The sequence below is a fragment of the Scyliorhinus canicula genome, chromosome 3, assembly GCF_902713615.1.
Source record: "Scyliorhinus canicula chromosome 3, sScyCan1.1, whole genome shotgun sequence".
Taxonomy (NCBI): domain Eukaryota; kingdom Metazoa; phylum Chordata; class Chondrichthyes; order Carcharhiniformes; family Scyliorhinidae; genus Scyliorhinus; species Scyliorhinus canicula.
The window spans coordinates 135,540,937-135,685,115 of NC_052148.1; the positions used below are offsets into that span (position 1 = coordinate 135,540,937).

The following is a 144,179-nucleotide window of genomic DNA, read 5'->3' on the forward strand; positions in this document are numbered from 1 at the left end:
CGAATGTCCCAAAGGTTGTCTGGTGGGAGTCAGTGGGATCCCAGAAAAAAAGTTTGAAAAACACTGTCCTACAGGATACCGGCCCAAGTTGAAGCAGTGGATTTTGCTCACATCCGATTGTGCGCAAAGCCCATGGGGAGATCTATTATTGATCCCCTGTGTTCTTTGTGGCCATCTTAAAATCCCTCATCTTGTAAGTCCAATTCTCCCCCAGTACCCTGCTGCAAGTCCCAAATGTCACTTGCCGATTGGTCAATCAAGGGTGGAACTGGATCTGGTGGTGTGAACCGAATTGGAGATCTTGGTTTCCGGAGGGAGCACCGAAGACTTACTGATGCGGTTTCCTCTTCGGGTCTGCTTCAGTTGGGGCACCAGCTTCCTCGGCTACCAACTCAGTCTCCGTGTCTGCATTATCCAGAGGGATGGCCACTGGGTAGACTCCAAGCTGTTGCCCAGTGTTGTTGGCAACCACCTCCATGGTCAGTAACAAGGCTTGTTTGGGGGTGGACTCCCTGCTCCTGAAGTGGTCCAAGTTATTCTTTACAACCTTACTCTGGACCCACACTTTGTATGACGCTGCACTGTTTTCTCCATTCTGATCCCAAGGACCCAGCTGGAACCATCTCTGAAATTCTTCATGTAAACATGATCGCCTGTTTTGAATGTTCTTTCTGTTCTTGCAGAGCTGTGGTTTATTTTCTGCTTCTCCTGTTGCTAGATCACTTGCGGTGTGGGTCTGGAGTCACATATAGGCCAGACCAGGTAATGATGGCAGATTTCCTTCCCTGAAGGACATTAGTGAACCAGGTGGGTTCTTACGACAATCGACAATGGTTTCATGGTCATCATGAGACTTTTGATTCCAGATTTTTACTGAATTCAAATTTCACCATCTGCCATTGTGGGATTCGAACCTGGGACCCCAGAGAATTACCCTGATCCCTGGATTACCAGTCCAGTGACAATGCCACTACGCCACTGCCTCCCCAAGTGCTTACTAGCACTTGTCCCATATCCTTGAATGTGATGGTGTTTCACGCGTTCATCCAAGTGCTTTTTAAAGGTTATGAGGTTTCCAGCCTCCACTACCTTCCCAGGCAGTGCATTCCAGATTCTCACCACTCTCTGAGTGATTTTTGTTTTCTCAAATCCCCTTGGAATCTTCTGCTCCTCACCCTAAAACCATGCCACTTGTGATTGACCCCTCAACCAAGGGGAACAGCTGCTTCCTATTTACTCTGTCCAAACCCATCATAATCTTATATACCTCAAACGTATCCCTTCTCAGTCTTCTCTGCTCTAAAGCAAACAATCCAAGCCTATCAAGTCTCTCCTTATAGCTCAGATGCTCGATCTCAGGCAAGATCGTGGTGAATCTCCTCTGTACCCCCTTCAATGCAATCACCTCCTTCCAATGGTGTGGTGACCAGATCTGCACACAGTACTCTAGCTGTGGCCTAACCAACGTTTAGCTCCATCATAACCTCCTTGCTCTTATATTCTATGCTGCAACTGATAAAGGCAAGTGTCCCATATGTTTTCTGAGCTACCCTATTCATCTGCTATGCTACCTTCAGGGATCGGTGAACAAGTACCCCAAGATCCATCTGTTCTTCTGAGCTTCCTGCCATTCATTCCATTCTCCATTGTTCTGTTTCTTCTTCCGAAGTGCATTCCCTCACACTTATCAGGGTTAAATACCATTTACCACTGCTCTGCCCACCTGACCAATCCATCTGTATCTTCCTGTAACCTACGACCCTCTTCTTCACTGTTAACCACCCTGCTAACCTAGGGGTCATCTACAAACTTCAAATATGTGAGACTACTGTCAAAGGCTTTGCTAAAATCCATATAAACAACTTCCTTCCTTCATCCATACACTCAGTCACTTTATCGGAAAATTCTATCAAATTTGTTAGGCATGACCTCCCTCTGACAAAGCCATGCTGACAATCCCGAATCAACCCATGCTTTTCCAAATGGAAATTAATTCTCTCCTTCAGAATTTTCTCCAATAGTTTCCCTATCACTGACGTGAGACCCACCGGTCTGTAATTCACTGGTTTATCTCTACCAAGCTTCCTGAAAAGTGGAATATATTTTGATGGAAGGATTTTGGATAAAATTGCATTGGAAAAATTGAATAATTTTAATGAATATAATTCCAGAAAACAAAGTTGTTATTTTTGTAGTACCGCAATTAAAACTTATGAATAAATGTGATCGAAGAATGTGTATGGATAAGCAAATTCTGCACCGGCTGTGATACAGTTTTCGCAACTTAGACTGAACTGGTAAGCAAAATGTATTTTAGACAAATTGTGACTTATTTGCAATATTTTCCATAGTTGAATTTAGAAGCCAAAAATAACAGTTAAGACACTTTACCAGGAGAGCAAAAGTTCCTTAGTATTCACAAAAATATTTAGTAACCAAGGATCGTTTAGCAACTGCTCCCAAAATGTCTATGACTTCCTATTGAAAATAATGGAAATTCCCAACATTTTCTGGAGGGAAAGGATTATTGTACGTTTTTGGCTGAAAGTTGAAAAAATATTTTTAATTTCATCGGTTTGATTGATTTGAAATACACAGGAGAACATCTCTGAGTGACTGCTGCTTTTTTAGCGAACATATAAAGTAGTTGTTTTTTACAATCTTTGGATTGGATAAATTCTGTATTTCCCTGGATAAAATAACAGGCACGGTACTAAACAGAAAGGATATTTTATGAAAATCACTACACCCATGACAAATTTACAGAAAGTCAGTTAATAATATTGTTCCTGTGAAGATTCATGATGTGGATTTTGAATTAGTATCTTGGTGTCAAAGTAAATGATGAGTTGAATTGGAGGGAACAGTGCACAATTCTGATGGCAAGGGACATATATTTCCTCAGAAATGTAAAATCATTTTGAGTAAATCATACAGTGATAGAACTCTTATGTACCACTGTAGTTGAGAATGCTACCCTTTCTGGATGTCTTGCCTGTATTCTTAGGGAAACAGACTCTCTTGTGACTTCCGGTAACGGCCATGGAGTGAGTGGACACACAAAGGGCAGCTCCAGCGCAAAGGCATTGGGCACTTTGTACCCGTTAGCAGGGTGGTTCTGGCAGAATTGTGGTGTGGAAGGTATAGGGGAAGAGGTTCTCCCCAAGATTGGCATGTCTATTGGCAACCAGACCCGGCAAAAAACAGTTAAAGACCTAGCTAAGGAGCTAGAGGAGACCTGTGGTGCAGCAACAATTGCGAAAATGGCGGAGGAGGCATGATCGACGTCAGTGGGAAAGCCTCAGATGGAGCAGTTGATGGCCTTCATCAAAGAGGAACTTCGCCAGCAAAGGAAGGAGATGCATGGTGACTGGTCAAAGGCCATGGAGGGAGCAGTGGCACCTGTGGGAGGATCGTTGGACCGTGTGGAGAAATGTCTCGAGGTACAAGGGGTGATGGTACGCAAGGTGGAGAAGGTGGTGTCTGACCAGAGTAATCGGGTTGTGTCCTTGGAGGTGGAGGTGGGGATCCTGGGGGATCTGGGCAAGTCGCTGAGAGTGAAGGAGGAGGAGCAGGAGAACAGGTCCAGGCGGCAGAACTTGAGAATTGTGGATCTGCCAGAGGATGAAGAACAAACGAGCACCACAGAGTACGTGTCGAGGCTGCTGGCCAGTCTGGTGGAGGAGAAGGTGTTGGACAAGGCCCCAGAGGTGTATTGAAAAAGAAGCTGAGAGTGGGGGAGCAGCGGTGAGTGGTGATTGTGCGGTTGCACAAATTCGTGGAGAAGGAGAAGATTCTGAGGTGGCCAGGGAGAAGTGAGACTGCGAATGGGAGGGGAATCGTGTCCAGATATATCAGGACATTAGCATGGAGAAGGCAAAGAGGCATGCGGGATTCAACAGGGCCAAGGTTGTGTTTTACCGATGGAAGATTCGTTTTGGGGTGCTGTACCTGGTGAGACTTTGGGTCACATTTAAAGGCCGGGAGTACTACTTTGAGACGCCAGAAGAGGCGAACGACTTTATAAGGGACCATAAATTGTGGAAGAACTGAGAGTTGGCGCGAGATGGAGGAGTTAAATCCAGAAACGTTGTGTGTTTTCGCTGTTTGGAGTTGGCGGAGGGCGGTGTTATGGGAGAGGCATTTTCAGAACCCCGAAATGTATCATGGAGTTCAACCAACCTCCCCCTTTAATGTATTGTTGCTTTTGAAGCACATGGATTGTTCTCCAGGTGTGGTATTACAATTATGGACATGTGGGTTTTTAAACACAAAACAATGTTTATTCCATGAATTCAACTTAACCTTTTAAATAAACATTGGATCACTCAACATCCCTTACTTCAAAGATAACCCCGAAAATAATACAACACTAAATAATCCTTCAGTTGTCCCTGTAAACATCCAAGAGACTTAACACCTTTAAACAGAAACACATCAGGTTAAAGACATTACTATTATGAGTTTAAATCACCCAAATGATTCAGAGATAGTCTTTCATGGCAGAGATCACAGCAGATCCAGCTCACTGCAAACACAGACAAACCCAAGCTCTTTTCCTCAAAACGGAAACCAAAAACAGATGTGAGCTCAGCTCAGCTCCCCCCCCCCACCCTCTGACATCACTTCAGTAATATGAACTGCTCCATTTCTTAAAGGTATGTTGCTTAAACATCCATTTCTTATAGGTACTCTCACATGACAGTGGGAACATTTGTTTTCAGAGTTTGACTCGAAATCAATGGGGGGTGTGGCCATTTTGTTGAACAAAAGGGACAGGTTTGTGGGGTGGGTCTATGGGGGCCAGGGAAGTGCGGGATCCGGGGGGGGGGAAGGTATGTGAAAATAAACTGGATACTGGAGGGGACGCCGGTAGTGCAAGTCAATGTATATGCACTTAACTGGGATGATGCTGGGTTTGTAAAGGGGCTATTGCGAGCGATACCGGACTTCAATGACTGTCTGAGTGGAGCTTGCATGTTCTCCCCTGTCTACGTGGGTTTCCCTTTTGTGCCCAAAGATGTTTAGGGGATAGGGCTGAGGAGTGGTCCTTCGAGGGTGGAGCATCATGGGCGGGCTGGCCAATGGCCTTGTAATTGTGCACAGCGCACGTCACGATGATGCCAGTTTGGAGGGAGTGGAGAATCGCAAACCGGCATCACACCGGCACCGGACCTGATTCCGGCGTCTGAACCGATTCTCCGCCTGATCGCCGCTCACTGTTTTGGCATCGAGCAATGGAGAGTCCTATCCACCCTGTTAGTAACAATGCATGCAATACACAATTTCCCCAAAAAAGTTATTTGTCCAATACGGACAAATTTGATTTTTAAATGATCTTTCAAAAGAGACCTTCTACTCCCTTCGATTTACTTGAAATCCTGGCTGTCACGTGGGGCATCTGCCATCTTAATTCCGGCTCAGGCTAAATCTCCAGCAATATTAGGTTTTGTGGGAATCGATATTGGAGCAACAAGTTATTTCTTGTCGCTATCCCACCAGAATCACTAATTCTGTTGCACACAGTGTGTCTTTAGCCCATATATGCTGGATAAATGACTGCGAGTCAACTTTGTTTAATCAAATAGTGTTTATTCACACTCACACAATATTACAGTTAATCAATTACGCCATCAACACAAGTTATTTTACAGAATACTAAAAGTTCATTCTGGACCTTAACTTAACTTTACAGTCACTCACAAGTACCCAGACAGATATTGGCCTTTATCTGGATGCTGACTCCTGTCGTCCTCGATGCTTGGGCCTCGATCTGGATTGATACTCTGGCTCTGGTCTTCCTTCTGTTTGGTGGCGTGATGGTCCCCTTTCTGATGGCCGGTGAAGATCACCGTTGTTTCGTTGCTGCTGCTAGCTGCTGCACAGAGAGATTCTAAGGTGGTGCGGCACCTTTTGTCCCTTATTTGTTTCAGCCCTTTTGGGGGCCTCTGGGTCTTGACTAATCAATTGATCAGGGTTTGATCACCTTGATTGATCAAGTCCAATCAGGAGCTGCCGCATCGTGTTTGGGGTGTGCACTCACCAGCCATATCTGCAGGTCATAGGGGCACGTAGACCCTTCCAAAATAAAGAATAGAGGAGCCATTGTGTCTGACAGACATTTGCGTTTGACAGTGTATTTCTATTGTCCCTGGGATGGCCTGGAGATGGCCTTTTTCTTGTGCACTGCGATGTCCAGGCTGCAGCCTGCTCATCAATATTCATTCAGACTGTAGCCTGCTTGTTCTGTACTTAGCTAAATTTCCCAGTGTCCTTTGCAGAACTTAGGTGGCCGTTCAGCCACAATTCCACAACCGCAATTAGAATTTACAATGCAGTAGGAGGCCATTCGGCCCAGCGAATCTGCACCGGCTCTTGGAAAGAGCACCCTACTTACGCCCATGCCTCCACCTTATCCCCGTAACCCAGTACCTTTTTGGACACTAAGGGCAATTTATCGTGGCCAATCCACCTAACCTGCACATTTTTGAACTGTGGGAGGAAACTGGAGCACCCAGAAGAAACCCACGCACACACGGGGAGAACGTGCAGACTCCGCACAGACAATAACAATGCAACCCCGCCTGTTTTGCCCATCTACTTGTCCTTTCGATAGGAGACATATTCTTGAATATTTAGATCCCAGCCCTGATCCCCTTGCAGCCATGTCTCTGTGATGCCCACAACATGGTACCGGCCAATTTCAATGTGCGCAACAAGCTCATTTACCTTGTTCCTAAATGTGTGCATTTAGATACAACACCCTCAGCCCTGATTTGACCACTTCCCTTCCCATATTTGTCACCTTTTTTGCTCTGCCTGAAGTTAGATTCCTTCCACCTTCTATACTCTCTATTCTATTCCGTGGTCTGGAAACTTTACTAACCTCTCCTGAACCCTCGATCCCTTAAATTAGTTTAAAGTCCTCGTCATTAACATGTATTTCTACCTTCCCCTTTAACTTGGATTTTCTAATTCTCCATACAACTGAACACTGCCCCCCCGCCACCCCCAAACTATTTTGTTTAAAACCCGAGTTATGCGATACGCCAGGACTCTGGTCCCAGCATGATTCAAATGAAGACCGTCCCGTGGGAACAGGTCCCCTCTTCCCCAGTACTGGTGCCAATGTCCAATAAATTCAACCCCATTTCTCCCAAACCAATCTTTGAGCCGTGCATTTACCTCCTTAATCTTATTGACCCCATGACAATTAGATCGTGGCTCAGCTTGTAATGCAAAGATTATCACCTTTTTGGTTCTGCTGTTGAATTTAGCTCTTCGCTGTTCATACTCCCTTAGCAGATCCTCTGTCTGTGATCTATCACGTTGATACCTACGTGAACCACATCAACTGGATCTTTACCCTCCCACTCCAGGTTCCTCTGCAGCCGCGATGAGACCTCCCAAATTCTGAACTTGCTGTAGACCAGCTTCTCGGAGATTGGACCACCATTTTGAAAGGGTGCCCCGATCTTTAAGTGAGTTTGTGAGTCCCCCACATCCTCCACCCATAATCAATGTTATCCCCCACACATATGGGCATTACCACACCCTCCCCACCCCAAGTGATGTTACTCCAGTATGAGATCCCTGCGGCCCCCTCTTCAGGCACCCCACATCCCCTTCCAGGTGCCACCCCCCCTTCCAGGACCTCCAACCTTCAACAGCCAGAGGCCCTTTTTTACCAGCCCTGCACTCCCCACCCTTCCTATCCCCCCCCCCCCCCACTCTCCTTTCATGGGCATGGCTCTCCTCCGGCCCTGCCCCTTGGCAGTGCCACCCTGGTACCTGAGCACCCTTGTGTCCTGGAAGTGCTCCTGCCGACTTTGCAGTGCCACCCGGGCACTATGGCAGTGCCAAGGTACCAACCTGGCAGTACCAAGGTGCCCACGTTCCACGGGGAGGGCCAAGGAGCCACCTTGCACTGTCCATGGCCACTCTGGGGCCTCCGATGGCCTGCAAGTCTCTCCAGGTGCCGTTCTGTCGGGTCAATGTTTGTGTGGACCAGTATTGAACGGCGTCCAATGGGTCTCCCTGGGGAAGCTGGTAGATCCCAGGAGGCTGGTAGATCCCGGGTGAGCCCGCTTAAGTAGGTTTAAAACCTACTTAAGTGAGTGCGGCTTGGTCACGCCAATTGTGGGCGGGATTCTGATTGTGACGCCTCACAACATCTGGGTAAAGTTTGTGAGGTGTATTGGCTGCCGGGAATCCTGCGGGAGGCTTCACCTTGCATCTACTGGCTGAGCCATGCTCCTGGTCGAGCGCGACACAGCCAGTAAGTCGTGGGCATTATCTAGAGTTATGGTTGATCAAGCTTTTTCAGAGGTGGAAGCATTTTCATTGGTCATAAAAAGAGCTCTCTACCAGGACCTGAGAAAAAAACTACAGGAATTCAGAAAATCACAAAACGAAGATGTGTAATGTTATGCTCTTTGATTGGATTGATGTGAACAAAGAGCATTAGACTTTCTTTTAGAAACAAAGCTATCTACTACGAACACTACATTAACGAATAACTGAAATGTCTAAGATAAATGTCCAACACTAACTGACACTAGGATACAACAGACCTTCTTTAATCTGTGACTGCTATTAAAGCTTCACAAACTTCTGAAGGAACACATGGTGCATCCGGGTCCTGGGTCTCCGTATTCGCCCCACCTGCTGGTCGGATGGTAGACCTACAACAGTAAACCATATACATTATAATACACATGCAGATCAAAGATCATAGAATTTACAGGGATGATGAACTACTCATATTATATACAGATTATCGTCTACCTATCATCACAGTGGACTGTACTCAGGTTAGGAAATTTTGCCAAGAAGGTTGATCAAAATAATCAGTCCAATCAAAAAAATTACAAACAGAAGAAAAATCTTACGCTGGTGGACAATCTTCTAGTGTTTAACCATAGACTGGTAATACCCAAGGCTATGAGGGAGGAGATTCTTCATACAATCCATGTTGGCCACACGGGAGTAACAATGTGTAGAGCTCATCTACATCTACCCGGGAGTCAGGAATTTCAAAAACAATTCAAGAAATTATATTACTATGCCATACTTACGTCATTAATGGCCAAGCACCTACAGAAGCTTTATTACCATCTAGTTTTTAAGGATAGGCCAGAAGTTACCCAAAGAGAGATCAAATGGAATAAAGTGGAAACCAAACCACAAACCATGGTAGCAGAGGTGGTGACACAAATCTAGCAACATTTTGGTGCCATCAACAGAACACCCAAGGGGAAAAATTGGAAGAAGACTTCTTCAAGGGGAGAATCAGAAAAGCACACTGAGAATTGGTCACAATATCAGCTTCAGACGAGTAGTCACTGCCCGGGCGATCGGACCCCACTGGCCAGCTGTGTGCATGCTCCCCACCTTGCACTACATACAACACCCATAGCGGCCACCATGTGGCTGGGTGCCCTGGCCACAAAGGCCAACCGCTACCCACCCACTGTGCTGCGTGCTGCATCCATCTGACTGCCCAACACTGTGCACTTTCTGTCTCCAGCCACCCCCCACCACCACCCCCACACCCCTCACACCACCCCCACCCTCCTCATCAACCCCTCACCAACCCCTCACCATCCCCACACTACCCCCTCACTATCTCTACACCACTCCCACATCACTGCCACACCACCATCCACCACTCCAACGCACGATCCAATCATGTGTCATGTCTCGCAGGATTACCTCATGATGAGGTGGGCCCTCCTGGTGTCCCCTACCCCCACCCCCGAGTGGATAGCAGCGAGGAAGAGGCATTGGTCAGTGGCGAGAGCACTCAAACCATAGCACGAGACACACCAGAGCACCAGTCCGGGGAGGACACTGACTTCCTGTCACAGCTGTCTCCAACACCCTCCACCATCCCAGAGACTTCATAGAATTTACAGTGCAGAAGGAGGCCATTCGGCCCATCGAGTCTGCACCAGCTCTTTTGAAAGAGCACCCTACCCAATCCCACACCCCCACCCCATCTCCACAACCCAGTCACCCCACCCAACACTAAGGGCAATTTTGGACACTAAGGGCAATTTATCATGGCCAATCCACCTAACCTGCACATCTTTGGACTGTGGGAGGAAACCGGAGCACCCGGAGGAAACCCACGTACACACGGGGAGAACGTGCAGACTCCACACAGATAGTGACCCAAGCCGGGAATCGAACCTGGAGCTGTGAATTGTGCTAACCACCATGCTACTGTGCTACTAAGACACTCACCTCGGTTGGGCACTTCAGGGAAGAGGCTCCTGGGACAACTTCTGATGCGCATCACACACGAACTGCGGTACATCAGGTGGAGGTACGAACACCAGATGGGGAAGATGATTGGAGGGCGGCCCATCCCCAGGGACTAGCTACTGTCCAGACAGGTTGTGGGCTTCTGGAAAGGGCGGTCCTATCAATCATAGAGATGCAGTTGCAGAGCCAGGGACTACATGAGGGGTTGTCAGCAACCATCCAGCAGTTAGAGAAGTCCAACCACCCGCAGAGGCAGCAGATGGTGTTGACCATGTCTGTCACCCAGGCCAAGATCGCATTGGTGGCATCTGCAGTGGAAGCCTTCGGGGTAAAGGTATCGGCCATGGGTCAGGAGCACTCTGTGTGGTCAGTGACCGAGGCACAGGACAGTACTGCCCTGTCACAGGCAGCTATGTACCAGAGTCACCTCAGGGCATTGCAGCGGCGCACCAGAGCTTATCCCAGTCACAGAGCGTCATGACTGACGGCATCACCGCCATTACCCGGGTACTGGCTGATCTGAACTCGGCACGGGGGATGTGGCACAGTCACTGGCCGATGTAGCACAGTCCCAGAACTCCCTGTGCTCCATGACCGAGAGCATTGAGACTCTGGTCGAGTGGGCCCGGAGTGAGGGTTGGCATTGGGCGAGCAAGTGAGACACCGCTGAGTTGCAGTTCCTCATCGCAGTGCCGGGGGGGGATATGTGGACCTTGGGGGTGGGCTTGGGCAGGGACCACAGTTCAGCGAGCACTCACCACCCCGGTGCCCCAGCCCCGTCCACCGCATACCGTCCACCTCCCCCCCACGGTCCCCACCAGGGGTTCGATGAGACCGTGTGACGGAATGACTAGCTCGCATGCAGTGGTCACCCAGGTGAACGGTGGGAAGTGCTGCTGTGGGCAGGAGTCAGATATCATCAAACAATGTGGAGCATCACCAGAGCTCATCGCAGAGAGGGTGGTCATCATCCTTCACCCCATCAACCAGACCAACTGTTACTGCCAACCCAGGGTCCGCACCCCATAGTGAGGCAGGTAGGAATTATAGAGGGGGCTGCAAGGGGGCTAGGTGGTGCACAGAGGGTGGTCAAGGGAGCGGGTGGTCAGCCGGGGGGAAGGGGGGGCTGGTGTGTGTGGGGAGGGGGGGGACACAGTGACCGTGCTGCTGGCCAGGCCCCATAGTCGGTGACCCTGGAGGCGATCCCATGCATGCTAGCCCAGGCTGGCACACGTTGCAAGGCCTCCTGTGCTTGCTGGGCCCCCATATCCTGCCCATCTTCACGCTTCCCTGCATTCCCCTTGTCAGGTGAGACCTGCCATTCATCCCCTCTGCTGCTTGATGCTGTGGAGGGTGCAGCAGGCCACCATGGTGTGGGAGACTCTCCGAGCACTATCCCGGAGAGCCCATACAGAGCAGTCCAGTCACCTGAACTACATCTGCAGGATGCCAAAGCACCTCTCAATCACGCCCCTGGTCACGCCATGGGTGTCGCTGCAACTGGGTCTCCATGTTGCTCTGTGGCCTCCGGATACGTGTCATCAGCCATGACCGCAGCAGATAGCCCTTGTCACCCAGGATCCAATCCCTCACCATTGAGTGTTACACATTGCTAAGGTATCGGGCAAACGTACATGGTGTGCATCTCATGGTCACACACCAGCTGCACGTTCATTGAGTGCAACCTCTGCTGGTTTATGACGACTGGCCAGTCATGGGCTGATGCTCGTAGGGGGACATGCATTCCACCAACCACCACCCCCCCCCCCCCCTTTAGACACACAGACTGGCTGTGTCAAAATACACACTTTGCTCTGAACCCAAGTTGGTGTCTGTGGGTTTCTCCTCAGAACCCCCCAGATGATTGTCATATGAGAATTACCAAACACCACTCCCAAAAGAACATGTTTTAAAAGTCTTCTTTCACAACAATGCTTTCCATCAGTGGGTTACAGTCTGAAATCCAGTCCATATTTTCCAAATGACTCTTCTAAACCAAGCTTTTGCTCCACTTTTAACAATGAATCCAGTATCCTTGTTTTACAACTCGCCCTTCAGGATTTCTTTGTCTTGACTGTTGTATCAGCTGTTTCATAATTCTTTTAACAATTGATGTCCAGACTCTACGCAAATGTCATCAGGCCTTTGACTTATAAGGGCGTAAGAACTTAGGAATTACGAGCAGGAGTAGGCAATTCAGCCACTTGAGCTGGCTCCTCCATCCAGTACAATCGTGGCAGACCTCTTTTTGGCCTCAACTCGACTTTCCTGCCCCTTCTCAATAACCCTTCAACCCATTACTAATTAAAAATCTATCTCCTCCTTAAATTTACTCAATGTTCTGTAATCCACTGCACTCTGGGGTAATGTATTCCACAGATTCAAGACTCTTTGAGAGAAGTCATTTCTCCTCATCTCTGCTTTTAATCTGCTACCCCTTATCCTAAAACTATGGCCTCTCGTTCTAGATTTCCCCACAAGTGAAAGCATCCACTTCACGTCTACTCTGTCAATACCTTTTATCACCTTATATACCTCAATTAGATCTCCTCTTATTTTCTAAACTCAAAAGAGTATAGGTCTGAACTGCTCAATCTCTCTTCAAAAGACAAACCTCTCATCTCTGTAATCAATCTAGTGAATCTCCTCTGAACTGCCTCTAATGTTACTACATCCCTCCTCAAATAAGGAGACCAAAACTGTACACAATACTCCAGGTGGGGTCTCACCAATGCCTTGTACAGTTGCAGCAACACTTCCCTACTTTTATACTCTATTCCTTTAGCTATGAAGGCCAAAATTCCATTTGCCTTCCTTATTGCCTGCTGTACCTGCATACGGGATTTATGCGATCCATGAGGACACCCAGATCCCTCTGCACCGAATTCCTCGAACGTTTCTCTCCATTTAGATAATAAGTTGCCTTTCCATTTTTCCGACTGAAGTGGATAACCTCACACTTATCAAGGTTAAACTACATCTTCCAAATTTTGGCCCACGCACCTAACCTACCCATATCCATTTGTAAATTTCTTATTTCCTCATTGCAACTTAATATATCACCTATTTTAGTGTAATCTGCAAATCCGGCTATAATACTTTCTATCCCTGAATCCAAGTCAGCAATATATATTGTAAATAGTTGGGGCTTGAGGACCGAACCCTGTGGCACCCCACTAGTTACATCTTGCCACCCAGAAAAATACTCAATTATCCCGACACCCTGTCTTCTGTCCGTCAACCAGTCTAATATCCAAGCTAATAAATGACCCCAACCCAATGTGATCTAACCTTGTGTATTAACCTTTTGTGTGGCACCTTATCAAATGCCTTCTCGAACTTCATATATACTACATTTCCAGGATCCCACTTGGCTTGTTACATCCTTGAAGAACTCTAGCAAATTTGTCAAACATGATTTACCCTTCATAAAACTATGCTGATTCTGATTAATTTTATTTTGACTTTCTAAATGTCCTGTTATTACCTCCTTAATAATAGATTCTATAAATGTCCCAATGACAGATGCTAAACTAACTGGTCTATAGTTTCCAACTTTCTACCTCCCTCCCGTTTTGAATAAGGGATTTGGATTTGTTTATTGTCACGTGCACCGAGGTACAGTGAAAAATATTGTTCTGCGTACAGTCCAGACAGATCATTCCATATATGAGAAAAAAACATAAGGCAAACATAAATACACAATGTAAATACATAGGCACAGGCAACGGGTGAGCGTTCGGAGTGCAGTACTACACAGTAGAGAAGATGTGTGAAGAGATAAGTCAGTCCATAAGAGAGTCATTTAGGAGTCTGGTAACAGCGGGGAAGAAACTGTTTTTGAATCTATTTGTGTGTGTTCTCAGACTTTTGTATCTCCTGTCCGTTGGAAAAAGTTGGAAGAGTGAATAAGCCGGGTGGGAGGGGTCTTTGATTATGCTGCCCGCTTTCCCCAGGCAGCGGGAGGTGTAGATGGAGTCAATGGATGGGAGGCAGGTTCGTGTGATGGACTGGGATGTGCTCACAACTCTCTGTAGTTTTTTACGGTATTGGACTGAGCAGTTGCCGTACCAGGCTGTGATGCAGCCAGATAGGATGCTTTCTGTGGTGCATCTGTAAAAGTTGGTAATCGTCAATGTGGACATGCGGAATTTCCTTAGTTTCCTGAAGAAGTATAGGGGCTGTTGTGCTTTCTTGGTCATAGCATCGATGTGGGCAGATTGTTGGTGATGTGCACACCTAGGAATTTGAAGCTGTCAACCATCTCCATCTCGGCCCCATTGATGCAGATAGGGGTGCGTACGACACTTTGCTTCCTGAAGTCAGTGACCAGCTCTTTCGTTTTGCTGACATTGAAGGAGAGATTGTTGTCATTACACTACACCACGTGGTTCTCTATCTCCCTCCTCTACTCTGACTTATCGTTGTTCAAGATCCAACCCACTACAGTCGTGTCATTGGCAAATTTGTGGATGGAGTTGGAGCCAAATTGTGCCACACAGTTGTGTGTGTATAGGGAGTATAGAGGGGGCTAATTATGTAGCCTTGCGGGGCCCCGGTATTGAGGACTATCATGAAGGAGGTGTTATTGTTTATCCTTACTGATTGTGGTCTATGGGTCAGGAAGTCGAGAATCCATTTGCAGAGGGAGAAGCCAAGTCCTAGCTTTTGGAGTTTTGATATGCGCTTGGCTGGGATTATGGTGTTGAAGGCGGAACTGTAGTCAATGAATAGTCAAGATCCCTCTGGCAGGAGGGGCCATTAAATTCCGTCTTGTAATTCCAATCAATGGAACACTTTCAAAGTAGTCATTATAAATGTGGCAGGCAAATGGTTCACAACAAAGTCCCACACAATACATATGAAATATCAGACAATCCAACTATTTTCCCTTTGATGGTTTTGAATGAGGGAAGAATGTTCTTCAGAGCATCAGGTCTTCCACATACAGCATGGGATGGTTTACATCTACCTCGGCAGGTGATTTAACGTATCATCCAAATATCAGCACTGCCAATCACTGCATGCTTTTTAGGTGTTACACTCACGCCTGCCTTGGTTTTATGTCCATGTTCAAAGTAGTGTTTAAACTCACTACTGAGTCAAAGGCAAAGTGCTACCACCTGAGTCAAACCTACTTTATGATGCTAACTGCAAACTGATCAGCTAAGATAAGGTGAATCTTGGACCTTTATGGTCCACAATAAACTGCTTTCATTGCTTTAAACAGCATAATCATTGGGCTAACTCAAAAGGGATTTTAATACAGTATTTATATATTGTATTGTAACGCTGATGCACAGATTCACGATATGCTTCACATTGCTATTCAAGATTGTAGTTTTTTAACAAATCAAATTTCAGAAATCACCGTAAAGTTTTGTTACCGCCCCCTTCCTTGATAGAATTGTATGTGGAGAGGAAGGAACTTACCACAGGCAGTCAGACGAGAACTTACTCCTCTCCAAACATGAGCTGAAACAACAATGGCAAGAATGGTCCTCCTGAAAATGATAACAATTGCTCTGGCTGTTTACATTATCTGTTTGTCCGATTTCTTCCTCCCATCTGAAGGTAAGAATCACAGATACAGTAAGTAGCTTTTTTTTTAAACAGAGATCTATCAGTACTGAAATTGTGGTCCCTCTGGTGTAATAATGAGTGACACTGCAAGAGAGGAAGCTTTCTGTTATAGAACAAATAGAACTGCTCTTTTAAAACTTGGATTCAAAGACGTATCAGGCTTTTATTCCTACTGAGTTTTTTTTTAATTGTACACAGCAGGAAAATGATATTTTGTCAGCAAAGGCATTTTATGGCCCAGTTTGTGTTTTCATTTTAAATAGTTGCATGTTAACTTTTAAGAAGTCAGTTTCCAGAAAACATTTGGTGCCACATTTATGTCAAACTTTGATAATCCCTGGTGAGGTATTTTCAAATCCTACATCCTCTGTGCCCTTTTCAGATTGCATACTCTTTTTACACAGTGTACTTTTGCTAAATTCTGAAAGATTATTTATCTGAACAGTATTTTGTTTTGCAGCAACTCATGGTTAAATGAAATGGCTTGATAACGTGCTGGTGGTGCAATTTACATACTGCGAACTACACAGCACTGTGATGGATGGAATGTAATGCTTTTTAATTAGATTAGCTATTCAGAAATACCTAAATGAACAAAAGTTAACATTAATATCAAACATTCCGCATACCACTATACAATACAGTTTCGTAAATCTGAACATATCAAAATGCGTTGAAGGATTTTACTGTTGAATTTGATAATGTTGACGGTGAGGTATAGCAATATTAAGAAATGATATACTTTTGCATGTTTGAACAATGTCAGCATTGAGTGCACTCATGCAGGTACGCAGCACAGAGAATAAAGCTTGCTTTATTTTCTCCCAACATTGTTGCTTAATCTTAATCCAATGAAGGCACAAGAATAAATATTCAATTTCTCACAAAAACCAGCTTGCACACCTATGAATAAAACTACCAATTTAATGTTAGTTGGTGTCAAAATGTGTTTATTTGCTATTGACTTGCTATCAGAAGGAAATGGACACATATTGCCCAGATTCTTTCCACTAAGGACTCTTGGAGCAAAACAGACCATCATCCATTCGACTGGATGTAGGCAAATTCAGTTTCCAGAGGTAAAAATGCATTTGTCTGATCAGCTCGATTACTAATATCTTTTTGATAGTTGCTACAAAATTTTAGCCTTAGTTTTTGATTTTGGGCGAGATTTTTTCTGATATCGGCAAAGTCCAAAGTTGGGCGGGGAAACAGTGTTGAACCTGCTGACGGCAATGGTGCCTGCTTACACAATATAGTGCAGGATATGATGAATGTAGGAAGTTCAGATGTATTGCATTGTAGGTATTTGGTGTAGTAAGCGTTAACAGCCTGGGTTAGAGTGCGTTTGACTGCTGCAGTCATGTTTTAAAAGAAATTTGAGTTTGAAAGGTAAGTATATTTTGAGAGCCAGGTGTGTAATTAATATATCGTAAAAAGCTTGGGCTAATGAAATTTAATTTTGCTTAAGGGAATTCCCTGTGGAGTTAATTAGATTTCAGCTTGGGTGTCGTTGCTGGATGGAGCTAAGATATCAGGCATTTTGTAGGGAAAGCAGGTCAGTTCGGAACTGAATGAAGTTGTGTGCACAATTGAGGCAGTTCTGCACTCACTGTAGGTTAGTTAAAATAAATTAACTGTATTTAAAGCAGTACAGACTTGTCTGAAAACAAGCGGGAGCTGAAACAAGCTGAGAAACAGCTTCTGAAGACGTACAGCTCGAGTTTCTGCATGGATCTGACAGGCGTCCGATCTTTTCTGTAAAGCAGTGTCAAGAGATCTCCCTTTCTCAAAGAATATCTCTCTAAAGCAAGCATTCCTGAGTGCCAATGGTTTAATGGTGGATTTTAGAGCTGAGATGTTTTTCTTCCCCTTGTTGTTTAAATGGGACTAAAGATAGCAATTAAGGGTGTTCATTATATTCAGTAGTATTGTTTAAGAGGTAATGCAAATTATTTTCTAGTGTAATGTTAAAGATTTTAACACTGTTAGTAATAAAGTTTGTTTTAAAATACAATATTCCTATTTCTTTGTGTAATCACTCCTGGGGCGACGTATCCTTTCTTCACAGTCTTACAATATTTAAATAAAATATTGGGGTTTCTGTACTGTATCTTAGCCACTGTTGGCGTATGGTCTGGGACTATACTAGAGAAAAGTTAATTTAGGTAGTGCCACTTTGCCCATACGCATGACTGGATAGCTGTGTAGTCTGGTGGGTTTCCTCATTGATATCATTATTAACCACTGGCAGGGAGTGATCCATGACACTGTCTGCTACTCCCAGGGAATCGATGTAATCTACCTAGCATTGTCAGAAGCGAGTTTGCATGAACAGATTTCTACCCCATGATCACAAATGGTCCATCTGCCAGGGTCACTAGTCTCCAGACCTTGGTCCAACCGTGGGCAAAAGAGATGAATTCAAGAGGTTTGTTCGGAGTTGTTTCCCTTGATATCAAGGTAGCGTAGTATCAAGGAGGTCAATTAAAATTGGAGTCAATGGAAATCTCGCCAATGCAAGGAGTTATGCCTAGCACAAAGAAAAATGGTTGTGGTTGATAGAGGCAAATCATCTCAGCCCTAGGTTATCACTGAGGGAGTTTCTCACGACCCAACCATCTTTTACTGTTTGTCAATGGCCTTACCTTCAAGATAAGGTCAGAAGCGGGGATGTATGCTGATGTGGAGATTCAGTGAATCTTCAAAAATGGCAACCAGTACCCAGATCCAGAATCCCACCCCCATTTCCAGAAGATATGATTTTTGCTGGTACAGGAAAGAGGATGAGGTGTGATGTCCACAACCAAGAATTAAAAATCAACTGAGCAATTTCAACTCAGTGCTCAGGTCAAATAGAAGTGATTTTCATTCCAGAAAACCTCAATGTGCAGTGTGTGTTCCAGAACTTTATGATGGAGATGTAAATGTTCTAGCACAGCAGATTAGATATGCTGAATGGTCAAGTTCCTAATTATTTAAATTCCCTGTCCTTTGAAATTAACAAAAAACTTCCTGGCTGTGGCTTTGAGAGTCAATAGCTGTTTGTTGGCATAACCCTAAGTGTTATTATTATAGCATTATTACTGCTTGACTGCTTTTCACAGCCTATTTTTTATCACGGTGGAGGGGCTTTAAATTCACAGTTTGTTTGACAGCTCAAATAGGTTAGTAAAGTGTTAGCTTTACTTGATGTGACGTTCTGAATATAATGTTTGTTTTTATAAATAATTCAGTACTTGAGGGAATTTAAATGTATTGGATGGGACTTCATGAATGGGATTTTCTTATGTTATGAATCCTATAATAAATATTTAAAACTTTATTTTATTTTCTTTCACCTCAGCATGATCCTGGGTTCTACCTATGGTGGATACTGGGTGAGTTGGCATGGAAGGTATGAGAGGCCATTGAGGGTGGGTGGGAGATATGGGTTGGTATCAGTTGAAATGGATAGGTATGGGGAGTGAGTGAAAGTGAGGGGATTTGAGAACTGATGACTAGAAAATTTAATATATGACAGTACAACTGAAATTAAGTCCCAGACAACTGAGGTGGGATTTTTAACCACCCCATCTTGGGACTTGGCAGTCGCTGTGGCCACCTCCGATGTCAGGAGCCTGACTCCATCACACATCTGCCACACCTGCTCCTCCTCCTCCCTCACCTACCCTGCAGTGAACATTCGAGGCACTTTTTCCTGAGGTGTGCCAAGCTGAGATATTTCCTGACTCAAGTTACCCGTTTTGGGAGTGAAAATCTGGCCCATAAATAACATGGCTGTAAAGATCAGCTAAGAGGCTGGGAATAATGTAGCATGTAACTCACCTCCTGACTCCCCAAAATCAGTTTACCAACTCCAAAGTGAAGATCAGGGCCGGGATTCTCCCCCATCTGGCGGGGCAGGGGGTCCCGGCGTAGCGGAGTGGCGCCAACCACTCCGGCGTCGGGCCTCCCCAAAGGTGCGGAATTCTCCGCACCTTAGGGGCTAGGCCCGCGCCGGAGTGGTTGGCGCCACGCCGACTGGCGGCAAAACCGGCACCAACGGCCTTTGACGCCCGCCGCCCGGCGTCGGGGCTGGCCGAAAGGCCTTCGCCGGTTCGCGCATGCGCCGGTGCGTCAGCGGCTGCTGACGCCACCACCGGCGCATGCACGGTAGGGGGGGTTCTCTTCTGCCTCCGCCATGGTGGAGGCCGTGGCGGCGGCGGAAGAAAAAGAGTGCCCCCACGACACTGGCCCGCCGGCCGATCGGTGGGCCCCGATCGCGGGCTTGGCCACCGTGGGGGCACCCCCCGGGGTCCGATCGCCCCGCACCCCCCCAGGACCCCGGGGGCCCGCTCGCGCCGGCAATCCCGCCGCCACCAGAGGTTGTTGAAATCACGGCGGTGGGAAAGGCCTCTCAGCGGTGGGACTTCGGGCCATCGCGGGCCGGAGAATCGCCGCAGGGGGCTCGCCGATCGGCACACAGGGTACGCCGATCAACGCGGCCCCACTCCCACCCCCGCCAATTCCCGGGTGGCGGAGAATTCCGGCCACAGCGGGGGTGGGATTTTCGCCAGCCCGGGCGATTCTCCGACCCTGCGGGGGATCGGAGAATTTGGCCCCGGGAGAGTGATGGACTACTCTCCATTTTCTAGATGTGTGCAGCCCCAACAACACTCGCTAGCTCGACACAATCCAGGAAAAGTAATGATTAAGAAGGCAGCTCACCACCACTTGCTGATATGTAATTAAAATGGGCAATAAATGGTCCTGCCAGCAATGGTCACACTCCATTAATGAGTTTAAAAAAATAATATTTTATCTATTGATTTGAAGTTATAGCATCAGGTGTACAAATCTTTTGATGTAATCTGTTGTGTTCTATCCAAATACTAAATACCTTTTGAAGAATACGCTGTTCAAAAATGCATGACAAACAAGAAATTAGAACTATAATGTATTTGTCAAAACTGAATAAGTATGTGTTTATTAGGATTAGGATTTGATTTATTGTCACATGTACCGAGGTACAGTGTAAAGTATTGTTCTGCGTACAGTTCAGACAGATCATTCCATACATGAAAAACATAGGACATACGATAGATACACAATGTACACATTCACAGGCATTGGGTGAGAATACAGAGTGTAGTACTACTCGGTGGAGGGGATGTATGAAGAGATCAGATCAGTCCATACGAAGGTCATTCAGGTCTGGTAACAGCGGGTAAGAAGCTGTTTTGGATCTGTTAGTGCGTGTTCTCAGGCTTTTGTATCTCCTGCCCAATGGAAGAAGTTCATAGAATTTACAGTGCAGAAGGAGGCCATTCGGCCCATCGAGTCTGCACTGGCTCCTGGAAAGAGCACCCCACCCAAGGTTAACATCTCCACCCTATCCCCATAACCCAGTAACCCCACCCAACCCTAAGGGCAATTTTGGACACTAAGGGCAATTTATTATGGCCAATCCACCTAACCTGCACATCTTTGGACTGTGGGAGGAAACCGGAGAACCCGGAGGAAACCCACAGAATTACCCGGGTGGGAGAGGTCTTTGATTTTGCTACCCGCTTTCCCAAAGCAGCAGGCGGTGTAGACAGAGTCAATGGATGGGAGGCGGATTCGTGTGATGGACTAGGATGTGTTCACGACTCTCTGTAGTTTCTTACGGTCTTGGGCTGAGCAGTTGCCATATCAGGCTGTGATGCAGCCTGGTAGGATGCTTTCTATGTTGCATCTGCAAAAATTGGTAAGTGCCAATGTGGACATGCCAAATTTCCTTCATTTTCTGAGGAAGTATAGGTGCTGTTCTGCTTTCTTGGTCATAGCATTAACGTGGGTGGACCAGGACAGATTGTTGGTGATATGCACACCTAGGAATTTGAATCTGTCAGCCATCTCCACCTCTGCACCATTGATGCAGATGGGCGGGATTCTCCGACCCCCCGCCGGGTCGGAGAATCGCCAGGGGCCGGCGTCAATCCCGCCCCCGCCGTGTCCCGAATTCTCTGTCACCAGAGATTCGGCGGAGGCGGGAATCGCGCCAGTCGGCGGGCCTCCCCCGGCGATTCTCCGGCCGGCGATGGGCCGAAGTCCTGCCGCTGTCAAGCCTCTCCCGCCGGCGGGAATCAAAACACCTACCTGTCAGGCGGGACTGGCGGCGCGGGCGGGCTCCGGGGTTCGGGGGGGGGGGGCGCGCGGGGTGATCTGACCCCGGGGGGTGCCCCCACGGTGGCCTGGCCCGCGGTCGGGGCCCACCGATCGGTGGGCGGGCCTGTGCTGTGCGGGCACTCTTTTCCTTCCGTGTTGGCCATAGCCTTCACCATGGCGGAGGCGGAAGTGACCCCCTCCCCAGCGCATGCGCGGGGATGACGTCAGCAGCCGCTGACGCTCTGGCGCATGAGCAGACTTACGCCGGCCGCCGAAGTCCTTTCGGCCTCGGCTGGCATGGCGACAAAGGCCGTCCACGTCAGCCGGCAGTGCACCAACCACTCCGGCGCGGGCCGAGGCCCTCAATGTGAGGGCTTGGTCCCTAAAGGTGTGGAGGCAGGGGAGAATCCCGGCCGATAGGTGCAATACTTTACTTCTTGAGGTCAATGACCAGCTCTTTAGTTTTGCTGACATTGAGGGAGAGATTGCTGTCACTACACCATGCCACTAGGTTCTCTATCTCCCTCCTGTACTCTGACTTATCTTTGCCTGTTGGAGTATCAACCTTTGGCAATCATATTGTTCTGCACAATGTACTCAGACTTCCACAGATTTAGGGAGAAAAAGATTGAGAAGGCAGGATATTGGCATTTTATTTTTCTGATTAATGTAATGTTTTGCACTTATCTGCTACCTAAACAATAGTTAGGTCTTCAATGACCAGAATGAGATCTACCGTACGCTATGTGTTAGTCTTGAATATATGGGTCTAATGGAGATTATTTTACTATTGGACTGTTTGTATACAGTTTATTTAATTTAAGTACCTTGCATGAGATTAGCTGTGGTGGCTCTGAAAACTGTAGCAAATGGCCATTCCTGTGCCTTATCCCCTTAAGCAAACCATACATAAAAAGAATATGGTATTTATATTTTCATACTTTTTACAGAGGATTGCATATTATATATGGGATAGAAAGAGACCCATCCTCCCAGCTCTGCTAGTGTTTATACTCCATACAAATCCTCCTTGCTCTGTATCTGACTCATCTCAGACTTTCAACATATTTTAACCTTTTCTCTCATGTACTCAGCTTTTGAAAGCATCCAGGCTATTTTCTCAACCACTTCCTGTGGTAACAAGAATCAATTTCTAACCATTCTGTGAAGAAATAAATTCTTCAGGTGCATTTATTTGCATTCAATTTATGGCTCGTAGTTTGGGTTCTCTCACAAGTGGAAACATTCTCTCCACCTCTACCCTGTCCAACCCATTCATAATTTGAGATGTCCTGAGTAAGGCCATCCCTACGTTTTCTCTGTTCTAAAGAAAAAAAGCTTCATACTGTTCAATCTTTCGTGGTGGTTCTGATACTTCATAAATTTCTTTTGCACTTTCTCCGAAGTGATATACTTTTTATAGTATCATTTTTACGATGTGGTTACATTTTTCAATAAAACTCCAAATTTAAGCAGGAAGTCAAAAAGGTAAATTGAATTCCTTCAGTGGGGAGATGCATTTTCAGTTTTCCTGAGGCACTTAACAGTTAAATATTTATGGTTAAAGCAACACAACTTCTTTTGCAATAATGAGTGGATTCTTTTGTCTATTTTAACAAGCCACCAAACTAGATACCTATACAATATGAAGTTAACCATTTCCTTTGGTTTACATTGTTAGATAAAATGTTACTTCAGGGACTTTTGACTGTGGGGTATTTTAAGATAATTCACTAAAATTAGTTAGAAATTCTCATTTTAAAAACACATCATCTTGGAAATTAAAAAGGCAGTTTAAAGTTTAAATGATATATTAACTTGCCATTCTGTTAAGAATTCACATTGCTTACAGTCAGTAATGATGTATGAGATAAGCATCCACATTAGCATTCTCCATTTAACCTTACATATATCGCGGGTGTTAAACACAAACTCTGATTCACAGGTGAATCATGAATGCTTAGGGCGAGATCTAGATCATGCCAGGTGTGGTGAGTTGCGTGAATCATGCGAGGTTGTGAGGCAGGTGCAGAGCCCAATTTGAGTCTTGCGTGCGATTCACCCGTTGATTCTACACCAGGTGCAATGGAACTGCTGAATCGTCCCCAGGTTGTTTCACCTTTATACTCTCGCTGGGGTTAATACAGTTAAAAGTAGTACAGGGTGCACCTGGCAAGGTTGTTTGAAGGGGTGGAGAAACCTTATGTGCGGTGTCAGCCAACCATGTACATTTATTCTGTCCTGCCCTGTCCGAAGTTGGAGACATTTTGGGGGTCATTTTTCAACAGCAAGTTGGCAATCTTGCACTAGGATTTGGAGCTCAGTCCCCTGGGAGCCATATTTTGGGTGTTGAACTTGCCGGAGCAGCAGACAGGAGTGGGGGCAGATGTTTTAGCTTTCGCCTCGCTGATTGCTTACAAGTGGGTCCTGTAGGGATGGGACCTGATGGAGGTTTTGTATTTGGAGAATGTTAAATTTACCTTGGGGGGGGGGGGATTGATGGATCCACAAAAGGTGGGGTCTGTTTATTTAAAGTATTGGTTACTATCAGCTGCTCTGGGGAGGGATGTTATCCTTTCAGCTTTTGGGGGTATTGGTTGGTAGCGTGAGGGGGGTGAGTTATGGTTCTTGTTGTTTTGCATTGCTTTATTTCATGTATAAAATGTTAAAATGTTAAGAACCCAATAAAAATATTTTCCAAAAGAATTTAATACTCTCAGTTTAATTCAAACCAACACTTATAGCTAAACACAAAGCACAAGAGCACATACTCGAAGGGAATATCAATTATATCATTTGCTGTTGTTTCTTCTGGTGACATCTCAAGTGACTTTAATACAACTATAGAAAATAAAACTAAGGTTAATTTTCACAGTTAAACAAAATCTTCAATATTTTACAGCAGGAAAGGGTGTGGAATCTTTCCATATCTCCCCTATTTATCATTCCTTTTCCCAATTTTCAATTTCCTGATATTTGCTATTTGACCTCATTTGAAAAAAGCAGTTCGTAAAATGTGTTTTTAATTTGATTTTCCTTTCATTTTTTTTAACTCCAGAATAAATGTTTTGAAAGTTTCAAAATGGATTGCTGCCAGATTTTGTCAAGGCTTCAATGCAGAAGCTCCAATCAGAGGTTTGCTTCTCTCAAGGCAAACTAATGTTTGTGCAAAAATAACTTCTTAAAACACAACATTCACGGTATATTTAAGATGCTGATGTAATTTAGTCCTTACATTTTAATTGAATTAATATTTGAATTCATACTACTTCCAACAAAGATATGCATGTGCATTGATACATAGGGCATGATTATCCTGTTTGGAGACTAAGTATTCCTGCTAGTGGGAAAACCAAGTGATTCTCGCTGGTGCTAGGAGTGACACTGAGGTACTATTCCATGGCACTTAGAAATGTTTTTTCACAGGATCGGAATTTTCGTGCCATTCCGTGACACTTAGTTATTTTTAAAAAGTGGATTGGAGTTTTTCCTGGGCCTGAGGTGGGTGGGGCCTAATCTCTCTGAAAAGTCCTGCTCCTCAGAAATCGGGGCTCCCTTTTTATCTCAGGATGATGTTGCACTGCTCCCTGACAGCTGGCAAGACCCATCCCCTCAGTCTCCCCTTCACTCCCCTCAGTCTTCCTTAGTTCCCTGTCCAGGCCCCACCCCTTTGACAGTGCCAACCTGACACCTTGCACTCCCGCTGGTGGAAAGGAGGTAAATACCCCCCTATACTTGCCTCCAGGGTGCCAAAGAGGTTCATTCATGGGAGGTAGGCGTCGGGGCGCCTTGGGCTTGGCTGGAGGGGGCTCAGCTTTATAGTTTTTCCTGAGTTGGGAGTTGTTTAGCTGCTTTCCCCATCTGCAGCCTGCAAACTGTCTGTCAGCATGTCAAAATTAAAGATCTCTGAGAATAAAGTGCAAGTCTTCCTATATGCACCTTCAGCCCTTTAACCTATCTGTCAGCATGCCAAGTTCTTTTTTAAAAATAAATTTAGAGTATCCAATTCATTTTTTCCAATTAAGGGGCAATTCAGCGTGGCCAATCCACCTAGCCTGCCCATTTTTGGGTTGTGGGGGCGAAACCCACGCAAACACAGGAAGAATGGGCAAACTCCACACAGACAGTGTCAGCATGCCAAGTTTAAAGATCTATGAGATGAATCTAAAGGATTACCCATTAATGTGGTGGAAAACTTCCAAGTGTTTTTTTTTACTGTCAATTTCATTGCCCTTTAACTTTTTCAAGCCTTTGTACATACATAGATGGCCAAAAGCTTTGAACAGCATTGTTTACATTAAATTTCACAGACCATTGCCTTTTAAAATTCCCTTGATTGACAGTTCCAGACAATTTCAAAGGACAGATTACCATTATTTATTCATATAGCTCTACAGCGCCCCTGGCCTCTGAAGAGCAGCTATTTTTCTAACAGTTTATTTTTAACAGACTACCATTTTGTCCTAAAGAACTTCCTAGGATGACCAAGTGCTCATAACATATGAAAGAGAATTCCAAATGTTCACCACCCTTTGAATGAAGATGTTTCTCCTCAACTCAGTCCGAAATGGCCTACCCCATATCCCGAGACTGTGCCTCTTTAGATCTTCACCATTCCTTCTTCCAGTCTGTCCAGCACTGCCAGAATGTTATATGTTTCAATGAGATCCCTCTCATTTTTCTAAACTCCAGTGAATACAGGCCTAGTTAACACAATTTCTAATCATACAACAATCCTGCCATCCCCGGAATCAGTGCCTCTATGGCAAGTATATTCTTTCTTAGGGAAGTGACCAAAACTGCGTAAAATACTACAGGTGCGGTCTCATCGATGCCCTGTACAGCTGCTGTAAGATATCCTTGCTCCTGTGCACAAGTCTCTTGCAATGAAGGCCAACATACCATGCTACATCTGCATGCTTGCTTTCAGTGATTGATGTACAGGGACACCCAAGTCCTTTGTACATCAACATCTCCCAACCTATCACTCTTTAAATAATACTCTTCATTCTGCTTTTCCTACCGAAGGGGATAACTTCACACTTATCCATGCTAATCTGCATCAGCCATGTATTTGCCCACTCACTCAATGTATCTAAATCATCTTGAAGTCCCTTTACATCCTCCTCACCACTCACATTCCAACCTAATTTTGTGTCATCAGTAAACTTGGAAATTTTACATTTGATTCCCTCATCCAAATCATTGATATACATTGTGGATAACTGGGGCCCAAGCACTGATCCCCCTGGTAACCCACCAGTCACCACCTGCCACTCTGAAAAAGACCCATTTATTCCTACTCTCTGTTGTCTGGTAACCAATTCTCAATCCATGTCAGTATATTACTCCCAATCTCATGTGCTTTAATTTTGCACACAGACCTCTCACATGGGACTAAATCAATGTTTTCTGCAAATCCAAATACACCGTATCCACTGGTTCTCCCTTGTCTATGCTACCAGATATGCCCTGCAGTAGGTTCGTCAAACATGATTTCCTTTCCATAAATCTATGTTGAATTTGTCTAATCTGATTGTTATTTTCTAAGTGTCCTGTTATCATATCCTTTATAATAGACTCAAGCATTTTCCCTACTACTGATATTAGGGTAACTGGTCTATAATTCCCTGTTTTCTTCCTCCATCCTTTTTGAACCCACCAATCTGCTGGGCTTGTTCCAGAATTTACAGATTATAGACAATGACAATCAATGCATCCACTATTTCCATGGCCATCTCCGTTTTTTAGTGTATCCTCACACCCACACTGTTTTTAACCTTTGGGGAATAATTGGGGGTAGTGGTGGAAGGATTCATGAGCTGATTACTAGCCCATTGAACTGTGTTGAACGTTCCTTCCATGACGAACAAGTCTTGGCATTGGATTCTAACCCAGAGATTCTGGTCCAGTGGTAGGTGTGGTGATATGCATGTACACATCAATGTATATAGTTGTCTATCAATGTACATAGTTATCGGTACGACCTCCGACCAGCAGGTGATGATAGAGATCCACCACGTGACTTGAGATACTGGTCAGTTAGTCGTGAGTTGTTCAAGAGGATAGTTGCATTTAGAGTAGCTTCAGGAGATTTCACTGAATTCACTGAGTAGCCATCGTCTGTATATAGTTTGTTAGTTATCTTTCCACGTGCTTGTTAATAAATCATCTTTCTAGTCAAATGACTAGATGTTCTGTGTACATCATTACAACAATCATCACACAGAACACAACATGTAGCAGGAGTGCATAATTAAAGATAACAATGGAAGAGAGGGGCGAAATAGGCTGAAGAAAGAAAAGAGAAAATTCTTCCACCAACCTGGTGAACTACGACCAACTGGAACTCAACGCAACGAAAGATTAACTGTGAAGTTAGAGATGGAAGGTTTGAAGAAAGCCTACCAGCTTCAAGTCTCAGCTAATGTAGATGAAAATTGGCATGTTTTCAAGCAGCAATACAGACTCTATGTTGCAGCCCTTGGCCTGCAGGCACAGCCTGACGAGAGGTGTTTTTGTTGCTGCTCACGGTAGCTGATCCTCAAGCAATAGAAATATACAATACCTTCGCCTTCAACAGCGAAGACGAGAGCAGGAGCTTCGATGAAGTAATACAGTATTTTGATCAGCATGGCTCTCCAAAGAAAAATGAGACGTTTGATTCGTAAGCATACCCAAAAAGCAGGTGAATCAATTTTTTATTTTGTAACCGACTTGTGGTTGAAGGCGCAGTCGTGCAATTTCTGTACTTTAAACTCGCCGGTGATCAACGACCAGATAGTGTTCGGCGAATTGAATGACAAAATATGTGGGAGATTATTCAGGGAAGAAGACCTAAAATTAGAAAATGCCATCAAGATTTGCCATGGAAGTGAGCTAGTGGCATTGTAGATTAGTATGCTCAACCGGTAACATTTTGGCGCCAATCTGGAAGAAAACACCAGTGCCAAAAGCACTGTGATGCAGTCCAAAAAGAAATGGGGTCTCAGTGCGGGCGGCCATTTTGAGTGAATCGTTATGCAGTCCAAAAAGAAACGTGGTCACGAAATGGTCGGCCGTTTTGAGCAGCAGTCTAGATCTGACATTTTGTACCAGCAATGTAGCATTCGACATTTGCCACGACTATGTCCCACTCTTGGAAAGGTCTGTTACAAACGTGGCAAAACAAATCACTTTGCCAGGCGATGTCCCTCACGTCCAACAGTTGACCAAACAGGACCAGTTAGTGTAGATAATGAGATATGCATCGATAATGTGGCTACTGGAAACATGATTTCGACGGAGGACACAAATAGTCCGACCAGCTACAAGGGCATATTTTTTCTCACCATTTGCAGCCGTAGTGATGCGGATGCAAAGACCACAGATGCTAGATGGATGGTTCCATTGATGGTCAAGAGCACGCTAATCAACATGGAAGAGAGGGCCAATCTGATCAATTTGTCAGCGTAAAAATCAAACTGAAAATGGTACAAAGATCAGTACTGAAGGACTAGAATGGTCATCGGATCACAACGTTCGGAGCATGTGAGCTCACAGTGACTGTCAAGGACAGAACGTGTATGATCATATTTGCCATAGTGGAGACGGGGCGCGAATCGCTCACAGGAGTGGAAGCATGTGAAGAGCTTGGGCTCGTTAAGATGGTATACACTGCATAAAGCATGGCACCCCGCCAGCATGTATCCTTTGAATCCATCATAAAGGATTTTACGGAGATATTTCAAGGCTTTGGCACTCTGCCTTTTACGTACCATATCCAACTAAAGGAGATACAAAGCCAGTTGTACACGTGCCGAGATGTGTACCTGCTCCACTGAAGGACAAGCTGAAAGCCGCGTTAGACTGACTCCAGGAGTCATCAGCCACCTAATGACTGGGTTAACTCCATGGTGTGCATTAAAAAGAGGAACAATGACCTGCAGATATGCATGGACCCCACAGACCTGAACCTTAACATCAAGAGGGAGCACTACCCAATTCACAAGAGGGAAAAAAATAACGTGTGTGATGGTTGGAGCGACATGTTTCAGCAAGCTGGACGTGCCACAAGGCTTCTGGCAACTGAAGCTGGACAAAGTCAGCGCAAAGTTGTGCACATTTAACACACCCTTCGGCTGCTATTGCTGCCTGAGAATGCTGTTCGGCATAATTTCAGCATGTGAAATTTTCCATCGTGCCAGGAGCACATAGTTGAAAGGTTACCAGGCATCCACGTTTATGCCGATGATATTATCATCTGGGGGTCCACATGCAATGAGCATGACAGAAGGCTTCTCAGAGTCCTACAACAGATTTTTTAAAATGGCTTGAAGCTTAATGAAGCAAAACGTCAAATTGTGGTTGCGGGACTGGCTCTCGGCACAAAGTGTGCAGCTGGATAATAAAAAGATAAAGTCCATTTTAATGATTCCAGGTGCCACAGATAAAAAGGGCATCTTACGGATACTAGGGATGATCAACTTTGTTGGCAAGTTTATTCCCAACCTGGCCTCTAAAACTTCGCAACTACGAGATTCGATAAAAAAAAGGATGCAGCCTTTCAATTGTCTCCCAGACATGAGCAGAAGAGGCGTGTTCGCTGACGACAGCGCCAGTCCCCGTGTTTTTTGACCCGGCGTAAAAGACCAAAACCTCGACCAATGGGTCAAAGGATGGCCTAGGAGCAGTGTTGTTGCAGCAGGGTGCGCATGATAGCTGGCTGCCTGTGGCTTACTACGCGTCCAGAGCGATGTCCGAGACGGAGTGCAGGTATCCGCAAATTGAAAAAGATGCCTTGGGTTAGTCACGGAGTTTAGACAAGTTTCATAATTATGTGTATGGTCTTCCAACGTTTCTTGTGGAGATTGACCTCAGGCCACTTGTATCTGTTGTGCAGAAGAATTTTGCGAAATGTCCCCGAGAACCCAAAAATGATAATGCAGCTTCAACACTATGATTTTGACTTCATGTATGTACCAGCACCTTACTAATACTAATTTCCTTCAATTTCTCCTTCTCAGTAGACTCTTAGTTCCCTAGCATTTCTGGGAAGTTTTTTGTGTTTTATTCTATGAGGACAGAACTCAAATAGTTGTTTAATTGCTTTGCCATTTCCTCATTCTCCATTATAAATTCTCCCGTTTCAGACATTTGTCTTCACTAATCTTTTTCTTTTTTCATACTTTTAGAAGATTTTATAATCTGCTTTTATCTTCTTTGCAAATTTACTCTCGTACTCTATTTTCCAACTCTTGATCAATCTCTTGGTCCTCTATTGTTGAATTCTGAACTGCTCCCAATCTTTGGACTTGCTACTTTTTCTAGCAACTTTATACAATTCCTATTTGGATCTAATACTATCCATAATTTCTTTTGTTAGCCATGGTTGGGCCAGTTTCCTTGCTTTGTTTTTGCACCAGAAAGGACTGTTTCAATGCATGCATTTGTTCCTTAAATATCGGCCATTTCCTGTCCACTGTCGTGCCTTTTGATGAAGATTCCCAATCTATCATAGCCAACTCATCCCTCATACATTCCTAGTTTCCTTTGTTTAGATTTAGGACCCTAGTTTCAGATTGGTCTTCCTCACGTTCTATCCTAATGAAGAATTCTATCATGTAAGGGTCACTCTCCCCTAAAGGGCACCAGACAACCAGATTGTTGATTAGCCCCTTCTCATAGCACAATACCAAATCTAAGATAGCATGTTCCCTAGTTGATTCCTCTGTGTTCTGGTCTAAAAGAATTCTTGTACATTCTCCAGGAATTCATCTGCCACAGTATTATTATTAGATTAAAATCCCCATGATTACTGGAGCACCCTTTCTTGTTATTTTGAAAACATTTTATTAAAGTATTTATGATTTTATAACAACAAATACAAATGTAAACATAACTCAGTAAATAACACCCACCCAACCAGCAACCATACTCAGCCAACATGGCTTATACACACAATTCCCCAGTCCCTCCCCCTCCTCTCGCTTATCTCGCCTAAACTAAACTAAACTATCTCCCCCACCCCCCCTCGTTCCCTAACTCCCCCCCCCCCCCCCCCCCCCCACTTATTTTATCTGCTTCCAGTTTAGTTTTCCCTGAAGAAGTCGATAAACGGCTGCCATCTCCGGACGAACCCTCATGTTGATCCTCTTAGGGCGAACTTGATTTTCTCAAGCCGGAGAAACCCAACCATGTCGATAACCCATACCCCTGATTTTGGGGGTCCCAGACCCTCCACGCTAATAAGATTCGTCTCCAGGCTACCATGGAGGCAAAGGCCAAAACGCCAGCTTCTCTCGCCCCCTAGACTCTCGGGTCTTCCGACAGTCCAAAAATCGTCACCTCTGGACTTGGTGCCACCCTTGCGTTTAATACCGTGGACATGACATTGGCAAAACTCTGCCAGAATCCCTTAAGCTTTGGACATGCCCAGAACATGTGGACATGGTTTGTGAGCCCTCCCGCACACCTCACAAACCTGTCCTCCACCCCTTCACAAAACCTGATCGCCCGGGCCACCAAAATGTGTGCCCGGTGGGCCACTTTAAATTGTATCAGGCTGAGCCTGCCACATGATGAGGACATGTTGACTCTGCTCAGAGCATCCTCTCATAGACCCGCCTCTATTTCCTTACCCAGCTCATCTTCCCACTTACGTTTTACCTCCCCTATCTGGGTTCCCTCCCACTCCATGAGATCTTTGTAAATTTCTGAGACCATCCCCTCCCCCACTCCCATTTTTGAAACTACCTTGTCCTGTATCCCCTGGGACGGTAGCAGCAGAAAGGTCAAAACCTGCCTTCGTACAAAGTCCCTCACCTGCAGATAACGAAACTCATTCTCTCCCAGCAATTCAAACTCCTCCTCCAGATCGTCCAAAAATGGAAAGCTTCCATCATAAACAGATCCCGCAGCCTCTCAATCCCTGCTCTCTGCAGCCTTTGAAACTCTCCATCCAGCCTCCCTGGCACAAATCGATGGTTACCACAAATTGAAGCCCACACCGACACTTCCTACACTCCCATATACTTCCACCATTGCCCCCATATCCTCAGAACTGCCACTACCATGGGCTTGTGGAGTACCGAGTCAGTGAGAATGACAGAGGTGCTGTTACCAATGCCCCTAAACTTGTGCCCCTACATGATGCCGCCTCCACCTGCTCCCTCTTCCTGATCATGGCTATATTTGCCGCACAGTAATAGTTTCTAAAGTTCGGCTGTAAAACACTTTCTATATGCATCTCTATTTCCGATTTAATATGGTCCATTACCTTACAACATTTACCATGTAATGTTGTGGGTTCTCTGAATCACTGACATCAATGACTTTTAACAGAGTAGTATGGAGGCCCATAGACAACTCCCACTGATGTTTTCCTCCCATGTTGCCAGCCTTTCTTTAGAAGTTGCAAATGTCTCTTTATAAGCTGCAGCCAACTTTTCTATAGAACATAGAACATAGAACATTACAGCGCAGTACCGGCCCTTCGGCCCTCGATGTTGCGCCGACCGTGAAACCCCTCTAAAGCCCATCTACACTATTCCCTTATCGTCCATATGTCTATCCAATGACCACTTGAATGCGTTTAGTGTTGGCGAGTCCACTACTGTTGCAGGCAGGGCATTCCACACCCTTACTACTCTCTGAGTAAAGAACCTACCTCTGACATCTGTCCTATATCTATCTCCCCTCAATTTAAAGCTATGTCCCCTCATGCTAGACATCACCATCTGAGGAAAAAGGCTCTCACTGTCCACCCTATCTAATCCTCTGATCATCTTGTATGCCTCAATTAAGTCACCTCTTAACCTTCTTCTCTCTAACGAAAACAGCCTCAAGTCCCTCAGCCTTTCCTCATAAGTTCTTTCCTCCATTCCAGGCAACATCCTGGTAAATCTCCTCTGCACCCTTTCCAATGCTTCCACATCCTTCCTATAATGCGGCGACCAGAACTGCACGCAATACTCCAAATGCGGCCGCACCAGAGTTTTGTACGACTGCAACATGACCGCATGGCTCCGAAACTCAATTCCTCTACCAATAAAAGCTAACACACCGTACGCCTTCTTAACAACCCTCTCAACCTGGGTGGCAACTTTCAGGGATCTATGTACATGGACACCGAGATCTCTCTGCTCATCCACACTACCAATAATCTTACCATTAGCCCAGTGCTCTGTCTTCCTGTTATTCCTTCCAAAATGAATCACCTCACACTTTTCTGCATTAAACTCCATTTGCCACTTGTCAGCCCAGCTCTGCAGCTTATCTATGTCCCTCTGTAACTTTTAACATCCTTCTGCACTGTCCACAACTCCACCGACTTTAGTGTCATCTGCAAATTTACTCACCCATCCTTCTACGCCCTCCTCCAGGTCATTTATAAAAATGACAAACAGCAGTGGCCCCAAAACAGATCCTTGTGGCACACCACTAGTAACTGGACTCCAGTCTGAACATTTCCCATCAACCACCACCCTGTGTCTTCTTCCAGCTAGCCAATTACTGATCCAAACTGCTAAACCGCCCTGGATCCCATGCCTCCGTATTTTCTGCAATAGCCTACCGTGGGTAACCTTATCAAACGCTTTACTGAAATCCATATACACCACATCAACTGCTTTACCCTCATCCACCTGTATGGTCACCTTCTTAAATAACTCAATAAGGTTTGTGAGGCACGACCTACCCTTCACAAAACAATGTTGACTATCTCTGATCAAATTATTCCTTTCCAGATGATTATACATCCAATCTCTTATAAACCTTTCCAAGACTTTGCCCACAACAGAAGTAAGACTCACTAGTCTACAGTTACCGGGGTTGTCTCTACTCCCCTTCTTGAACAAGGGGACAACATTTGCTATCCTCCAGTCTTCTGGCACTATTCCTGTAGACAAAGACGACTTAAAGATCAAAGCCAAAGGCTCAGCAATCTCCTCCCTAGCTTCCCTGAGAATCCTAGAATAAATCCCATCCGGCCCAGGGGACTTATCTATTTTAACACTTTCCAGAATCGCTAACACCTCCTCCTTATGAACCTCAAGCCTTTCTAGTCTAGTAGCCTGTATCTCAGTATTCTCCTCGACAACATTGTCTTTTTCCTGTGTGAATACTGATGAAAAATACTCATTTAGCACCTCTCTGATCTCCTCAGACTCCACGCACAACTTCCTACTACTGTCCTTGACTGGCCCTACTCTTACCCTAGTCATTCTTTTATTCCTGACATATATATAGAAAGCTTTAGGGTTATCCTTGATCCTACCTGCCAAAGACTTCTCATGTCCCCTCCTGGCTCTTCTTATCTCTCTCTTTAGATCCTTCCTAGCTAACTTGTAACTCTCAAGCGCCCTAACTGAACCTTCATGTCTCATCATTACATAAGCCTCCTTCTTCCTCTTGACAAGTGTTTCAACTGCTTTAGTAAACCATGGTTCCCTCGCTCGACCACTTCCTCCCTGCCTGACAGGTACATACTTATCAAGGACACGCAGTATCTGTTCCTTGAACATGCTCCACATTTCCATTGTGCCCATCCCCTGCAGTTTTCCTCTCCATCTGATGCATCCTAAGTCTTGCCTCATCGCATCATAATTGCCTTTCCCCCAGATATGACTCTCGCCTTGCGGTATTTACCTATCCCTTTCCATCACTAAAGTAAATGTAATCGAATTGTGGTCATAATCACCAAGGTTCTCACCTACCTCCAAATCTAACACCTGTCCTGGTTCGTTACCCAGTACCAAATCCAATACGGCCTCACCTCTCGTTGGCCTATCTACATACTGCGTCAGGAAATCCTCCTGCACACATTGGACAAAAACGGACCCATCTAAAGTACTCGAACTATAGTGTTTCCAGTCAATATTTGGAAAGTTAAAGTCCCCCATAACAACTACCCTGTTACTTTTGCTCCTATCCAGAATCATCTTTGCAATCCTTTCCTCTACATCTCTGTAACTTTTCGGAGGCCTGTAGAAAACCCCTAACAGTGTGACCTCTCCTTTCCTGTTTCTAACCTCAAACCATACTACCTCAGTAGACGAGTCCTCGTCTCTTTATTAGCTGCATATGCATCTTTGGACGGCACACTTACTATTTCTAAGTTGCTAAGTATTTAACTATCCCTTTGAATACCGGTGGGTCTCATTGAGTCCCCACACTCCCACCGTAATGTAGTATTCCCCTCCCAGGTCGTGATCGGGTCAGACAAAATGACATTGAGATTCCAGTTGTCCAAAAAGATAGTCTATGCCGTCTTTTATCAGATACTTTTTGAAGGCCACTAGATTCTGCAAGTGATCCCTCAGTCCCAACAGGTTTTAGAGTTCAGATCCTGAGAATTACATAAATAATGTGACAACACTGAAATGTTTCAGTGTGAGGGGCAGCACAATGGTGCACTGGTTAGCATTGCTGCCTCACGACGCAGAGGTCCCAGGTTCGATCCTGGCTCTGGGTCACTGTCCTTGTGGAGTTTGCACATTCTCCCCGTGTTTGCGGGGGTTTCACCCCCATAACCCAAAGATGTGCAGAGTCGGGCATGATAAATTACCCCTTAATTGGAAAAAATGGATTGGGTACTCTAAATTTATCTGTACAAAATGCTTCAGTGTGTCATTATTTTGACTCAGGTCCCAGTTTATGCTCATCATTAACTGTCAGGAAATTGGGTGTGATAAATAGGTCAACGGCAAGACTGTCAAATCGTAACAAAGTGGAAAGATGTATTCAAAAGAAATACGACTTAATAAACTGGGCAGTAACCAATGCAACTTAACAGGTTATCTTTTTTTCGGCTATGGATTTGACTTTTAGACATCTTTTTCTTGCCATTTTCAAACTTATCTTTGGTGCAAACTGCCCAGACTTCTGCAGTTTATTCTTCAGACTTCTGTGATTTGATCATGTTTTGGATACCTGTCAGAGGCAACCACTTCCCTTTGGGTCTGTCTTCTCTCCAATCCAAAGAACATGTGATTTTAACCTTTTTTCTAATACACTGAACTATAACTCATCACATATGAGCCAATTGACCAGTTATGAGGACATGTAATTGATTTTGATTGGTCTCTTGTATCTGCTGTTAGCTTCAATGTCTCAGTTGCTGTGGCGGAGTTTGTCACAGGTCAGAAAATATGACACATAAACCAGAAAAATTACCTGCTCTTTCGCAAGTGCACACTAGCAACCAGAATGAGGCCATTTTCCTCTTCAGGGACCAATGTTTAAAAGGATAAGTACATTAAAAAAACAGAGTTTGTTTTATTAAGTATTCAATCAAAATATGTTTTTGTTATTTTTGAATGGAATAAGGGGAAAGTGCTTTGTTAAAAATGTCATTTGCCCTTTGAAAATTTTATATGCTGCTGAAATCAATGCCAATGCAAACAAACAACACCACCGTGAAGAAAATGAATTCCTTTTCAAAATTCTGTTCATCAACATTGTGCCAATGATGCTGACATTTGTACTTTGACATTGAAATCATTCCATGACTATGAGCGTATCATCACACCCAGGCCGTTTTCCTCCTGTGGGGAGTAGTGGGGGAAGTGGTGGAAGGATTCCTGAGCTGTTTATCAGCCCATTGAACCGTATTATGAATGGTCCATCCATGGCCAACGAGGCCTGGTATTGGACTCAAACCCAGAGCTTCTAACCAAGCAGTGGGACGCCACCACTGCGCCACAAAGCTTCCAATTAGCATATGAGCACTTAAAATAATTAAAGGATGTTCCTTTATCTAATCCTTAAACGGTTATAATGGTTTCTTGGAAAAGGACATTTGCATTTTCTAATGCTATAATACCGATTGGCACACATTCACATCTATCTTATGGAATCATACGGTTAATAAGGGTAGGTTCACAGAGATATTTTGGTCATTGTAATTGAGGGGCATAAGTACATGTATTTTATGTGAGTCTACAGTCCCTGCAACTCCTAACTACCCCGTGCTTGTGAGCACATCAAGCTTCTGATACTGGGAAGAATATTTTGACACATTTTCTTTCTCGTAGTTGGATAAATGCAAGTCAAAAGTTGAAGTAGCTTCCTTGGCCTAGGGTTTAAGTGGAGTTGAAGGCAGTGAGGGTTGAAGGGTGGGTGGTGGTGTGATGTCTAACACAGTTGTCCATCAGATATTCTTCCCAGTATAAGAAGCTTGATGTGCTCACAAGCACAGGTTAGTTAGGATTTGCAGGGACGTAGACTCTCATAAAATACATGTGCTTATTCCCCTCAATTACAATGACTTCAAAATATCTCTGTGAACCGACCCTTATTAATCGTATATGATTCCATAAGATAAATGTGAATGTGTGCCGATCGTACTATAGCATCATAAAATGCAAATGTCCTTTTCCGAGAAACCATTATAACCATTTAAGGATTAGATAAAGGAACATCCTTTAATTATTGTAAGTGCTCATATGCTAATTGGAAGCTTTGTGGCGCAGTGGTGGCGTCCCACTGCTTGGTCAGATATGGCCATGTTTGTTTGCTTTTTGAGGGGTGGAAGGTGGAGATGTTATCCCCTGAAGGCAATGACCTAGATGGGAGGTAATGAATATTTTTAATGGGGGGGTGGGAAGGACATTAAAAGGTGGAGGTTACAGAGTTGTAGAACAAATCAGTGCTGCAGAGATAATATGATAATTGGAGGATCAGAGTCTGGATTATTTTTCTCCCTTTGACTTTGGGCACAATCTACCGGAATGGGGACAAAGTCCCGTAGCTCGAGATTAGCCGGGTGTTTCCTGGCACCGAAGTGCCGAGAAACACCCCGCTATCTAACACCCATCTGGGTAGATCAGGGGCCTCAGCGGGGAACTCCCTTTCTGCACTAAGAAACTTTGCTCACCTGAACTCCTCATGTGCAGCGAATGACTGGGATGCCATTTCTAAAGGTGTCCCGATCTCTTGAGCCCCCAATGCAACCCCTGAATCCCCCCCAAGTCCCAACACACTAAAAAGGGGTTCCCAGGTTCTCCAGGGCACAAAATGGGACCTTCTGCCATCCATCTATCACGTCGCATTGCGCTGCATTTCGGACGCAACGCAGCCTGTAGATCCCACCTTTCCTCCCTTTCTTCCTTTTTTCTGTCTTTCTAGTCCTACACAGAAGGAAACAAAAAAATGTGAAAGAACAAAATCAATAAAACTGTGGCAACCAAAGGCTGGAGCAGCAAAAAAGAAATGGATAGCAAAGTGAAGCACATTTTTTTCTTTTATATTCTATTCTATTATATTATATTATATGGGTTACGGGTATAGGGTGGATACGTGGGTTTGAGTAGGGTGATCTGCTCGGCACAACATTGAGGGCCGAAGGGCCTGTTCTGTGCTGTACTGTTCTATGTTCTATGTCCTACTTCGAACTGTGCATGTGGTTTTTTTTAATGCTTAATTTTTTTATTCCAGTGTTTTTCGGGTGAGATATTTGTTGAATATAAAAGAAAAAAATGAGCTTCACTTTGCTATCCATTTCTTTTTTGCTGCTCCAGCCTTTGGTTGCCACAGTTTTATTGATTTTGTTCTTTCACATTTTTTTGTTTCCTTCTGTGTCATCGTGCCGCTTTTAGCAATTGCGGAGCGGAGAAATGAGATCATCAAGGGGAGACATGTTACATTCTGGTGCTTGGCCGGATGGAATTAGTGTACTAGAGAACATATAGTTCATGACCAGTTGAATGTTGATTGTTAAACAATAATGTGGGTAGGATAACAATAAGAAAACTATCAAAATCTACTAACTCTAAATTACTACTGTAAATTATCTAAGAGCTACGACAAATGCGGCTATCCACTGCGAAGACTATCTCCAGACTCCTCGAGGTAGGAGTGTCATGTGGTTATTCTTTACTGCCATCTGCTGGTTGGAGGTCGTATCTATTAATGCTTATGCTGATTGCTTAAGCATTCCATCACAAGACAGAACTTCCATTATTCTATTTCCTGAAGCCTCCAGAACTAGACTTCAGCTCATGAAGCTAGTGGGAGGCTAGCACTGTACAGGTTTGGTTGTAGGTACTTGGTATTTATTCTACTTAAAGCATGCTTTCTTTAATTCTTCTTAAAGCAAATGACCAAGACTAGTTGATTTTTCAAAAGATGCTTTTTTTTTTATAAATGTTTTTTATTCAGTTTTCATGTTTTATATTGAACAAATTACAAATTGTTAGAGAGAGAAAAAAAAACACGCAAAAATTAACATATATATTTACAGGTGAGCATCTTCGTAGTAATAACTGTGGCCTCCCCCTCTTTGCCGGCATACATATTTTACATTCCCCAACATGTTTATTGGCATTTATTTAGTTTGGTTTTGGGCCTTAGCTAGCCATCAAACCCCCGTAACGAGCCCGTAGCCCCCCCCCCCCTCCCCGCCGGCTACCTTCCCCCGACTATTCTTCCTCTTGTACGTTGGCCACAAACAGGTCCCGGAACAATTGCATGAATGGCTCCCACGTTCTGTGGAAGCCGTCGTCCGACCCTCGGATGGCGAATTTGATTTTCTCCATTTGGAGAGAATCCGAGAGGTCGGACAGCCAGTCTGCAGCTCTGGGCGGTGCTGCTGACCGCCAGCCAAACAGGATTCTACGGCGGGCGATCAGGGAGGCAAAGGCAAGGGCGTCCGCCCTCCTCCCCAGGAATAGATCTGGCTGGTCTGAAACCCCGAAGACCGCCACTATCGGGCATGGCTCCACCCTCACCCCCACCACTTTGGACATAGCCTCGAAGAAGGCTGTCCAGTACTCCACAAGTCTGGGGCAAGACCAGAACATGTGGGCGTGGTTGGCCGGGCCTCTTTGGCACCGCTCACATCTGTCCTCCACCTCCGGGAAGAACCTACTCATACGGTTTCTCGTTAAGTGGGCTCTATGTACCACTTTTAGTTGCGTCAGGCTGAGCCTTGCGCACGTGGAGGTGGAGTTGACCCTATGCAGTGCTTCGCTCCAGAGTCCCCACCCTATCTCCATCCCCAGGTCGTCCTCCCATTTCCTTCTTGTTGCGTCCAGTATGGTGTCGTCCCTATCTACCAGTCGGCCATACATGTCACTACAGTTCCCTTTCTCTAGGATACTTGCGTCCAGTAGGTCTTCCAGTAGTGTCTGTCGTGGCGGTTGTGGGTACGTCCTTGTCTCCTTTCGTAGGAAGTTTTTGAGCTGCAGGTACCGTAGCTCGTTCCCCCCAGCTAGCTGAAATTTCTCTGTCAGTTCGTCCAGTGTTGCGATCCTGTCGTCCGTGTATAGGTCCCTGACTGTCAGTGTCCCCCCGTCCTGTCTCCACCTTTTGAAGGTGGCGTCAGTCAGTGCTGGTTTGAACCTATGGTTGTTGCAGATGGGAGCCTTGTCCGACATTTTGTTCAGGCCAAATTGCTGCCGCAGTTGGTTCCAGGATTGGAGGGTGGCTGTCACCACTGGGCTGCTGGAGTGTTTTTTGGGTGGGGATGGGAGTGCTGCCGTGGCGAGGGCCCGGAGGGTGGTCCCCATGCAGGAGGCCTCCTCCGCACGCACCCACTCGGCTTCTGGCTCCTGGATCCATCCCCTTACTCGCTCGGCTGTTGCCGCCCAGTGGTAGAATTGTAGATTCGGGAGGGCTAGCCCCCCCCTGGATTTTGTTTTCTGTATGACCTTCTTTGGGATCCTAGCATTTTTACCCCCCCATACGAACGCCATGATAAGTTTGTCCAGCACTATGAAGAAGGCCTTGGGGATGTAGATCGGAATGGATCTAAACAGGAAGAGGAACCTGGGCAATACGTTCATTTTGATCGTCTGGACTCTTCCTGCGAGGGAGAGTGGGAGTGTGTTCCATCTTTGCAGGTCCTTTTTTACTTCCTCCGTCAGGCTGGTGAGGTTCCATTTGTGGATCCCTTTCCAGTCATGGGCTATTTGGATCCCCAGGTAGCGGAATTTATGTCGGGCTTGTTTGAACGGCAGCCCCTTTAGTGCTCCCCCCCCCTTGCTGGTGTACTGGGAAGATCTCGCTTTTGCTCATGTTGAGTTTGTAGCCCGAGAAGGCTCCAAACTCTTTCAGGAGCGCGATGATTCCGTCCATGCTGCTTTGTGGGTCCGAGATGTAGAGGAGCAGATCGTCTGCATAGAGTGAGACTCTGTGCTCTCTGCCTCCCCTTCGGATCCCCCTCCAATTTTTTGCTGCCCTGAGCGCAATTGCTAGCGGTTCGATTGCTAGTGCGAACAGCAGTGGGGACAGTGGGCATCCTTGTCTGGTGCCCCTGTGCAGCTGGAAGTATTGGGAGTTGGTATTGTTGGTCCGTACACTCGCCATGGGGGCGTTGTATAGGAGTTTTACCCACGCGGTGAACCCTGTTCCAAGCCCGAACTGCTCCAGTACCTCTATGAGGTATTTCCATTCGACTCTGTCGAAGGCCTTTTCTGCGTCCAGGGAGACGATCACCTCTTGTGTTCTCTCCCCGGAGGGGGTCATTATCACGTTCAGCAGGCGCCTGATGTTCGAGGTGAGCTGTCTACCTTTGACGAAGCCCGTCTGGTCCTCTGTGACCACCTCAGGTACACAGTCTTCTAGCCTTTTGGCTAGGATTTTGGCCAGTATTTTGGCGTCTGCGTTCAGCAGAGATATGGGTCTGTATGACCCACATTCCGTTGGGTCTTTGTCTTTCTTAGGTATCAGCGAGATTGAGGCCTGTGCTAACGTGGGTGGCAGTGTGCCCCTAGCTAGCGAGTCTGTGAACATCTCCCGCAGGTGCGGGGCCAGCGCTGTCGCAAATTTTTTGTCGAAGTCCGCCGGGAATCCGTCCGGTCCCGGCGCCTTCCCCGTCTGCATGGAGCTGATACTGTCCATGATCTCTCCCAGTGCTAGTGGTGCTTCCAGGTCCCGTTTCCTTCCCTCTCCCACGACTGGAATGACCAGTCCATCAAGGAACCGGTTCATCCCAGCCTTCCCCGTTGGGGGCTCTGAGGTGTACAGCTCTTGGTAGAAGGCCTTGAAGGTTTCGTTAATCCTCTCTGGTTCTGTTTCCAACATGCCTCTGGTACCCCTGATTTGCCCAATTTCTCTGGTGGCTGCCTGCTTTCTCAGCTGGTGTGCCAACAGGCGGCTGGCTTTGTCTCCGTGTTCGTACAGGGTCCCGCGTGCCTGGCGGAGTTGGTGTACTGCTTTCCTGGTGGAGAGCAGGTCAAAGTTCCTTTGTAATTCTTTTCTCTCCGCCAGGAGCTCTACGGTCGGGGCCTCGGAGTATTTACGGTCTACCTCCAGTATGGAGTCGACCAGCTTCTGCCCAGCCACCCATTCCTCCCTATCTCTTTGCACTTTGAAGGCAATGATTTCCCCCCTTATTACGGCCTTAAGCGCTTCCCAGAACGTGGAGGATGATACCTCCCCGTTTTGGTTGTTCTCTGTGTACTCCGCTATGGCCCGCGCTATCCTTTCGCTGAAGGCCTTGTCAGCTAGTAAGGCACCGTCCAACCTCCATGGAGCCCTTCCCGTCTCCAGCCGCACGTCCATGTAGTGTGGGGCGTGGTCTGATATCACAATTGCGGAGTATTCCACCTTGTCTATCCCTGGAAGCACCGTTTTCCCCACCACAAAGAAGTCAATTCTGGAGAACACGTTGTGTACTGGGGAGAAGAAGGAGAATTCTTTCTCCCCCGGGTGGGCGAACCTCCAGGGGTCCACAGCTCCCATCTGCTCCATAAAGTGACCGAGTTCCCTTGCCATGTTTGAGGTTTTCCCCGTTTTGGGGTTTGATCTGTCCGTCTTTGGGTCCTGTACACAGTTGAAGTCCCCCCCCATGATTAGTCGATGCGTCGCTATGTCCGGGATTTCTGCCAAGGTCTTTTGGATGAAGCTCGTGTCGTCCCAGTTGGGCGCGTACACGTTGACTAGGACTACCGGCGCCCCACCCAGGGCCCCGCTGACCATGACATATCGCCCCCCTGGGTCTGTAACCGTCTTTGTCGCCCTAAACATTGTCCTCTTGCCGATCAGTATCGCCACCCCCCTGGCCCTTGTCCCATAGCAGGAATGGTAGGTTTGTCCCACCCAGCCCTTTCTTACCCGCAGTTGGTCCTGCTCCCTCAGATGCGTCTCTTGGAGGAAGACTATGTCGGCCCTCATATTTCTGAGGTGGGTGAGGACTCTGGATCTCTTCACTGGGCCGTTAAGTCCCCTTACGTTCCAGGTGATTATCCTGGTGGGGGGCTTCTGCCCCCTCGTTCCTGTGGGATTAACCATGTTTGTCTGGTGGACGAGCCCCTGCCCTCCGGGGTTTCCCTTTGTTAGGGGGCCGTCCAGGATGGCCGCTACCACTGCTCTCCCCATGCGTTCGGGTCTCTGCGCTCCGGGGTTTCCCCTTGTCTTGGGGGCACCCGCCATGGCCGCCAACTGTGTGTCCGCCACGTGGGTAGTCCCCTGCACTCTGGGGGGCCCCTTTGCCCACAGACCGTACTGGGTGGGTGCTTGCAGCGGTTCCTTGTTCCGAGCCCTTGGTTGTGGTACTTTGTAGCCCTGTTCCTTTTCTGGCCTCGTTTGTCCCTTTGACCCTACCTTTCCTCTCCCTGTGTGCCCCCCCCCCTGGTCTCTCCCTCTACCCTCCTCCCCTGTATACCCCTCCTTTGCTCCTCTATACCCTATTCCTGTCCCCGTTTGCTCTCCCGACTTTGGTGGGTGATCTCCCCCCTCCCCTGCCTGGCGCCTTCCCCCCTGTTGGGGGTGCGCAGCGGCCCTGCTTTGTTGCGTGCCCCCGGCGCTAGCTTTCCTGCTATTACGGTGGCTCCCCTCTCGGAGGTTGTTGTCTCGCTTCTCCTCTACCTGGCCTCTACGGTTTTCTGCCTGCTCTTCCCCCATCCTACCCATTGGCGTGTCGTTGCTCCTTGCCAGGGGCCTCTCGTCCCTACCCCCCCCCCCCCCCCCCCCCCCCCCCCCGCTGTTCTTCCAGCCCGTGCTCCTCGACAAATCTATTCGCCTCAGCAGGGGCTGTAAAGAAATATTCCTTGTTTTGGTATGTGACCCAGAGCTTCGCTGGGTACAGCATACCAAAACGCACTTTGTTCCTGTAGAGAGCCGCTTTCGCTCTGTTAAACTCAGCCCGTTTCTTAGATATATCCACTCCAAGGTCTTCATATATTCGGATGGTGTGCCCGTCCCATTTGCTGGCTCTATTTTCCTTGGCCCAGCGCAGGATTGCCTCCCTATCCCGGTACCGGTGCAGTTTCAAAAGATGCTTTTGAAAAAAAAAATACACAACGTGTTAGAACAGTTTTATATATCTTTTAATTTAAACAGCATTAACATTGCAATTTTTAACAGCACATGTCAAGTTTGAGTTCCTTTGTTGGCATATTGGGCAAATACACCCGCTGGGTGTACTGATGCTTACGGACTGGACAGTTCCAGCTTTGTTCCCCAAGTCTCTGCTGGGCCAGACGATCAAACACAGCGAGAGTGTTACAATTGGCCTTAGTGACCTGGGTTGGAGATGGGGAAAAAAGGGATGCATGCTCCTAGTCACCATCCAGGATTCCTGCTGGAACATGCCAGAATTACGGCTATAGCTCTGCTAATTCACTAAATCCACTCACACACTTACTTATTTATTATCTGTTCACAGGAGACATTGTTAATGTGCTCATGGGTGTGTGCATTGACCCAACCTTATCAAACAAAGTAACCAACCTGTCTTCCCTGCTCGGATTCATGAACATTACTCGTATCACCAGCTGTTCACAAAATGGAACTCGAAGAAGAATGACTGAGATAGAAGTCTCTTTAAATCATTCCAGCAATGCAAGGAATCGGGGAAAATTGACTTGTCAGGATGTAACTGCACATTTTATAGCCACAGGCTGGTTTACATGTAAAACAAAGGAAAAGCATACACAGCATCAGGGATCTCCTCCTCAGGGTAAAGTCATGAAATTTATTTGGTGTTTACATCATGTCCAAAACTTTGTAATTTGTCATGTTACTACTTACAAAACCTCAAGATCTCAAAAGTGCTTGGGTACATTTTCTTCATATAGCTCTCATTTGACTTTACTCTCTGTGGAGAATTAAGTTGTGATAGCTGTTTTAAAGTAGAAATGCTCTTTATCTCATATAAAAACATTTATTGTAAGCACCATGGGCTGGATTCTCCGCTGTCGGGATCCTCCGTTTTGCTGGCTTCCCAGGGCTTTCCCGACGGCATGGGACTGCCCCACAATGGAAAACCCCATCGACCAGCCGGCAAAACGGAGCATCCCGCTGGCGTGCTGAACCAGAAATCTGGCAGGGCGGAGAATCCAACCCCATGTATTTTGTTTTTAGATAAGGCACGTTTGATTTTCAAACCTACTGTAACAGGCGGAATCTTCAGGCTGCACTCGCTGCCTGTGGGACCAGCAGTGAGGGCGGAAAATCCCACGGGAATTGGGAAACTTAATTCTTGGCAGAGAGATCGTGTTTCTCGATTTCCCCGCCCCTCGCCAGATCTCACAAGATTCATGCCCACAAATGTGGGTGTGCACCTTATTTTAATACATTTTAATACATTTAAATGTTATTAGCGGATACCCCGCCAAATGATATTTCCCCTCTAAATATTCATCCTCGCCGACGTTTACAACAGGTTGAGCCAGGTGTGAGGCAGCCGAGGGGATCCCTCCAAGGGCACAGACGTAAATATAGCCCCTGAGGGCGGTGCCAACCTGTGCCAATGATTGGACCTAAATGGGAGTCCCATGGGAGGGGTGTGGGGATGATGTTGCTGTGTGGTGGGGTGGGAAGAGCAGAGATTGAGGGGGGGGGAGAGGTTGCCAGTGATGAATGTTGGTGAGGCAGTGGGGTGTGTGTGTACTGGCAATGTATGTCAGGGGAGGTGGGAAGAGCCCCCAAGGCCTCCATGATATGGAATGGGGCCACTCGGCTGCAGCACTGTTTGGAGCCTCTCTCAGAGGCCCCGCCCCACCAGTGTTAGTGTAAACCATGCCCACTCTTTTCTGTGGCTCAAAATTCCATGAGATAACTAGTCTATGCAACTGGAGAGTTACACGCCAGTTTTCTGTCTGAGCCTGACACTTCGCAAATTCTGGTACGGTTCCACCCCATGAAATAGTCAAGGGTTACCACCTAAAACCCAATTTAAGTTGTGCAGTTAACACAATTCCTCTTGATATGACCTAATTCTGGATGGTGTTACAATTCAAAATTGAATGGTTTATCAACATTGTGATGACACAGCAAGGTATTGGATGAGAAAAGACTATTTAACCACCAAGACTTTTCACTGCACTTTTTGTTCTGACGTGAATTCTACCTCAAAAGCGAGATACATGGATATAAACTAAACTGCAACTGCACCTATCAACAGAGAGACAGCTAATGGGCTACATTTTACAGATTACCCTTGGGTGAGAAAACATGTGCTTGAACCCGTAAATTAGGGCATTATGCTGATGGAGGGGCTGGCCCACCACAATCTTTTGGGTAGCCAGGGAGGCATTAGTAGGTCACCCACCTAGGGCCCAATTGAGGACATTAAGTGAACAATGAGTGCAAAATTAAAGGTCGCTTTCTGCCGCCACACTGATTTATGAACATTGGGTTGGATTATATGATCCCCCACCAGTGGATCTGTTGGGGTGCATGTAAAATCTGGCAGGACGCCTGCTCGCTGCCTACCTGACTGGCCCTGCCCTCACTATTTTATCACTGGCAGAGGAGGTGCAGATGGCTTGCCGGCCAGTGGGTCAGTTATGATCCTTCTGGGCAAACAATGTCCTCTCAATGACCTTATCTCACTGGTGCCTGGATTTACCTGGTGATGGGAGGTCCATTCCAGATGGGAAGACCAACAGGTTTCTCTGCATGGGCTGGTGGTGGGCAAAAGAGTCCCTTCTTAATGGGTCTCCTGGCCATTGCAAGGCAACCCCCCCCCGCCCCCCCCCCCCTCAGGTTCCCCTCCTCCAAAGCCCTCTCACTCCCCGATGTCACCCCTCTCGCCGGGGCCTGCCACCTTGGCACGTGGGGAAATCCATGACTGTGAGGCAGCAGTATTAACCACTGTGCCACTGTGCCACTGTGCCATGTTATGTTGCTTTCTCCCAAGAAAACAAATTCATTTCTGCTAATCTTTCTTCATAACATTGAATTTTAAGCTTGAAAATCATCTAATCTCTATCTTCTGAACCGTTTTTAATGCACTGTCCTTTGGAATATGATATATACAGTTGGAGATCTGAAGAGGATTGAAACAGCAATTTAATCTTAGTATTAAATACCCTTGAGGTCTATCCTAATACCTGCTTTCACCCTTCAGTTGGAATGAATGATAAACAATCATACCCATGTCTTTTTCTACATGTTTAGCTAATTTATACTCAGCTGATCATGTACACAATATAATTTGCTCCACCTTACACAAGACATCTTGCTACAAAACATTGGGTGGGATTCTCCCCTACCCAGCGGGGCAGGGGTCCCGGCAGGATGGAGTGGCGTGATCCACTCTGGCGATGAGCTGCCCCAAAGGTGCGGAAGACCTTTAGTGTCCAAGCCCTAACCTTGAGGGGCTAGGACCGCGCCGGAGTGGTTGGCGCACCACCGGCTGGCGGGAACGGCTTTTGGCGCCACGCCAGCCGGGGCCGAAGGGACTTCACCGGCCGGCGGAATCCACGCATGCACCGGAGCGTCAGCGGCTGCTGACGTCATCCCCGCACATGTGCAGGGGAGGGGGTCACTTCCGCCTCCGCCATCGTAAAGACTATGGCGAACGGGCACAGGCCCGCCCGTCGATTGGTGGGCCCCGATTGCGGGCCAGGCCACCGTGGGGGCACCCCCCCCGGTGTCAGATCGCCCCGCGCCCCCCCCCCCCCCCCCCCAAGGACCCCGGAGCCCACCCGCGCCGCCTGGTCCCACCGGTAATGTAGGTGGTTTGATTCACGCCGGCGGGACCGGCATGACAGTGGCGGGACTTCGGCCCATCGCGGGCCGGAGAATCGCCGGGGGGGGGGGGGGGGGGGGGGGGGGTATATTATTCAATATACTTCAAGCATGTAAATAAAGGAAACAGAGCAGAATTTTTGAAACTCTACTGAATAGTATCATGTAGACTGAACTTTATTCAATTATTTATCACATTTTACTTTTTTAATTACCAAAACAGTTTCTATTGAATTAACTTAATTCCATTAGGCTTGATTATCTTTAAAAGCGTCGCATGTGGAAATTTATTAAGTGCCTCATGACAATCCCATTAAATTATATCCAGCAATAATATCGTTGACACTTTAGCCTCTCCAGTTGCGCGGAGCTGTTTCCACCAGAGCTGTGGGGAGCATGTTTTTGTATGTAAATGGAGTTTCTGCCATGCTTTTGGCAAAGTAATGTTGGTGAAGTGGGTGCAAATCTGGGGAATTTCCTATCCAATCTTCCTTTCAGTGCTTCCATTAAGCATATTTTCTGAGCTTTTTTTTTGGTTCACCTGTGCTCATTTCTTATGTACATTTATTTCCATACAGTATCCAAAATAATGATATCCATAACAGATAGAAGTGTAATCACTGGGATCAGTGGATTGAAGATACCTAACAAAATTAATGCTACATGGAACTACAGTTCAGTAAATGGGACGGAAACTAACACGTGCTACATGGAAATTCAATTTCATAACTCTACGGAAGAAGATTCGGCAGATCAGAGTAGAAATCTTTGCACTAAGAACGACTGCAACCTTGTTATAAAGAGGAGAGTCACTAATGATCCATGTTACAGAGCCACAACTAATTATTTGGCAATGATTATTAAAGGTAAATTGTAAAGTTGGTGTGTACTCACACTAAAACTTGCTTACTGTTACCGACGTGTACTTATATCTAAGTTCTTCTAATTGGGGTCAGCACCTGATTTAAAATATTAATATTAACGTTGCCTGAATCTGAGTGGTTCAATTGGACTAGGTCCGGATTCAGATTTTCTAAAAAATATTAAAATTAGCTGTTCTTTTTATTACTTCCTATCATAAGGTATTTTTAATTATTTCCAGATGTACCAAATGTATAATTCTTAGTCCAACAGGGTGAGCAAACATCCTGCTCTAAGGCCTTTGCCTATTCCTGTCTTTGGATGATTCATTGTGAGGTACCAGAGGGGGAAGAGAGATAGTTGGCTGTTTGATTCTTCCTTCCTTCGCTTGTCTCATCTCTACTGGCTACGGTCCAATTACAGTGAGCACTGCAGGTGTAAACCTGTATTCTTCCACTCTGCACAATAAAAATGGTCCTCTCTTTAAGATATCCAAACCAAATAAAATATCTGGAGGTGAATCAAGATCAAAGTTTTGTTGTGATAAGATTCTGTTGTCATACCTTTCAGTATGATTAAATTACCCAAGTTTTCCCAGCTCTCTTTAAAATTACATACATTCTTTTGGAATGCCGGGAAAGTATAGCAGGAAATAGCTCAGCTCTGCAGAATGTCTTTAAGTTCTTTGGAATGGATTTTTCTCCACAATAACAGAAAATAAGAGTGGGAAAATGGGATGGCAGGGCTGACTTGCCTTCCTATCATGACCTAATTTTGCTTCTCTATTTCTACTGGGACAATTGCTGGTTACCCTTCCCTGTTTGTCGAATGTAGATGTTAATGGGAGGTGGGCCCTGGCTTTCAGTATTATTTCCCATCCAAGTGCCCTTCTTTTCTGTTCTTTGGGACGGCTTGATGGAAGGTACTGGTAGGTCCATAGAGGTCCCTACTGCACTACTGTGAATTACCCTTTCTACCCTTCGCAACTCGTAGTCTGACAGCTGAGTCTAAGTTCACAAAATCACAGAAATGTTACAGCGCAGAAGGAGGCCATTTCGTCCATTGTGTCTGCATTAGCTCTCTGAATTCACATGGCGCCATTCTCCTGCCTTCTCCCCATAACCCTGCACATTCTTCCTTTTAAGATAACACTCTAATTCCCTTCGGAATGGTTTAGATTTAACTCTCAATGTTGTGTCACATCCTGAGCAAAAATGTATAAGGCAAGTGGGTTTGAAGGCAAGTAAAATCCAATGGTTGGCCTTCCTGCAGCCAACCTGCCTGCCCCCAACATGTCTGAAACTTTAGAGGGGGTAGGGGTGGTGTTGGGCAGCCTTGGCCCTATAATGGCTGATTAATGGCCACTCAAGGGCCTCATCCCACCCCTGCTGTCATTTTACCCATGGCAGTGAGAGGCCCAAACCGTGATGGAAGCCCGATAGATTTAGCTGCACCTGCTGGTGTTAAGCAAGGAGGAAACCTCCTTTGCGGATCCCAATGAAAGGCGCACATCTCAAGATATTTCCCTCCCCTCCTCCCACCTATTGAACATGGTCTTGTACCTCCCTGACTGACATCCCCACCCCCAAGTTTACCTGGGCTCTTCAGCATTGGTGACTGTGATCTCAGCAGTGGTCACCGCTCCCAGCTGGTGCTGTGAGACTACAAAGAGGCCAACCAATCGGATTGGCCAACAGCTCTCCTAGGTGGGATTTTCTCCTGAGATGAAAAGCAGAAGTCTCGCCTAAAAGTGATTAATTGTTAAATTGCTTCAGGACAGCCATTAGGATCTCAGGATCATGGATGGGGTCTCCCCTTCCCTTGGCTTTTTAACTATGGGGTTGGGAACAGGCCTAACCTAGAAAATCCAGCTCAAAATGTGGGAAAAAATAAATGGTGTTTCAGGGATTTATATTTGAAGAATAAGTCCAACTCCATTAGAGGTCACAGACTAAGGGAGGTTAATGCCTGAAACATTAACTTGTCTGCTTTCTTCACATTTGCTGTCTGACCTTTTATTTGTTTTTGTTTCATACTTCCCAGCATTGCAGTATTTTGAGTTTTACTTACACTGGTTATAATAGACCTGTGATAATTTGACATCAACTAGGTCCTAACAATTAAACGCTGCAAATCTGCCACAGGCCATACCAACCTGGATATCTGCCATATTATACTATAGGACTCTGCTTCATTATGTTCCTACATAATCAGAGATATTATTAGACTGGTGGATAGTGGACCCCACACTTTAAATCAATGACATGTTCAGTGTTAAGCTGTTTTAGATTTGTTTTATTATTGCTGCGTATTATTGCAAAATTACCACATAAGAATATAGGAATAGCTAGACCTCAAAAGTCTCTGGTCCATCTCGTTCAACTTCCACCATCCTGGTAGCTGCAACAGGTGAAGAGTGCCCTCAGTAGAACACACAGCTCTGCCATGCAACGTTAACTCGCATTTTTACAATTATGCTGTTCTTCCTTGAGGCTTTTCTCTGCCTGGTTGTTCCTCTGTAATTCAAAACTGAAAAAATAAGTCTTTTTATTAAGAGTTTTCATCTCACTGAGTAGGCTTCAGGCCAATCTACGTCCAACAACCTATCCTGAAAACTCTGCTCGCATTTTGACAGCTGTGATAAATTCCACCACAGCAACTAAGATAATTCACAATATTCTAAAATGATCAACAACATTCTAAATAAAATAACCCACAGCATTCTTAAAATGAAAGTCTATTCACCCTATCTCCCAATGTTAACACATGCTTAAAAAAATTCTGGGTTCTGGATCTGCATCTGTACTAAAAACTAATCAAGTCTTATTTGGGCCATACCTTATCTGTGTACCAGGTTTTGTTGAAATCTATTCATTAGTTTTTCCGATATATTGTTCACAAACAGACTAACAAATGGGAAGAAACATTACTTGTCACCTAAGTGGTAGAGGTAATGGCAATGGACCTGTTGATTAATCTTAGCAATCAATGTGAGAAAACCAGACCAGACTGTGAAGCATTTGAGCAATCAAGCACATAAATTTCCCTCTGACTTCCCTCTCAGATATGAACAGAACCGCTGCAGAGACTTCACGACAAGATATTAATGTTGCCTGGAACATTCATTCTCCTGATGGAATGCAAATTACAAAATGTTCCACACACATTCAGCTGCAGAATCCCTCTGCTGAATATCAAGGTCAGTACAAAAAATTATCTCTGATGAAGCTCATAACTACATTGAACTGACAATTTGCAATTGGTAGCCAAACAGGTCCTTGTAGCGAATAAAGTAATGTCAGGAAATGTGTGAATAAGTTTCTGATATATATCCATCTCTTGGTTAGGTATGCCTGAAATCTTACTAAGCACAATAACATAATATAGCTTGCATTAGTTAACTTCAGATTTGTATGTATAGCTTGTTTGTTGACATTATTATTTTAAAAACATCAAAAATTCAAGTGAACAAGTTTTCTTAGATTTAGTTGCTTACATACATGCACATCTGTTCATGGGCACTTGCATATAGCTTTACTATGAGGTTTCTTGTTAGTCCCTTCACACATTAACAGAATAGTTGCTTGGTAGCATGAACTTGCATATTGCTGAAAAAAAGAGATACTCTACCAAAGCTTTTCATCTTGCATTCATTAGGATAGACACAAGAATGCAAAATTTCAAAGCGAACAACAATTTATACTGCATGTGAGTAGGGGTGGTGATTGGTTGGAAAGTTGGTTGTGATTGGTTGAGACATTGCCATGGCGAATGCACCAGGGAGCTATTGTCCCCCATGCTTTTGTTTATTTAAAAAAGGTGCCATGCCTGTACATGCTCAATTTGCCTGCAAAGGACAGGTTCCTGCATATGAACATATATAGCTTCTGGCAAGTATACGTGAGCTAGATTGTGAGCCCAATCTTAAATTGGTTGTTGGTGCAATTCTTAGCACATTGGAAATTGATCATCAACTGCTACCCAATTGTGGAATCATACTTAACATTAGACATGCTCTTTGTTTTGCAAGCACGGGTTGGGTTGAGTACGGTTAGTATTCTGCTTACTGTGAATGGTCAAAGGGATGTACTGTTTGATACCATCCGCCAGTCATTGAAATATAAAGGGCCTACATTCCTGGAATCACATCAGCATTGAAATTCCGATGCTACATTATTCATTTTTGTTGTAGGCAGAATGTATGTTTGACTTGACAGCAACATCTTATTAGTGGAAAACACCACTTGTGTTGCTATTGCATAGTAGTAATAGGAAATGACTAGCTTAACCTGTTCCTAAAATTTTGAGATATTTTACCCTTCCAGGATAATCTGAGGTAGACTGGTCCAAAAGTGGTGGCCTCAGGTCCATACAAGAGTGTACACGATACACAGCAAGCAATGATTGGGGTAGTCATTATCCTGCAGGTCATTTCAGTGTCAACCATATTCCGGTGCCAAGCTAGCACGGTGAGAAAATGGCTCTGGTCCTGTTTAGGTGATTGTTGATAAGGCAGTCTTGTAGCATGTGAAGGTGAAGGAACCCCAATGCATATATTGACCAGTGAAGATATGTTTAAGTTAGACAGTAGAAGAGAACCAATTAATGGATTTCTAAACTAGCAAGTTTTTCAAAATTCATTCATGGGATGTGGGCATCACTGTCTAGGCCAATATTTATTGCTCATCCTAATTATCTTTGCTCAGAGGACATTTTAAGAGTTAACTATATTTCTGTGGATCTGGAGTCTCATGTAGGCCAGACCAGGTAAGGATGACAGATTTCTTCCCTAAAGGACATTAGTGAACCAGATGGGGTTTTACGACAGTCAGCAATGGTTTTGTGGTCATCACTAGACTTTTTCATTCCAGATTTTAATTGAATTCAAATTTCACCATCTGTCGTGGTGGGATTCAAATGCAGGTCCCCAGAGCATTACCCTGGGTCATTGGATTACTAGTATACTGACAATACCACAGTGCCATCCCCTTACCAAAGTCAATGAAAGGGAGCTTGTTAGATTGTTCCATTTCAATGGTGAATTTACAAACATACAAATTAAGATTACGAGTAAACCACTCGGCTGCTTGAGCCTGTTCCGCCATTCAATAAGATTGTGGATGACCTTATTAAAACCTCAAATCCACATTCCCACCGGCCCCTATAACCTTTCAACCCCTTGCTCATCATGAATCTCTCTAGCTCTGCCTTAAAAATAGTCAAAGACTCTGCTTCCAACGCTTTTGAGGAACAGAGTTCCAGAGACTCACGATCCTCTGAGAGAAAATTCTCCTCATCTCTCATAAATGGGCAACCCCTTTTTTTTAAACAGTGACCCTTAGTTCTAGGTTTTCCCACATCCTTTCCACATCCACAATGCTAAGACCCCTCAGAATCTTATATGTTTCAATCAAATTGCTTCTTACTGTTCTAAACTCCATTGGATAGAAGCCTAACCTTCCAGCCTTTCCTGAAAAGACAGCCCGCCAATTCTAGATACCAGTCTAATAAATAGTCTCTGAACTGCTTCCAATGCATTTACATCCTTCTTTACATAAGGAGACCAGTACTATACACTACTGCCCTGTACAACTGAACCATAACCTCTCTGCTATTGTATTCAATTCTCCTCGCAATGAAAAATGACATTCTATTCGCTTTTCTAATTACTTGCAGTACCTGCATAATAACCTTTTGCAATTCATAGACTAGGATATCCAGATCCCCCTTCCCTCTGCACCTCAGAGCTCTGTAATCTCTCACCATTTAGATAATATGCTTCTTTTTATCTTCCTGTAAAAATGGACATTTTACATTTTCGCACATTATACTCCTTTCGCCAGATCATTGACTGCTCATTAACCTATCCCTTTGTAGCCTCCTTATGTCCTCATCACAATTTACTTTCCCTGTGGGGGTCCCCTACTAGAGGAGTCTCTGTGGGGAGTCTCCCTATCAATGGGGTGCCTTTTGGGGGTCCCCTACTACAGGAGTCCCTGTGGGGAGTCTCCCTATCACTGAGGTCCCTGTGGGGGGGGGGGGGGGTGTCTCCCTATTATAGGGGTCTCTGGGGGGTCTCCCTATTACAGGGATCCCTGTGGGGGTTGTCTCCCTATTACAGGGGTCCCTGGGGTGAGGGGGGTGGGTCGGGTCACCCATGTACTTGGGGATAGGGGACACCCAGGCAATCTGGGGGTGGGGGGCTGCTGTGCGGTGCGGGGTGGGGGCTGATTTGTGGTGCGGGGGGAGGCCGGCTGCGGGACCTCGCTATTAGGCCGCCCGCACAAGATGGTGGACTAAAAGAGGGATTCCCCGGTAAACCCTAGTTTTTCACGCTGTGGGATCTCTTATTTTCTAATAAGAGTCGAGGTGCGGTGGTAGTTTCAGATTGAGTTTATTGCAAAAACTTGATTCGTGGACGTTCAGATACAAACAAAAGAAACAAAAGCCCAGCGGGACATAAGGAAGAGAACAATGGAAAGAGAACAAAGAAGAGAGAGCAACATACACCAAGAGCTTGTTACCTGCACGCCCTCCTCTCTGCCCTTATTGGCTTACAAGTTTTGAATTGTGACTTATGAATACCAGCAATCAAACTGGTATCTAACTTACTGGCTGTGGACATTTGCAGTTTGGATCCTGAAAGGCTGGTGTAACATTTCACTTTTATCATCACCAAGCTGCAAATTTATAATCTGACCTTGACTCAGAACAATACAAGCTTGTGTTTCATCTACAACCCAACTAATTCTTTATTTGACTTTCACGCAGTTACAATATTTTCAAAACTTCATTTTAATATTTCCCCACACATGCCATGCATATATTTGCATGGCAAGGAATATGGAATTGCATCCTGCTTTATGACCCCAAGGAGATGGTAAAAGTGGTCCAATTAAGCTCTGGTGGGAGAGGGTAGTCTCCCAAACTGAGAATCCATCCTGATTTTTCCAGTCCCTTTGTCCAGCTTGCAAATATGTATGCCTGGTTTAGCAGGCATTCATTCTGCATGTGAAATCCGGAGAAGTTATTGGGTATCCCATAAATGCTGGGTCAGCGGGGCAGGCTTTCAAGGATTCAGTGTTTTCACTAGACCTGGGTTTGTGGCAAGATAACTCAGAATAGAGGAGTTCAAACTGGACAAATACCTCCTCCCATCTTTTGTGGAGTGTGGGAAAACCAAAATTGAAGCCACGATGGAGGACGACTCCTTGCTTTCTGAGAGTACATGATCAGGCAGAAATTTGCTATTCTTTCATCTCTTCTGATGAGTACAAGTCAAAAAGTTTCAACAGCATACCCTTTTCAGCAATTAAAAGAATTATTGGTCAAAGAAGTCCTGTTTGTTTATGTTATTGGAGCCACACCAGCTGTTCATCCATTGTGACTTGCAGGAATGTGTGGACGACAATTCTGGCGAGAACTCCGCAATAAATTTAGGAACTAAAATGACCTCTAACTGTGGGCAGCCATCTGTTCCATACATCGGACAATATCACATTGCATCATTAGGAATTGTGAGATTTTCTAAACATCAACAGGTTCTGCTCTGCAGTCCAGGCTATGCAATGGCTAAAACTGAGAAATTATGTTAGATCTGCCTCACTGAAATGAGTGACATGACAACTTGAAAATTTGGGATTCCTTTAACATAGTGAGTAAATTTGGAATATTTGGGGTGATCTTTAAGGATGGTTCATGATTGTATTCGAGGCCTCAGTGGTAATGATAATATAAATTAAAGATCTCATAGTAGTCAAGGGACTTCCCTAATATGTGGAAAGGAGCCAAATTTCATAAATAGCACTGGTTTAAGAGAAGGAAGTGTGCAGTACATCTTGCACCCACATGAAAGAGCACTTGGAATTCACCAAATTATTAACAGTCTATTTTTGCACAAGCTTGTAGCATTTAATTCTAGACCATTGTATGCTGGTGGTGATTATTAAACTTTACTTTGTATGACTGAATTATCATTACTGAGCTTATATGTATCTGGTGCATACATTACAAATGGCAGACTTGTGAATAAAGCTCATGGAATAAATTGCAAATTGATATGCACTTACTACTCCTAGATACATGAGGTTATTCTAATCACAGGGTTCAAAATTTATCCATGGTGCTGCTGGAGCCTCCAGATGGTCTGGTGTGGCCCTTATGGCGTTCCAAGCTGAAAAGGTCACTCACGCAGAAGTTGTGTACATGCACTGGAAACATCTGACTTGGTGCGAACATATCACTGTGCCCCACTGGCTGATATAATGCTGAACTTTCAAATTTGGATGATCCAGATCCATTGTCCGTATTCACTTGTCAATTGCCAAAGAACAAGTGTTCTGCTGGAAGAGGCCTAGCATTAGTTTTATTTAAAGGGCCATGCACCCAACTTGCAGGTAATTAATTTAGAATTAGGTCTGGTATTGAAATTCTCTGGCAGTACTGTGGAATGTTTTTGTAGGTGTTATGGTGAGCTACTGGATTTGGCAGGGAATGTTGCTGCATCCTCATGGGGAGGACGGAGGATTTGGTGACGTGTCTCCACAAAGGCTGCAACAGGTATGGAGACTGCGGTTACAGTGCCTCTAGGTCAGCAACACAACAGGGAGATGGAGCGGAAACTGCAGAGAAAGCAAGCTCTGCACGATACCTTCTGCCAAGTTGGAGCCGGACACATTCATGCTCCTTGACAGTAATCAGAAGCTGTCTGGCAAGCCAGTTAATTCAACTACCATATCATATCATATAATTTACAGTGCGGAAGGAGGCCATTCGGCCCATCGAGTCTGCACCGGCCCCCAGAAATAGCACCCCGCTTAATTTTTATTTATTTTTAAAAATAAATTTAGAGTATCCAATTCATTTTTTCCAATTAAGGGAAAATTTAGCGCGGCCAATCCACCTAGCCTGCACATCTTTGGGTTGTGGGGACGAAACCCACACAGACACAGGGCAAATGTGCAAACTCCACACGGACAGTGACCCAGAGCCGGGATCGAATCTGGGACCTCGGCGCCGTGAGGCAATTGTGCTAACCACTTGCGCCACCGTGCTGCACTGGCACCCCACTTAAGTCCACACCCATAACCAAGTAACCCCCACCCAATCTTTTTGGCCACTAAGGGCGATTTATAATGGCCAATCCATCTAACCTGTACATCTTTGGACTGTGGGGGGAAATCGGAGCACCGAGAGGAAACCCATGCAGACACGGGGAGAACGTGCAGACTCCGCACAGACAGTGACCCAAGCCGGGAATCAAACCTGGGACCTTGGAGCTATGAAGCAACTATGCTAACCACTGTGCTACCGTGCTGCCCACGGTTCTTGCTGTTACGACACCCTGGGCTATTCTGCGATCAATTACAGCCTCACTTGACCCGGAGACGCAACATAAGTGAATTAACCAACACTTCTTAGAAAAATACCCAAAGTCTTTGACCTTTGACTGCCCAATAATTATAGTCACCAGGTTTGTAAGTTTAAGCACAAATACTGTCCATTTATAACAAGAACTATAATTAAATATGTAGCAAATGTAACTGATTGACTATTATTTAATTCCTCACAGTAACTTGTAACACAAACACACACACACACACAACAGACAAACACAGAAGGGAAGAAAGGGGTGAAAATCATCAGTAAAAGTAAAAAGAGTCTTTGTTTCAGATGGTTGTTTCCAGCATCTTTCTCCTCTTCAAACTTTTCTTTCAGTTCAAGGTTTTATTGTAGATTCATTCAGGTCTCGGCAGTTTCAGAAATACAGCAGTTATACAGCTTTCATGGAGAAAACACAGAGGAGTGAGAGGCAACAGTTCCTTATCTCTGTGTGTCAAGGACTCAACTGCTCACTGAGTTCTCTGAGAATCAACTCACTGGGATAGGATTCAATCACCACCTGTTACCAGGCAGAGCACAGTCTTCTGACCAACTCCTCGGCCAGCAGCCAATCGATCGAACAGAGTCCCACCCTGTCTCTATCTCTGGTGCCAAAAAGTCCCAGGTTTCCTGTTCAAAACTAGCAGAGTGTTCTCTCCTGTAACTTCTAAATTCTTCACTTCTTTCTGCTGTTTGACTTAAAGACACATGTCCATTGATAATCCACGGATCAAAATGATGATGGCAAAATAAAAGAAAGGGGAAATAGGGGAATAAATAGGAAGGATCCTTACAATTATCAGCATTGTTCTGTGTGGCAGCCCATCGACGACCCTTATCTGAGTTCTCTGCAGCAGAACTTGCATGCTAACTTGTTCTGCAGTTATCCAGTGAGTTGCCCTGCAAACCTTCTCCACCCCCCCCCCCCCAATTCCTCCCCTCCCCACCCCCATCTGTGGAATGGACATCGACAGCAGCTTTTGTCCTTGCAGACCAGCAGATCCACTTTGGACTATTTGGTGGGAAGCGTCACTGGCCCCTGGACCTGTTAACAGGAGGCCAGAACCATTACCTCTACAGGCTGTAGCCATATCGAGCTGAAAATCCAGATGCTGTGACGAGTACCCTCAATTGGCACTTTAATTTGCAAAATTGGCTACCTGTCGCTGGTGGGCGAGTATTCATCACTCCCCAAAATACTGTCTTCCTGAAAATAGGCCAGTGACAGGAACATGGTGACAGGCTGGCACGCCAGCTGGTAGTGCAAAACTGCCACCACGCCCACCTCCAAACCCTCCTCTGCCTCAGTGGCAAAATCCAACGCAATGTGTTAATCTTTCTTGTGGGAAATATTTGTATTTGAAAGAATATATATTTTTAATGAAATAAGAAAAAAAAATGGAAAATGGAAAATGTGCACATTGGATAGTTCATATCTGTTTAACAAATAGGCTGGATTCTTTATCGCCATCAGTAGCGGAGTTCCCGATGTGGCGGAGAATTCTATGTCAGGCAAAAAATGGGATCTGATCTGTTTCCAGTGCTCTGGTCTCCCCCTGGCAGTGGCACAAGGTTTACGCCCTGTAGCAGCGGGAGGATACAAATTGATCAAAAATGACTCATCCGCAGCCTTTTGACACCAGGTTCTCCAAGCGTCTGTGATGTTCTGGCCCTCTGGGCCGGGATTCACGCAGGTGTAGATTGGTGCAAGTATTTGCCACCATGGCCCTGATGCGGTGGACCTTGCAATGGGCCAAGGGGGTAAGTATTTGAGGTAGGTGCCCCAATGTCCATCGGAGGGTTCCTACCACAATGCAAATCCTGCCCACCCCACCACCTACATCAGACCCTATAACCAGACCCCGCTATCAGAGGCCCCCAACAGAGAATCCTATGACACACCTCCTACCAGAGACCACCCCCCCACCAGAGAACCCCCCATATCTGAGACCCCTCATAACAGGCAACATCCCATATCAGAGATCCCTCCACCACAGGCCCACCGATATCCAAGATTCCCCAAAACAGAAAGCCCCCATAAGAGAGAATTCCCCACCTGCCCTTCCCATTGTGTCTGGAAGCTAAAGAGCAGTAATTGAGCTTCCAATCAGATATCTTGATTGTTCATTTTAATTTCCCTTCACACTTGAATGCATCTCAAGTAGCCTGCTTTGAATTTAAGCACACTGTTTATAAACATCTAGGAGTTAAGCACTTTCACTTCCTCTTTTTCTCAGCAGAAATAACCTAACTGCTTTTGACGTGGTCAGCACCTGTCAATCGTAGCCAACGTAGCCGGCCGGCGTGAGTCCGCGCATGCGCCGGAGCGTCAGCACCACCGGCGCATGCGTGGTGTAGGGGGTCTCTTCCACCTCTGCCATGGTGGAGGCCGTGGCGGCGGAGGAAGAAAAAGAGTGCCCCCACGACACTGGCCTGCCCGCCGATCGGTGGGCGCCGATCGTGGGCCAGGCCACCATGGGGGCACTCCCCGGGGTCCAATCGCCCCGCACCCCCCCCCCCCCCAGGATCCCGGGGGCCAGCTCGCACCGCCAATCCCGCCGGCACAGAGGTGGTTTAATCCACGTCAGCGGGATTGGCCTGTCAGCGGCGGGACTTCGGCCCATCGCGGGCCGGAGAATCGCCGCGGGGGGCACGCTGATCGGCGCGGGGGGCCCGCCGCCGGGTGGCAGAGAATTCCGGCCACGGCGGGGGCGGGATTTACACTGGCCCCGGGCGAATCCCCAACCCTGCGGGGGGGGTCGGAGAATTCCGTCCCAGGTCTCAATATCGGTGACTGTAAAACTATCACCTGCTGTAAAAACACATCTGGTTCACTAATGACCTTTAGGGAAGGAAATCTGCCATTCTTACCTGGTTTGCCCTACATGTGACCCAGACCTACTGCAATGCGGTTAATTTTCAATCTCCTCTGAAATATGATGTGGAGATGCCGGCGTTGGACTGGGGTGAGTACAGTAAGAAGTCTTACAACACCAGGTTAAAGTCCAACAGGTTTGTTTCAAACACTAGCTTTCGGAGCAATGCTCCTTCCTCAGGTGAATGAAGAGGTATGTTCCAGAAACATATATATAGACAAATTCAAAGATGCCAGACAATGCTTAGAATGCGAGCATTTGCAGGTAATCAAGTCTTTATAGATCCAGAGATAGGGATAACCCTAGGTTAAAGAGATGTGAATTGTCTCAAACCAGGACAGTTGGTAGGATTTCGCGAGCCCAGGCCAGAGGGTGGGGGGTGAATGTAATGCGACATGAATCCCAGGTCCCGGTTGAGGCCGCACTCATGTGTGCGGAACTTGGCTATAAGTTTCTGCTCAGCGATTCTGCGTTGTCACCGAAGGCCGCCTTGGAGAACGCTTACCCAGAGATCAGAGGCTGAATGCCCTTGACTGCTGAAGTGTTCCCCGACTGGAAGGGAACATTCCTGCCTAGTGATTGTCGCGCGATACCCGTTCATTCATTGTTGCAGCATCTGCATGGTCTCGCCAATGTACCACGCTTCGGGTCAAGAATGTAATTCACGACCTCCTTCTGAAGGGCAATTGCCAACCTAGCCAGTGAAGCCCACATTCCGTGAATGATTTTTTTTTAAGTCAGGAGAGTTTCCCCCAGAGTCCTCAACATTGACTCCAGACCCCATGATGTATCATGCCATTAGTCAAATATGGGCAAGGAAACCCTTTACTGATTACCAGCTACTGCTCTCCCCATAGCTGACAAATTGGTACACCTCCATGTTGAGCACCACTTGCAAGAGGCACAGAGGGTGGCAAGGAATAGAGTGTAGTCCATGTGCAGGACTACAATACCCATCACCATGAGTGGTTTGGTAACTGGTGGAATTCTGAAGGACATATCTGCCAGACTAAGCCTATGACGGGTGTTAGGGGAAACAGCAAGAAGGAAAAACCTACTAGACCCTGTCCTTGCCAATCTACCTGCTGTTTGTGTTGTTCTCTGCTTTGCATTACCTGGATGGTTTCGATGTGTAGTGTTGACCAAAGAACAACAAGCTTTGTTAACAAACAAAACTATAAATTTATTTACACTACTTACTATGATTCGTTGATATTCCTAAAGTAGAAAGTTTCTATATTAAACTGTGCTATTATGGGGCAATTTAGCGTGGCCAATCCACCTACCCTGCACATCTTTGGGTTGTGGGGGCGAAACCCATGCAAACACAGGGAGAATGTGCAAACTCCACACGGACAGAGACCCAGAGCCGGGATTGAACCTGGGACTTCAGCGCCGTGAGGCAACAAGGCTAACCCACTGCGCCACCATGCTGCCCATAAACTGTGCTATCTCTAACTGCAGAACTCTTAAGTACACAACTGCTCTCTCTCTCTCTCTCTCTCTCTCTCTCTCTCATACCTCACTATCTGCTGTCTGTCTGTTCTTCTTCAGCATCAACTGACCCACAAGGCTTAGCCACCTCCCTTATATACTTATGGGAATAGCTCCCTCTAGCATACGCTGTCTGTATATATTTAATTAAGTCTTGCATTGACTTAATTGATGATAATACCACTTCCCCCTTTCTTTCTAAAGAAAGATTATTACACTTTGAGACGTTTTTCTTTGATTCTTATGTCATGCAGTATTAATCATAAATGCATTATCCTGTTCTATTACTAATGACTATACATGTCATACTATCCCCATTTCTTCCTGTTTCTCGTCTATAAGATAAATGGAGATTGTTACAAACACATATTGATATCATTGTCTGTCCATCACAAGGAATTGAGTACTAGTTAACAATTGTTTAAACTATTCAAACTTTTTTACAGTCCATAAATTTGAGAATACACTCAGTCTTCAGTGTGGTAGTGTGTTACAGTACCAATAAGTCATCAATCCAAATTGGTCAGGCCAGCGCCAATCCTGCCCCCGCCGTGTCCTGAATTCTCCGCCCCCGAGATTTGGCGGGGGCAGAAATCGTGTCCTGCCGGTCGGCGGGCCCCCCGCGGTGATTCTCCAGCCCGCGCTGGGCCGAAGTCCCACCGCTGACAGGCCTCTCCCGACAGCGTGGATTAAACCACCTACCTGACCGGCGGGATTGGCGGTGCGGGCGGGCGCCAGGGTCCTGGAGGGGCGTGGGGCGATCTGACCCCGGGGGGTGCCCCCACGGTGGCCTGGCCCGCGATCGGGGCCCACCGATCGGCGGGCGGGCCTGTGCCGTGGGGGCACCATGGCGAAGGCGGAAGAGACCCCCTCCCCTGCACATGTGCCGGAATGACGTCAGCAGCCGCTGACGCTCCGGCGCATGCGCGGACTTACGCCGGCCGGCGAAGTCCTTTCGACCCCGGCTGGCATGGCGCCAAAGGCCATTCACACCAGCCGGCGGAGTGGGAACCACTCCGGCGTGGGCCTAGTCCCTCAATGTGAGGGCTTGGCCCCTAAAGGTGCGGAGACCTTTGGGGCGGCCCGACGCCAGAGTGGTTCACGCCACTCCAACACGCCGGGACCCCCCGCCCCGCCGTGTAGGGGAGAATCCCAGCCCAGGTGTTTGACTGATTGAACCATGTTTGTTGTCCAATGTGGTCTCTTTCTGTGCTTGTGATGTTGATTTCCTTTTTCCTTTGCCTTCAAAACCTGTTTGGTTTCTGGTCTTTGAGCAAATATCAACTCATTAAATTCATTGGCATGACTTCCTTTCTGTCTAAACAATGTTCTGTTCTTCCTGACATTGGTGTCATTGTGCGTGAATTCTGTATTGTCTGCACACGCATTTGTCTGTGTTACCTCGCCCTGTAGCTGTGTTTCATACACTATCCTGCAGTCCCTTACTCTGTTGCCATCTGGATTTTTTTCCACACTGTGTGGTCGGTCAAGTGTGATTGTAAGTTTCAACACTTTCTTTTCATTGCATTGGACTGTGCTGTTCAGTTGTCCTTCGGTTTCACAGCCATATCTTTGTGTACATTCTGTTGGTTTGTAGTCACTTTTTGTGTGAACAAGATCCGTTCCTTCTGGCTTGTTTGATTCATTTTCAACCTTTATACTATCGGTGTCCTTTGCATTATCTGATATTTCGCTAGGCTTTGTGATCTCAGGTTCCTGTGGATGATGTGATGTATTGCTGAGCTTTGTGACATCAGTACCTTCTGGATGATCTGATTTATCTGTCATCTCTTGGTGCTTCTCTTCTGGAGTCAACTTGTCCAAGATGTCTTCATTCTCTTGTTGGCTGTTCACGATTGATGTGCTCTCACTTGATCTGTTCATTGTTGCACTCTGATTGTCATCCTTTGTGCAGTCCAGCTGAGATCTGACAGTCTCGCTTTTGTCCTGGACAGCTTGTATGCTACTTGTGATCACTTTGTCACTATTCGCAAATACAGTGGATAGACTGCCATAGTCTTTTTTTGTTGCTCGTTATCTGTTTCTTCACTGTTGCCCTTACTGGCAAATACAGTGGATGAGCTTTCAGTCTTTTTGTTGATCAAATAAACTAGATAGACCTTCATAGTCTTCTTCTTCCATTGCTCTCTTTCTGGAATATTTTACTGCACTCTTTCTGGAGTATTTGAGTACTCTTCCTGTGGTATCTTTCATCGCGTAAACTGCTTGTTCATTTGTCAGATTACTGTCCTCATCTGGTGATTGCGGTATCATTTCTCGAGGGCAGTTACAATGATCCTCTGTCTTCACGCTGTCTGGAATGTGCAGCCGTTTCATGAAGTTCAGGGCTACGCATACATTCGCTCCCAATATGGACTCTCGCTTTGTGTACACAATGGCGAATTGCACGGTGTGACTTTGATTGTGCACCCATACTTCTAGGTCACATGGCCCTAATGTTTCAATCGCATTCCCACTGTAGTCGATCAGCCGGTTCTGTCGATCAAAAACTGTCAGTTGAACTCTCAGGCAGTTCAAAGCGGAGAGGCTGAGGAAATTGTCACGTGTTCCGGTGACAAGTTTATATTTGATTAATGTGGCATTCAGTATCACTGGAATTGTCCATTCATTTAGATTTGGAGCAGTTGTGAATGGGTTTATTTTTTCAGCTTCTGAAATTTCCTGTGTACCTTGGTCTACACTTTCAATTATATCCATATAGAATATATCTTGTAAATAAATCTATTGCATCTTCTGTGATGTTGCGTCTGTGCTCTTTATTTTCAAATTTGTAAAAAGTTTCTTCTTTTTTCATGCTGGAAACTTCTTGCTCAGCTGTTCGGTGAGATTTCATCCCTGTTCTGCATTGCGAGGCAAAAAGATTCAGTTTGCTGCAGTTTAAATATAGTTTTCTGATTGCCGGCCATTCTTTTCTTAAGTGGGCGTAGCCACAACGCGTACACATCATCAGGTCAGTGACGTCATGCGCAAATGTCCATTGCGCATGTGCAAATCGACCTTGTCCAGAGTACGCTCTTTTTCCAAATTGCGCATGTGCGAATTGGTCTCGCACATGCGCAGAACGTTCAACATCCGAATCGCGTTTCTTCTTTAACTGTGCCAGTCCGAAATGCCCGACTTTCAAAGCCCGACTTTTTGTCAGGTGTGCTTGCGCAGACTGGTCTTCTTTTCCACGTGCCGAATTTCTAGCTGCGCCACAGTTCAACGGAGGCAAAAATATTTTACTTTGCCGATTCAACATTTCGGCACTTAGAACATAGAACATAGAACAGTACAGCACAGAACAGGCCCTTAATGTTGTGCCGAGCAATGATCACCCTGCTCAAACCCACATATCCACCCTATACCCGTAACCCAACAACGCCCCCCCCCCTTAACCTTACTTTTTAGGACACTACGGGCAATTTAGCATGGCCAATCCACCTAACCCGCACATCTTTGGACTGTGGGAGGAAACCGGAGCACCCGGAGGAAACCCACGCACACACAGGGAGGACGTGCAGACTCCGCACAGACAGTAACCCAGCCGGGAATCGAACCTGGGACCCTGGAGCTGTGAAGCATTTATGCTAACCACCATGCTACCGTGCTGCCCATTCTATTTTTAGATTCTTTGCTTGCACGGGATATATTACCAGGATCTTCTAGCATTATTTTTTGTTGCTTTTGAGTCATATACGCAGCTTTTCATTTCTTTCAAGCTCACAATATTTATCAAATTTTTCAATGACCACATCAAACTTATTTTTTTCAACTTCATAAATTTAGTAACAGTGCAATTTTTCGCCTTTCATTGACCGCTTCAAGGTTGAAGGCTGAGAGGTACTGTTCAAACTCTTGTTTGAAAATTATCCAGTTCACATCTACTTTACCCAATATCCTGAATGACTTTGGAGTCTGTAGACCCTCCATGAAGCTTCGGCTGGGTATTTCTTTTTGCACGTTTCTTTTTTCTTTCTTCGAGCGGAGATTCTTTCTCTCTAAATCTTATTAATCTACTCTAGGTTCACCTCTGGTATCATGTGTTGTTCTCTGCTTCGCTTTACCTGGATGGCTTGGATGTGTAGTGTTGAACAAAGAACAGAAAGCTTTGTTAACAAATGAAACTATAAATTCATTTATACTACTTGCTATGATTCGTTCACATTCCAGAGTATTAGATTGGATTTGTTTATTGTCACGTGTACCGAGGTACAGTGAAAAGTATTTTTCTGCGAGCAGCTCAACGGATCATTAAGTACATGGGGAGAAAAGTATTGGAGGGAAGAAAAACCTCAAAGTCTGTTCCCGACCGCGTGGTGTTGGTAAAACTTTGTTTAATTCGGAAAACTGTGCACGCAGGAGAGACAGACCCCACGACCACCCTGCTGCTCGCAAAAGTCATCTCTGATCAGTCAAAATTACATGCATATATATTTAAAGTTCTTCGGAGTCACAAGCAGGTATTGACGTCACTGAATCATTCGGAACAATACAAAGTGATCAGTATGCATATTTTCTGGTCCCCGTAATGGGAAAACGATTAAAGAATACAATGTTTCCTTACAATCTCATGGGTTTGTGCTTAACATATTTAACTTCTAGAAGAGGTGCGAATGTGTTGGACAATGGATCCCTCAGACTTACTAGGGCCTCCTGGGCTCTGGGAGATGATTATATCATTTCCAATGTGGGTGACTTTAACCCCTTGCTTGCTGGTTTTCCCTTGGTATATGTTTTACCCCTTGCCTGCTGGTTTGCCCTTGACCTGTGCTTTACAATACTTTGAGACATCTTTATTATACCAATCCTGACACATATAGCACTTTCTTCCTCCAACACTCCCCCTTGATGGCTCTTGGTAACATACATACCCAAGAAAGCTGTATAAACACTCCCTCTCTCTTTGTGCTTCCTTTGGTTGAAAACATATTGTACAGTTATCTTGTGGATTATCGCATGGGTGACTTCCTACCGTTTTACTTATTTATTGAAGACACCGACCGCACCTGATCCCATCGTGTGGCCAGCCCTCCGGTTCCACGGAACGTGTCCTAAACATGGCTGTAAATTCCAGCTACTCCTTTCTCCTCCCCTCCCCCATCTTGGACAAATGCCATTGGGATGTACTGAGGGGAAATTGGCCTTTCTCCAGCCTTTCTTTGCTTGCAGCACATAACTGTTGCCCATATCAGTACAGCACATGTCCCCAAGGGTTATCCCTAACCTCACTGTCTCCAATACGCCTGCTGAACGACCTCCTCCGAATATGCCCCACCAGTGGTGTGCCCCTGAGAGGCCTATCTTGATGGTGGTCTGGAGCGCTAAGTTCACCTGAATTCTCCCCTTGCTAGTTTGTTCTGCAGACTGCCTGGTATAATCCTGGGCTAATTCTGTGGCGCGTTTCATTGCCTCACGAATTATACTGCCCAGTGTCTTGGCAATGTACAGGGAATCGTCCCACCAGGCTCCGAATAAATACCCAGATGTGTTCTCTGGCAGGTGAACTTTGGGAAGCACGGTAGCATTGTGGATAGCACAATCGCTTCACAGCTCCAGGGTCCCAGGTTCGATTCCGGCTTGGGTCACTGTCTGTGCGGAGTCTGCACATCCTCCCCGTGTGTGCGTGGGTTTCCTCCGGGTGCTCCGGTTTCCCCCCACAGTCACAAAGATGTGCAGGTTAGGTGGATTGGCCATGATAAATTGCCCTTGGTGTCCAAAATTGCCCTTAGTGTTGGGTGGGGTTACTGTGTTATGGGGATAGGGTGGAGGTGTTGATCTTGGGTAGGGTGCTCTTTCCAAGAGCCGGTGCAGGCTCGATGGGCCGAATGGCCTCCTTCTGCACTGTAAATTCTATGTAATCTATGTAAACTTCTCCCACTGTCATTGAGTCTGTGACTTGCAAACAGAAGCTATGGCTGCTACCACAGAGTAAACCTCCTGAAATGATCTCCGTCTCCGGCGTTGTGATGCACCACTGTGTCGGCCCCACATGTATAGCTTTGAAGGTTTCCCGTAAAGGCAGTATGTTGACTTTGCTGGTATTAGACAGGGGCTCGAGGGTTTTACATGCACACACAATATAATGTATTGATTCTGAATAGCACTCCGCAGTGCTCATGTATGCCAAACCTTCACTGTGTGCAATGTACCCCCTGGATCCAGTTCGATAGACCCAACCCTCCTGTACTGTCCCCAGGGATTCAAACCTGTAACTGTCCTCAAAGGTGTCCTTTGTTTGACTTTCCTGAGGGACCGCCATTATGAATCTCATCCCTCCCTTAATTGGTTCGTCGCCTGGCCTGGCGCCCACAAGCTCAGTCCTGTCCCTATGTAAATTTAAGAGATTTAGCCTGTGTAAGGAGGCGAACTGATGCCGCGGGATGGTTCCACATCGTAAGTCTGTGATGTCAGCTTTGATACCATCAATTGCATCCCTTGTCAATGTATCGCAAGCCCTGCCTTTCGCTTGCTCTTCTGTGGTGTTAATTATTCCTGATGATAGCATATCTAAGACTCGCACTAGCCCTTCTCCTTGTAGGTTTCTGGCAGTCAGTGCATATTCAGTTCCATAAGCTCCGTACTGCAGCCCCTTTCCTACTTTGGCTGCTACCCAGGAGGTACAACTGTTGGCCTCCGCTAACTGTGCTGAATTCATAACAGAATTTGCGCTGCCAAACAACCCGCCTACGTACCCTAGGATACTGTGTTTGCTGCACCTGTATAACTTTGATTCTGGGGCGGTCCTGTAGGTATAATCGTCTATGGATTCCTGGGGGAAAGTTAGATCTCTTTAAATTCTTTATACAACTTAAACTGGGTATACTGGTTCCACCTTGGGGAGCCTTTCCTTTCAATTAAGGCACATGAATCCCCTGCGACAATCACTCCATGCGGTCCTCCCATCTGGGTTGCAAGCCTGCCCTTTCTGGAAGCACTTTAATCATGACTCTGTCCCCTGCCTTTGGGGTCTGGCTGCGGATGCAATCCCTTTCTTTTTCCCAATCTTTAATTCTCTGCATGTCCATTACCTCCCATGTGAGGCTATGCAGTTGTTAGCCAGGAGTCTGATAAACTTAAATACCCTTTTCCCTTGCATTGCAAACATCAGCGTTCCCTGGCTCGCATTGGGCACAGACTATATGCTGCTTGATTCTGGCTATCTCTTTTAAACCTCTTCCACCACTAGCACCTTCACATTTGATTAATCTTGTTATCTACCTTGGTGGGCGCTATCCCATGCTAAGGCTTTTACTAAGGTTTGTTTTATCCACTGTGAAGCTACCGAATGGTCTTTCTTTACACCAGATTTTTTTCCCCTCTGAATACAGTTCTTATTTACTTCATCTAGAATATTTAAACATAATTTTTCCTGTGAGTGACTATCTTGTGAGTCTTCGGGCACTAGGACCCCGGTGGAGCTGCGGCGTGTCAATTCCACCACGTTAGTTTCAAAGTAATTCTCTGCACAGAGCTCTGACTGCTCCTCAAGTAGAACTTCTTTTTGTGTTTATAATAAGACGATTTTTTTTTGTTGAACATACTGGTTTACTACCTCCTAATACTGGTCACATTCGGTCCCCATGTTTCTGGCCCCTTACTGCCACAATGCCCCTCTCCACTATCCCAATATAATGTGAGGGCATGTTTCTGTGGTGAATGTATAATATAAATTCACGCTGTGTATCACTGTGTCCCTGTGGGCTCCATCTGTGAGCCATTGCGCGGCTCTGCCCACAGGGGGAGATGAGGAGAATGTACAGGGCTCCACCCTTGGCTCCGCCCAAGGCTCCGCCCATGGCTCCTCCCACTACCGGAAGTATAAAGTGCTGCGGTCTTGTGAGCCTGCCCTCACTTCTTCTGGTCAGAGGCAGGCTCAGTTGTAAGTCGATTAAAGCCAGTTTACTTCTATTCGTGTCCTTGAGTGAATTGATGGTCGCATCAATTTAACCGACTTAAAAAACTACCATTGAATCAGCCCTCAAACCTGATCGACTGGAACTCGAGCCATAGGCCGCAGAAGCGAAGGAAATATTTCTGCATTGGCTTCGGTGCTTCAAGGCCTATCTGGCTGCGTCGACTACCTCCGCTGTTACTGAAGAACAGAAACTCAGTCTTCTACTCGCACGGGTGAGCCATCGCATTTCAACTCAACTTGATAGTACCGACCCGTACACCGAGGCCCTCGCGATACTCGACCGCCTGTACGTGCGGCTAGTAAATGAAGTTTACGCGCGGCACATTTTTACTACCCGCCGCCAGTGCCCTGCAGAGTTGCTAGAAGACTACCTGCGCGACCTAAAAGCTCTAGCACGGAAATGTAACTTCCAGGCTGTGACAGCCTCCCAACACATGGAACTCGCCGTCTGAGATGTGTATGTTGCAGGGGTCCGGTCCAATTATGTGCACCAGAACCTGGAGGACACAGTAACACTAGCAACTTCGTTAGAGGTCGCTTTTCAAAGCTTAAACTCGTTCCCAGCCGACCACGCGTCCCCATCGTGGACCCCCGACCAGAGACTACCCCAGGCCTGCGCCGCGCGGCCACCCGCCCACCACGGAGGGTTATCGTTCCACTTTTGCGGCCAGCCCCAACACCCACGGCAGCACTGCCTGGCCCGCAGCATGACCTGCAGCAGCTGCGGGCGGAAAGGACACTTTGCGAAGATATGCCTGGTGAAAACCAAAACCTCAAATTCGAACGCTACCCAGAACAATCGCCCCTCCAACTCACAGGCCCGCAGACCCCGCAATGTGGCAGCGTGTCTGCTGACGCCGCCTCCGCACTACATGTGCGACTCATGGGGGCCGCCATCTTGGCAATCCTCCCCCACGCAGCTAGCCATGTGCGATTCATGGGGGCCGCCATCTTGGATGCCATCGTCCTCGCCGCCCGCCACGTGCGATCAACGGGGTAGCCATCTTGGACGCCATCTTCCTCGCAGCCCGCCACGTGCGATCAACGGGGGCCGCCATCTTGGCCATCACCCGATATGCAAATCGACGACTACGACCTCCGCGGACAGTCATCACGGGGCCGTTCCAGGACCGCTGACCAAGCCACCAACTACCCGCAGCTCAACGCAGTCACTTTGGACCAGTTGCGGCCAAAGCACCTCAGAAGCTCAATGATGTCCGTTCAAGTCAACGGATACAAGAAGCCTCTTCGACTCCGGGAGCACCGAGAGCTTCGTTCACCCAGACTTGGTAAGCTGCTCGCTCCCGATATTTCCAGCACAGCAAACTATCTCCCTCGCCTCGGGGTCGCACTCTGTCCAGATACAAGGGCGCACTATTGCAACACTAACGATACAGGGCGCCAACTACTCCAACTTCCAATTGTATGTACTCCCAGACCTCTGCGCCCCTCTCCTACTCGGGATCGATTTCCAGTGTAACCTCAGGAGCCTAACACTCAGCTTCAGCGGACCCTTTCCCCCTCTCACTATATGCAGTTTAGCAACTCTAAAAATCGACCCCCCTCCACTCTTCGCTAACCTCACCGCTAACTGCAAACCAGTGGCCACTCACAGCAGGAGGTATAGCCTGCAGGACAGGGTATTTATTAGAGCCGAAGTCCAGCGGCTCTTACGTGAGGGAGTCATAGAGGCCAGTAACAGCCCCTGGAGAGCTCAGGTGGTGGTCGTCAAGACCGGGGAAAAAGTCCGGATGGTGGTTGATTACAGCCAGACCATTAACCGGTTCATGCACCTCGATGCGTACCCCCTCCCCGGATTGCAGACATGGTCAATCAGATCGCCTACGGTGGATCTGAAGTCTGCATACCACCAGCTCCCAATCCACCCGGAGGACCGCCACTACACGGCGTTCGAGGCAGACGGCCGCCTCTTCCATTTCCTCCGGGTCCCCTTTGGCGTCACGAATGGGGTCTCGGTGTTCCAACGAGCAATGGACCGAATGGTGGACCAGTACGGGCTGCGGGCCACGTTTCCGTACTTGGATAACGTCACCATCTGCGGCCACGACCAGCAGTGCCACAACGCCAACCTCCACCGATTTCTCCAAACCGCCCAAAAACTCAACCTCAAATACAATAAGGAGAAATGCGTTTTCCGCACAACCAGACTAGCCATCCTCGGCTACGTTGTGGAAAACGGGGTCCTCGGGCCTGACCCTGACCATATACAACTCCTTCTCCCTCACTGTTCCAGGGCCCTCAAGAGGTGCCTTTGATTTTTCTCCTATTACACCCAGTGGGTCTCCCAGTATGCGGACAAAGCCCACCCACTATTTAAGACTACACTCTTCCCAGTGTCAGCCGAGGCCCGCCAGGCCTTCAACTGCATCAAGGAGGACATTGCCAAAGCCGCCATGCGGGCGATGGATGAATCCGTTCCCTTTCAAGTAGAGAGCGATGCCTCAGAGGTCGCTCTCGCTGCCACTCTGAACCAGGCAGGGAGACCAGTAGCCTTCTTCTCCCGAACCCTCTCCGCTTTGGAACTCCGACACTCCTCAGTCGAAAAGGAAGCTCAAGCCATTGTGGAAGCCGTACGGCACTGGAGGCACTACCTTGCTGGTAGGAAGTTTACCCTCATCACCGACCAGAGATTGGTTCCCTTTATGTTCGATAACACGCAGCGGGGCAAAATTAAAAATGACAAAATCTTGAGGTGGAGGATTGAACTCTCCACCTATAATTATGATATTGTATACCGTCTGGGGAAGCTCAACGAGCCCCCAGATGCTCTGTCCCGCGGCAAACGCGCCAGCGCACAAGATGACCGATTACAGTCTATCCACAATGACCTCTGCCACCAGGGGGTCACCCGGCTCGCCCACTACATCAAGGCCCGCAATCTGCCTTTCTCCACTGAGGAGGTTAAAACTGTCACCAGGAATTGCCCGATCTGCGCGGAGTGTAGACCGCACTTCTATAGACCAGACAAAGCCCACCTGGTAAAGGCATCCCGGCCCTTTGAACGACCGAGTATCGATTTCAAAGGGCCCCTTCCCTCGACCAACCGTAATGTGTACTTCCTTAACATCATAGATGAATTCTCTCGCTTCCCGTTTGCCATTCCGTGCCCCGATATGACCTCCCATACAGTCAACAGAGCCCTGCACAGTGACTTCACCCTGTTCGGTTTCCCTAACTATGTCCACAGCGACAGGGGTTCATCCTTCATAAGCGATGAGCTGCGTCAGTACCTGCTCGAAAAGGGTATCACCTCGAGCAGGACTACCAGCCACAACCCCAGGGGGAACGGGCAGGTGGAGAGGGAGAACGCGACGGTCTGGAAGACCGTCCTACTGACCCTACGGTCCAGGACCCACTGGCAGGAGGTCCTCCCCGACGCGCTCCATGCAATTAGGTCCCTCCTGTGTACAGCCACTAATCAGACTCCTCACGAGCGATTATTTGTTTTCCCTAGGGGCACTACCACGGGGGCCTCGCTTCCATCCTGGTTGAGGACACCGGGCCCGGTTCTCCTTCGGAAGCATATCTGGACACATAAAACAGACCCGCTGGTAGAGAGGGTCCTACCCCTGCATTCAAACCCCCATTACGCATTTATCGAGCACCCTGACGGCCGACAGGACACCGTTTCCCACCGGGACCTGGCACCTGCAGGATCTACCACTACTGCTACCACTACCGCCGAGGTACCCCTCACACCACACCCCACCCGACCCCCCACGCCCTGCGCCCCTGTGTCTACAGGTTTCCTGCGCCCCCTTTCACCTGTCACACTGGTCAGGAATGAAGCTCTGGAAGAGCCACCCCCGGAGTCCACCCTCGGATTCACACCGGGCATCAGCACACAGCCATCCGAAGCGGCTGCAACTCCGGTGCTCTGCCGGTCCCAGCGAACGATTTGAGCACCGGACCGGCTCGACTTATAGACCCGTCACCCCCGCCGGACTTGATTTTTTAACAGGGGGTGAATGTGGTGAATGTATAATATAAATCCACACTGTGTATCACTGTGTCCCTGTGGGCCCCATCTGTGAGCCGTTGCGCGGCTCTTCCCACAGGGGGAAATGAGGAGCATGTACAGGGCTCTGCCCTTGGCTCCTCCCTTGGCTCCACCCATGGCTCCTCCCACAACCGGAAGTATAAAGTGCTGCAGTCTTGCGAGCCTGCCTTCAGTTCAGCTAGTCGCACGCAGGCTCAGTTGTAATTTGATTCAAGCCACAGTTTACTTCTACTCGTGTCCTTGAGTGAACTGATGGTCACATCAGTTTCAATTAATTTTTTCTTGAAAGCGGTATCCTGCTACGGTCCCCATTCTACTTGCTCTCGGGACTGCCTGCCCCCTTGGGTCAGTGCTTGCAGCATCCCCTCAAGCTCTGAGTGCACAAAGGCGCTACAGTAATCGAATAGTCCCCAGCATTGCCTAACCCCTCTTACAGTCTGGGGTTTGGGCATCCCTAAAATGGCATTCTTTCTTTCTATTGGGATCTTCCTTTCCCCCTGTGTAATCTTAAAATAAAGTTAAAAATCCACAGTCTTTGCTATATGAAAATCCCCGATCAGTAAATATGATGTCTAGTGAGTTTACAGAGAAAATACTGAAATCTCTGCAAATTTGGAACACACAGAATAAAGTTTTTAAATATAGGTACATCATAGCTGCCTCTAACAAAGGAGCACATGGGCTCAGTCCACACAGAATACCTAGTCTTCGCATTTCAATTTAGATTCCTTTGTTCTCTCCTTTTTTTTTAAGAGCAGCCAAGACTATGCCGAGTTCAAACTAATCATTTACAAATCCCAAATTAAATACATTTTGATTTAGCTTTTTGTTTACTTTCTGAGAATTGTGTTCTAAATAGCTTCCACAATGTTAATCATTATTACTGATTTTCTAAAGAACTTTCAAATACTTACCCCGTTTTAAATCTCACTTTACTGCCGTGTGATGCACTATCAATTACGAGAAGACGAGAGTAGAGAGTAATCTAGGCTTTATTACATTACTTTATGCCGAAATGGCTGCAGTTCGGAGAGCACACATATTTATACTCCGCCTACTGGGCGGAGCCAGCAGGCAAGGATCTACCCCCGTACCTGTAGTACAGGGGTCTTACCGTAATATCCTCGTATGCAGTGCAGTATATACAATATAATACAACAGTGGTGACTATCACACCGTGTATACCTCCTAATTGATGTGCAACTTTGTTGTGCAAAACACAACATTTTAAAAAACTAGGAAAACCAGAGGAAGTTCACAAATTCTTATTAAACACACACACTCATTCATCCACCGAGATCTCCACTCAAACGAAAGTAATTCAAAGCATTATACTTTCATTCATCTCAACCAACTGGACAATAAAAGTTTGAATTTGCAAAGAAAACACAATGTAAAGGACGGTGGTCTCCATTTTTCTTTCTTCAAAACTGTAAATAAAACTCAAAGAAAAGGTAAATTCTCTCCCAAAAATATGAAGTAATTTTGAACTTTTCTGAAGCCACAGGGGCTTTTCCACTGCCCCAGAATCACCACGCTCGCACTTGAACAATTGCTTTACAGCTTATCCTGCTCCTTAACCTTATATTCCTTAAAACCAATAATTTCCCAATTTATTTCACATATGCAGTCAGAAGATGATTCCAACTATGTCTGAGTTGTTAATTTAGCTCCCCTCTTTTTTTTAAACTCATAAGACATATCTCCCAATCTATATCTCCGTTGTCTTGGTCTCTCTGACTCTCTCTCTGCCTGTCTCTCTGACTCTCTGTCTCTTTCTGTCTCTTTGCCTCCCTTGCTGGTTATTCCTCATGTTTCTAAATGAATTTATTTAGAGCGACCTATTTTGTGACTTTGGACCACAATTTGTTTTTGGTCTGACCCGACCACCAAGCCTTTTGCTCAGCTGCGGGTGCATCTGGGTTGTATCCTTTCATCCTCATCTTTGTAATTAAATTACTATTGTGGGTTACAATCATCTGCACGATCGATCCCTCGGGCCCCCATCTATCTTGCTCTACCTTGTTCTTGCTGCCTGGTTTATCTGATCCGGCCATCTCTGCCTTTCACACACACACACACACACACCACTCCTGCGGGGTTCCTCCTGCGGCTACTCCTTTCTCACACTAGGTGAGATCCTTCTAACTCTTTCTCCCATGGTGTTTCGTCCTATGGGTTTTTACTTTTGACCGGGTGATTAATGTACCTTTGTATGCAATGTGGCAGGCTTTGATTGATAAATTTGGTTTGGACTGTATATATTGTGTCAAATTTTTTTTTGCAATATGCCCTCGCACATTTAAAGCATGCATGGACATGCACTTGAAGTGCCATATCATCCAGGGCTATAGGTCAAGAGCTGGAAAGTGGGATTAGATGTGATAGCTCTTTTATCGACTGACACAGACTCAAAGGGCCGAATCTATCTTGCTGTAAATTTTCTATATTTTTGCTTTGCAGTTCTTCCAAAGGTCCGATGGTCTGCTCTACCGCATTTTGTGCAGCAGCCTGGATCTCATTGAATGCTTCCTGCCTGTGTGTGCCTTTAGCACAGGGCTAACGAGCTGGCTTTTAAAGCAGACCAAGGCTGGCCAGCAGCATGGTTCAATTCCCGTACCAGCCTCCCCGAACAGGCGCCGGAATGTGGTGACTAGGGGCTTTTCACAGTAACTTCATTTGAAGCTTACTTGTGACAATAAACGATTTTCATTTCATGTGTTACACACTGGAGTCCTCAGCCATATCGTCAGTGGATAGTCTTGGGGCGCAAATCTCCCATCGGGAGACTAAGTCCCGACGCCGGAGTGAAAACCGGAGTGTTCACTTCAGCGTCGGAGGCCGCTCCCAGCCCCCTATTCTCACGCCCCCGGGTGGCTAGGAGCGGCGCTGCGTCATTTACACAGGCTGGGCCTTGGCGGCGCCGCGTAAATGACGTCACCCGCGAATGCGCAGGTTGTCCAGCGCCAACCCTCGCATGCGCGGTTGCCGTCCTCCCCGCGGCCGCCCCGCAAGAAGATGTCGGATGGATCTTGCGGGGCGGCGGAGGAAAGGATGTCCTCCTTCAGAGAGGCCGGCCCACCGATTGGTGGGCACCGATCACGGGCCAGACCCCTTTTGAGGCCACCCCCGGTGCAAGAACCCCCCTCCCCCCCCATAGGCCAACCCCCCAGCGTTCCCGCGCTGTTCCCGCCGGCAGCGACCAGATGTGGACGGCGCCGGCGGGAACCTGTCGTGTTGGGCAGGCCGCTCGGCCGGAGAATCGCCGCTCGTCCATTACAAACGGCGAGCGCCGATTCTCCCAGCGGCCAGCCATGAATCTTGCTGCGCCGGTTTGGGGGGGTTGGGAGAATCGTGTGTGGGTGCCAGGACGGCGTGGCGGGACTCACTTGGCGCCCCGGCGATTCTCCCACCCGGCGTGGTGGGGGGGGAGAATTCCGCCCAAGTTGCCCTACAGTCACCATTTGCTTTTGTTAAGATCCCAGACCAGACCCCAACATTTGTTAGGTTCTGGACAAGAACCCCGTAAACTTTTTTTAAATGTGTAAAACAGGGAGGATACTTCACCCCAGGAGTAATGACTCTGGTCAACAGGTATCTTTCATGTTAAAACGAACTTTAAACACAGAATTAACCACGTTAACATCAAAGAAACACTGCAGAATTCTCCGTTCCTGAGACTGAGTTGACGCCGGAGCCGGATTCGCGGACTTCCACAACAGCAAAACTGGTGCTGCACCTAGACCTATTCAGCGATCACTGAGGGGCTAGCACCGGTGACATATAAAACACAATTGATTACAATGAGAAACGGTGTGGAATTCGCTGGGTCCATGATTGACACTCGGGAGGCTGACAAGCTGCAGCCACACATACACATTACACTCCCCACACACACATCCCAACCAACAAGATGGCACTGGTTGTGCTGGAACATGCCCATACAGCTGATGGGTCAGCTGGGTCCAGATGGGAGCTAGGGGAGTGGCCTGAGGGGACACTGACACTGTGGCCCTAGGTTCACAGTGGGCAGTCAGCGGCAGGCGCAGCTGCATGGCAATGGCAATGGTGTTCCGTGCCCCTCCACCCTGACCCCATAGCCCACCTCTTGACGACCCCCCGCTACTACCCCCCTCCAGCCCTGGCAAAAGCCCCTCGGCCAGCGGCATGACTGTCAGCAAACTATGGTGATATTGGACACTTTCCGTACCCCCTCTCTCTTCCTCAGCAGCCACGGTGCCTGTTTCATGACTTTTAAAAGCATTAGTGAACCTTGCTGGGGCAGCACGGTGGCACAGTGGTTAGCATTGCTGCCTACGGCGCTGAGGACCCGGGTTCGAATCCCGGCCCGAGGTCACTGTCCGTGTGGAGTTTGCACATTCTCCCCGTGTCTGCGTGGGTTTCACCCCCACAACCCAAAGGTGTGCAGGATAGGTAGATTGGCCATTCTAAATTGCCCCTTAATTGGAAAAAATAATTGGGTACTCTAAATTTATAATTAAAAAAAATAAAAAATAGTGAACCTTGCCAAGGGAAATTGCCCCGGTAGAGGCGGAGAATTGCGGAGGCCCCGGAGAAACTGGGCCAGGACTTCGATAGATATGCCAAAGATGTTAAATGTATGTGTGGACTGGAATGCATTGGCGCTGCTGTTGAGGCATCGGAGAATTGCCATTTGGTATGAAACCGGTGCCCGCCACGATTTCGGCGTCACAACCGATTCTCTGCCCAACCTCGTTTCTCGATTTTGGGGCGGCCAATGGAGAATCCTGCCCAATAGCTTTACAATGAGAAGTTAAACAGTTCTTAAACACAAGGAAAAACTTAAACCCATGCCTTACACCTTCACTATAAACATTTCAACCAAGCAACCCCAATGCAGTTTTAATGCTATTTATGAATCACAGTAAGAAGTCTTACAACACCAGGTTAAAGTCCAACAGGTTTGTTTCAAACACGAGCTTTCGGAGCACGGCTCCTTCTTCAGGTGATTTGATTTATGAATCAAGTTAACAAGCAGGTTACATTTTGAAAAACCTGTTCTTATGATGTGGGCGACACTGGCTGGGCCAGCATTTGTTGCCTATCCCTAACTGCCCTTGAACTGAGTGGCTTACTAGGCCATTTCAGTCAGGGGCAGTTAAGAGTCAACCGCATCGCTATGTGTGTCTGGAGTCACATGTCAGCCTTTTAGTCAGGACTAGATCCTTCAAAACATGCCCTTTGGGATCTATTTGCTATCCCAACTCCTGCCCTCCCAGTATCTATCTTTTTTGAAGATGCCCATCATTGTGCAAGGCATCTGAGAGTGACCTTGTGGTACATAGAAATGTAAATAGCATGAGAAAATTACTCCAGACATTAATTTGAGCAAGTAGAAATTTGACAGTGCATTGGACACATGAAAATTGCAAGCGTAAAGTATTTGGCATGCTGTTATTTGGTTTCTTTCATTGTCTTTCTCAGATTAAACCCTTTCTCCATGCTGGAAGCTGGCAACCCTGTAATACACCAGGAATGCTCTGGTTATCAAGGGGAAAATTTACAGAGGGTTTGTGAAAAAGTAAATAAGTAAAGTTGCTGCTAAGCTACTTGCATGATATTAAAATTCTGAAATTGGACGGTTTCACAAAGTATCGTGCACTTGTAACTGAGCAATTTGCAATAAGAATTTAAAGTTCAAACCGAAAGACAAAATGAAGTGACATTTTTGTAATCAGTTTGGGTGATAAATGTATAGCTTTAGGCTATAATAAAATATATTATTTATTTATGCTCCAAATAGGTCATGTTGCATAACTAATAGTTTATGGTCCAGAGACAGTGCCAAAAATCATTAATTCAAAATTCAGCAACCTTGTCACTGTCAGAAAACGTCCTCAACCAGATTTATTTTCCAGTTTAACTCCCTGTTATTTCACTGCCACACAATTTTGTAGGATTTTCTCAAGAGCTGCTTAGTGGCCCCTATTAAATAGAATTTATTTGAAAAGAGAAGTGGCACCATTTAATGGCCGTGTCTCACTTGAATGAGAGTACAACGCGGACTTTAGATTGCGGGGAGAGGCCAAAATGGAGAACCGCGCCAGGCGCCAATCGGTTTGCAAACTAACTGCCCCGCTCCCGTTAGCAAAATCAGGATCCCGCCCGGGCGAGAAATCAATATTTACCACTTAAAGCCATATTTCAAAAAAAAAAATTTAGAGTACCCAATTCATTTTTCCAATTAAGGGGCAATTTAGCATGGCCAATCCACCTAGCCTACACATCTTTGGGTTGTGGGGGCGAAACCCACGCAAACACGGGGAGAATGTGCAAACTCCACACTGACAGTGTCCCAGAGCCGGGAACGAACCTGGGACCTCAGCGTCGTGAGGCAGCAGGGCTAACCCACTGCGCCACCGTGCTGCCCTTAAAGCCATATTTCATACCATTAATGGGAATGACCCCCTATCTAATGGCCTCTCGTGATTTAACCTCCTCCCCAGCAAGTGGTCACGGGGGTGCCGATTAGTACACCTTCTTAAAAACGGGAAGCTGGCAGAATGGCTGCTGTGGGCACCCATGACTTTCTAGGGCTCGAGCGGGACTTGTGTGGCATTTCACAAGCTACAGCGCACAAGCGCATCTGTGAGATCCCCAAACTGGTGGCCCCTGCCATCTCCTCCCAGGCGACACTAGCTGCCCTGTGGCCGACCCTCTGAGCCCCTCAGAGGAATAGGGCATCCCATCTGCACTCTGGCCTGGTTGGCATCCTCGAATCATGGGGTTGATCTGCACCGTGGCATGACTGCGAGCTGTGTGGGGTTTGATCTGCAGAATAGGTTAATGTGCTGCTCCCCCTTGTTGGGCAGGGAGCTGGTGGATGCAGTCCCGGGGAATCAGCTGACGGGACCATCATTTGCAGCGTGAAGCCTATGGGGACTCGTTAAGTGGACCAATTAACATTTAATACCGGTGACGGCCTCACCGGGTCGAGAGACAGGAAGCTCGTGGCAGTTCCCACTCGCTACCACACTTAGAAACGTTTCATTAAATCACGCCCCTGATGTTGTAAATACTCAACAGATGAGGCAGCAACTGTGGGGAGTTCTGATGAAAGATCATCGACCTGAAATGTTGAGATGGATTTTAATCACCCAAAAAATGGATTGGTTGGTGTCAGGTCAGAAGTTAAAATTTTGTTGATCTCAAACCTGATCCTACTTAGAGTTAGGGGTGGTGGGCCAAGGACTGAGCTGTTAACCTGCTCCTCGGGGTTATTGTCAATATAAATATTTGAATGAGGTTGGCAGCCTCTCTGTTACCCTGAAGTCCATCAGCTGCATGGAGGCTAAGACAGCAGCATTGCCTATGGGCCATAAGGAGCAGGAGTATTCATCCTGAGCTAAAATTCCGGTTTATATTGCAGATTTCCAGCATCTGCAGTATTTTGCTTATATTTAAGGATAAAACATAAATGCTGTGGAGTTAAAATTGAAACCTTCCCCCCTTTACCTATATAACTTGCCTTTGTTAATAATCCAGGCATTCCTGTTATTATTAGTATTATTTGAAAATGAGTAATTTGTCTAATTGTTCAGTGGAAGCTTGTTACATTTACTCATTCTAAGAATTCTTTACAAACAAATAAACATAACTTTAGTCGAACATGTGATGAAATCTAAACACTCACAAACTTCTATTAATGTTTTAATATTTTTGTTTTCATTTTCAGAGCAGAATTGCGTCCTTGACATTATTTGGTTGGCTTTATTCCCAACCGTCTGTGTTATCTTACTCATCATCGTATCCTATCAGTTATTCAAGAAAGATTCATCCTGCAAAGGTTAGTGTTGTATAAAGTGCAATTCTTTTCCAAAAGAGACCTGCCATTTTTTTTGTGTAATTTGGTTAAAAGTATTTTATGCTTATCAAAGTAGTGCATGCAGTGTGGGGGCCTTGAACATTGTCCCACTTTGCATTCAGCGTCAGCATCAAATATAGTATAGGTTCCACTAAGGGTCAGGCATTATTTACAGTGACAAACACCATGGGCGGGATTCTCCGTTGGCCGATGTGGAATCAGGAAATGCGATTGGGCAGAAAATCGGTTCTGATGCTGAAATCGTGGCATCCACCAGGTTTCACGCCAAATCTCAATTCTCCGTCGCCTCAACAATGGCGTCAATGCATTCCACTCCGCACCTACAGTGAGCGGGATTCTCCGATCGCTGACGTCAAAATCGCTTTCGGCAATCAGCCGGAGAAATCCATTTTAACGCCGAAATCGGGGGCGGTGCCGGTTTTGTACTCGAGGCGTACGCCGCATGCCATTGGGACGGCGTCGGGATGTCACCTGAGGCCCTCCCCAAATACTCCGCTCCCGATGGGCCGACTTCCCGACGGCGCGGGACACATGTCCTCTCATTTTTCAGAAAACTGGCGTGGCGGCTGCGGACTGTGTCCAGCGGCGCCACAGTCGAGGGGGGAGAGGTGGGAAGCCGTTCCGCTGGCAGGGTGGGCTTCGCCATGGGTTGGAGGGACTGGTCCGGGGGTGGCGAGGGGCGTTACGGGGGCAGTTTTTTAAAAGCCCATGGTGTTAAGGGTAAGATCCTGGCATGGATAGAGGACTGGCTGACTGGCAGAAGGCATAGAGTGGGGATAAAGGGGTCTTTTTCAGGATGGCAGCCGGTGACTAGTGGTGTGCCTCAGGGGTCTGTGCTGGGACCACAACTTTTCACAATATACATTAATGATCTGGAAGAAGGAACTGAAGGCACTGTTGCTAAGTTTGCAGATGATACAAAGATCTGTTGAGGAACAGGTAGTATTGAGGAAGCAAGGGGGCTGCAGCAGGATTTGGACAAGCTAGGAGAGTGGGCAATGAAGTGGCAAATTAAATACAGTGTGGAAAAGTGTGAGATTATGCACTTTGGAAGGAGGAATTTAGACTACTTTCCAAATGGTGAAATGCTTAGAAAATCAGAAGCACAAAGGGACGTGGGAGACCTTGTTCACGATTCTCTTAAGGTTAATGTGCAGGTTCAGTCGGGCGTTAAGACGGCAAATACAATGTTAGCATTCATGTCAAGAGGGCTAGAATACAAGACTAGGGATGTATTTCTGAGGCTCTATAAGGCTCTGATGGCAAGGTTCACTTGCGCTTTTAAAAATCGAGAAACTGGCACTGTGGCTAATGAGGGAGAGAGAGAAGGTAACACACAGAGAGGTGCAACTGTGGACTGCAGGTCCTGACACTGACCGGACTGGCTGGGGTGAGGGAGGGGACCCTGAGGCCGGACTGACCCCCCACAGAGTGGGGTGATGTCCAGGCATGGACGGCCAGTGCAGCGGCACGCAAGGCAGCCATCTTGCTGCACATCCCACTGACCACCAACCTTGGCCTGTGGTTCTGCAGAGTGCCACCGGCTGTATGGACGTCAGCCGACTGTAGCCATGACACCGACAGGGCCAAGGCTGCGGGGATGGGGGGGTGGGGGATATGCGGGGGCAGGGTCCGCAGTGCCAACCGGAGCCACTGTGTAGCCCGGTGGACCTGGTTGTGCAGGGAGGCATGCACCATGTCGGCCTTTCATCCCCTGCAGACAATGGATATTGGAATTCAACCAACAACGGTGGCATTCCTCCTAGTCGTTGTTGCCCTGGGGGATGCACTGTGCTGTACGAGCTGGCATTGCTTGAGGAGGGGGAATCTGCAGTAGCGGTGCCTACCCTCGAGGAACAGGAGGTAGCTGCTCAGGATGGAGGGCTGGCCACCCAACAGGCCGAGGAGGGGGAGGTGCAAAGGAGGCGCCCCTTGAGGCCTCGTGTGTACCGGCAGCACCAGTCGTTCGGGGACCTTCCGGATCGTGCATGCCGTCAAAGACTCCAGCTGAGCAGGGGGATAGTGCGACACATCTGCCAGATGATGGCACACCTGGCACCGCGGGAGAGGGCACTCGTTCCCGGTGGCCATCAAGGTGACAGACGCCCTGAACGTTTATGCCACAGGGTCCTTCCAGACATCAGGGGCGGGATTCTCCCATGCCGTGCCATATGGGAGAATCGCCGTTCGCACCATTTTTTCCCGCGCGCCGGTCCGACGCCGTTCCGCCATTCTCCCAAACGGCGAGAATGGCTTCATCGAGGTTGGCGCCGTGCCATCCGGAGAATCGCCCGAGGTACTAAGTATGGCAATTCTCCGGACCCCCCGCTATTCAGTGGCCCGGATGGGCCGAAGTCCCGACGGCATGAACCCAGTTCACGCCGTCGCCGTTCACCCCTGGTAAATAAATTTGGCAGCTAGTCATGGTGCCTGCCTGCTGCTCATGGCCCTTGCCTCCATTCCTGCCGTCCCTTTGACCCCTCGAGCTCCCGTTTGCTGGCATTATTGTGTGGTTGCTTTCTTTTCACAGTTGAGGTAAATTTGCCTTTGAGGTTTGGGGTAAGATTCACCTGAAAGTGCCTATTTGGTTCTGGTCTGGAGGAGAGCCACCTGATGTACATCTGCTCAGCACATCACCATCACCAGAAGTCGCCACCCTATTCTTCCCGCTGCATTTAAGATGTGCCGGGGTGAGGAAGGGAGAATTCAGAAGAACTGAAGACTGTCATAGTCTCCTTGGTGGAAGGCCCCGGGTTGGGCTCCATCCCTTCCTCCTCCCTGAGAGTGCCCGCAGGGCCCTGGCTGACTACATGGGAGGGAGGTGCAACTGGTCTGAGCTCCAGAGGCCTCTGAATCATCTGTCACTGCCAGTCCTGGAGGCTCCCCATTGTCTGTACCATATTACATAGATATAGAATTTACAGTGCAGAAGGAAGCCATTCGGCCCATCGAGTCTGCACTGGCTCTTGGCAAGAGCACCCTACCCAAGGTCAACACCCCCACTCTATCCCCATAACGCAGTAACCCCACCCAACACTAAGGGCAATTTTGGACACTAAGGGCAATTTATCATGGCCAATCCACCTAACTTGCACATCTTTGGACTGTGGGAGGAAACCGGAGCATCCGGAGGAAACCCACTCACACACGGGGAGGATGTGCAGACTCCGCACAGACAGTGACCCAAGCCGGAATCGAACCTGGGACCCTGGAGCTGTGAAGCGATTGTGCTATCCACAATGCTACCATGCTGTATGGCACATGTATCCATGATGTAGATGCCCTCAGCCATGGCCATCACTGACTGAACCATGCCTTGGATACCACCACTCAACATGCGGACATCATGCTGTAGGTTTTCCACTACGGTCACCAGCCTAGCAGTGTAGGCCAGGGTGCCACGCATTGCCGGAATCATGCCCTGCACCTGAAAACTTTGGGACTCCTCAAAGCGACCTTGCAGTTGCTGAAATGTCGCTGACAGCCCCTCCTGAGTCTCACAGCTGTGTCCCATCATTTACATCAGCTCTGGGAGAAGCTTGTCCAGAGGCTCAACATCTGGCTGGGACACAGCTGTTTCCTGGTCACCAGCAGACCTCCGACTTGCTGTCTCCACCTGTTGTGCATCTGCAACTGTGTGGTGCTCACCAGAGAGTGCCCCCGATAGTGTACACTAATGTCACCCACCGAGGTGTGCGTCTCTGTGCTAGTGGAAGGTGCAGGTGATAGCTGTGACATATCGTTGATGTTATCCTCGGAGCTCTCCTCCGAGCTCCGAGGTGTTCTCTTGGCTGGCGGGAGGAGTATGATTCCGGAGGCCCATCCTCATCAGATGGGGATCCTGCAAGACAATGGACGTGTGGTCAGTGAGAAGGAAGGATATCGCGCCATCAACACACAATTAAGACAGTTCATTTGGGGCAGTAGATCCATAACTCTCTGGCACAGGCCGCCCTTGCTATCGGACACTGCTCTCTCCTCAGAAAACCCATACTTACCAGGGCCCATTCCTCATATGGGATGAAGACTGGGATCTCTGGGATTCCACGCCGTCTTTGCCCTTTCCAAAGACAAAGACAATACAGCACAGAAACAGGCCCTTCAGCCCTCCAAGCCTGCACCGAGCATGGTACCTGTCTAAACTAAAACTGGATGCACTTAGGGGGCAGGATTCTCCGAACCCCCGCCGGGTCGGAGAATCGCCGGGGGCGGCGTGAATCCTGCCCCCGCCGGCTGCCGAATTCTCTGGCGCCGGGGATTTGGCGGGAGTGTGAATCGTGCCACGCCAGTCGGCGGCCGTTGGCAGCGGGCCCCCCGGCGATTCTCCAGCCCGCGATGGGCTGAATGGCCGCCCGCTTTCAGCCGGTCCCGCTAGCGTAAATTACAGTAGGTACTTACCGGCGCGACCTGGCGGCGCGGGCAGCCTCGGGGGGGGGGGGCCCGGGGGGACCTGGCCCGGGAGGTGCCCCCACAGTGGCCTGGCCCGCGATCGTGGCCCACTGATCTGCGGGCGGGCCTGTGCCGTGGGGGCACTCTATTCCTCCGCATCGGCTGCTGTGGTCCTCCGCGACAGCCGATGCGGAGAAGATCCCCCCCTGTGCATGCGCTGGGATGACACCAGCACACGCTGGCGCTCCTGCGCATGCGCCAACTTGCACCAGCCGGCGGAGGCCGTTCGGCACCGGTTGGTTTGGCGCCAAGCCCCTTCCCCGCCGGCCGGCATGGCGCAAACCACTCCGGGGCCGGCCTAACCCCAATCCTCCGCACCTTTGGAGCGGCCCGACGCCGGAGTGCTTCACGCCACTCCTTGGCGCTGGGACCCCCTGCCCCGCCGCGTACGGGAGAATCCCGCCCATGTAGTCCATATCCTTCCATTCACACCCTATTCATATATTTGTCTTGATGTCCCTTAAATGCCACTATCATACCTGCTCCCACCACCTCCCCAGGCAGCGCGTTCCATATATTTACCATCCGCTGTAAAAATACTTGCCTCACACATCAGTTCTAAACTTTTCCCCACACACTTTAAACCTATGTCCCCCTAGTACTTGACTCTCCTCCCCTAGGAAAGAGCACCTGACTATCCACTCTGTCCATGCCACTCATAATCTTGTAGACCTCTATCAGGTCGGCTCTCAACCTCAGTTGTTCCAATGCAAACAGACCGAGTTTATCTAACCTCTCCTCATACCATAATGCCCTCGTAAACCTCTTCTGTACCCTCTCCAAAGCATCCACATCCTTCTGGTAGTGTGGCGACCGGAATTGTACACAATATTCCAAATGAGGTCTAACTAAGGTCCTGTACAGCTGCAACATGACTTGTCAATTTTTAGATTCAATACCCCGACCGATGAAGGCCAGCATGCCGTATGGCTTATTGACCACCTTATCCACATGCGTTGCCACTTTTAGCGATCGGTGGATATGCACACCCAGATCTCTCTGCCTGTCAGTACTCGCAAGAGTTCTACCATTTATTGTGTCATTCCTACATGCATTGGACTTTCCAAAGTACATTACCTCACACTTGTCCAGATTAAACTCCATCTGTCATTTTTCCGCCCGACACTCCAACCAGTTTATATCCTGCTGTATCCTCTGACAATCCTCTTCACTATCCGCAACTCCACCAATTTTTGTGTCGCCTGCAAACTTATTAATCACATCAGCTATATTTTCTTCCAAATTTTCTTCCAAATCATTTATATACACCACAAACAACAAAGGCCCCAGACTGATCCCTGTGGAACGCCGCTAGTCACAGCCTTCCATTCAGAAAAGCAGCCTTCTACTGATACCCTCTGTCTTCTGTGCCTAAGGTTAGCTCTGTGTCTAACTTGCCAACTCTCCTCTGATCCCATGTGACTTAACCTTTTGTACCAGTCTGCCATGAGGTACCTTGTCAAAGACTTTACTGAAGTCCATGTATACAATATCTACTGCCTTTACCTCATCTATCATCTTTGTCACTTCCTTGAAAAACTTAATCAAATTAGTGAGGCACGACCTCCCCTTCACAAAACCACGCTGTCCATGACTTGTTTCCAAATGTGAATAAATCCTATCTCCAAGAATCTTTACCAATAGTTTCCCTACCACTGACGTAAGGCTCATGGCCTATAATTTCCTCGATTATCCCTGCTGCCCTTCTTAAACAATGGAGCAACATTAGATTCTCTTCAGTCCTCTGGAACTTCACCTGCAGCCAATGAGTTACAAAGATTACTGTCAAGGCCCCAGCAATTTCCTCCCTTGCCTCCCGCAGTATTCTGGGTAGATCCCATCAGGCCTTGGGGACTTATCTACCTTATGGTTCCATACATAGATTCCCTCCAATATCCTTGAATGGACCAACCCTTTCTCTGGCTACCCTCTTGCTCTTCACATTTGTATAAAATGCCTTTGGATTTTCCTTAATCCAGTTTCCCTTTTATTAGGGACTATCTTCTCCTGCTGGACATTTTGAGCCGCACGTTTGAAGGGTCAGGGGGATCTATAGCAGATGGCACATGTGAGCACTGGACCTAGACATGAAGGGATTGTGCTGGTGGATGCCAGGGGATTCTGAGGTTCAAGCCTGGATGTTGGGAGAGTATGAGGTGTGAGCCAGTGGGTTGGTGGGAGGGTTTGGGGAATTGAGCGGTCGTGCCACGAGAGAGATAGTAACTTACCCTTGGAACTCGTTGGAGGTGGTCCATCTTCTTTCAACATTGGAAAGCTGCCACTGCCTCCCAGGTGGCATTGATCATCTACACCCTCAGGGAAACATGATGCCCCGCCTCTCATCTACAGCATCAAGAAGCCTGGCCAAGTCGGCAAACCCAAAGTGAGGAGCAGGTCTCTACGCTGTCATCCTCATGTGTTGACTGGGAGTGAATGCTGAGGGAGAGTTTAAAAACAGCTCCCCTAGTTAGCTGGTTGGGTGAATCAGATGGTGAGTGAGCCTGGCATGGCGAGATCCAAGTGAGGGCTCATTTTTATACTAAGTATGGGTGAATACAGGCCGTGACCTCGTCATTGCAGCCAACACGAAATACCCCACCAAACCTGCCCAATATGACACTTTTCTTTGGGTGAATACCCCTCTGATTTGTATATCTTAACTCTAATTGCTGTCTAAAGGTAACACATGTGTTGAAGGATTCTCTGCCAGTGCCTGATCCAAGTGACATTCTTTATGTGTGAGCTTGTTAGTGCTATTGTCTGGATGTTTGAAACCATTACAGTGGAGCTCATTCCTCTCCAAATATCGTGTATGCACTCTCGCAATTCCCTGGAGTGATATTTAGTTAGCAAATGAGCAGCAACTCTGGTTGATGCTTTTCTCCTTAGCTCAGAGATCCTTGAGTCTAATTTTAGCACTATGTTGCCAACTCGACTGAGAACAACCGTGTCAGCAGAAATTGGTCTCCAAGTTAGAAACTTTGTGTGATTTATCATGCCAGCCCGCATGTTTGATTATCTCCTGCTCTATTGGGAGAGGATTTGCATCTCTTTCCCCAAGATCACAGAAACGTTATGCAGATAGATTTTTTAAAAACTCACAATGAATCTTTTTGTTAGGGTTGTTTCCAGACCTCCTCCTGGACTAAAGATTGATATTGGGCTGGATTTTGCTCTGTTGAATCTGATTCTCCAATCAAATTGCTAAGGAGGTGCCCAGTTGTATTTTCTGTTCACATTGGTCGCAGATGCTTGTAGGGGTTGGTGCAATGTTTGAGTGTTTATCTCGGGGTTAGAACTGTCGAATGGGACTGGATCGCTTGATGGGGCCCACATGGACTTGGTGGGTCACATGGCCTCTTTCTGTGCTATAATGATGCTCTGACATGATATTATGAATATTTGATTACCATACGTTGCTGTGAAAAACATCAAAGGGGGTCGATAGGCAAGTCCACCCCGACTCAGAGCAAAACCCAGCCCATTGAAATCAGCACCACTGAAGTTTGAGCCAGTGGAATGGCAGCATATTAAGTCGGTTGACATTGACCTCTGTTATTATGAATGCAATTGACCTTTTTTTTAGAATATGTTGCAAAATAACCTGTAACAAATTATATTTTATGCTGCATTTAAAACAAATGCAATGGCTGGGAATGTTCCAGAGAAGAAACAATGGCTTGATTCTCCGCTTTGTGTTGCCAAAAGCAAGAATCACAATTGGGCAGAGAATCGTGTCAAAAAATCAGGTTTGCGCCGTCGCCAATTCCAATGCCATTCTCTGACCCCCTTGCTAGTGGTGAAATCTAAGTTTGCTCCCTCCACTGGCAGGTCCATGCAAAACTGTCATTTGAATGGATTTTAGTAGCATTAGCGAGTTGGACACTTCATGCTCCACCCCTCCGAGATCCATCACCCGTATTCAGCAGAAATCACACGGGTACCAATTGGTGCAAATATTTACAAGTGGGTCTCGGGTGCCATGACTGTTGAGGTGGAGAGAGAAGGTAAGAATACTCTTAAAATCTCTCCAAAATTGTCAAGCTGGGGGGTGGCTGCCTGGGCTGGGGGGAATAGTGAGGAATGACTTGGTGCCAAGTCCATGGACTCGGTGTCCCCTTGGGACTGGGGTGGCCTGGCACCGACTGCCATTGCTACAGCACGTGGTTTGAAACACACCCTTTTGGTGCTACTTATAGGCCACTGGCTGTTCACTCCGCTGACTGTTCACTTTGTCCTGTAAATACTCAAAGAGCCTCTGGTCATCTGGAAACCCACCCAGGCTGCACCTGTGGAAACCCTCAGACCCCAGCTGACCCATCAATAGGATGGGCGTGGTCAAGATTAATCAGGGGCCACCAGGTGCTGCCACTCCTCAGTGTACTCATCAGAAGCTCAGCCCCACTGCAGAGGAAGCAGGGGAATTCCAGAGCTCACCCCAAACAAAGGACACATGCACCATGGCCTTTGGCAGCCTCCCTGGCACACTGCCTCTCTCAGGGCAGAGGCCTCACCAGTCACACTGTCAGCTAGCCCACTCCGCAAGACCACCAGCTGACTCCAAGCCCAGTCTGTCCACCGCCCTCCTACTCCCATCCATCCTGACCCCAGTCAGGTTGTTACAACCTGTGAATCACACCCAGGACCCACATCGCACTGCAGCTCAGCTCCAAGCAGAGGCACACTTCCCTGCCTCACCCCCATCTGTAGGACCTACCCACACACAAGCCTCTAAGCATGGAGGTGATTGATGGTACACAGTGACCTTCTCCACCGCACAGCAGCTGCACCCCTGCTGGCGGAATAACACCCGGCCCACTCAGTGAGGAGACCTACAGGAGACCCCACTGGGGAAACAGGACAGGTGCCACAGAGCCTATCGCTGACATGGTTGCGGAATCCACAGGTACCCCTGTTGACAGGGATGGGTAGTGAGGATAGAGGTTCTCCACATCACAGGCACAATACCACTCACTGATGGGGAGGAGTGGAATGCGGACCACAACATATCGAGAGGGCTGGGTGAGGGGTGGGGATGCGACTTGTTGAGAGTGGCCCAGCAGTACAACTCAAGGTGACTATGTAACCTGGTGGCTTTGGATGGGCAAGGGAATACTCATCTTGCTAACGTGCCTTCTCTTTCCCATCCCACCACACTGTAGAGAATGAATTTCAGAGTACAGTCAGCTATGCTCGCTGTCTACCTGGCCGCTGCTGCCATTGCAGAAGCACGGAGGCTGAAGGAGCAGGGTCAGATCAGGCAGGACCCTGCATAAGAGCAGCCTGCCCCAAAAGAACAGGGGCCAGCCGGTGAGGCTCAAGTGCCGGCTGTCCAACAGGCGGAAGAGAGGGTGCGGAGTAGGCACTGCATCAGGGCACTTATATGCCATCGGCGCCTGTCCTCCAAGGAGCTGCCAGGCCATCTGTGGTGTTGAGACTTTGGCTAACCAGGGAGACCATGCGCCACTTGTGCCAGATCGCGGCACACCTGGTATCGCGGTGGTTTGGGAGAGGACACGCACTCCCGGTGCCTGTCATGGTGACGGTTGCTCGAAATCTTGTGCATCTTGATCACTGCAGGGATCGAGTGAGGACCTGTGTGGGAATTTGCAGAGGTTTGTACACAGGTGCATCCACCATGTGACAGATGCCCTATGTGCCCGTGCATTGGACTATATAACCTTCAGTCTGGACCAAACACACCAGATCCCAGGCAGCAGGATTCATCACCATCACTGGCATGCCCCATGCCCAGGGGATGATCAATGGAATGCATGTTCCCGCATCATGCACGTTTGTGCCCAGGCAGCATGCACAATGCTGACATCCTGGCGCACTGAGATTCCTGGCATCTTTGTGGCACTCTCTCAGGTGAGGGGTTGGCCCTTGGGCGACAAGCGTTACTCACTGAGGTTATGGCTAATGACAGGGCTGCCGCACACAGGCCGACTTCATCACCTCCCGATTTGCCACCGGCATCTCCGCTGCTCTATCCCACCTCTCCACTCCCCTCTCTCCTACTTCAAATAGGAACCCGCCCCCCCCCATAACCGCTTACCCCTTCCCTGTCCCTCAGCTCTTCATGCCACCTACGTTGTGCAAGGGAGATGGTGAAAGCTAAGGACTCACTCACTGGGTAAGTTGTCATGCAAGGCAAGCTCGTACTTCTGGCCCCGTGCCCTGCCACTTCTCTCTGAAGGTGACGCCATGCGGGCCGTTCATGTGTCATGGATGGACACATGCACATACGCACATACGTGCATATATACACACACATACACATGGACTGTTGGTGCTCGCCCATGTGCTACACCCATGCCAACTCAAGTGTTCTCTTATTTGCATGGCCTGCCGCTCCTCCTAGGTGTAACCCCAGGCAGTACATCAGAAGTGGAGGTTGCCTGCTACATGTCTCCCCTTTAACCTGTGCTGCCCTGGGCGGCCATCCTCTGTTCTGCCCGCTGCCCATGAGATGCCCACTTAGCAATGCCAATCCACCTAACCCACACATCTTTGGACTGTGGGAGGAAACCGGAGTACCCGGAGGAAACCCACACAGACATGAGGAGAATGTGCACACTCCAGACAGTCACCCAAGACCAGAACTAAACGCAGGTCTCTGGTGAGGTGAGGCAGCAGTGCTAACCATGGTGCCACACATGTGGAATGAAAATTTGTTTGCATGAACGAATGTTTTCTTTTTGGAATACTGCATTGATTCCAGTTGTTACAATGGATGTGTGACAAAACACATTCTTCAAATTACGTCATTTTTATTACATAGGTGAGAACTCAAGCCAACAGGAAGCTGCTGTGTACATCAATGTAATTCAGCATGAAGAATGCAGAAGGCAGCCGTCAGGTCATGTGACCTGGTCCAGAGAAAATCACCATCCTGCGCCAATCGCCAATTATCAGGGTAATTCATCACTAAAGATGTAGAACTGAACCAGAATTATTTGGCTAAGGTGGGGCATCACATGGAGGGAATCGCAGAGCAATGATAATGAAGGGAAGCAAAGTCCCTTGAATAAAGGCCCCTGCACCCTACCCTTTGAGCGTAATTGAGTGGACTTTGCGTCGCAAGGTACCCTCTGATGATTCCAGGATCTTTCCCTCTTCACAATCCTTGTTTTCTTGAACATGGGCTCTGTTCTCACTAGTCCAGGTTAACCCAGAAATAACTATTTCTTCTGCTTGGCAGAGCAGCACATTTTGTGGACCTTCTTCCTCAACGCTTGGCCTGGCTGCCTCTGAGAATCTGAGAGACAGCCCTCCCCCCACCGTTATCGTCACCCCCCCCCCCCTTCCCGGCCGCTATCGTTCTCTCTCCCCCCCCCGACTGCCATCTTGTCATTTGTGTTTTAGTGTTACAGCTTACACCTGACTTTCAGTAGGGTTTGACTTGGCTCCAAATTTCTCACCAGGCTGAGTTCAGGACAACTTCACAACATTGCTCATTCCAGCATGATCTGTTTTATCTTAAATTCAAAGCGAGAGTCTAACAAAGTCTAGCTGGCATAACATTATATTTCACAAATATTTTACATATGCATTGAGCCTAATATTAAGTATTTTCTGATGGCAATATGTTGACATTTATAATATCATTGAAGACAATAACCAGCTCAAACCATGGTGACATGTGGCATGACATCTTGTTTGCATGAATTAATGTTTTCTTTTTTGAATATTGTATTGATTCCAGTTGTTACAATGAACATGTGAGAAAACACAGTCTTTCAAATTGCATTAACTTATATTACATAGGTGAGAACTCAAGCCAACAGGAAGCCGCTGTGTACATCAATGTCATTCAGCATGAAGAATGCAGAGGGCAGCCGTCAGGTCATGTGACCTGGCCAATCGGCAATTATCAAGGTAAGTCAGTGGCCAATATTAAAGCTGAAGGCTTCAAGTAAAACAAATTATTCAAAACAACACATATCTTTCTTTAAAGGTAAAATAATTTACAACTGATTCATGATAAATCATTAATTGCACTGTCCTGTGCAGAGAATGTTTTCAAATTCCTATGGTTAGGTACTGCCCTGAGTTATTTGACGGAGATTTCTGGAGTTTTCAGGGGTCCCACTTGCCGCTGGAGAACCAGGAGGTGACACTTGCACTTTTTGGGAAGGTCCTCTGAAACATATGCCAATCAGGCAGTGTTGGGGCCAGCGGAGACGTCCCTGGAATCAAGACCCTTGGGGGGCTGGGAGGGGTGGGGAGAGTGGGAAGGAGGGGACGAGGAGGGGAGGGGGAGGGGTAGCACTCAGAACACAGGGAAAGCAATAGGTGTATGGGACAAAGGGGAATGGGGGTCTACAAGCAGCACTACAGCAACACGCCCCAAAAGAAGGGCAAAGTCCCCAAACGAGTCCTCACCATCTTCTGTTGGCCACGCCCTGAGGTGCTGTTTGTTGGGACTACCCTCTCTGTTACTCCTCAGGTGGCATCAGGGCTTTTTGTTTTTTTCTTTCTCTCTCTTTCTTTTCTTAATCATAAATCTAATGTGCCTGTCACAATCTATAAACATTAACCACCCTGGCAAGATGTCTACTACAAATGTATGGTTCAATTGCATAGTGTCTGGGTTGAATTCAAAGATTTGTCATATTTATTTCTGTTATTTGGGTAGAAAGAACTGTAGAGTCGGACTATGTGTGTGATATGCTTGTTTGTGATAAAATTAAAATCTTTCAATAAAAATATTTTTTTTAAATCAAGACCCTGCGGATAGGAATCTTGCCCACCGAGAGCTTCCAGCCAATCAGGGGCCGGCAGCTCATGTGCTCAGCAGCACCACTGGGGAGACTGTGGCTGCTGCCAGCAAGCACTGGAGTCCCAGGATCACGGAGCGACCCAGGCCACAGTTAGTTAGTGTGGGGCGGAGGGCATTTGCAGGGCAGGAATCACAGCAAGGGTTTTGGCAGCGAGGGCAGGGTGTGGCTCACAGGACGTCTCCCAATTTTGAGTGCCTCGGATCAAGGCCCCCCCCCCCCCCAGGCCCCATTCCTGGAGGTAAGAAGCTGACTGGACAGTTTTAGCTGTCGTCCATGTCAAAATGGCGACAAGCACACCTGCAGCTGGGTTAATGCCAGCCAGTGGTGACACGATAAGCCCCTTAAGTGGTCATTAACTGGCCAAATTAGCAGTGGGCCAGGAAGGTCAACCATAGGCCTTACCATCCACAACTTAATTCTGGCAGAGGCTAGAAGGCAGGGGGGTTCAGGGACACCACTATCTGCCTCAGTAAAGGCCCTTTCCACTTTCAAGATCGGCAGCAGTGCAAGAATAATTCGAGCTATTGAGTCTCTTGTGGTCAGGTGAAATGCCTTACCTGTGATCCATAGAGAAGGGTCAATTAAATGGTTACCACAAAGATTCTAAACAGTTTTATAATATAATAATCTTTATTAGTGCCACAAGTATGCTTACATTAACACTGCAATGTAGTCACTGTGAAAATCCCCTAGTCGCCACATTCCGGCGCACATTCGGGTACCCAGAGAGAGAATTCAGAATGCCCAATTCACCTAACAAGCACGTCTTTCAGGACTTGTGGGAGGAAAGTGGAGCACCCGGAGGAAACCCACACAGACACAGGGAGAATGTTCAGACTCCGCACAGACAGTGACCCAAGGTTGGATTTGAACCTGGGTCCCTGGCGCTGTGAAGCAGCAAAGCTAACCACTGTGCTACCGACACAAAATATTCCTTTAAATGCATGCGGCGGAATCCTCCGATCCTGAGACTAAGGGCTGGATCCTCCGATTTTGAGACTATGTCCGGAGGATGTACCTGGTTTTACGATGAAAATGGTGGTACCGCCCCCGCACTGATGCTCTGACCAGTGAGGGGCTAGCAGCCGCGCCACGTAAAACGCGCAACCTTCCCAATATAGACGCCTGGAGAATGCGCATGGCGACGACCTGCAGCGGTTGAGCCATACAACATGGCGCCGCCTGTGCACAGACCTGACCTGCCAGATAATGTCCCCCTAGACACCCCCTCGCCACCACCAGACCACCCCCCACCAGTCCCTCCAGCCCTCACCGAAGCCCCCCCTCCCGGCCAACAGCACAGCTCCCATCTGACTGTTGGCGGCACTGGACACAGTCCGCTGCCACCATGCCAGGTTCATGTAAACTGAGAGCACATGTGCCCCGCGAGTTTGGGAACTCGGCCCATCGGGGGCGGAGCATCAGGGGAGAGCCTTCAGGCACCATCCTGAGGTTGTCTCAACAGCGTGCCGTGTACTCATCAACTATGCCTTTTTGGAGGGGCCGGAGCATCCGAAAACAGGTTCCGCCCCCGATTCAGTCGTAAATGGAGATTCTCCGCCCATTCGCCGATTCCGACAGTATTTGTGGACTTCTACAACAACAAAACTGTCAGTGAACCTGGAGGCAATATCAGAGCATCCCATCCCTCATTGTCCCTGGAGCGTACATTGTGCGGCCTCCTGTGCCCCAAATCCTGCCCATCCTCGCCCTCCCCCGCATCTGCCTCATCGGAGGAGGCCTGGTGTTCATCCTCCTCCTCCAGCACTTTGCTCCTCTGCTGCGCAATGTTGTGACCCTCCCAGCACCATACTGGAGGGCCCCTCAAGAGCGGTCCAGGCACCTGAACCGCATCTTTAGGAGCCCGAAGCACCGCTCGATCATGCTCCTGTCGCGGCATGGACCATGTTGTGGCAGGTCTCCACATCGGTCTGAGGCCTCCAAATAGGCATCATCAGTCACGACCGCAGCGTATTTCCCAGTCATCCAGGAGCCATCCCCCAGCCAGGGATGCGACTCGAAGAGGTTGGGAATCATTGAGTGTGCCAGTGTTGTGTTTGGTCCTCTATATCTTACGAAGGAATCCACCAAACACCTCGCCTTGTCCAAACCAGAATCTTTTATTGAGTCTCGTGTGGTAAGCAATCTGTTACTGAGGACGTTATCATGGAGTCTGCTTATTACTCATCTGGAAACTGCAGCCAGCATCGACCATTCACTTGTATGTCTTATTACCCTTTCAATCTTCTTCTGAAGATGGCTGGATGTGTCCACCTTTATATGGGAGGCACTGGTCACATGACCTTGGTCTTGAGACCGCCACCTGCTGGTTGGCGGTTGCACACCTTCCATCTATGATATAGCCCAAAGGCATATCACCACATCCCCCTTCCTCACAAAACATTAAAATATTTTTACAAGTGACATTGATCTTTAAACGTTATACAATCATGATATTTGGCTAATAGAGTAAACGGGGTTTACTAAGAAGTCCATAAAGTGCTATGCCTGGCAAGTGACCATTTCCTTTGCACAGATCATTATGCCTCCCTCACGGGATCACCTCATTCGAGCTGTTGACAGCCTCTTCGAAGACTAGTTTCTCTGCCGGCCTCTTGTTTCTCTTGATCTTCGTTCCGTGCCTTTGGAAGGTCTGTGTCCATGACTGCCATACTTGTGTTACCAGTCGCTTTCATTCTCGCTTCCTTGCATGATGCTGTTTGCTACATGCCACTGTTTCCGTTGTTGGTGGAATGAGCTGGATCTCCTAGTCTTCTCCTCTTTCTCCTCTTTATTTTGAGAACACCATGATGGATTTTTGTGCGTCTCTTGCCTTTGTTTTTTTTCGTAGCAGCCTCTGTCATGGTGCTGGTTGTTACCGTGTGCTGAGAGGTCTGCAGAGTTTCAGGTGTTGCGTCATCTTTGGGTGGTATGACCGTGCCCACTTCTGTGGCCTCACCGACATGTTGGAACACCTTGGTTTCTGGTGCCTGAGTGAAGGTTGGAACTGGGCTTCAGGTATCACCCCTTCTTGGCTCGTTGGCTTGCTTGTCATCACTCAAGATGACAATGCTCTCTGGCTGAGCTGATCCAGGCACTGGGCTAGCTTGGTCAAACTCACAAATGTGTGAATAGTCTGTGGTGCTGTAAAATTTAATTATCATCAGCTCGTACTCAGGGTCAGTCTCAGAATTGCCTACTACTGCAATCTCCAAGTCGCTGTCATGACAGTCGTCATCTATGTCCTCCCTGATGTGTTAGGCGGGTTGGTTTGATGTTGACTGCAACTGGATACAGGGAAGCTAGAAACAAACGTCTAACACCGGAGATGATCCAACACGGTTTTATTTAAACTACGAACGGCTGTACATGTTCAGCTGTGGGTTGACACTCTACTAATCCTACTGACGACCTCTTACTGGTTCGACCAGACTTACTAGCTACCACATGGCAATAATGTCCACTGACTTGTGCGCTCTGACTGCCTCAGTGTCTGGGTCCCGAAAAGAGCGGGAGTCGTAATGCCCTGTGGGCTTTATAGTGGTGGTGTCTTGTCTGCTGATTGGTTGTTCTGTGTTGTGTGTTCATTGGTCATCCTATGTGTCAATCACTGCCTGTCTGCATCTCATCATATATATGAGTGGATATTATGACATACCCATTCGTCATTGGTGTTGTCGATGGTTTGGGAGTTAATTACAGGAACCGTTTCAAAGACCTGGAATGAGTCACAACATACCTCCATGGCCGGTTTTACTAAGATCGTGATGATTTCTTCCATCTCTGGCTCCGTCACTGGCTGATCTTCTGTTGTATCAGCAGCTTCAATTTTTAAATGTTCCATCTCCAAACTCTGGCTCTTCACAGAGTCCAGCGCAGTCTGGGCATCGCCCATGACCTCCTCGTCATTCCTTTCAGACCACCAGAGCAGTGCTTCTGGAGTCTTGTCTGTGCTGCTGGAAATGAGATTTGCAAGTACTTTATTGTGGTCTTCATCTGTCTCAGCTTCCATGCCTTCATGTTCTGCATCATCATCAATATCGTCGAGCAGATATTCGAGGTAGTCGTCATCGGATTCAGCATCGTCTGCAATGATTTCACCTGAAAAACATAACATCACATACGGAATTATTTCTTCACAAAATAGTGTGCCAAGTTCAAAGTCAGCCTTTTGTTTGGTCGCCGAAGCTTGGCTTAAAATTCCACTCCGTGAAACTTCAGTGGGACTGAGGAAATTGAAGAACGATTCATTGCGTACAGTTCTTGTCGCTGTCCTTGGAGTGCTTCGACCTTTGTGCTGTGGTTTGAATTCTTCTCATCGTGACATTTCTGCCCTCCCTCCAGTCGATTTTGCAGCAGGTGCATGGCGTGATTTCCGGTTCACTACAGAATGCATTGAGCGGCTGCCAGTCAATCTGATATACTTTCGTGGTCACCTCATTTGTGAAATACTCATTAGGCTCAAATGTAAACTCCAGAGTGAAGCTCCACGGCTTTTCATGCTCCGTCCATTTAACATTCACATCTTGTAGATGCTTTAATACGGGCTCGTCACGCTCCTGTATCATTCCACGGAGCCCGTGCACGTTCTTGAAGACTGTTTGCCAGAATTACAGAATGCTCGCTGGCTGTTCCGTCTCCTCATCCGATTTGTCACCCTTCACCTGGATTTCTTCCGAATCCCCATAAACCTGCACTCGAATACCTTGTAGGGATCTAGAGTATTCAGGTGGCCAGCAATCTTCTGATATGCATAGTCGGTTTACTAAATTCAGGGATTCACATGAAGGTGCGCCTATAATGGATTCAATGTCCATGTCTCCAATGTGAAATAGTAACATGTACCTCATGTCTGCCATGGAGAGCAGCAGTTCGCAGACACCGAAGAACTTTGTTCCGAAGTCCACCAGCAGGCCTTGACGATCAGCAACGTTCTGCTGCATGGTCAGCTTTTGCAAAGCAGACTGACTCACAAGGTTGGTTGTTGTTTTAGGGTGAAAGTTACATCGTAACAGAAAGTTGCTCAGTACCACCATTGATTTCAATAGAGTAAAGGTTTCCGTGGAGTTCTTACTAGCTTCAGTCCTTCTTACTATTTTGTTTTCATCGTTCTTGTCAGACGATGAAGAATGCATTTTTCTGTCGTAGTAATGTAATTAATCTTCCTGATATATAGCACATTAACATTTTTAGTTTTGCCTCAATTTGAAGCTAGAATGAACCTTAGACGCATCATTTATATAACGTTGAATTTTTTTCTAATCGTAGCATGGAATAACATAAGACGTGGCTCAAATCAACAGACTCACAAAGGTACATGTTCAGCCATTGCGGCCTCAAAGACTGGACCAAACAAAGGTGTGATATATGATTTCTTACATGATCATGATATGTAAAGTTTAATATTTCGTCCGAATGTATATTCTCTGCTACAACAAAAATATGCATCTACGTAACCCATCGTAGTATCTTCTTCTTTGGCTCAATGTTAATTTTGGTCTGATAATGATCCATTGGTGTCCCTGCTTTCAGCTGCCTCGGCCGTACACACTGGAATTCCCTGACTAAACCTCCACCCCTCTGTGCTCCTTCAAGATCCAGAAATATCTGACTTTAGAGATGCTGGGTGCGGTTTCAGGGCCGTGTTGTGCCCGGCATGGATCAGGGCGTGCCGTTTAAATTGCGGAAGAGGGCAAAATCGGGATCCGCGGCGGGCACAAATTGGTGCGTTATCTAACCGGCCCACTCTAATTGGCGGGTTCTGGAACATGCCCAGATGTGGCAAGGTAGGCTGGGGTGATGGTAGGGGAACCTGCGGGTGCCAGGTCCCGAAGGGAGATCGTATCCTGTCGGCCGTCGGGGTGCGCCACGTAGGCATACTGGGGGTTGGCGTGAACGAGCTGGACCCTCTCGACCAGGGGGTCGGACTTCTGGCTCCTTACATGTTTGCGGTGTAGGACGGGCCGCGGTGTCTTCAGCCAGGACGGAAGCGAGACCTCGGAGGTGGATCTCCTAGAGAAAACAAACAAGCGGTCATGAGGGGTCTCGTTTGTGGCTGTGCAAAGGAGGGACCTAATAGAGTGGAGCGCGTTGGGGAGGACCTCCTGCCAGTGGGAAACTGGGAGATTCCAAGACCATAGGGCCAGGAGGACGGCCTTCCATACCGTTGCATTCTCTCCCTCCACCTGTCCGTTTTCCCGAGGGTTGTAACTGGTAGTGCTGCTCGAGGCAATGTCCTTACCGAGTAGGTACTGACGCAGTTCGCCGCTCACGAGGAGCCCCGATCAGTATGGACGTAAGTGGGGAAACTGAACAGGGTGAAGATGCTATGTAGGGCCTTAATGACAGTGGCCACGTTCATGTCGGGGCAAGGGATTGCAGAGGGGAAGCGGGAGAACTTGTCAACGACGTTGAGAAAATACGCGTTGCGGTCGGTAGAGGGGAGGAGCCCTTTGAAATCGAGGCTGAGGCACTCAAAGGGCCGGGATGCCTTCACCAGGTGGGCCTTATCCGGTCGATAGAAGTGCGGCTTACACTCCATGCAGATTTGTAAGTCCTTGGGCATGGCCCTAACCTTCTCAGTGGAGCAGGGCAGTGTGGTAGTCGGTATTAGGGGTATTACGGTACCTAGGTTGTAGGTACCTGGTGCTGTCAGATCATTGGTATTGGAGGTACCTGATACTGGAAGATCATTGGTGAAGCCTGCCTGCTGGTTCCGCCCAGTAAGGCGGAGTATAAGAGTCTGTGTTTCCCAAGCTGCTGCATACTGTACCTGCGCTGCTGGGGGAAACATCTGGTTCAATAAAGCCTTCAATTGTCCTACAATCTCGCTTTGGGAGTTATTGATCGTGCAAACTCAGCGGCGACCTTTAAACACTGGCTGGCGTGTTTCAACGGATACATCAGGACGGCCACATCTACACCCACGGAGGATCAGAAACTGCAAGTTCTCCACTCAAGGGTGAGCCCAGAAATCCACATGCTCATCGAAGACGTGGACGGTTTCGAGGCCGTGATGACCCTGTTGAAAGGACACTACATTCGCCCAGTAAGTCAGGTTTACGCCCGACATTTTCTAGCTGCCAGGGGGAATCGCGAGACGAATTCTACCGCGCACTGCTGGTACTAGATAGGAACTGTGACTGTCCGCAGGTTTCAGCCAATGACCACACCAAACTTTTAATCCAGCACGCCTTCGTTGCAGGTATGCTGTCCTCTCAGATCCATCAGCGGCTGCTGGAAAAAGAGACGCTAAGTCTCAAGGAGGCACGGGCCCTCGCAAGATCCTTAGACGTAGCCTCCCGCAACGCCCGAGCGTATGTCCCCGACCGCGCGGCAGCCCCATGGGCAGCGTGGACCCCACCCGCAGCCGATTCCGACGCATCCCCCAACCCCCCCACAAGCTTGTACCGCGCGGCTGCCAGGCAACCTCGGGGGGTCCGGATGTTATTTTTGCGGGCAAGCCAAGCATCCCCAGCAACGCTGCCCAGCCCGCTCTGCAACTTGCAAGGGCTGTGGAAAAAAGGGGCATTTTGTGGCTGTACGCCAGGCCCGGGCGGTCGCCGCTGTCTCCGGGGGCGAACCGAGGCCACTGCCATTACTCTCATCGCAGGCCATGTGCGGTCCTTGGGCACCGCCATCTTCGATCCCGTGAGCCACGTGCAAACCCCAGGTGCCGCAATCTTGTTCCCCAGGGACCACGTGCAATTCATGGGCGCCGCCATCTTGCCCACCCCCGGCCGTGTGCGACCCGTGGGCGCCGCCATCTTGGCTGGAGTCTCAAGACCCCGATTCGGATGACCGCATACCACCCGAGGAATCCCACCAGCTTCTGCCATGACTCGCTTCGGTGACTCTGGACCAGTCTCGGCCCCGAAGTCTTTCGACCGCTACGGCGACGGTCCTCATCAACGGACACAAGACATCCTGCCTGATCAACTCCGGACGCACAGAGAGCTTTATACACCCCAATACGGTAAGGCGCTGCTCCCTCCCTGTACACCCAGTTAACCAGAGAATCTCCCTGGCCTCCGGGTCTCACTCTGTAGAGATCAAGGGGTACTGCATAGCTAACCTCACAGTCCAGCGAAGAGAGTTTAAGAATTTCCGACTCTACGTCCTCCTTCACCTCTGCGCTGCCACACTCCAGGGACTGGACTTCCAATGTAACCTCCTGAGCTTAACCTTTAAATTCGGCGGCCCTATATCCTCCGTCACTGTCTCCAGTCTCACGACCCTCAAGGTCGACCCGCCTTCCCTTTTTGCAAACCTCACCCCTGATTGCAAACCCGTCGCCACCAGGACCTTCATTAGGTCGGAAGTCCAGTGGTTACTGAAGGAAGGTATTATCGAGGCTAGAAACAGCCCCTGGAGAGCTCAAGTAGTGGTTGTAAAGACCGGGGAGAAGCACAGGATGGTCATCGATTATAGTCAGACCATCAACAGGTATACGCAGCTCGACGCGTACCCTCTCCCCTGCATATCTGATCTGGTCAACAAGATCGCACAATACAAGGTCTTTTCCACGGTGAACCTCAAATCCGCCTACCACCAGCTCCCCATTCGCCCAGACGACCGCAAGTATACTGCATTCGAAGCAGATGGGCGGCTCTACCACTTCCTAAGGGTTCCCTTCGGTATCGCAAATGGAGTCTCAGTCTTCCAACGGGAGATGGACCGAATGGTTGACCGGTGCGGTTTGCGGGCCACGATTCCATACCTCGGCAATGTCACCATCTGCGGCCATGAACAGCAGGACCACGACACCAACCTCCGCAAATTTCTCCATACCACCAGTGTCCTTAACCTGACGTATAATAAGGAGAAATGTGTATTCAGCACCGATCGTCGAGCCATCCTCGGCTACGTAGTGCACGATGGAGTCATAGGCCCCGACCCCGAATGCATGCGCCCCTCATGGAGTTCCCCCTCCCACACTGCTCCAAGGCCCTGAAACGTTGCCTGGGGTTTTTATCATATTACGCACAGTGGGTCCCCAATTACGTGGACAAGGCCTGCCCACTAATCTAATCCACGGTATTCCCCCTGTCGGCAGAGGCCCGCCAGGCCTTCAGTCGCATAAAGGCAGAGATCGCAAAGGCCACGATGCACACAATCGATGAATCACTTCCCTTCCAAGTCGCGAGCGACGCATCCGACGTAGCTCTGGCGGCCACACTCAACCAAGTGGGCAGGCCCGTGGCCTTCTTCTCACGCACCCTCCATGGCTCCGAAATCTGCCATTCCTCCGTTGAAAAGGAGGCCCAAGCCATAGTAGAAGCTGTGCGGCATTGGAGGCATTACCTGGCCGGCAGGATTTTCACATTCCGGTCAGAGAAAGCACACCTGGTGAAGGCTTCCCGCCCTTTTGAACGCCTCAGCATGGACTTCAAAGGGCCCCTTCCCTCCACCAACCGCAACACGTACTTCCTGAACGTGATTGACGAGTACTCCCGATTCCCGTTCGCCATCCCGTGTCCTGATATGACCACAGCCACCGTCATCAAAGCCCTCCACAGTATCTTTACCATGTTCGGTTTCCCCGCCTACGTCCACAGCGATAAGGGGTCCGCCTTCATGAGTGACGAACTGTGTCAGTTCCTCCTCAGCAAGGGCATTGCCTCAAGCAGGACGACCAGTTATAACCCCCGGGGAAACGGGCAGGTGGAGAGGGAGAACGGAACGGTCTGGAAACCGTCCTACTGGCCCTATGGTCCAGGAATCTCCCAGTCTCTGACTGGCAGGAGGTCCTCCCCGATGCACCCCACTCCATTCGATCATTACTGTGTACCACGATCGTCGAAATACCTCATGAATGTCTCCTTGTCTTCCCTAGGAAGTCCTCCTCCGGAACCTTGCTCCCAACCTGGCTGCCAGCTCCTGGACCCATTCTGCTCCACAAACACGTGCGGGCGCATACGTCGGACCCGCTGGTCGAGAGGGTACACCTCCTTCATGCTAACCCTCAGTACGCCTATGTGGCGTATCAAACGGCCGGCAGGATACGGTCTCCCTCCGGGACCTGGCGCCCACTGGATCCCCACCCACAAACCCCTCACCAACCCCACCCACCCTCCCACCGGCGCATCCTACGGCTGCCCCTTTCCCAGGGGGATCAATCCTTCCACTGGCCCCACCAGGGGTGATGAAGCTGAAGAAGCCATGCTCCTGGAGTCATGGATGTCCGAGCCGGCGCCTGTATCACCACCGAAACTGCGAAGATCACAGAGGACGACCAGGGCCCCCGATCGACTAATAGCTTCATTATGAAATGTACCTGTAAATAAATAGCTGTAAATAATTTGTGTGACATGTAAAAGGCAAAACACTGTACCACTGACGGGTACCGCCATAACCTCCACCACTGTATCACGCGAGACCACCACCCCGACCGGACTCTTTTTTTTTAACAGGGGGTGAATGTGGTAGTCGGGATTAGGGATATTATGGTATCTAGGTTGGAGGTACCTGATGCTGTAAGATCATTGGTGTTGGAGGTACCTGATACTGTAAGATCATTGGTGAAGCCTTCCTGCTGGTTCCACCCAGTAAGGCGGAGTATAAGAGTCTGTGTTTCCCTAGCTGCTGCATACTGTACCTGCGCTGCTGGGGGAAACATTTAGTTCAATAAAGCCTTCAAATGTCATCCAATCTCGCTTCAGGAGTTATTGATCGTGCATCAGGCAGGTTGTGGGCCTTGATGTAGTGGAGAGGCCGGGTGACCCCCGGGTGGCAGAGGTCATCGTGATGGCCCGGAGTCGGTCACCTTGCACGCTGGCGCACGTGCCGCTTGACGTGGCATCTGGGGGCTCGTTGAGCTTCCCAGGACGATACACTATATCGTAATTATAGGTGGAGAGTTCGTTCTTGATCTTGCCCCGCTGTGTATTGTCGAACGTGAAGGCTACCGACCGTTGGTCGGTGACGAGGGTAAACCTCCTACCAGCGAGGTAGTGCCTCCAGTGCCGTACAGCTTCCACGATGGCTTGGGCTTCTTTTTCGACTGAGGGGTGTCGAATTTCGGAGGCGTTGAAGGTCCGGGAGAAAAATGCTACCGGCCTGCCTGCCTGATTGAGGGTAGCGGCGAGGGCGACCTCTGACGCATCGCTCTCCACCTGGAAGGGGACGGACTCGTCCACCGCACGCATCGCGGCTTTGGCAATATCTGCCTTGATGCAGCTGAAGGCCAGGAGGGCCTCAGCCGCCAGTGGGAAGATGGTGGCTTTGATCAGTGGGCGGGCTTTGTCCGCATAGTTGGGGACCCACTGGGCGTAATAGGAAAAGAACCCGAGGCACCTTTTCAGGGCCTTGGGGCAGTGGGGAAGAGGAAGTTGCAGGAGGGGGCACATATGGTTGAGGTCGGGTCCTAGAACTCCGTTTTCCACGACATAGCTAAGGATGGCTAGTCTGGTTGTATGGAAAACGCATTTCTCCATGTTATAAGAGAGGTTGAGGGCTTGGGTGGTTTGGAGAAATTTCTGAAGGTTGGCGTCGTGGTCCTGCTGGTCATGGCCGCAGATGGTGACATTGTCCGAGTACGGAAATGTGGCCCGCAGCCCGTACTCGTCCACCATTCAGTCCATCGTTCTTTGGAAGACCGAGACCCCGTTTGTGACGCCAAAGGAAGTGGAAGAGGCGGCCGTCTACCTCAAAGGCCGTGTAGTGGTGGTCCTCCGGGCGGATTGGGAGCTGGTGGTATGTGGACTTCAGATCCACCGTGGAGAAGACTCGGTAATGTGCGATCTGATTAACCATGTCCGCTATCCGGGGGAGGGGGTACGCATTCAGGTGTGTGTACTGGTTTATGGTTTGGCTGTCGTCTACAACCATCCGGTTCTTTTCCCCGGTCCTGACAACCACCACCTGAGCTTGCCTGGGGCTATTACTAGCCTCGATGATCCCTTCCTGCAAGAGTCGCTGGACCTCGGACCTGATAAAGGTCCTGTCCTGGATACTGTACCGCCTGCTTCTGGTGGAGACTGGGTTACAGTCGGTGGCGAGATTTGCGAAGGACAGGGGAGGGTCAACCTTCAGGGTCGCGAGGCTACATATGGTGAGAGGGATTTCCTAAATCTGAACTTCCTAAATCTATGAATTCCAGTCCTTGGTGTTCCAATGTAAATTCAACAGATTTGAAAAGTTTTTGGGGGCGAAGTGCAGGACATCCAACCATGGAAAATCCCGAATAAGGGAGAAGTTCTTTATTTCAAATATATGTTTACCCATTGCTTTGTTTTATCAAGGAGTTCCTTTTATTACACCACCACTCGACAGTTCGAAACAACAAAACAGTGACAGTGCTGCACCAGAGGAATACACAAATGTTCACTGTGAAGTAAATGAAGCCTCATTCAAAGATCAACATCCATCAGGTATTGGCTCTGTTGAACATTTTTTAAAAATTTCTTGACACTATAGTTTATAGTCTTCAAATTACACTAACTTTTATTATGGAGGCAAAAACTCAAGCCAACAGGAAGCCCCTGTACACCACAGTGAAATTCAGCAGGAAGGAAGCATTGGGCTTTAACCTAAATGGTGGAAATTGTGAGAATTAATCAGGTCATGTGGCCTCTTCCTGAGAAAATCAGCATCAGGGCCAATCATCAATTAACAGTGTAATTCAGTATTAAAGCTGTAGGACTGGACCAGAGTCTTCAAGTAAAATAAACTATTCATAGCAATACATATTGTTCTTGTTAGGTAAAATAATCTACAGCTGATTCATGATAACTCATTCGTTTAACCATCCTGTGCATGGAATGCTTCCAAGTTCCTACTGATAGATACTGAGCTGAGTTACTGGCCAGGACCTTTGCAGAGTCAAATTACTTGGGAGTCCTTTAAAAATGGCAGCCGGCGATTCTGCTACTCCTGACCCCATTCCCAGGGTTTTCGATTTTCAGGAGTGCCTTTTAAGGGTAAGGGCTGGTTCGGGTTAAGAATGTGTCCCCTGCGCTCTCGAGCTGGCCAGTTCCATTGCTCGGATAGGCATGTTCTAGCCCTCCACAGTCTCCAGGTAGTCGGGTCAGATTTTCAGTGAGTTGTGGTTCACGGCACCTCAGAGGTGTCATGAAACATTGCCTGCATGAGCGAGCCTTTTGAAAAGCAAATTCAAACAGTCCTCCTCATGCCCACCTGCCTCCTGTGGCCTCTCATGCTCTCCATGCCAAGGTATTCCCCTCAAGCAACATCTATAGTTCCTCATGCCATGGGGTGCAATTCAACCAAAACATTTCAAAGGGCGTGATCTAATGGGAGAAGCACTAAATGTAGTAGCGAAGTGCTTCGCGAAGGCTGACCCGGCGAGACTGTGGCCAGTACCTAACATTAATTAGGACTGGAAATAATCCCCCAAGGGCTTTATGGCAGAAATGGCAGTCTTGCCAACTGATTTGCTGGATATGTACCCGCCAGCTCTCCGCTAATAAGGTGGTCCAGCACATAGACCATTCCCTCCAAACACACTCCAGACAGCACACAGCCATGCCACCCTGGAGACCTGCTCCACCCTTTGGGGATGCCGACCTGTCCAGGCTGCTAGACGCTGTGGAGATGAGACGGGACACCTTGTTCCCCTGAGGGGGTTGGAGGACCAGCCACAGGGGTGCCAATGCCGCCTGGGAGACAGTGGCAGCGGCCGTCAGTTCAGGCAGCATGACCAGGAGGACCTTAGTCCAGTGTAGGAAGAAGACCAAGGACCTCCACTGGGTCACACGGGCAAGTTGACATTGCCCCGTTGGCATCAATCCCGCCTCCCATCCTCCTGGCCTTCCCCTCCTCCCCCACCCCCACCACCACCATGGGTCGAGGTCTGGCACTTCACACCACATCCCCCACCAACATAAAACCACGTCTCTTCCCCAGTATGCCCTGGCACACACCAGCACAACACACCCATGCCCAACAGCGATGCCCACACATGCCGCCCGCCATGGCCTTCCCCTATCTTCCAAGAGAACACCTTGGAGGAGAGTTCCGAGGATACCACTATAGATTTGTCACGACTGTCACCCCCGTCTTCCACCAGCGCAGAGACAGACATCGATGGGCAACATTAGTGAACAGGCTTCTGGGTGCTTGAGGAGGAAGCCTACTGCAAGGAGACCTGTCTCCGGGCCCTCGCCACGGCAGCACTCCCATCCTCGTCCAAGAAGCACTCCAGCAGCCCAGTGGTCATAGCCACCCTCCAGACATGGAACCAATTACGGCAGCAATTCGGACTGACCGAAATGTCCGGCAAAGCCCCCATCTGCAATAACCACAGATTCACACCAGCACTCACCGACGCCACCTTCAAAAGGTGGAGACAGGATGGGGAGACATTGACAGTCAGGGACCTATACACTGACGGTAGGGTCACAACACTGGAAGAACTAACGCAGAGATTTCAACTAGCTAAAGGCAACAAACTCAGATGCATGCAGCTTAAAAACATCCTACGGAAGGAGACAAGGACATACCCGCGACCACTTCGACAGACACTATTAGAAGAGCAGACATCCTAGGCTGAAGGAACTGTTGTGACTGGACGAACAACTGCTAGAGAGGGCCGACACCGAACTGGACTCGACAAAGAGGGAATGGGAGGAAGACTTGGGGTTCGGAATAGGGTGGGGATTCTTAAGCGATGCACTGCACAGGTTCCACTCCACCTCCACATGCACGAGTCTCAACCTAACGCAGCTAAAAGTGGTACATAGAGCCCACTTGACTAGAACCGGAATGAGCAGGTTCTTCCCGGAGGTGGAGGATAGATGCGAACGGTGCCAAGGAAGCCCGGCCAACCACACCCACATGTTCTGGTCCTGCCCCAGATTTGCTGGGTACTGGACAACTTTCTTTGAGGCAATGTCCAAAGTGGTGGGCATGAGTGGTGGAACCGGTGGACGGCAGGTCCCAAAGGGAGACTGTATCCTGTCGGCCATCGGGGTGTTCAATATGAGCGTACTGGGGATTGGAGTGTAGGAGCTGGACCCTCTCTACCAGAGGATCGGACATCAGGCTCCTGACGTGCTTTCTGAGTAGGACTGGCCCCGGTGTCTTCAGCCAGGACGGAAGCGAGGCCCCTGAGGTGGATCTCCTAGGGAAAACAAATAGGCGGTCATGAGGGGTCTCGTTTATGGCCGTGCAAAGTAGGGACATAATAGAATGGAGCGCATCGGGGAGGACCTCCTGCCAGTGGGAAACTGGGAGATTCCTGGACTGCAGGGTCAGTAGGACGGTCTTCCAGACGTTCTCCCTCTCCACCTACCCGTTTCCCCTGGGGTTATAATTGGTAGTCCTGCTCGAGGCGATGTCCTTACTTTTAAAAAAAAAAAATTTTGATTACCCAATTATTTTTTTTTCCAATTAAGGGGCAATTTAGCATGGCCAATCCACCTACTCTGCACATTTTTGGGTTGTGGGGGCGAAACCCACGCAGACACGGGGAGAATGTGCAAACTCCACGCGGACAGTGACCCAGAGTCGGGATTCGAACCTGGGACCTCAGCGCCGTGAGACAGCTGTGCTAATCACTAGGCCACCGTGCTGCCCGCGCGATGTCCTTACTGAGCAGGTACTGACGCAGTTCGTCGCTCATGAACGACGAGCTCGGTAACTGTGGACATAATTGGGAAAGCCAAACAGGGTGATAAAAGTCCCGTCCTGTATGCTATACTGCCTGCTTCTGGTGGCGACTGGTTTGCAGTCAGCGGTGAGGTTTGCGAAGAGTGGGGGAGGGTCTTTTAGGGTCGTGAGGCTGCGTATGGTGAGTGGTGGTGAGTGGGGGTAGGGGCCCCTCGAACTTCAGCGTTAGGAAATCTAGTCCTAATAGGAGAGGAGCGCAGATGTCTGGGAGTACATATAATTTAAAATTGGAGTACTCGGCGCCCTGTATTGCTAAGGTTGCGGTAGTGCACCCTTGGTTTTGCACCGAGTGCGACCCAGAGGCGAGGGAGATGGTTTGGTGCGTCGGGAAAATTGTGAACGAGCAGCGTCTTACCATGTCCGGGTGAATGAAGCTCTCTGTGCTCCCGGAGTCGAAAAGGCAAGGCGTCTCGTGCCCGTTTACCCGGACAGTCATCATGGAGCTCCGGAGGTGCTTGGGTCGCGACTGGTCCAGGGTGACCGCGCCGAGTTGCGGGTAGTCGGCGTGGTCGGAGGTGCTGGGGCGGCTCCACGATGTCTGCCCTTGTTGATCGTACACGTCAAGCGGCGTAGCAGATGGCGGCCAAGATGGCGGCCCCCGTTGGTCGAGCGTGGCGGGCAGTGAGCAATATGGCGTCCAAGATGGTGGCCCCCATGGATCGCATGTGGCCGGCAGCGTGGGGGAGGATGGCCAAGATGGCGGCCCCCGTGAGTCGCACTGCTGTGAGGGCTGGAAGGTGGCTACCCCCACGGAAAGCACGAGGCTGATGATGCGTCTGCAGGGGGCAGAATCAGCAGACACGCTGCCACACTGCCGGGTCTGCAGGCCTGTGAGTCTGAGGATCGGGCCTGTGAGTTAGAGTTCTTGGACCTGGCCAAGCAAACTTTGGCGAAATGTCCTTTTCTCCCACAGCTGCTGCAGTTCGCATTACGGGCCGAGCAGTGATGCCAGGGGTTTTGGGACTGGCCGCAGAAATAGCAGGGTAGCCCCCCATGATGGGCGGGCGGCCGCTCGGCACAGGCCTGGGGTATTCTTTGGTCGGGGGTCCACGAGGGGGTCGCTACTTCCAGAGAGGAAGTTAACTTTACCTGATCCAGGTCCAGTGCCCCCTTTTCGAGTAGGCGCTATCTCATGTAGCTGGACCGGACTCCCGCCATGTAGACGTCTCGGACGGCGAGTTCCATATGTTGAGTGGCTGTAACGGCCTGGTAGTTGCAGCTGCATGTGAGGATTTTGAGGTCGCGGGGGTGGACTTCTAGCGATTCCCCAGGACGCTGGCGGCGAGTGGTGAGGATGTGTCAGGCGTAGACCTCGTTCACGGGCCGTACATAGAGGCGTTCGAGCATCGGGGGAGTGTCTGTGTAGGAGGAGGCCTCGTCGAGTTGAACAGAGATTCGATGGCTCACTCGTGCGTGGAGGAGGCTCAGCTTCTGTTCGTCGGTGATGGAAGGCAAGGAGAAGGCTTCAAGATAGGCCTTGAAGTAGCGGAGCCAGTGCAAAAAAATTTATTTCGCCTCCGCGGCCTGCAGATCGAGTTCCAGTCAGTCAGGTTTGAGGGCAGATTCCATAGCTGCGTTTAAGTTGATTAAATTGATGCGACCATCAATTCACTCAAGAGAAGAGTAGAAGTAAATCGTGGCTTTAATCAACTTAGAACAGTGCCTGCCTGCGACTGAACCAATACTGAGAACTGCCTACAGGTCGACTGCTCTTTGTACCTCCCTTCAAGGGGAGGAGCCATGGGCGGAGCCCATACATGCCCCAACATGTTCCCCTATGGATAATGCCATCCAATGGCCCATAGGAGAAGCCCACAAGGGCAACAGCATAGCACAGATACAAATAGAAATACAATGGTGGATTATTGGCATAATACATTCACCACATCGGGCATACAAGGCATTCAAGATCTTTGTTCTTCCTCCCTCCATCCGGAAAGCAGCAAGTATGAACAAGGGGAAGATGCAGCAAGCAGTGCCAGGGTAGCAGTGCCACGTTACAAGGCTGGCAGTGACAAGGTGCCTGTACACCAGAGGGAGAGCCAGAGTGTCATCCTGCCCGTCCCTAGCACACAGGCATCTCCAAAAAGCCCGGAAATTCCTCAGGTGCCGTTCCGCCTGGTCCACGTGGACCAGTGCTAAATGGCACCTGGATGATGCATCGCTAGGGGTGGCTTTAGTTCCTGGGCGTCAGGAGAATCTGGTTAATTTAAATATGACCTGGCAACATTTACCTCGTCCAGTGTGGCCGAGATCCAGATCATGATCTCTTGCGAGGTTCGGTTGAATCTCACGAGATGTCTTGAGCGTGCGAATCTTGCAAAGGCCTCTCACGAGGTTCAATGGCCTCGTTGTGACACCAAGTTGGGCGCGACGAGGCCGGTAAATCGCACCCATGGTATTCCCTACTTCGCTCTAGCCCCTCATGCCCCATGCCAAGGTATGCCCCCCAAACAATCCCTATGTCCCCATATGGGTGGCATGGTAGCACAATGGTTAGCACTATTGCTTCACAGTGCCAGGGTCCCAGGTTCAATTCCTGGCTTGGGTCACTGTCTGTGTGGAGTCTGCACGTTCTCCCCGTGTCTGCGTGGGTTTCCTCCGGGTGCTCCGGTTTCCTCCGGGTGCTCCGGTTTCCTCCCACAAGTCTCGGAAGACATGCTGTTAGGTGAATTGGACATTCTGAATTCTCCCTCAGTGTACCCAAACATGCGCTGGAGTGTGGTGACTCGGGGATTTTCACAGTAACTTCCTTGCAGTGTTAATGCAAACCTACTTGGGACAATAAAGATTATTATTATATTGTGATGATATAACCACTGTAGTGATGTGTACTTGCAGTAGGGGGATCTATGCCTGTACCTGTAATACAGGTCCCTCCGGTAAGCCCCTGCCGGCTAGCTCTGCCCACAGGGAGCTTGTGTATAAATATGTGTGTGAGTCACTCAGACCCTAGTCTACAGTTGCAGATGGAGGAATAACATCGCACAGCAATAAAGCCTCTATTGTACTTGTCTCTCGTCTTTGATTATAATTATTAGCGCCACATATATTATGCTCTCTTGCCAAGTGTGGCATTCTCATCTATCTACTCTAACTGGCCTTTTTTGAGATGATTATTCTTGATGATATTAATGTTTGTTGTCAGCAAGGGCACCACTTCTGAAAAGGTTAAGCTTGTACTAATGTGGTTATGAATAGCCTTGAATAACCCATCACTCAATCAGCTTGTATCCTGATAATTTGCTAATCTGCTGGACTTTTTCCTAACTTCCAATCCTAAATTTATTTGGAGGCTGGTTATATCATACAAGTGGGGAAGAGTAGAGAGAATTTGATCCCATGTCTACATTGGTATTATACCTTGTTTTAAGTTTGTTTGCATTGAGCCAATTTTTGTTCAGTGAAAAGTGGTACTAAAGAGTTCAGTGGTGTGCATTCACTCATTGTGTGCTGGAGTGCACTGCATTGGTGAGGATGCCCTGCAGTCATTTCGAGCATACGCCTGAAACTGGTCTTAGGCCTATTATTCATGCAAACTGAGGGTCTGATGTCTCGTTCAATTCTGATCTTCAATTGGACTACGAGTGACAGTTTTCCCCCGCATGCAGTGGCCATATGAGCACCTTGTATAGGTATTGAGTGATCCAGATTGCAACTGGGACCACTGCCTGTCACTGCTCAGTCTCCTTCCACTGTGCTTGAGTTCATCTCATTCACAGCCTGGCATGATGAGCAACTTGCCTCAGGGGTAATGACCAACACATGCAGCTTGCCTATGCTATACAAATGTGGCTGATGGACAGATTTCCGATGGACCTTCTCTTGGCCCCTTTAAGCAAGTACCATAGCCCTGCATTTGGATTGTGTACTGATTCTGTGCGATCAAATTTCAAGGTCTGGTTGTCAAAATTCTGAAATAGTTTCTCTAGGAATATTAATCCTCACCGTGATCGGTGTATTTCTTTTAAGACTTCAATTAATATCAATAATTTTAGCACTGAGCTCCCAAATTGACTTAACGTGTCATCATTTTAGTGCACTAGAAATATGATTTGCAGGGAAACTCTTAACACAATTGCATTATTCTTTGACACTTTAAGGAATATATGATTCTGTCCAGCTGTATTGTAATATGCAACAACCAAACAGCGTGCGTTCTCCAGGATATGAATATGCAAACTTTCTGGATCTGGCAGCATGTGAGTTCATTTATTATGACTTGACAAAAGAAAGAATCATATTGCCTATGAACAATATTCATTTTTCACATGAATAAACAAAAAATAATATTGAAGGTATAACATACTGAATGAGAATAAAGAGTGAAAACTGCCAGGGCCCTTGTTTATTCAGCTGGTTTTTTTTCCAGCCAGGAAAGAATTATTTAAAAGGCCAGCAAGATGCTTATCCCATGAATGTGACAGGAACTCAGTTGATATCCTAGAACATCCACGTAATCTGAAGATTTGGGGGCAGTGTTAATGCATGATAGTTTTTACAACATTTAGGAGTTATTTTTGGAAATGAAAATGCAATGTGTTATCCTCCTTCACTTACCCACACAGAATCCAAGAGTGTACTGCTTTGTAAAGTCAGCTACTTGCTACCCTTTGCCCCGTCTATTTATTTCTCCCATGTTTTTCTTCAATCTGGGGGGATAAGGCATTCATTGGGAAATTGCACTGTAGCCGTCCATGATTGGTGTCGCTGGTGTCCATGCTGCACGTGATCTGCCCATCTGTGCCTGAACCGCTGCTGAGATTTTGTGCACTTCCACGTGAGATGGAGCTCTCCCTTTGCCCTACTACATATTGCTCTATCTCCTGAATCAGCTGACACCTGGCAACATTTCCCTGAGCAGGCTGACTAAATTTCAATATCAAATCTTCTATAATCTTGGCACGACTTGAGAAACATGACGTAACGTGTAATTCTGAGAACAGATACGAGTTAATCACCAGCACCTGTCTGATATCATCAGTATTGAGAAATTACAACAGAGATCCTGCAGATTACAGGTTCTGACGCAATGTGTTTATTCTTCTCCACTGTTGAAACATAAAAGTGGATAAACATTAGATTTTAACAATCACTTTTGACTCATATGTATATACTTAACATAAATGGTGGTAAAATTAATCGTCAGAGGCAATAAATGAAAACCTGTAAAGCTACAAGCTGACACAAGAGTAATAGCATTGTTTTCTGAAAGCTTTTCTATGGGGCAGACATTTTGGGCCCTCTGCTGATGGGTTTTCAGATGGGTGGGGCTCTGTAGCGTCTCCTGAGTTGCCATCCTGCTGCTTTCCTGCCCACCCACCCTCGACCTGCCTGCAATTTGTACGTGAGGTTGGCGAGACTGGCAGGGGGAGTTCAGGGTCAGACTGTGGGGTTGCTGGGTACGGCAGGGATGTTGAAACCCTTCTATCTGAAAAATCCTGCTCACAGTTGTCTGCTCGTCCATTTTAACGGATTCTGGATGGCATTTGATTATTTCTTGATATAGAACCATAGAATTTCCACAGTGCAGAAAGAGGCCATTCAGCCCATTAAATCTGCAATTTAGCATGGCCAATCCGCTTAACCTGCACATCTTTGGACTTTGGATATGTGCCCCCAGCAGGTACGGCTCCCCACTGGAGGGGGAAATACATAAAAATTACTTCCGTTACCTTATATTTTGGGCTAAGTCAGTTAAACGTGGTAAGTTGTTTTCCACAAAGAGCTGTAAAAATCTGGCATATCCTAGTTCAGAAGGTCATAGGCACAAAGTTATTTCATGTGTTCAAAAGTATGGCAAATACTCCCTTGAGAAGTAAAGGACATGGAGGAAAGACAGAGAATTCAGATTAAATGTGCAGAGCAATAAAAAAAAAGTAATGGGCCAAACGGCCTATTCTCATTCTTATATCCCTATTTTGAAAATTGAAACAAATATTTGACAATGAATGTGAAACATCTTTCCCTTACATTACAACGGCATCTACATTTCAAAAATATTTCATCTGTAAGGTGATTTGAAATGATGGTCATGGAAAGTGGTATAGAAATGCAAATCTTTATTTTCTCCTTTGACTACCAAGCTGTGCCATCATTTGGCACTTTGCCTGTTCAGAGCAGAAATCTTGCTTCAGCAGCTGGAAATGCAAACCGCCTCGTACTCACTTCAGGTGACTGAGCTAATTATGTCCGTTGTTACTTCGACCCATAATCAGTGGTCACTCGAACTGATGGTGTTTTATATCTTCGGCAGGCACTCCGGATCTGCACCGCGATCACAACCACAGCATTAACACTGCCAAGGAAAAGAGAGGATTCATGTGCTTTTGAGATCAACATTTCCCAAGTAAATTCTCCGAGCCAGTGATTCTATGTTCCACCCCGATTCTATTGTTGATACAAAGACTGAAAAAACGGAGTCTTATTTTATAACGTAAAGTGTTCAACGTATGTAGGTTCTGGACCAGAATTCAATCAAGGTTTGAGCAGATGTGTTTATAATTAATAGTTCACTCATATATACTGTTCAGTATGTGATGGGGCTTAAGTTTCATTAGTATGGATTTCATAATAACATTTGGCCTCAGAATTGGAGAAAGTTCCAGCCCACCAATTATTTATACATGGCTTTTAGTTTCAAGGCACAAATATTATGCTTTTACTGTGAGATTATTAAAGGCCATTGAAATAAAACAGTTGGAACAACAGGAATAGAATGAGGCAGCAGCAAGTAATCACTTGATTGGATTCTAAAATTCCAGGCTTTCGTTGAAAGGAAGTCACTGGGAAATACAACCTCACTCCGCATTGTTTCCTGTTCGATTTTAGAGATGTTTCTTCAGACATACCTGTGTTAACCAGCTGGTTTGGGCAGATACACAGCTTGTATCATATGGATGGCAAAGGGTGACAAAGGATGGAGAGGGAGAGAGTATGTTATTTACTTTTCACTGCTTGAAAATAGTCATCCAGCTTTCCTGTTACAAGGATGTGCTTTTTCTTATCTTTCTTTCTGTGGCTGGATTTTTAAAGAAAACTGGAATGTTGTGAAGACAGTGGCGACTTCCCAAACAGCTATGTTACACTGTTGCATTCCACCAAGTAGGGTGAGATCAATACACTCAAACCCCCTGGCCAGCATGAAAGACCCTACCACTCTGTTGGTTTCACACTACCTAAGACGGTTACAGTCAGACCTGGAGAAGAAGAATAGGGGAAACATTTCACCATTCCTCATCTAGTTGTAATGTTCCTCAAAAATTAAATGGTCTCTACCACAACCATTGTAAAGCTACGGGAGTTCCAAGGTTTTGACCCAGTGATGATCAAGGAATAACCATACACGTTGGAGCTATGATTGCAATGGAAATTGGAGGTAATAGTGTTCCCATGTAGTTGTTGTTCTTGCTCTTCCAGATGGTGGAAATCATGGGTTTGGGAGATGCCTTGATAAGTTGCTGCGCTGTGTCCTGTAGACTCTTAACACCGAAAACAAAGAAAATATTAATTTCCCGGGGAGCTGGCTTCAAATCCGGCCTTAGATGACTGTCTGTGTGCAGTTTGCACATTGTCCCTGTGTCTACGTGGGTTTCCTCCAGGTGCTCTGGTTTCTCCCACAGTCCAAAAATGTGCAGGTTGGGGATTAGCCATGCTAAATTTCCCCTTTGTGTCTAAAAGATGTGCAGATTAAGTGGGGTTACGGAGATAGGCCGGGGGAGTGGGACTTAGATAGGGTGCTCTTTCAGAGGGTTGGTGTAGACTAAATGGGCCGAATGGCTTCCCTGTAGGGATTCTATGATTTCATCCAAACCAACACCTTCGTAATTAAAAAATAAACTCCATCAAATCTTCTCTTAACTGGCTCTGCTCCAGCTGAAATAGTCCCTGGGCGGGATTCTCCCAGACTCCGCGCCGGAATCCTGCTCGGCGCGGGGGCAGAGAATGGGCGTCAAACCCGCAATAGGATCTGACGGCGCCTCCGCGAATCGCCGTGAATCGGGTGTGCGCAGTCGACGTGGCGCCAGTCAGGGGCCATTAAAAAAGGCCCCCGCAGCGATTCTCCAAAGTCAACTGCCCGAGTTCTCGCTGGCGTGGTTTTCTCATGGTTCCACCCGATGGGCACTCGCGGCCGCCCTGGTGGGGGGAGGGGGATCCTTCACCCGGGGGTGGGCTTCCAGGACGGCCAGGGTTCCGATTGGGGGCCACCGATCAACCGGCGCATGCAACCTGGAGGGGGGTGGGGATATCTTCTTGGTGCCAGTCCGCGTTGTGGGTCGGCCATGTCGTGCCACGCGGCCGACAGAGTCCGCCGCTGTGCGCATGTGTGGACCCCCAACCGGAAGTGCAGGGCCCCGTAACGGCAGCTGGAGCTGCGAGGAGCACTCCGGGGCACTGCTAGCCCCCTGGAAATCGCAGAATATTCCTGGACTTGCTCCAAGTAAGTCCAGAGTGATTTGCGTGGGGACATAGCCCCATTACTGGAGAATTCCACTCTCTATATCTCAACTCCTTCTCATAAGTAACACTTCTTATCCCTGATTCATCCCGGGGTGAATCAGCACCATATGCTTTCTTTGGCTTGAATGACCTGGATTTTCTATCCCCATGGTAGGAGATTCAGCAGCCTAGCCAAAGGTCCATTGACTTTCGATGGGACCAGATGATCTCAGCGGTGGGTGGGGCCAAAAAATCAGACCCAATGCCTTATGGTGTTGCCAAACCCTCGCACAGTACTCGAACTGTGGTCCAACCATTGCCTTTCAGAAATGCATCATTTTCTATTGTATTCAATATCACAATTTGTAAAACTCAAAATGTTATTGATTTTTTAATGGCTTTATGTACCTCCATTTGCACTCCCAGAGAATATTAATTTGTATTTGAAGATCGTTCCAATTATGTGCATATACTGATATTCCTCCAGAATAAATTCTCTCCTGTTTCTCCACAATTTACCACCTGCCTGCTCATTTTAACCTATTTAACCTGGATGGCATCGTAGCACAGTGGTTAGCACCAGGGACCCGGGTTCGATTCCCGCTTGGGTCACTCTGTGTGGAGTCTGCAAGTTCTCTCTGTGTCTGCGTGGGTTTCCTCTGAGTGCTCTGGTTTCCTCCCACAAGTCCCGAAAGATGCACTTTTAGGTGAACTGGACATTCCGAATTCTCCCTCTGTGTACCTGAACAGACACCAGAGTGTGGAGACTAAGGGATTTTCACAGTAACCTCATTGCAGTGTTAATATAAGCCTACATGTGACAATAATAAAGATTATTATTATTTAATCCTCCTGAAGTCTTTTGCAGCTCCCACTGTTCAGCAAATCTCCAACTTTTGTGTTGTCAGCGAATTTCGAGAACACACTTCCTAAGTTCAAGCTACATAGCTTCTTAAAAGCTCAGTCACCCCATCCCATCCTCTTTCCATTCATGCAGGTGTGCGAGATCATAATCCAATTAAGTGAAGTTCAAACATCTCAGCAACATGCTGCTCCTCCGAGCTGCCAGAAAAGAAAATCTCTATCTCGGACAGATGAATGAATTCAGTGACATGTGGCATTGTCCAGTCCTGTTTTTTAAAGAATTATTTCAAAGTTGGCAGCATCCACCAAGCAGTGAATTCACCTAAGCGTATAGCAACCGCAGAGATATATTCTGGAGCACCAGTCCTCAGCTCATTAAACACAGCTTTTGTTTTGTGTTTCAAGTTCTTGTCTCCCTAATATTTTTATTTCCATAATAAAACCAACTGATGCACTATATCTTTGCCACGCTGGATGGACTTCCCCTCACTTCTGAAGCCCCTGTCGCACCTAATCTTCCTCACTCCGGCTGGGTGAGACAGGAGCAGTGAAGCACACCACTGTGGAGGAGACCGTGTGTGAGATTGGCGAGTGTACCAGATATGGCTGAATCGGGAGAGGGGGGCGGGGGGGGGGGAGGAGGGTCAGGCTGGATGGGAATGGGGGAGTCGGGTCGGGTTGGTCCAGGAGGGGAGAGGTCGGTCCGGGAGGGGGCAAGGGAGGAGGGATCAGGTGGGGCTGGGAGGAGGAGGGTCAGGTGGGGCTGTGAGGAGGGTAGGCTGGGGCTGGGTGGGGTGGGTTTGGGCCAGGGGGGAGGGGGGTTGGGCCGGTTGGCGGGTGGTTGGGTCAGGATTGGGGATAGTGTGAGGTATTCCCTGGGGGGGTTGTGGCATGCGCGGTTGCCGTCCTTCCCGCGGGAGCCCCGCAAGAAATGGAGGGGTGATCCTGCGGGGCGGCGGAGGAAAGGAGTGCATCCTTCAAAGACGCCGGCCCGCCGATCGGTGGGCACCGATCGTGGGCCAGACCCCTTTTCACCCCCCCCCCCAAGTGCCCGATCCTTCCCCCCCCCCCCCCCACAGGCCGCCCCCGCAGCACTCGCGCGCTGTTCACGCCGGCAGCGACCAGGTGTAGTTGGCGCCGGCGTGAACACGTCTTATTGGGCAGGCCGCTTGGCCCATCCGGCCGGAGAATTGCCGCTCGCCCATTACAAACGACGAGCGGCGATTAAATCTCGGGGCACCGTTTTGAGGGGGGGTGGGAGAATCGCGTGCGGGTGACGGGGCGGCGTGGCGGGACTCTCCCAGCGCCCCCTCGATTCTCCCACCCGGCCTGGGGGGGGGGGGGGGAGAATTGCGCCCAGAGAGTGCCCCATGAGCCTCTTCACTAAAATGCCCAACTGAGGAGAGTGTCTCTGGGATGATGGAGGGTGTTGGAGACAACTGTGACTGGAAATCCATGTCAACATCGGACTTGAGCTCCGGGGTGTCCAGGTTTAGGGTGGTGTGGGGGTGTGGGTGGTGTGGGAGTGAGGGCGAAGGTGGTGTGGGGGTGGTGTGAGGTTCATGTGAGGGTGAGGATGGTATTGAGGAGAACGGGCTTACACACGTGTCCTGGGGAACCACAACTCAGCGTGGTCACTTTCTCGCCCAAGGCTGACCTCCAACCCGATGACTGCCTTTTCCTCAGGCCTGCCGACCACGTACAGGGCCCGCTGCTCTGCCGCGGTGACGGGCCGTAGGTCCTGTGGTCCACCTCCAGTCTTCTCCAGCTCCCGTCGGTTATGAGTGGCCTTCCACTGCAGGGACGGAAACAGAAAACGCAGTGTTCGACAGCCCGACGCATGCCGCCTTCAGTGGCCAGGGCACCGGTTATGGCAGCCGGTATGGGTGTCGGCCTGTGGTGCTGGATGGGGGTACGGACGCCCTTCGGGTTGGGGGGGCTGTAGGGTTATGGGGTGTGGGATGGGGTGGTGCTAGGGGCACAATGTTGCCTATACACTCTGGCCGCCCTGGGGAGGTCATGCCAGGAGGGTCTCAAGCTCGGCATCGGTGAATTGTGGGGCTGCTCTCCTTACTGCCACCTTGTTGCCTGGGATGGTGTGTGTGAGGAGTGCAATATGCAGCTGCAGCTTGTCAGCCTCCTGAGTGTGAATCCGGCACTATTTCCCATTGGAATCGATTGTGTTCCATGTGGCGCCAGTGCGAGCCGCTGAATCGGTCCAGGTGTGACACCAGATTTGCTGTTGTGGAACTCCACGAATCCTGCCCCAGCGTCAACACTCGAGAATTCAGCCCTTGAGTTTTAACTCCATGCTCAAGAACCTCCATCTCCACGTGTTAATAGGGTCTTTATTCTTTAATTTAGTTCAATTGGCTTGGCCTTGTGTGTGATTAATTTTAATAATAGAACAGTGAACTATTCAATGTATTCTTTTTAATCTCATTTTGAACACATGACATAATATTATATGAAATGATTATATGATTACATGAATTAATATTTAATATAAACTCCCTTTAGGAACATATCTAGTATTAAACTGTGCAAATTTAAAGATAGATCTTGCGATAAAACTACGAATTAAAAATAGAGCTTTAATTATAACTGAGACTTAATCTTAATTTCTGGACTGGTTCCAACTATTTATGTGAGTGGTTAGCACTGCTGCCTCACAGCACCAGGGTCCCAGGTTTCATTCCCGGCTTGGGTCACTGTCTGTGTGGAGTCTGCACGTTCTCCCCGTGTCTGCTTGGGTTTCCTCCGGGTGCTCCGGTTTCCTCCCACAGTCCAAAGATGTGCAGGTTAGGTGGATTGGCTATGCTAAATTGCCCCTCAGTGTCCAAAAGGTTAGTTGGGGTTACTGGGTTATAGGGATAGGGTGGAGGTGTAGGTGCCTTTTCCAAGGGCTGCTGCAGATCCGATGGGCTGAATGGCCTCCTTCTGCACTGTACATTCTATGATTTTATGAATTAATGGGTCAATTTCTCAGCTGCCAGTGGCTCTTATCTTTTGCTTCCATGGAGGTGATGTGGGGGCCACAGTCTCCGTCCATTAGAAACACGGCGTGGGCTCAAATCCGGACAGAATTGAAAAACACGATTCTCTCCGGCATGATTGGGATTAGCAATTTTCATCCCCTCTCTCCAGTGGTGTACTGCTAATCACACCACGGGAGCCTGGAAACCTCGTTTTAACACATTATCATGTCATTAGTGACCACACACTCCAAACCTTCTCCTCTCGCTGAATATTCACCAGGCGTCTGCGTGACGTCATGCCGGCATCAGTTACGACAGATCTACATACTGGTGGCCTCATTGCTGACGGGGAAGTGAATGTTCAGGCAGCCATGAATCTCCCGAGTCTTCACTATTCAGGGTGCATTCGAGAGGACGTGGGGGGACACAGACTAGTGCAGAGACACTCCTGAAGGGGGGAGCGATTGGGTGAAGGTCCAGAGAGTGGAGGATGGAGGGACAGGGCTCGGTGAGGAATCTTCACCATTCGCTTTGGTGTTCTCTTTTCATGTGCATGGTTCTGGAGAATCATGGAACCTGTTGAGGTGGCTTTTCTACCACTAACGATTGAGCAACAGCAGAGACAGTGACTTGCCGCTGCAAGTGGCCAGGACCAGTGCACTGCTGAGGAAGGAAGGGCTGAGCCAGTAGCTGCTCCGGGAGCAGCACCACAGGTGGTGGAACCTTGTAGGAGACACTGCCGGCCAAGGGTGTTCTGATGTCGGACATCCTATCTGCAGATGTTGGAGCCACAGTGCCGGAGAAGGCTGTGCCTCTCCTGGGGGATGGTGGCCAATTTTACCATGTCCTGCAGGAGCTGACACCAAAAGGAACTGGAGGACACCATGTGCCCATAGCCTTTAAAGTGATGGTTACTTTGAACTTGAATTAGCTTGTTTCAGGGCTGCACCGGTGACATATGTGGCATCTTTCAGTCAGTCACACACAAGTGCATTAGGGAGGTTACAGATACCCTTTATATGAGGGCCCACATGTATATTGACTTAGACTGTGACCAGGAGAGCCAAGATGCCAGGACCATGGTCTTTTCCCTCTTAATTGGCACGCCCAGATGCAGGGTAGGACAGACTGCGCCCACGTTGCCCTGCAACCTCCATGGTATCATGCTGTGCCATTTATGAACCGCAAGGGATATCGCTCCTGCAATGTGTAGATTGTCTGTAACCACATCATGCACATGATGCTGGTGTGTGCCCATTTCCTGGGAGCATCCATGATAGTTACATCTTGGGCGCTCTCAGATCCCAGATGGTTTTGAGGAAGTGCAACATCTGAAGGAATGGCTCATCAGGGACAGGAGGCACCCACTCAGGCAGTGGTTGATAATGCCAGTGCGGAGGCCACAAACACATTCAAAGACTCGCTACTGTGGTATTATCATAACTGTAAGAACTGCAAGGGTTAATGAAGTATCTAGAGTAGCCACGAGAGGGAGTTACAGTTACAACTGTATAAGGCAGTGTTGCTAAGCCTTGTGGGGAGAATGAGTGCAGGAGTTAGCTGGAGCGAGTCAGAGATACAATAGTGTGAGTGAGAGCAGATCTCAGTTTATATTAGCATTAAGATTAGCTGTAGATGATTGTAGTTAAATGTTATTAATCAACTGTGTATTCTTAAGGAATATGTGTCAAATCCAAATTAGTAATGTTAATAAATTTATAGCTTTATTTAAGTTCAAGGTATTTTGTGGTCTTTCTGAACACTTCTCCAACCATCCTGAATTTAGCAACATAAAGAACACCACAGCTACAACGTGTCTCATGTATTGGACTGCTCAAGATGTGGTTCCACTGCCTGTACCAGTAGGGGGGTGAAGTGCAGTACAGCCTCCAGAGGGTAACCCATATCATAGTAGTCTGCTGCACTCTCCACAACCTGGCAGTGCAAGAGGGAGACCAGCTGGACAAAGCAGAGAGGGAGGCGCACCACATCTCCTCAGGTAAAGAAGAGGTTGAAGAGGCTGGCAAGGGGTAACCAGCAAAGGAAGAAGAGGGAAGACCTCATATCATGGCCATAGCCTGCTTGGGCCATCGGGCTGGGGGATGCCCTCATCGTCTTTCGGTTTGAGGACGTGCAGAGCGAGGGGTTGGGGAGATCTCCCACTGGGGGGACTGTAATTTCATCATAATCATGGTGCCAGAAGGATGGTTCCATGGTGGTACCCTAATCCATGGGAGGGTGCTAAAGCCATTGGCCACACTCTGCAGGAGAATGGTGATGACTTGAATTGAGGACCGAGAGATGCTTCTCTCTTCCTCAGCGATATGTCTAACTCCTGCCTGACAAAGTGCTGAATGCACCCTGCCAATTAACAGGCTTATCATGAGTTCAAAGAGGCGGGATGAGCTTTCATATGTAACAGCCCCCTTTGTGGTCACATGTTCCACCAGCCAACCTCCGGGGTGGGTCAGCCTCCCTACACTTTATCCGCCCATGGCATCCTTGTAACTGGAGAGAGTTGCAGAGGTGAGAGCCCTGAGTGTTGAAGGGAGGGAGCTGGGGAGGAGCAGCTTCGTTAGGAGGGGGGCTGGGAGTGGGGGGTGGGGTGCGTGTCTTTACTGAGTCCTCAGTGTGGGAGCTGGCAGAGACATAACGCTGCCACTCTCACACTGCATGGGGATGAATCACCGAGTGTGCACGGGGCTTTGTAAACGTGGCGCCATGAAATGACAGGGTGGAGGATCTGCTGGTGAACAAATTGATGTTTATTTACAAATGATTTTTCACAGCCGTGACCTGTGTGGTGAATGTGATTCACACTATATATAGTTGCCAATATCACTCCATGTATATATGTTCGTTATCTACCCATTGTAAGTGCAGTTGCACTATCCGACCACCAGGGGGAGTCGCTCTGGGAGTGCGCAAGAGTTTGTACTGGGCTCCTCCCTTGGCTCCGCCCAGGACTCCTCCCCCTGGGACCGATGTATAAAGATCAGTGCCTTAGAGCCAGCCTGCCAATTCACCGAAGTTCAACGACGAATAGGCTGGCTCTATTGTAAGTGTATTAAAGCCTCTGTTCAGATCCAACTACACGTGTTCGCTGAATTTATGGTTCCATCAATTTAATACACTTAAGAAGCTGCCGAAGTAAAGCATGGAATCCGTTCTAAAACCAGGTTGTCTAGAACTCGATCCGCAGGATGCAGAGGCGAAAGAAACCTTCTGCCACTGGCTGAAATGTTTTAAGGCCTACCTGGCCGAAATCAGCACCGCTGAAACTACGGAGGAACAAAAGCTCAGCCTACTGCATGCGAGGGTAAGCCACAGAATTTCTACACAACTAAATCCAGCTGGTTCCTACACCGCAGCGCTGGCAATTTTGGACAAAATGTATATTAGGCCCATGAACGAGGTCTTTGCCCGCCATGTGCTCACGACTCGCCGACAACGGTCTACTGAAACTTTAGCTGAATTTGCACGCGAGTTGACCAATCTCTCAAATGCCTGCAATCAAATGTTCTATAAATGGAATAGTGTAGGTCAGATAGGCTTCAGATGGTTTCACAGGTCGGCGCAACATCGAGGGCCGAAGGGCCCGTACTGCGCTGTAATGTTCTATGTTCTAATTACCAGGCCGTAACCGCAGCCGAACATAGGGAGCTTGCTGTGCGGGATGTTTTTGTAGCGGGCCTTCGATCTAACTATGTACGCTAGAGACTATTAGAAAATGGGGCCCAGGGCTTAGAGACTACCGTAGAGGCTGCTATCACAATGGAAGTTTCCTTCCGCAGCCTCAACTTGTTTCCCGCGGACCCCGCTAACCCCGCATGGGCCCCTGACCTGAGGACCCCCCCCCCCCAAGCCTGTGCCGCAAGGCCCTCCAGCTATCGCGCTGCCACAGCCGGTCGCCCTACTGTCCCAGTCAAATACTCAAGCTATTCAGCTGCTCCAGCTAATTACTCAACTTCCCCAGCCAGCTACTCAGCTCGCCAAACCAGTTATTCAACTGCTCCAGCCTGCCACTTCTGTGGACAAAGCCAGCACCTGCGGCAGCACTGCTCAGCCCGATCCGCGACCTGCAGCAGCTGCGGGAAGAAAGGCCACTATGCTAGAGTGTGCCTCGGCAGAAGGGCCCCAGCCCTCAACACCCCAACAGTCCAAAAACATCGCCCCCAGCACCAGCAGGCCCGCGGGGCCCGAAACGCTGCGGCCTACGCTCAGGCTCCGCCCCCTCCCACCATGCGCGATCCATGGGGGCCGCCACCTTGGCAAACCTCCACCATGCGGCCGGCCACGTGCGATTCATGGGGGCCGCCATCTTGGACACCATCTTCATCACCACCCCCCCACGTGCGATCCACGGGCCCTAGCTGCATCCCCAGACTCAAACAGCTCATCGGAGGAGTACGACCTCCCCGGGCAGTCACCACATGGCCCGCAACTCAACGCAATGTTCCTGCATCAAGCTCGCCAGAACGCAGCGGCCTCTACTCGACAGGACGCCCGATCGGAAGAATTCGACTCCCCCGGGCACCCACCATGCGGCCCGCAACTCAACGCGGTCACCCTCGACCAATCTCGCCCCAAGCATCTGAGAAATTCGATGATGGAGGTCCAGATCAACGGGTACAACACGTCGTGCCTCTTCGACTCCGGGAGCACAGAGAGCTTCATACACCCAGAGCTGGTAAGACGCTGTTCCCTCCCTATTTATCCCAACCAAACTATCGCCCTCGCTTCGGGCTCCCATTCCATCCAAATCCAAGGCCACACTACAGCAACGCTAACGATTCGAGGCGCTAGCTATTCCAAATTTAAACTGTATGTCTTGCCCGACCTCTGCGCGCCACTCCTCTTAGGCTTGGATTTCCAATGTAACCTCAAGAGTCTCACCCTCAGCTTCGGTGGGCCCCTGCCCCCACTCACTATCTACAGCCTCGCCACGCTGCGCATCGCCCCCCCCTCCACTCTTCGCCAACCTCACCCCGGTTTGCAAACCGGTAGCCACCTGCAGCAGGCGGTACAGCCTGCAGGATAGGGTATTTATCAGAACGGAGGTCCGAAGGCTGCTCAGTGAGGGGATCATAGAGGCCAGTAACAGTCCCTGGAGAGCTCAGGTGGTGGTCGTCAAGACCGGGGAAAAATTCAGCATGGCCGTCGATTATAGCCAGACCATCAAACGCTTTACGCTCCTAGACGCGTATCCCCTCCCCAGAATTGCAGACATGGCAAACCAGATCGCCCAATATCGGGTTTTTTCCACGGTGGATCTGAAGTCTGCATACCACCAGCTCCCAATCCGCCCGGAGGACCGCCACTACACGGCGTTCGAGGTCGATGGCCGCCTGTTCCATTTCCTCCGGGTTCCCTTCGGCGTCACTAACGGGGTTTCGGTGTTCCAACGAGCAATGGACCGAATGGTAGACCAGTACGGGCTGCGGGCCACGTTTCCGTATCTGGATAATGTAACCATCTGCAGCCATGACCAGCAGGACCACGACGCCAACCTCCACCGTTTTCTCCAGACGGCCCAAAAATTAAACCTTACATATAACAAGGAGAAATGCGTGTTCCGCACAAACAGAATAGCCATCCTTTGCTACGTCGTGGAGAACGGAGTCCTGGGCCCAGACCCGGACCGCATGCGCCCCCCTCTTAGAACTCCCCCTCCCCCATGGCCCCAAGGCCCTCAAACGGTGCTTGGGGCTCTTTTCGTACTACGCCCAGTGGGTCCCCCAATATGCGGACAAAGCCCGCCCACTCTTCAAGGCCACACTATTTCCCCTGTCTGCTGAGGCGCACCAGGCCTTCAGCTGCATCAGGGATGACATCGCCAAAGCAGCCATGCGGGCGGTGGATGAATCCATTCCCTTTCAGGTTGAGAGCGACGCCTCAGAGGTAGCGCTAGCAGCCACTTTAAACCAAGCAGGGCGGCCCTTTGCATTTTTCTCCCGTGCCCTATCCGCTTCAGAACTCCGACACTCCTCAGTCGAGAAGGAAGCACAAGCCATCGTGGAGGCTATCCGACACTGGAGGCACTACCTCGCAGGTAGGAGGTTCACCTTCACTACCGACCAACGGTCGGTCGCCTTCATGTTCGACAACTCGCAAAGGAGCAAAATTAAAAATGACAAAATTCTTCGGTGGAGGATTGAACTCTCCACCTACAATTATGATATCAAATATCGACCGGGGAAGCTCAACGAGCCCTCGGATGCCCTATCCCGCGGGACATGCGCCAGCGTGCAAATCAGCCGTCTGAAAGCCATCCACGTTGACCTCTGCCATCCAGGGGTCAACCGGCTCACCCACTACATCAGTGACCGAAACCTGCCTTTCTCCAACGAGGAGGTAAAAGCGGTCACCAGGGACTGCCCGATCTGTGCAGAGTGCAAACCGCACTTCTATAGACCAGACAGGGCCCTGGTCAAGGCTTCTAGGCCCTTTGAACGCCTTGTGATCGATTTCAAAGGGCCACTCCCCTCCACTAACAAAAACATTTACTTCCTTAACATTATTGACGAGTTCTCCCGATTCCCCTTCGCCATCCCATGCCCCGATATGACCTCCCACACAGTCATTAGGGCCCTGCATAGTGTCTTCACCCTGTTCGGTTTCCCCAGCTACGTGCACAGCGACCGGGGTGCGTCCTTTATGAGTGACGAGCTGCGTCAGTACCTGCTCGACAAGGGCATCGCCTCGAGCAGGACTACCAGTTACAACCCCAGGGGGAACGGACAGGTGGAGAGGGAGAACGCGACGGTCTGGAAGACCGTCCTACTGACCCTCAGGTCCAGGAAGCTCCAAGTTTCCCAATGGCAGGAAGTCCTCCCTGACGCGCGCCACGCAATTAGATCCCTCCTGTGTACAGTTACCAACCAAACCCCCCACGAGCGGCTCTTCATTTTTTTCAGGGGCACTACCACAGGGGTCTCACTTCCGGCGTGGCTGAGGATGCCAGGCCCGGTTCTCCTAAGGAAGCACGTTAGGGCACACAAGACCGACCCCATTGTTGAAAAGGTGCACCTGCTTCATTCCAACCCACAGTACGCATTTGTTGAGTTCCCGGACAGTCGCCAGGACACAGTATCCCTCCGGGACCTGGCACCCGCTGGATTCAGCCCCCCATCTACCCCCACCGAGGAACCCCTTTCCCCGTTCCCTATGCGGCCGCCCCCTTGCACCCCCGATTCTGCGAGCTCACCCCACCAGTCCTGAGCGCCAGCACCAGCCCACCCCCGGCACCCCCAGTCTCCATTCGACCAGGAGGTGTATGAGGCTCGGACAAGACTCGCCCCGGAGCCGGCAACCGTGCCCCAGACCTCGACGCCCGCCCAGCCACCGCAAGAGGCTGCAATCCCGGTGCTCCGCAGATCAAAACGGACAATTCGTCCACTGGACAGACTGACTCTTTGAGCCATCACCCCCGCCGGACTTGATTTTTTTAACAGGGGGTGAATGTGATGAATGTGATTCACACTATATATAGTTGCCAATATCACTCCATGTATATATGTTCGTTATCTACCCATTGTAAGTGCAGTTGCACTATCCGACCACCAGGGGGAGTCGCTCTGGGAGTACGCGAGAGTTTGTACTGGGCTCCTCCCTTGGCTCTGCCCAGGACTCCTCCCCCTGGGACCGATGTATAAAGATCAGTGCCTTAGAGCCAGCCTGCCAGTTCACCGAAGTTCAACGACGAATAGGCTGGCTCTATTGTAAGTGTATTAAAGCCTCTGTTCAGATCCAACTACACGTGTTCGCTGAATTGATGGTTCCATCAACCTGTATTAACTAGTGCTTATGTTCACCCAAGCACACTAGGTGCCTTTGATTTTTACTCTTCCTCATCTTCCCACTGTATCTAGGTGTATCCCCAGGATCCACAGCTGAGGTTCAGGCAGTCAGCTGCCTTCCATGCCCTATTGCCTGAAATGACTTTGGTGGGCGTCCCTTGGGGGGCCTGAAGCTTGATGGTCCTGGCCCACTTTCAGGCAGCGCGGGTGTTACAGTGCAGGGTTGGAGGTGTGTCAATTACAGATGGACTGGATAACCTCATGGTCCCATGGGTAAAAGATCTCAGGCTGCATTCCTGCCGAGCCTCTTCCTCGTGTTCCTCCATGGGATAGAGGGGCGACAGGAATGAGATCTGGAAAGCCTGCTGTCCTCTGGCACTGACATGTGTGGATTCCCATCAACGTCTGCACCAAGCAGTTGAAATCCTCAGCCATGGAGCTCATGCGCTCAGCCATGGAGGTCACGGTTAAGCCATGGAGCAGACCTCCCCCACCATGGCCTGCATATCCTGTGCCAAGGTCTCCTCGCAGCGTTGGCCTTGTTCTGTTGCATTGATGGTGATGGGACACCTCCAATCGGCTTTGTAGTCTGAGCAGGGATGCTGACATCCCTTCCAGATTCTTGGCACTCTGCCTCTGCAGTTCCATCAGCTCTGAGACAACTGGACCCAGGGGCATCTCATTGGCCAGAGGCTCAGCAGTGTCCTGGACTACGGTATTCCTCCAAGCGCCTGATCCCTGGGACATCCCTGCTTCCACCTGCTGTGGATCTTCAGCTGTGCGGTGCCCACCAGTGAGTGACCCAGAAGCCTATCTAGAAGTTAATCCCACTGAGGTGTCAGTATTTCCGCTGGTGGAGGTGTGGGTGACAGATGTGATACCTCTTCCAGGATGATGTTGGAGAATTCCCCCTCTGAGCTGTTCGGGTCTGTGGTTTTCAGGGGGTGTGAGGATTGTCCGCGCTGCTTGCTGATTGACATGCAAGGGAATGGAAATGGCATCACAGGAGATAAGTGATGTGAGATATTGACACACATGAGGCTTGGGAATGACTGTGTGTCCCTTGTGTTCTCACCTCTGCTCGCCGCCCCCACTTCTTCATCAGCACAGGCGTGGTCCTGCTCCTCATGGACAGCTCAAGGACTCTTTCCTCATGTGGGGTGAGGCTGCGGAGCTCCCACATGACTCCGGGTGGCAGTGCCCTCTCACACCGGTTATGCTCGATTTTGTGCTGTGGGGTACAGATGGGGAGAGTGTAGGCGGGAGTCCTGCCAGTACAGATGATTGAGAAGTGGCTTGTCTGGGTCTTGAGTGGGAGCAGGAATGTGAGGAGCTGAGACTGGAGAGCACTGTGGGGATTGGGGGCTGGGGAAAGAGGACCTCGTGACAAGTTGCAACCCGCGAGGTGGCTGGGTGAGTGATCACCTTGGAGGTGCGAGGGGCGGGTGAGGGAATGCAGTGAGAGACTGGAGGTGGCAGGCTTACCCTGGCTGCACGAAGAAGGTAATTTATTTTCTTCTGGCTCTGCTGCCCTGTTCTCTTCTGGAATGAGCTGACACTCACTAATGCCACAATAGCCTTCCAGGCAGGAGTGGTCACCTTGCTGGTGGGACACCTTCTGGAGTTCCATCTTCTTTAATATCCATCACTGCCAAGGTGAAGTGAGATAATGTCAGGATCCACAACTTTGATACTAAAAATCTCCATCTAAACTTACTGACAGGAATATGATGATACAAACTATTACTTGCCATCGATTGCAGTAGGAAGGAACAATGTCTCCCCGACGCTAAAGAATTGGCTTCAAAGAAATGTTAAAACTGGGCTGAGTTATTTACAGTAGAGATTAGTAAGAGCACATCGGACATTGAGGATGTGCTAAGAGAGCACAGATTGGCCGTTGAGTAAGGAGACCAAATTATAAAGTTAGCCATCAGTACAATGTTAAATATTGTAACTCAGCAGGGCATGCAAATGTTTTTTTGAGATTTCCCATACAAACGGATTCATTTCTGTCATGGAGTTTCCTGTGAATTTCTTTCCATACACAAATGACATGGCAGTGTCCATCAGAGAAACTCACAAGGTTGTGATGCTCAGTAAAGTGCTTAATTATGTCATAAATGGCTGGTCCAACTGTGCAATGATGAGACTGGCAGGAGTACTTCACACATAGAAAGGAACTGAGTGTATATCAAAGCTGTCTCCTAAGAGTCATTAGTCTACCAGGGTTTAGGGAAAGATTGTTAGGGGAACTTCATCAAGAGAAAACAGGGATATCCATATGAAAGAAGTAGTATGAAACTATTTTTGACATCCAAAGGTAGATATATTGAAGAGTTGGTGAAAAGTTGTGGTGTGTTTTAGAATGAGAAATGATCCAAACAAGTTTTCTTAAGAAAATCACGTGTTGGAGTACATGTCAATTTCTTTGAAGCTAAAGAGAACACGTTTGGTCAATGTTTAGTTGTGATTACAGTAGAAACAAGTAAGCAACCCAACATGTTAAATTTTCAGGTATTATTGTTCATTTAGTCATATTGTATGCTGGGAAGGTTTGCACATGTACCACTTTACATTTTAATCTAGTTTTTAAGTGGGGTGAAGTGTAGTATATTGCAAGACCTGAGCATGTTTTATGTCTGCTGCCCTCTCTGTTGGGAAGGTGTAAATAAAGCTTGCACAATAATGGCTGCCTGTAGCTGAGCATGTATTCATTTTAGGGGCTGGTTTAGCACAGGGCTAAATCTCTGGCTTTTAAAGCAGACCTTGGCAGGCCAGCAGCACGGTTCAATTCCTGTACCAGCCTCCCCGAACAGGCGCTGGAATGTGGCAACTAGGGGCTTTTCACAGTAACTTCATTTGAAGCCGACTTGTGACAATAAGCGATTTTCATTTAACCCATGCAATACACAACAACAACAAAAACATTTTAAAATATGAATTTATTTATTTATGGCCACAGAAGGAGTGTTCAACACTGTTTAACAGGCTGATAATCAGCTCGGAAATCCTTCCAACACTTCCCCCACTATAATAATAACCTTTATTGTCACAAGTGTGTCTACACTAATACTGCAATGAAGTTACTGTGAAAAGCCCCCAGTCGCCACATTCCAGCGCCTGTTCGGGTACATAGAGTGAGAATTCAGAATGTCCAATTCACCTAACAAGCACGTCTTTCGGGACTTCCGTGAGGAAACCCATACAGACAGTGGGCGAAGGTGCAGACTCTGCACAGACAGTGACTCAAGCCGGGAATCGAACCTAGCTCCCTTGCGCTGTGAAGCAACAGTGCTAACCACTGTGCTACTATTTTGCCCAACATATGCGTGTGAAGATTTGCTGACAACATTTATTTCTACATTATAATATGGATGTGTTTACTAGGTCCCCTCAATATACGCAGCTATTTCTCATTATTGAACACTAAAATAGCAGCGAGTACAACAAAACTGTGAACAGTTCTGGTCCCCTTATCTAAGGGAAGATAAACTGGCATTGGAGGCAGTCCAGAGAAGATTCACTAGGTTGTTTCTGGGTCGGGAGGGATTTTCTAATGAGGAAGATTTGAAAAGGTTAGGCCTGTGCTCATTGGAGCTTCGATGAATGAGAGGCGACATTATTGAAACATGTGGAATTCTCAGGGGGCTTCACAGAGTAGATGCTGAGAGGATATTTCTCTTTGTGGGAGATTCTAGGACCAGAGGACATAATCTCAGAGTAAGAGGTCCCCCATTTAAGACAGAGATGAGGAGTAATTTCCTCTCAGAGGTTAGAAATTATTTATACAGAGTTGTAGAGATTGAGTCGTGAAGTATGTTCAAAGCTGAGATAGACAGATTTTTTAATCAGTCAGGGAATCAAGGGTTACAGGGATAAGGTGGAAAAGTGGAGTTGAGGATGATCATACCAGATTAGTCATGATCTGATTGAATGGCGGAGCAGACTCAATGGACCGAATGGCCTATTTCTGCTCCTATGTCTTATGGTCTTATAGCAGTGGTGCAAAATGATCAAGTATAGCTCAGAATGAGAAACGATTCAACGAAGGATAACCATTAAGCAAATCCAGGCAAATATAAAGCCAGTTAAACAATATTAAAATAGTTGTGTTAGAGCTGACATTAAAGTGAAGAAGTCTGTCCCAAGGGGACTAAAGAGTTTTACAACATTGTGTGAAGAGCCTGTCACACTGCTGTATTTGACTGCACTCTATAGGTTGGCATGGGTAGTAGCTCTGAAGAACAGGAACATTATACCAGGTTAATCTGGAAGAAAACATACTCTTTACATCAAACCATGACCTGAAAAAATCAATTTGTACAACACTATGATTAACAATATGGCTTAAAATATGGGTTGGTGCAGGGGGAAATGTTCAGGTATATACAGGACCGAGATTTCGCTAAGAAGAAGATACATAGCTTTTAGTGATGCTGGCCTCCACGCTGTTGGGGGAGGGGCTGACGACACGGGGAATGGAGAAGGGGTTGGTGTCGGTGATTTATGGGGCGATTCTGGGAGCAGAGAAGGCACTGCTGGAGTGGATTAAGGCTAAGTGGGAGGAAGAGTTGGGCGAGAGCGTGGAGGAGGGGTTGTGGTGTGAGGTGCTCCGGAGGGTGAATGCCTCAACTTCGTGGCCGGGATTGGCTGATACAGCTGAATGTGGAGTATAGGGCGAGGATGAGCCGACTCTTTGAGGGGGTAGAGGATGTTTGTGAACATTGCAGGGGTGGGGTGGGGGGGGTCTCAAACCACGTTAATATGTTTTGGTCCTGTCCAAAGTTGGAAGGGTATTGGAGGGAGGTGTTTAGGGTAATTTTGAAGGTGGTACATGTGAGGCTTGAGCCGGGTCCTCTGGAGGCCATATTCAGGGTATCGGATCGGTTGGAGTTAGAAGTGGGTACGGAGGCAGATGTTGCAGCCTTCGCCTCGCTGATCGCCCGAAGGCGGCTCCTGTTGGGGTGGAGGTCAGTCTCTCCACCCTGTACCATGGCGTGGCGGGGGGATCTGTTGGAGTTTTTAACACTCGGGAAGGTGAAGTTTGAATTGAGGGGAAGGATGGAAGGGTTCTACAATTCATGGGCATTTGTTTATTATGCACTTTCAAGAATTGGGTGACATTGACAATTGAACATTGGGGGGGGGGGGGGGTCTGGACTGTGTATGTTGTTGATGACTATATATGGGTGGATGGTGGATTCCTGAAACCTTTTCTTTGGTGTTTGTATTTAAAATGTTGGGGGTTGGGTGGGGTTTGGTGGGAGGGAGGAATTGTTGGCCAGGGGATTGACATTGTATCTGTTACTGTTGATTGTTTGTTGGTGGGTGTAAATTTGGATAAAAATGTAATGCAAAAAAAGGAGAATAAAAATATTCTGGTGGCAAAAAGATGGTCCAACAGCAGCGATGGTCCAATGCCCGGCATTGAGGCTCCAATCACTCAAAACCAGTGGCACTGGGCAGGACATGCTGTTCTATGCCTGGCATCAAATTCCAAAAGCAACAGCTCTATTTGGAACTCAGTGGATAACAGGCGGTTCCCGGTGGGAATGCTTTAGGGATGTCCTCAAGGATCCCTGAAGAGGTTAAATATTCTGGCTGACTCATGGGAGTCCCTAGCTTGTGACTGATCAACATGGTGAAAATTCATTCCTAAGGCACAGAATATAGAGAGATGTAGTCAGGAGTGCACAAAAGTGAAGCGAAGTGTGAAAGAAAGCCCATAATCCTCCAAACAACTCATCTATTTGACCTTTAAAGCACCACTGCCTCACATGTCTATAGATTATTCACTGGACTTATCAGTCAAATCAGAGCCCATCGAACTGGAGTGGAAGCAAGTCATCCTGAGAACTGCTGAAGAAGAAAAGAGTGTACTTGTAATTAAAGTCAATGCTTTATGTTTTGTTGGTGTTAATTCTGGAGAAAATGTAGCAATTATGAATCCTTGTGATCTGCAAATCCTCAGTGATTTGAGGTGCCTGCTATAGGTTATGCAAGTCTCCGAAGCATAGACCAGAGCAGGGATCACTGCTGCATGGTAAACCATAACCATAGACTTGGATTTGAGTTAGAGGAGCAGCTTAGATTTCTGGGTGGTCAGTGAAAGGCCTATTTTCTTTTCTTTTTTTAAACTGAATTTAGAGTACCCAATTAATTTTCTCCAATTAAGGGGCAATTTAACGTGGCCAATCCACCTACCCTGCACATCTTTGGGTTGTGGGGGCAAAACCCCCGCAAACACGGGGAGAATGTGCAAACTCTACATGGACAGTGACCCAGAGCCGAGATCGAACCTGGGACCTTGGCGCAGTGAGGTAGCAGTGCTAACCAATTAGTAAGTCCAAAACAATTAGAGTTTATTATAAAACAAATATAATAACACTCATGCACACACTAAAGATTAACTTACTTCTACCATTAAACGACTAATACTTATCTAAGAAGGAACCGGCAAGGTCAGGGAACAAGGCCTTTGTTCCGTTCTGGTCTGCAACTTCGAGTCACTATTGGTCGGCAAGGGTATAAGTAATGCCTGGGTCAAGTAGCGATCGTCGTTTGGCACTTACTTATCGATGGCTGCTGCTCGACGGCTGGTGTAAAAGACAGGATTCTGGAGGCTGGAGTCGGAGGCCGGAGACAGGAGACTGAACCATGTGCGGAACCTCTCTTTTATAGGTCCCAGGGGGTCCGTGCCCTTTGGGGCGGGCTTCCTCACCTGCTGGGGATCGATTGGGCCTTTTCCCAATCGATATGATTTGAACCCCCCCCCCCTATCCTAGGGCCGTTCCTTGATGGCTGGGGCGGTTCTTAGGACTCATTGTCCTGGTTTCGCTGGCTCCGTCATGTCTGCTTCGCTATTGAAAGTATCGATTGATACTTGAGTGTATCTATTGCGCCCGGGACTGTCCCGGTATCACCTCATTAATATGTAAACTGTTTTCCCATTTACAGCGCTGCCTGAACTCTGCAGCTGTCGGGAAACCGGTTTTTGCAAGTGTCTCAATGCTGAAAGCTTCTGCAAGCTGTTTGCTCTTTACTATGTCCGTTTTTCCCTGCACTCTTTGCAGTCTTCCATTTTGTATTCACTGGTGTCCATCTTAGATGGCTACACAGCAGGTAGGGAACCACCCCCGCACCTGTAGTACAGGGCCCCACCACAAATCACCCAATATATACATTAGCGGTGACTAACACATTCACCTCCTGTTAAAATTGAGTCCGGCGGGGGTGGTGGAGAACTATATACAAGTACATGTTTTAAAATACAGAGAGAAAAAATTGAGTCCAGTGGAGTGGAGGAGAATTATACAGAAGGATGATGTTTCAAGCGTCCTGATCAAGTTACAGGTTCAGTCGGTCCGGGGCCTTGATCTGCCGCTGGGAGCGCCGCAGTGGCGGCGGCGATTCCGGTGTCGGTCTGGTCCTTGGTGACTCCGGGAGCATGCCAAAATCCTCGTCAATCTTGGGTGTGGGCAGGGGAAGGACGGATTGTCCTGGGGCGGGAGTTGCGGCTGGGTGCGCCGGGGAAGGGGAGGGTGGCGCCGAGCCGGAGGGGTGTGTGTGTGCGGAACCTGCTGGCGCCAGGTCCCTGAGGGAGACAGTATCTTGGCGGCCGTCGGGGTACGCTACGCAGGCGTACTGTGGGTTGGCGTGAAGTAGCTATACCCTTTCATAAGAACATAAGAACATAAGAACTAGGAGCAGGAGTAGGCCATCTGGCCCCTTGAGCCTGCTCCGCCATTCAATGAGATCATGGCTGATCTTTTGTGGACTCAGCTCCACTTTCCGGCCCGAATACCATAACCCTTAATCCCTTTATTCTTCAAAAAACTATCTATCTTTACCTTAAAAACATTTAATGAAGGAGCCTCAGCTGCTTCACTGGGCAAGGAATTCCATAGATTCGCAACCTTTTGGGTGAAGAGGTTCCTCCTAAACTCAGTCCAAAATCTACTTCCCCTTATTTTGAGGCTATGTCCCCTAGTTCTGCTTTCATCCGCCAGTGGAAACAACCTGCCCACATCTATCCTATCTATTCCCTTCATAATTTTTAATGTTTCTATAAGATCGCCCCTCATCCTTCTAAATTCCAATGAGTACAGTCCCAGTTTACTCAATCTCTCCTCATAATCCAACCCCTTCAGCTCTGGGATTAACCTAGTGAATCTCCTCTGCACACCCTTCAACCAACTGGTCCGCCTTGTGGAGTCGTACGTGCTTACGGAGGAGTACGGGTACTGGAGCTGCCAGCCACGTTAGGAGCAACACCCCGGAGGTGGACTTCCTGGGGAGGGTAAAGAGACGTTCACGGGGTGTGTCATTAGTCGCAGTGCATAGGATCGGCCAAATGGAGTGCAGTGCATCGGTGAGGACTTCTTGCCAGTGGGAAGCCGGGAGGTTTCTGGATCATAGGGCCAGTTGGACGGCCCTCCAGACCGTCCCATTCTCCCTCTCCACCTGCCCGTTTCCCGGGGGTTATACCCCTGGGGGTCGTCCTGCTCGAGGCGATACCCTTGTTGAGCAGGAACTGATGCAGCTCATCGCTCATGAATGAGGATCCCCTGTCGCTGTGGATGTAGGCGGGGAAGCCGAACAGAACGAAGATGGTGTTGAGGGCTTTGATGATGGTGGCAGATGTCATATCAGGGCATGGGATGGCGAAGAGGAATCCGGAGTACTCATCGATCACACTGAGGAAGTACGTGTTACGGTCGGTGGAGGGGAGGGGCCCTTTGAAGTCCACGCTGAGGCGTTCAAAGGGGCGGGAGGCCTTCACCAGGCATGCATGGTCTGGCTGGTAGAAGTGCGGTTTGTACTCCGCGCAGACCTGGCAGTCTCTGGTGATTGCCCTGACTTCCTCGACAGAGTAGGGCAGATTGCGGGCCTTGATGAAATGGTACAAACGTGTGACTCCCGGGTGACAAAGATTGTCGTGCAGAGTCCGGAGTCAGTCCACCTGTGCGCTGGCACATGTACCTCGGGATAGGGCACCGGGGGGCTCGTTGAGCTCACCGGGGCGATACAAAATCTCATAGTTGTAGGTGGAGAGCTCAATTCTCCACCTCAAGATTTTATTATTTTTGATCCTGCCCCTCTGTGTGTTGTTAAACATGAAAGCAACCGACCGTTGGTCAGTGAGGAGAGTGAATCTCCTGCTGGCCAGGTAATGCCTCCAATGACGCACAGCTTCAACGATGGCTTGGGCCTCTTTTTTGACGGAAGAGTGCCGAATTTCGGAGGCATGAAGGGTTCGTGAAATGAATGCCACGGGCCTGCCTGCCTGGTTGAGGGTGGCGGCTAGAGCGTCGTTGATGCGTCACTCTCGACTTGAAATGGTAACGTCTCATCGACTGCGTGCATCGCGGCCGTGGCGGTGTTGGCCTTGATACGGTTGAAGGCCTGGTGAACCTCAGCCGTTAAGGGAAAAAGAGTGGATTGGATGAGTGGAAGGGCCTTGTCCGCATAATTTGGGACCCACTGGGCGTAGTAAGAAAAGAACCCCAGGCAATGTTTGAGGGCCTTGGGGCAGTGAAGAAGGGGGAGTTCCATGAGGGGGCGCATGCGGTCGGGATCGGCCCCCAGAACTCCTTTCTGGACCACATAGCCAAGGATGGCTACGCGGTTCGTGTTGAACACACACTTCTCCTTGTTGTCAGTTAGGTTGAGGAGAGTGGCGGTGAGGAGAAATTTGGCTAGGTTGGCGTCATGGTCCTGCTGATCATGGCCACAGATGGTGACATTGTCAAGGTACGGGAAGGTGGCCTGCAACCCGTACAGGTCGACCATTTGGTCAATTTCCCGTTGGAAAACTGAGACCCCGTTGGTGACGCCGAAGGGAACCCTGAGAAAGTGGTAGAGGCGGCCATCTGCCTCGAAGGCAGCGTATGGGCGGTCCGCCTTACGGATGGGGAGCTGGTGGTAGGCGGATTTTAGGTCCCCAGTTGAGAAGATCCGGTACTGTGCAATCTAATTGACCATATCAGATATGCGTGGGAGGGGGTACGCGTCGAGCTGCATGTGCCTATTGATGGTCTGGCAGTAGTCCACAACCATTCTGTGTTTCTCCCCAGTTTTCAACACTACCACTTGGGCTCTCCAGGGGCTGTTGCTGGACTTCAGACCTGATGAGGTCCTGTCCTGGGCGCTGTACCATCTGCTCCTGGTGGCTACAGGTTTGTAATCTGGGGTTAAGTTTGCAAATAGGGAAGGCGGGTCGTCCTTTAGGGTCGCGAGGCCGCACACAGTGAGGGGTGGTAGAGGCCCGCCGATTTTCAATGTTAGGCTCTGGAGGTTGCACTGGAAGTCCAGGCCGAATAGTAAGGCAGTGCAGAGGTTGGGGAGGATGTAGAGGCGGAAGCCGGTAAACTCCACACCCTGGACAGTGAGAGTGGCTGTGCCACGGAGTGGGACCGGAGGCCAGGAAGATTCTCTGGGGTGGAAGATTGGCGGAGTATACCGCGAGGGAGCAGCGCCTCACCGTATTGGGATGAATGACGCTCTCGGTGCTCCCGGAGTCCAGCAGACAGGAGATCTCGTGCCCATCGATTTTCACATTTGTAGAGGCGGTTGCTAGGTTGTGTGGGCAAAACTGGTCAATCGTGACCGAGGCGAGACGTGGCTGGTCGTCAATGGTGGAAGGCGATGGAGTACCCAGGGGGCACGGTTCCTGGCATGATGCGGCGCCCACGGGCCGCACGTGTTGTGGGGAAGACAAGATGACGGCGCTTGATGCTCCTTGGGAGGAAGATGGTGGCGCCCACGGGCCGCACATGGTGGGGGCTGAACAAGATTGCGGCGCCCACAGTCCGCACGTAGTCCGAGGAGGGGAAGATGGCGGCGCCAGCTGGCCATATGATGGGGGGGTTGGTACAATAGCGGCGACTGAGCGGGCCTGGCACACCGCAGCAAAATGCCCCTTCGTGCCGCAGGCCTTACAAAGGGCGCTCCGGGCCGGGCAGCGTTGTCGGGGGTGTAGTGGCTGCCCACAGAAGTAAAATCTGGGGACCCCGGGGTTGGTCAGCGGGCGCGTGGCACAGGCGTGGGGCTGGCTGAGTGGGGTCCCTGATGGGTCTGCCGTCTGCGGAGTCCACGATGCGTAGGAGGGGGGCGCTCGGCCGGGGGTGTAGGCCTCGATGTTGCATGAGGCGATCGTCAGTGAGAGCGCAAGCTTTTTGGTTGCCGCGAGGTCGAGCGTGGCCCCTTCTAAGAGGCGCTGGCGGATGTAATCTGACCTTATCCCCGTAACAAAAGTGTCCCTCATAAGCAAATTTGAGTGTTCCGTGGTCATGACGGCCTGACAGTCACAGTCTCTGACTCGGGGAATTAGTGCACGCCAGAAACCTTCTACTGACTCACCAGGGAGTTGACTACGAGTGGAGAGGATGTGTCTGCCATAAAGCGTGTTAGTCCGCTGAGTGTATTTTTGTTTCAGTAGCGCCATGGCATCGTCGTAGGTAGGCGCGTCCTGGATAATCGGAAAGATGTTAGGGCTCAACCGTGTGTAGAGGATCTGAATCTTCTGAGCTTCCGGGATAAGGTCTGGTGCAGACCTGATGTAAGCTTCGAAACAGACTAGCCAATGTTCAAAGTCCTTTTTGGCGTTGTCTGATTGCGGATCCAGCTGCAGGCGATCCGGCTTGATCCGGAGGTCCATCTTCTGAAAACTTTAGTGTATTAAATTGATACACGATCAATTACACAAAGATGAGAGTTGGATGCAATCGAGGCTTTAATACACCAAGATGTGTGGCCTCCTAATGCAGCTGGCAAAATGGCTGCTGCACAGGGAGCACACATATTCACACTCCATCCACTAGGCAGAGGCAGCAGGCAGGGAACCACCCCCGCACCTGTAGTACAGGGCCTTACCACAAATCACCCAATATATACATCAGTGGTGACTACCACATTGCATCTGCACGTTCT

At 48.4% G+C, this 144,179-nt stretch overlaps 2 protein-coding genes across 3 annotated transcripts; one reads left to right on the forward strand and one right to left on the reverse strand.

The window, feature by feature from the left end:
• Positions 1-15,733: 15,733 nt before the first annotated feature.
• LOC119962984 lies at positions 15,734-119,797 on the forward strand. Its single transcript, XM_038791407.1, has 11 exons — positions 15,734-15,843; positions 45,572-45,865; positions 49,461-49,748; positions 52,808-52,942; positions 83,151-83,261; positions 94,534-94,668; positions 95,520-95,630; positions 101,804-101,893; positions 108,778-108,906; positions 116,269-116,367; positions 118,422-119,797. The coding sequence occupies exons 1-11, from the start codon at positions 15,756-15,758 to the stop codon at positions 118,496-118,498; spliced, it is 1,557 nt and encodes a 518-aa protein (XP_038647335.1). The 5' UTR covers positions 15,734-15,755; the 3' UTR covers positions 118,499-119,797.
• On the reverse strand, positions 52,077-66,404 carry LOC119962986. 2 transcript variants are annotated; one of them, XM_038791408.1, is made up of 2 exons: positions 64,896-66,404; positions 52,077-52,272 (listed from the first exon to the last, which is right to left on the reverse strand). In XM_038791408.1, the coding sequence occupies exons 1-2, from the start codon at positions 65,376-65,378 to the stop codon at positions 52,267-52,269; spliced, it is 489 nt and encodes a 162-aa protein (XP_038647336.1). In that variant the 5' UTR covers positions 65,379-66,404; the 3' UTR covers positions 52,077-52,266. Both variants share the same exon structure in this region; 1 of them encodes a protein (XP_038647336.1).
• Positions 119,798-144,179: the final 24,382 nt, after the last annotated feature.

Coding starts and splice junctions, on each gene's coding strand:
- LOC119962984 (XM_038791407.1), top strand. CDS start 15,756: ATGGCAAGAATGGTCCTCCTGAAAATGATAACAATTGCTCTGGCTGTT. Junction 94,669..95,519: donor GCCAATCGCCAATTATCAGG/GTAATTCATCAC, acceptor TATATTACATAG/GTGAGAACTCAAGCCAACAG. Junction 101,894..108,777: donor AAAGACTGGACCAAACAAAG/GTGTGATATATG, acceptor TGTTTTATCAAG/GAGTTCCTTTTATTACACCA.
- LOC119962986 (XM_038791408.1), bottom strand. CDS start 65,378: ATGAACAGATCAAGTGAGAGCACATCAATCGTGAACAGCCAACAAGAG.